Source organism: Neltuma alba, unplaced genomic scaffold (assembly GCF_004799145.2).
Source record: "Neltuma alba isolate B1F8T4 unplaced genomic scaffold, ASM479914v2 tig00010783_pilon, whole genome shotgun sequence".
Taxonomy (NCBI): domain Eukaryota; kingdom Viridiplantae; phylum Streptophyta; class Magnoliopsida; order Fabales; family Fabaceae; genus Neltuma; species Neltuma alba.
Window position 1 is genome coordinate 1 of NW_021635601.1, and position 107,412 is coordinate 107,412.

Consider the following 107,412-nt stretch of genomic DNA (forward strand, 5'->3'; position numbering starts at 1 on the left):
AAGGATAATTTTGTATTGTAAATTCATATTTTAATTTTTGTCCTTCAAATTAATTACAATTTTTAAGATCCCCTTAACAAAAACTAATTTTTTTAGGTCCTTCTCCTCAATTTCCATTTTTTTTAGAAGTTATGAATTCCTTTCCTGTAGGGGGGGGACAGAAAACTAAAAAAAATTTAGGAAAAAGAAGCTCTCCACTTATTTTACTTTCCTCCGCTTCCTTACCTTCATTGTTAGATCAACTTTAAATAATTGAGATTTAATATCTTATAAAAGTATTATTATAACATCAATAACAATATATGTGTGTGCATAGATATAAATTTACTGCGCTTGGTTCTCAGACTTTCATGAGACGAAGACGAAGACCACCTCGCCTTTTCTCCCTACAAATCCTTGCATGCCATCACTATAATATAAAAATGCCGTTAGAAAATTTTTAAATCATTTAAAATGAGACTTTCTGTGAAACATAAATATTATAATAATTTCTTGCTTTCACTTTAAATCATGATAATGGTCTTCTAAACTATGGGTCGTTTTTATACATGGTACAACACAGTTTTTTTTGAACCGTTGAGGTGGATGGTAAAAAGGTGATGATGAGACAGTCAATGAGGATTGTCTTCTCAGAAGTGGCATGCACTACAAAATTGGACTGGATGGTTGGAATAAAAAGTTCTTTAGTGAAAAATCTAGTTCTAACATCAAATGGGCATCTAACCAATTACTCCCAAATAAAAGCTTCACTTGGTACAAGGTTATACTTGGCAATTGGCAAATTATATTATCATTTGTTAGTCCAATAATTAAAATGTAGATAATTGATTTATTCACGTTTGAAATTAAATGTATTTTAGACCACATTCAAAGCTCCTATTTGAAAAGACCCTGTGGCAGTTGATTTGGAAGGACTAGGTAAATTATTTGCTCGTGTTAATGGTCATAATATAGCGGTTATGGGTCTGCCCACTTGGCTGCAGAATGATTGCAGTATTGATCACTGTAATTATCATGGTAAATATTCGTTCACAAAATGTATTTACAACTATGGAAATTCTATGCAAAAATGGTTGGTCTGATTTTTGTTCTTTTCAAAATTAAGCGAAGGATCTGGATTCTTAACATTCAAATTTGATCTGAAAGACATATTAATATGTTTTTTCAGGTATCATGTTCCACGATCATTCCTTAAAGATGGTGAAAACACATTGGTTTTGTTGGAGGAGATGGAAGAAAATCCATCCTATGTGAATTTCGGAACAGTTAGTGCGAGAGCTGCTTGTGGGAATACTTATAAGAACCTCACATTGGAACTACCTTGCCAGAGCAATTCAATTTCTGCCATTAGATTTGCCAATTTTCGAGATCCTCAAGGCATATATGAAAGCACCAACGATACTGCAACTATAGACAAGGTAATTAATCTCTTAATTAAAACAGTATATTATTGCTTGGGTTAAATATTTTATATTTTACGTATACATTCATACATTAATTGATCAAATAACAATTTATCTTAACTTATTTGACATTATGCAGGCTTGTGTGGGTACGGAAGTAGACTTGGACGTCAAATAAATTTGATGTTTCCTTTTTCTCTCCAACGTTATTATTTGATCATTCATACTTTTTGAGATATATTTTTTGTTATCATAATATTTCTCGAAAGAAAGCAGCGGAGTTATCTTATTCATATGATATTTAACAATTTTCTCAAATTACGATTCCATTTCCACTTATTGCTATTGTTCATCCATATTGATGAATATTAATTACTGACCGGGTTGAATGATTATTCAAGAATGAGTAAAATATATAAAGGAAGATATAATTAATTTTGAAATGCAAACAAATATTTGAACATCAAAATTAATTCAAAAGAATAAATTTATATACCTGAGTTGGCCATCATCCTCCATTGAAATATTATTGGTTGAGTTTAATGTAAATTTAAGAATGAGTGAAATGTAAGCATTAATTTGTGGTTTTGAGCACAAGGGCAAAAAACAAAAGTCTTAAGTAAGCAAATTAATCATGATTAAATCGCATGCAAATTCTAAAAATAAGAGATCTATTTTAAATAAGCCCCATAATTTGTGAAAATATTCTTTCAAATCCCATGAGATTTTTTTTTTAATTTAATTCCCTTGTGAAATACGATGTATATATTTTTTGGCTCACTTCTCTTTGCCTGATTTGACCAACGACCGTTGACCGGCCATCGGTCAGTATTGACAAGTCAAAGATAATTTTTTTAAAAAATATTTTAATTTATATTGAACATATCCGATAGCCTCTGTTTTGTTTTTTTTTTGGGTAGTGATGATAGTCTCTCCCTTAATTTTCTTGCTATACTGTTATAGATTATCGCAGAGCCGTATCTAACTAGAGATATTAAAACAGAAATTAAAAGGTTGCCGGCATTTCCAAAAAGAAAATCAAAAAATAGTCCATGAAGTCTCCAAGTTTGACCCCAAAATAAAAATAACTTATAATTTTATACTTTTAGTATTAAATTCTCTTTTAATATTATAAATAACTATATTTTCAAGCTTATAGGTACTAAAGTTTAGCACTACAGTATAAATCTAAATGTTTATAATTATTTATATATATTTTTCTTCCAACTACTTAAAAACAAGATATGCATAAAATATTTTGTGAATGAACTTTCTACCTTTTTCATCAGGAAGGACTTTTTGGGTCAAGAAAAATTGGTAGGGGATAATAATGACAATGAAGTCCGGCAATTTTTAAATTGTTTTACAATAAATTAAATTTTGATAATACGCAACGAATGACTTGAAAATTATCCTTATCTTACCTATGCATTGAAGGGTATGTTTGACTAGCTAGTTAATTACTAGCTACTTCTACTCCTAAATATAAGATTTAGTTTGTAGTGTAATATATTTAAAATCGGAGGTAGTATAACTTAAGAATTGGGTCAAATTACAAGATTATACACATATGGCCTTATCATTTAACAAAGACTTATTAAATGTTAACATGTAGTACTCAATATTTCAAAACAGACCTTCAATAAAAAATACTTGTACTTAATTAAAAAAATTTGGAGCTCTATTCCCTAATGTGCTCTCATGATTCTGGCCCTTTGGTATTCTGCCGCTTTGGTATTTGTATTAAACGACTCGACCTAAATTTGATAGTCCTATCAATGCCATCAATATGGATCCATATCTATCAACAAACCAATTCACAAAATAAAATTTGTAATAAATCTACCTCCTATATAACTTTTATATGATATATATTGATTGATGTTGATACTTCCACTATTATCCAAATTACATTTTTTTAATATACAAAGTAATTCTTAGTCATACTCAAACCATGCGTGCCGGACGGCCTTTTGTGTGTGTGTGTGTGTGGTGGTGTGTGTGTAATGCTAACAAACTTACACGCACCATTAATTTTCTGCCTACTTAAAGAAGTGCCAATCACTTAGGCTTGCCACAGATCATTTCTCTTTTCCTCGTCCTCTAAACTTGAAGACATGAAGAAATCGATTCTTGCATTGCTTGTGTTGGTTTCCTTTATCATTGTGGCGGATGCTGCTAATCGTACAGGTAAGCACTTTGCCAGCCTCTCTTAACTGTATGGGTCATATGATGTTTTGTTTAGTGAACATCGATCTTTTGAGAATTTATTTTCTCTAGGAAAATTTTTTCCTTTGCAAATTTTTTATTATTGCCAATTTTTAACTAGTTTTTATCTATTTTCTTTATTTTTTTTGTATAGTTTTTATCATGAATTCTCATGCTCCATATATAGTTGGTTTTCAAATAAAACGCTTGAAAACAAATTCAAAAAATGATTGGGGACATCTTTGTTCTATCCTAGTCATGTCTTGTCCCAAATGGGGCAAAAAATAGGATAGAAAGGCCACTCTATCCCAATTATTGAGATTGATCATGTCTTATCATGTGAACACCCCTATTACCTAATATAAGTAATGACAAATGAGGTTTTTCTTTTTTAAAATTAATGGGTGGTGCTGTTATTAGAGAAATTAAGTCTTCCACATCCCACACCTATAGGAAAGCTCTTGTGCTATTAGTATACAAAGCCATTAACAACAAAATGAGGTTAATTAGTCACACATATAAAGAAATGTTTGTATCTTAAAAGATATATCTTTAGTAATTTGGACCAAACAAATAGATGTAATGATATCCTCATGTCAGTGTCGAGATTTAAACTTACATCCTTCTGGGATATTATTCACACCAATACCATCAAACGATTTTTTAATTATATTAACTGTTGGATCAGCATCAAACGTTGTTGGACCTAATTTGGTAGTAGCTCTGCATTCGCAGAAATTTCTTGTGCTTTAAGTAGTCATAATTTCTTTCACTAACGTGAGTTGATAATCTAAACAATCGTTGCTTATATTTATAATATTCTCAATAAAACCATAAGATTTCTGTAAATTTGTTTATATATGGATCAAACGGCCGTTTACGCCTATTGTGGAAAACCTAAAATAAGGAATATACATAATTGTGCAGGCTTCATAAGTATAGATTGTGGAGCAAAGAGAGATTATGTTGATGAATTAACAGGGATTTGGTACCAAACAGATGAAGGCTTCATAGAAAGTGGATCCTCATGAAATACCACCCATCTTTAACATCAGCAACAACGATCTTGCATACATGAGGGGTCAGCTAAAAACATTCAGAAGTTTTCCAGAGGGACAAAGGAACTGTTATACTTTGAGACCAATAAAACAAAAGCAGAAGTATCTGATCAGAGCTTCATTTGCTTGTCAGAACTATGACTCAAAAAACGAGTTCCCAAAGTTTGATCTCTACTTGGGGGTCAACTATTGGGCGACAATTGAATTGAATGAAAATAAAACTTTTGGATATAATGAAATAATAATCCAAGAGGTTACCAATGGCATGGTTCAAGTGTGTCTGGTGGACATGGGAGAAGGCAAACCTTTTATTAACACATTGGAACTACGGCCATTGAGAAATTCTCTCTATTCCTCTCCATTTCCCTTATCTCTTTACACAAGAAGAGATTGTGGCCCTTCTTCCAGTATCAACTATGTCAGGTACTCTTTCTATCCCGCTCAGACTTTTACAACGTTACAACAAAAAATTAGTATGAGGTCATATAAAAGAAATGTGAACAATCAAAAGTGCCATCACTAAATGGGTAAACTTATTTGCACTTAACTTCCTTGATATTTTAGAATTATTTATTCATTTGGTCGGACTTTTTGGTTTTTCTGGAGGAGCATAATTTTTCTTTTTCACACTTGTTTATAAGAAACTTTTAATTATATTCTATTTCTCCAATTTGCTTGCAGAAATTTCAGATACAATCATCCTTATAAATCATAGCTCGCAAAACATTCTGCCATATCCTGCAGCTCAGAATACAGAATATAATTATGATGCTCTGTCCTTAACAACATATATCCAGAATACAAAAGTATAATCAAATTGTATAATTAATTTAAATTCAATTAAATATAACTGGTCCTGCATAGTGTTTTTAAATATTTTTAAATGTTATGAAAATAGAATTGCCTATATATCTCATGAAAAAAAAATAGAGGCAGAGTTGTGAAAAGATTTAAACAACAAGTCACATTTTTAATACCTTGGGGGTAACATGACTTATTGCAAATTTTGTACTTTATATTGATATTAATTGATTGGGCGCGATCTATGCCTAGTCTGACGTAAATAGACACATTTTCATGTGTTTGGCGTGCTATTCATAAGATTAGTTCCCCTAGTTATCATAACATGAAAAAAAATGAAATTTGTTGTAAAATTATGTACTACCAAAGGAATCAATTGATTAATTTAGAGAGATTAACAAAGTTACTAAATTAGTTAATTATCACATACGTTACATGATCTCTCTAAAATGTTTATGTGAATTATTAGATTAAATATTAATTTATAAATGAAACAAATTAATTTGGAGATGAACGATAAATAAAATAGTTTAAAGTAATTTAGTAACTTTTTTAATTTCTCTAAATTAGTCAACTACGTTTTATATTAAAAATGGGACGTAGTACATTTTTTGCCAAAGTTGTAAACTTTTACATACATACATATTCATCATATGTTGATTGACTTGAACGTCAATAATTTCTTGAGATTATTAATACTTTGCTCTTCTTTTTTTTTCGGGTGATGCTTTCCTTAATTGTTTCGGAAATTAAAATGCAGGTCCAAGGACGATGTTTATGACCGTTTGTGGCATACATATATAAAGAATAGTCAGTGGAATGTCTTAGAAACAGATGGACAAGTAAAAGTCGAAAATTCCAATTATGAGCTTCCATCAGAAATATTAGTCACAGCATGTCAAGCCCCGAATAATTCCAATCTCTTATCTGAGAGTTGGAGTCTTGATGTAGCAGAACAATTTTATCTGTTTCTTCACTTTGCTGAAATTCAAAAGCTTCCTTCTGGCCAAAAGAGGATTATCAATGTCACTTTTAATTATGAAAATTCCCTCTACGAAGAACTTACCCTTGAATATTTGAAACCCGTCACCCTAAATTCCAACATCACTACAAATAACGTTAGATTCAGAATTAGGGCAACAGATGATTCTTATGCCCCTCCTATCCTCAATGCCTTTGAGATTTTTAAAGTCTTCCCCCACACCAAATTCCCCAACGGACCCACAAGACGGTATTGCTTTTTCTTTTTCTTCATTTTTTCTTCCTTTGGTTCAATTTTTATTTTGCTAAAGATGAATATATATTGAAGAAGAGCTCAACTAGGTTCTCCTTCGCATAGTTAATGCCATGGTGGAGATCAGGCGTACTTATGGGGTATCCAAAATCAGTTGGCAAGGGGACCCATGTGTGCCTTCTAATTTTGCATGGGAAGGTGTTAGATGCAACTATGGCAACAAAACAAGAGTCGTTTCATTGTAAGTACCATACTTCTGAGTTATTTATATGTATCATATATGAAGCATTATTTGAGAAAAACATTTTGGCGTACAAGTAGTTGAATAGAGCTCTAAAACAGCACTAACACGCTTGCAAGCAAAGAACTCTCAGAAGAGTTAATACAACTCTAAAGTTCATAAATAGAGCAAGAGGGCTTCAATGCAATATAATCCCACAAAACAAACTTTTCCTTAATTTTTACCATCAAAAGAAGGTGATTCAACAAAATAACGTAGTGTGAGAATTTTTATCCATAACATGTCCAAATCTTGCCTTGATTTGTTCATATATATATATATATATATCAGCTATTTGTTTCAACCCATTTATATATATGCTACATTTTCCTTTTATTTATTTCTCTTTTTTAGTTGTTTACAATATGTCTTATGAATTCCAAAATGTAGGCACTTGGGGTCAAGCAAACTCAAAGGACAAATATCTGAATCCTTCGCGCGTTTGAAAAATTTGGAGTGCTTGTAAGTTGTATGTAATATAAGATAGGCTCCCAACAAATACTTATTATATTGAGCCTACAACCTCTTGTTCATAGGGACTTGTCCAACAATGAACTGATAGGAGAACTACCAGAATTTCTCGCAACTCTTCCTATTTAAAATTCATGTAAGACCTTAATTTATACACACACACTGCAACTTTATGCTTAGATTGTGAAGTCGTGCACCTCAAAATTACATTTATTTTCTTTTCATCATCTATCTTGCAGTGATGTGACGGGAAACAAACTCACGGGTTCAATTCCCAAGGCTTTTAGTGAAAATGCTAATTTAAGGCTCAGGTAGATATCCAATTCAGATTCTAGTTTATTCTTGTTTGAGGTCAAATTGGATAAACTTTGTGTCCTTTTTGTCATTCATTCTTTGATAATTTGGAGAGAGGAAGAAGGAGGAGAACAATAGAGTTTTTTTTTTTAATCCTTTGCTTATGAATAATATGCCTTGGCGCAACAATATATGTAAAAATCATCATATTTAAAACAGGACCAGCTGGGTTGAACCGGGAATCGTGAGCCAATCACCTGGCTTGTCCCGTCAACCCTTGTGAGCTCAAGACATTTGAACTAGGGTGACTTGGAATAACCCGAGAACAGCCCAGCTAACCTACCCTGTTTGGTGGGTTAACCCATTAGCCTCTTTTTTTTTTTTTTTTTAAAGCTATTTTGATGCATTTTTTTAAACTGTCGATAGTTTTTAGTTTAGTTATTAAATGAGGATAGGTACGAATACTTTGTTGTCATATATCTATTTTGATTAATTTTTTTCTATAATAAATATTTAGCAATTTTAGGAGGATGATACTATGATGCCAGTTTGTCAAAAGAATTGTAAAAAAAAATTATAAAGAAATTTTAAGTATATGATTCTTTTAATTTGTTTGTAATTCAAGGTAATGAATTGATGTTTAATTGTAAGAAGATATGATAAAAATTAAATTATTTTTTAATTTTTTTATTTCTTACCGGTTTGACCTCTGAGTTAACGGTTTGCTTACAAACCCTTAATTCATTATCTCAACCGGCTCAATGATTGATACGAATACTTTGTTGTCATATATATATTTTGATTAATTTTTTTCTATAATAAATATTTAGCAATTTTTGGAGGATACTATGATGCCAGTTTGTCAAAAGAATTGTAAAAAAAAAATTATAAAGAAATTTTAAGTATATGATTCTTTTAATTTGTTTGTAATTCAAGGTAATGAATTGATGTTTAATCATAAGAAGATATGATAAAATTAATTATTTTTTAATTTTTTTATTTCTTACCGGTTTGACCTCTGAGTTAACGGTTTGCTTACTAACCCTTAATTCATTATCTCAACCGGCTCAATGATTGATACGAATACTTTGTTGTCATATATATATTTTGATTAATTTTTTCTATAATAAATATTTAGCAATTTTTGGAGGATGATACTATGATGCCAGTTTGTCAAAAGAATTGTAAAAAAAAAAATTATAAAGAAATTTTAAGTATATGATTCTTTTAATTTGTTTGTAATTCAAGGTAATGAATTGATGTTTAATCATAAGAAGATATGATAAAAATTAATTATTTTTTAATTTTTTTATTTCTCACTGGTTTGACCTCCGAGTTAACGGTTTGCTTACTAACCCTTAATTCATTATCTTGACAGCTCAATGACTGGTCCGCAATGTACAACAATGTCATTTTCTGAAACTCATCATTTGCTTAACTCAAGGTTCCTCTTTCTATTTTGCCAGTGTAGCCAACAATGCAGGTCTCTATCAGTTGGATTCATGCAACAAAGAACGCACGTTTGTTATTCCTCTTGTTACATCAATTACAGTCTTTACCCTAATTGCCGTTCTTTCTTTGGTGGTTTGGAGACTGAGAAAGAGAAGACAAGGTATTTATTTTTATATCTATTGTCGATGTCGATTCATTGGAATATAATACAGCACTCTCAAGTTATTTTTACTTGTGTTTGAAGGCTAAAATAATTTAACATAATGATGCAGATTCGTCCACAAATAAATACTTGAAGATGGAGATTCCAAAACGAAAGAATCGAGAATTCTCTCACTCACAAGTTCTGCGGATCACCAACAATTTCAAAACTCTTATTGGAGAAGGAGGATTCGGGAAAGTTTACCTTGGGACTCTAGAAGATAATTCTCAAGTTGCAGTAAAATTACTTTCAGAATCATCAAAGCAAGGATATAAGGAGTTTCAATCAGAGGTTAGAAATGAAAAGGACGTATATCTATGATATACAAAAGCTACTTTTTAAATATATGTATGCAAAGTCATATATGATGGAGCTAATAAATAAATAACTGTTGACTTGTAGGCTCAGCTCTTGACAGTTATTCATCATAGAAACTTGGTTTCACTTGTTGGGTATTGCCATGGAAACAATATCATGGCCTTGATTTATGAATATGTGGATAATGGGGACCTCGGCCAATTATTATCAGGTTTCTCATATCTTGTGCTTATTTTCAGGTCTTAGATACAATTATTGAAATCTCATGAAGGAAAATTATTACTCGTTTAGTTTTATATGGTTAAATATAGTCGACTGAGATCTTTGAATAGTTGTATGATTATATGCGTCTGTTATTGAAAGATACTGATGATCATATGCAATTTTTTTCTCTTGTAGAGAAAAACTCAAATATTTTGGGGTGGAAACAGAGACTTGAAGTAGCAATTGACGCAGCGAAAGGTGACAAAAAGCTATTATATATGTTATTGACCCGTCTTGCCTTATTACTCCCTCCGGTTCTAAATACAGTAGAGGAATTACATAACTAATTTACAGTAAAAGATTTAGTTATTTGTAAAAAAAAATGTATTAGTTTTCCCAAAATATATCATTTTTAATAATTGAAGAAATCTTCTTAAAAATTATAAATTTACAAGACAAAATGAATGTAGATCTTATATTTAAGAATAAAGTAAACTCCTTAATTAACTCCTATATTTAGAATAAAAGGGAGTAGTAATAAGCTCCAGTATATTTTCTTCTTATATAATAAGCTAGTGGAGTTGCAGGATTGGAATACCTTCACACTGGTTGTAATACTCCTATAATCCACCGAGACTTGAAACCATCCAACATTTTATTGAATAAATCCATGGTAGCTAAGATTGCTGATTTTGGACTGTCTAGAGTATTTACAAATGAAAAAGATACTCATCTATCAACTCAACCAGCCGGTACTCCTGGTTACATCGATCCTGAGTAAGTGTTTCTTAGCATATGTCTAAAGAAATATAAAAGAGGACTTAAGGATATCAGTTTCATTATTGATTGGATTCATTTGCAGATTTCAAAGATCAGGAAAACTAAATAAGAAAACTGATATTTATAGTTTTGGAATGATTCTTCTTCAACTAATAACGGGTCGTCCCCCAATAAAGAGAGGACCTGAGGATATCAGTTTCATTATTGATTGGATTCAACCGAAAATTGAAAGTGGGGATATTGAAGGCATTGTTGATCCAAGATTAGCTGCAGAATTCAGTCTTAACTCAACATGGAAAGCTGTTGAAGTAGCAATGTCATGCGTGTTACCACCACCAACCCAAAGGCCAACCATAAGTTACATATTGCGAGAACTACAAGAATGTCTAGCTTTGGAGATGGGAATACATGACATGATGCCAAGAAATTCATGTGATTATAGTGGCAATAGTGAGTTAATCACTGTTCTCTCTGCTAGGTAGTCATCATGATATATTTCTGCTAAACAAGACTACAAGGCTTCATGTTTTAATTTGTTTTACAAGACTATGATGAAATTCGTGCTTGCATTGTTCAAGGATCATTACATATAATGAGCGCACGAGTTTCTTTGTTGAGTTAACTTTTTTTTTCCCCATCAAATGAGACCAACGATGTTAAAATTAAGTAACTAAAAATGCACTTTATAAACTTAAGATACTAAATCAAAACTTGATGTAAATATAGAGAACCAAATATATAATTTAGCTTTCTAATATCATGATGATGTGGTGCACTTTCAGCTTTTTGATTAGTTTGGATGAATGAGATTGAACACAACTAAAGGACGCTAAGGTTATGTTTCGTGTGAAGGTTTGAATTTTGGTAGATTGGGAATGGAATTGAGAATGAGGGGAGTGAGGGTGGGTTGGCACTGTAACTTTAAAATTATGTCTGGTATATAGGGAGTAATGTTTAAAAGGAATGTTCACATTAACTTTATTTCATAGTCAGTCATTAATTATAAAAAGACAACAATACCTTGCTATTAATTTTTGTTAAAAAAGAAGAAGAAGAAAGTTTGCAATTGCTTTCCCTTTGCAGTTCATCGTCATCGCATTCACTGATTGATTCAGTGCAAAACCAAAAACAAATCTATTAGCGACCTTTAATCATTAACTTATATGAGATCATATTTGACGCAAAGGAAAGGGTTTCTAATGCTGATTCAACTCGGCATATTCCGCTGCTCCTTCTTCATCTTCCTTTCTTTTCTCTGCTTCAACCACTCAACTCAGTCATTTGGGTTTGGTTGTACATCTTCATCTTTTGCTTCTAGTTCGATTCCATCGCTATGTGTTCAAGGAAGACGAAGACTTGTCAATTGCCATTGGCAAGAGTTCGAAGAAGGAAGATGGAGATCTGAACACAGATATGAGTCTCCGTCGTAGCATCCTCAATTTTGCCTCTTTCCACCTTCATTACCGTCGCAAGAGGATAGTCGATATGTAACTGGGTGTGGGTGAGGGGTAATCTGGTCCAAAAATGTTTAGTGCTGGAATTGATTATTTTTCAATACTATGGGGCCGCTGGTATTGGCTAATCCCACAAAAAGTGGTATTGGGCAATCCTAGGATTGCTGAAGTCTACACATCAAACATGACAAACTAAGCAATACCAATACCAATCTCAATACCAACCCTCCTAATCCCTCATACCAAATAGGGCCTAAGTATTTTACCATTAGGAGTATCCTGATAATGGTAGTGGTGGTAGTCATAGTCATTGTAATAGCGATGGTAGTAATGGTAGTCATAGTACTAACAAACTATTAGTAGTAGTGGTAATAATGGTAATAGTAGTGGTAGTAGCAATAACAGTAATAGCAGTAATAACAATAACAAGGACTAATAATATGTCATAGATATTTGACATAAGTTTCTGTGACGGTGATGTATGTTGAAAATTCCATTTATTTCTAGGGTACTCGGACTTATTTTCTCATAGTCAATTTCATGGTTGATCCACATCTGGTACAAGTTCACAACTTAGTTTTTCTGCATGTATTAATAATATTATTATATAAGCACAATATTAACTTATGAGTTAGTCAAACCCTGAGATCATAATCATGAAACAAAGACTTATCATCTTATCCTTGGTTCAAAAGATAAAGTAGAATAAAGACTCTTATAGTTCTGCATTTTTATTCAATGACCTGACCTGGTTTTGTCTCTGACTGACTCCTTTAATTTAGATTCAATGAGCCATCTCAGATAATATACAAGTATATATAACAATAATGTCAACATCAATCATCCTTCAATATAAAATGGAGTTTATAACAAACTTATAATAAATTATTTTTATAATATGCATTAGTATCCTCTAATCAAAAAAATCTTGTTCGAGACATTACTGGGCACTCTAATGTGAACATCTTTCCTAACGTTGTAAGGGATTAATGCTTTTTACAAAACCCAACCTTTTATTGGTATAGACTTATAATAAATTATGCTCACTGTATTTTTTATATTTTATATTAATGTTGATATTATATTTTTTAAATTCTTTTCTTCACCAACCCCAATTACATCACTACTCAAAAAATATTCATAGTCAACCATCCATGCCGGCCTTCTTTTTTTTTTCCTTGTATTATTTTTCATACTAAACCATTTTCTGCTTCTTAAAGAAGTGAAGTGCCAATTATCTCATTTAAGCTTCCCAATTCGTTTCTCTTTTCATCATCCTCTAATAAACTTGACAACATGATGAAGAGCACAATACCGTGGATTCTGGCTCTGTATGTGTTGGTTTCCTTCATCCTTATTGGTCACTAATCAGCACAGGCTGTTGCAGAAGATGGTGGTAATTCAGATAAGCACTTGCCTTGGCCTCCTTAGCCTTTAAATATTATATCCTTTTGGCGTTTAATTGAGGGTTTGGAGAAAGTCTTTAATTTTAAATTTTAAGTTTTCTTTTATACTCACAGAAAAGTTTATTCAAAACATATATATGCTGCAAATGACTTAACCATTTAGGTAGCAAATTAGAATAATTAAGTGGATTGACTGGGTTATGTGGAGTTTGCAGGCCGTTTTTGCATTGATAAAAAAATTTGGTTAAACGCAATAAATATGTAAAAAATGTTAATTTTAAAAAACACCGTGTCAGAATGTGTGGATGATTAATTGATGCCTAACAATTATAATAATAAAAGGTCCTGGTTTACAAGAATATCATCATGTGGGATTTAGGAAGGGATAGATATATGTTGCCTTAGCCCTATAAGCGGTGAAACTGTTATAGGATTTGAAATCATGGACCTCTAAGTCCCAAGGCAGCAATTTTACCATTGCTTCGAGGCTGTGCTCCCCCCCCCCCTCCTTCCATAATCAAATAATAAATGGGGGCAAAATGGTCAATGATGCTAAAAATTTCAGAGAGAATATTAATAACGTAATAGAAACAAGTCATCCCCGACAAAAATTTTCTTTTACAGGAGGGAGAGTTTATGAGGGTGAATTAAGCTAGAAATATATGAAGCTTGATATATGGTTTATTGTGGAATACATATGAAACAAGGAACATATAAATGTGCAGGTTTCCTAAGCACATATTGTGGAGCAAGCAAATATTATGTGGAGGAATTGACTGGGATTTGGTTCCAAACAGATGAACACTTCATATATAGAAAGAGGAACCAATCATGAAGTACCGCCAGCTTTCGATTCAACGATCGTCCATACATCCAAAAACAGTTAAACACATTGAGAAGTTTTCAAGAAGGAGACAGAAACTGTCACACTCTGAAACTAAAACAAGAGATCTATCCGAAACAAAAGTATTTGATCTGAGCTATATTTGCATACCAGAATTATGACTCCAAGAACCAGTTTCCAAAGTTTGATGTTTAGCTGGGGGTCGGTTTTTGGACCACAATTGAATTGGGTGCAAAGAATTTTGCTTACGTGGAAGTAACAATCCAAGAGGTTACCAACGACTGGTACAACTATGTTTGGCAGACATTGGACAAGGAACACCCTTCATCAACACCATAGAATTAAGACCATTGAACAAATCTCTCTATTCTGCTCCATTTCCCTTGTCTCTTTACACAAGAGGCCAGCGTATAAATTTTGGCAGGTACTCTTCCTTCCTTGCACCAACTTTTGCACCTTTTTTTTTAAATCAAAATGAACAATAACGCAGAAAAAAATTACTTATATCAATAGGTTCAAAGAGACATTAATAAAATTAAACTTGTTTTTGTAATGTATTTTGAAAAAATAATAATAATAAGCTGCAGTTTTAATAACTTCTGCATTGTATGGCTCTCGCTATAAATTTCGTATGTTATATTAATTGACATATGCATAGTTTCAGAAATAGGCACATCTTTTATGTGTTGCACATGGAGGTCTAAAAATGAGTCACAATAGTTATCATAAATTGTACTAACTCTACTCCTTAATATAAAAGCTAGTTGATTAATTTGAGTAGATTAGAAAAGTTTGTTAATCAGTTGTTTATAATAAATAGATGTTATCCTCTCTAAAATATACTTGCTAATCATGTATATTAGCTAAAACTACCATTTAATGAATATCTTAATGTTCATCTCTATGCTAAGATCTACACTATCTAAATATAATTTTAATGGTCTAAATTTAAAATTTTCAATTGATAATCTTTAAATTTAAAAAATTATTTTTAAAAAAATTAACAATTGAAATATTGTGTTTATTTTGGATTTTACACTTATTAAAATAAATTTAAAAAAAAGAACAAAAGTAAAAAAAAATTCGGACCATCCATATTAAATTTGGATGTTTCAGGATGACTACCATAGCACTCACTCGCTGTTTAAACATTTTAATGTTTTTTTTCCCTATTGTAATGCTTTTGCTTAATTGTTTTGAAAATAATGCGGGAACAAGGACGATACGTACGATCGCTTGTGGCGTATATATGATGATTCTTATTGGGATGCCTTAAAAACTCCAGTTATGTCCTGCCATCAGAGATATCAGTCACAGCATGTGAATCCCAGAATAACTCTAATCTCTTAACTACAAAATTTATTTTCGATATACCAGAACTGTTTTATTCGTTTCTTCATTTCTCTGAAATTCAAAAGCTTCCTTCTGACCAAAAGAGGATCATCAGTGTCACTTTTGATGATGATGATGATGAAAATTCCCTCTCTCAAGAACTGCCTCCTGAATAAACCTGTCACACTAGTTTCCGGCAGCATAACTACAACTAATGTTAGCTTCACAGTTAGAGCAACAGTTGATTGATCTGCTCTCCTATTCTCAATGCCTTTGAGACTTTCAAAGTCTTCCCATAACCAAATTCCCCCTGGAGATAGACAAGATGGTATATATTGCTTTTCTTTTTCTCTTCATTTTTTCCTTCCTTTGTTCCAAATTTCACTTTGTTTGATTTTGTTGCACCCATAGAATCAATAGTCCCTCATGTCCTAAATATAAGAGCTAGTTGACTAATTTGAGTAGATTAAGAAAATAAATTAAATTAGTTATTTGTAATAAATAAGTGTTGTCTTTCCTAAAATATCTCTACTAATCAAATTTATTAGTAAGAACTATTATTATTAAAAAGACTACCTTAGGAAAAAATAAATAAATATGAGAGAGAAATTTATAGTTTTGGAATGATCAAACTATAATTGGTCGTCCTCCAAAAAAGAGAGAAATTGATGATAACGGTTTCATAATTGATTGGATTAAGCCTAAAATTGAATGTGGGGATATTGAAGGCATTGTTGATCCAAGATTTGAAGGGGGGTTCTGTGGATTCCGTGTTAGTTCCACATGGAGAGCTATTGAAGTAGCAATGTCATGTGTCCTACCAACACCTACCCAAAGGCTTTGGAATGTTTAGCTTTGGAGATGGATCAATCCAAAATGGATAACGCTATGATAAGCAGTTCCCGTGATTCTGCTGTGAGCAGTGAATTAAGCACTCTCGTCTCTGCTAGATAGTCACTATTATATGTCTTCTAAAGAACAATATAATTATATGCATTTAAGGATCATTATACATCTCTCCTCTTTAAATGATTATGTGTTGGAATTTTTCATAAATTGTGGATTAGACGTGCGTGTGTGTGTGTGTCCACCTTATTGGGCAATCGGCCTTGCTTCAAATATTAAACCCAGATTGTTTAAATGTATGCACTCTATGATGTGTGTGTGTGTGTGTGTGTGTTGGCTATAATAGAGGCCCCAATCTACAAGCCTTTAGAAGTTATCGGTTTCCCATCACGATCTGGCTTGTATGGAAGAAAATAAAGTATTTTATATCACAACCTGCTCTCCTCAAATCAGAGCCAGTTGAAAATTTAATTTGGTCCTAAATCAAATACATCAATCCACTTTATCTTCATGATAAATATTTATCTAGTTTGCCTTCAAATAATTCGTATGGTGGTTGTGTGTGTGTGTGTTAAGAAGTGAGGATATTTTAAAGAACATAACATATATTTATTATAAATAAATAACTTAACTAATTTCTTTAATATTCACAAATTAGTTATCTAACTTAAAATGTCCAATCCAAAATAGTTCATTTCACAGTAAGAGCATTGGCTGATTCTTAGGCTATCCTCCTATATATCCTCAATGACTATGAGCTTTTCGAAGTCATCCAAGAAGCAAAATCTCCTACAAATACACAAGACCGTGTTGGCTATTTAGAATCAGTCATAACATAATACTTTAGGGTGCTGCTTCCAATTGCTTCATATTATTATTAAATTTTAGGGTGCTAATCACTTTTTTTCATGAATACTTTAGGGGCAAAAAATACCTAAAGACATTCTAAAATTAATAATAATGGTCAACAACTTGATCCGTTAGTCAAAAGATGACACTGTAATAATTTAATCGACACTCAAAAGGCGACATTGCTCCAATAAATAATTTTGCAATATGCAGTGCTCATCTCAAAGTAGTTTAGAGACAAAAATGTCTTTAAATATTTCATAAATTTATTAAAAAAATTTTATGTTGTACGGCTTGTTGATAGATATTGATATTTTTGGTATTAGTGATTTGTGACATGATGAGACAGCTCATAGACAATCAAGGACTTGTTAACAAATTTAGATCAACTCATTGAATAAAATACAAGTATAGAAGTGTTTGGATTAGAGCTCCAAGTATTTGTGACTCGATATTTTATATGTGTGTGTTATGATTTGATTCAATGGTAAGTTATAATAAATAAAATTACATTTTATAAAAGAGTACAATAACACGCCAATTCGGATTCTCCTATAATTTGTTTTTATCATTTTGACACATTCGACATTTTTGCCCTTTTAATTTGAATATTTCTTCCTTTATATATTGAAGTCTTATTTCTCTTTCATTTTGGCTCGAGACTTTCCCAACGTCTCTAAAATTATTTATATTTAGTTTCATAAAAATTATTAATGTGATTTGATCCCATAAACGTTATTCTATCATTTTAGGACATTTGTGGGACTTATGCGCTAAATTAGGCTTAATTAATATCCTACTTAATTCAATGTTATTCTTGAGCTAATTCTAGGCTCAAATTTCGAAATAAGGCACAATTTATCTCAACTTTAATTTTTGATCCTTGGATGAGCATTAGTCAGTAGTCCATATCATTCAAAACTTTACTAAATAAAACACGGTTTTATTGGATAGTACTGTAATTTCTTTTCCTCATTGATTGATTTGAATAGTAAATTATCGATCGAAAAGACCAAAATTGAGATAAATTAAGGCAAAAGAAAAATGAAGGTATTATAGTGTTATCGATAACTACATATTTTCAAGCGTATATATGGGTAGTATAGTTTAGCAATACATTATAAATCTAAATTTTTTTGCTAAACGACTTAAAAACAATAAATGCATAAAATATTTTATATGCAGGCAGGACTTTCTACACAAACCGGGGAGTTTTTTGTTTTTTGTTTTTGGCATCAAGATAAAATGATGGGGATAACAACAATAAAGTCCTGCAGTGGACATTATATATACCCACACTACCTCTGATTCTTAATATAAGATTATGTTTATTAATTTGAAAGGATTAAGAAAGCTAAATAAATTTGACAACATAAAAGAAGCTAAATAAATTACTTTAAATCATTTATATTTATTGTTTTTTCTTTGTTTGACTTATAAACTGCTATATATATAATCTAATAATAATGTACATAAGTATTAATATATGCTATATTAAATAATTTATTTAACTTTTTTAATCTCTTCAAACTAGTTTAGCTAGATTTTATAGTAAGAACCAACATTTTAAAATGTTTTACAACAAATTTTGATAATATGTAACAACTGACTTAAAAATTATACTTAACTTGCCTGTGCATTTGAATGGGTACGTTTGACCAGCTAGTTAATTATAATTTACGAATTAGTTCTTTTTTTATAACAAAATTATAAGATTATTCTTCGACTAGCTTGGAGTTCTATTGTAGTCTACGCTTATCACTCGAGACTTATAATGAGTTATCTCATAATATAACGGTGCCACCATGGTCAGTATCTGTTAAAAACTATTCGAAGTATAAAATTTACATTAAAAATAAATATGTACATTTAGTTATTTTAATTTCCCACAAAATTTCATTTTACTCTTTTAATTTATAGAGTTTTTTAAGTCCTTTGACCTGCCGCCATTAACACAAAAAAATGATGACACTGAAATTTGAAATGTTGACAAAAAAAATTTCGAATATTAACATTTTTACGTTTAATTTTCAAAATACGAATTTAAAATATGTTTTTAGCTATTTCAAAGAGACCTAAATAAATAATTTCAAGAATGTGAAGAAAAAGGTAAAATTATAAAATTTTATAATACTATAAAAATTAATAAATTTTATAAGATATTAGAAAGTTTAAAAATATGTTTTAGATGGTAGGAAAAAGTTTTTTAAAAAAATATAAATTTTTAAGTAATCTTATATTAAAAAGAAGGGTATTCTAGTCCAAATACAAATTTAATACAAATTTAAATGTCAAACTTAACCGCTAATTAATGTTTGGATGGATAAAAACATATAGAGTAATGTCACATATATAATGAATATTGTGTAACATTTAAGTTAATTTTAAGAAAGGAAGTTTATATCAATGTTTCTAAGATAAAGAATGTTTTAAGGGAGGTCGTGAGTGTATGTTATTCTATCTTATAGATGTTGATACCATTCCACTATCCCTTTTAAATTCACTCCATTGGCCCCCACCCTCATTTCTCTAAATATATATACACACATAAACACGCATATAAAAGATAATTCGTAGTCATACCATATATGCCTGCTGGACGGCTTATTTTGTAGAATTTTTCTTTATGTATACTATAATATTCAGTAAACTCACACCATTGCTAATAAAAGAGGTGCCAATCACTTAAGCTTTGTCAGTTCATTTCTGTTTTCCTCTTCCTTCTAAACTTGAAGTTGAAGACATGAAGACAACGATCTCTTGGATTCTTGCTTTGCTTCTTCTGGTTCCCTTCTTCGTTATTGTTGCAGATGCTGCTAATAATACGGGTAAGCACTTGGCCGCCCTTCATTAATCTCTCCTTCTGGCTCTTTTCTCTAAGGAAATTTTTTGCTGCAACACACTTGAATTTTTCTGTCATATAACTCACGTACTTATTAATTTTCTTTTTCACTGAGGGTTTGAATTCACAAATCACAACCTTGCGCGTAAGAAAAACTTAAAAAATAAAATATTTGGTGTCAATTGGACTACAATGCCCCAAGATACAATTTAAAGTTTGTGATTAGTGAGGCCGATAGAGTAGTTGGGTTAATGTATAGTCAAATGGATAATTATGAGGGGTATTTTAGTAAACATACTATTAAATATTCTCTAAAATTTGTAATATTTCCGAAGCCAAAAATAAATTGTAATATTGCTTATATATATTTGGTAACAAAGCTTTCTTCCATTTTGTTTCGTGTACTGGGTAATAGAGAAGGTATAAAATATTGCCTCTAAGGCTCTAATTCTTCATACAAATTTACTTCTAAATATTTGGCCGGAATATAAAAAGGTAATTAAATTATTTACATTATCTGGATAAGAAAAACTTTCCTATTTTACTTTACTAAACAGTAGTAATTTAGATTGAAACTTATATTCCTATGGGGTATGAGTCACATCCATTACTTATATTTATAATATTAAGAGTCGGAAATAGTATTATTATTTTTTCCGAAGTCATTACTTATATTTGTAATTTCTCAATAGTGAACGTCATAATTTCTTAAATTTGTTTTTTTATACACCGGCACTAAAAAAGCAAGAACAGGAAACTTCAAAAAAAAAAAAAAAACAAATGCTAGGTGGCCACGTCTGTATATAACAGTGTCTGACTTTCTCAATTTAGGTACAAACGTGACCACCTAGCTTCTTCTTTTTTTCGCCCGGCCCCCCTTTTGTTTGGGGGTGGGGGGGATTCCTGTTATTAGTTTTTTCACCTCAATTTAAGAAATTATGGATCAAAACTGTGCAGGTTTCATAAGTATAGACTGTGGAGCAAGCGGAGATTATGTTGATGCAATAACTGGGATTTGGTACCAAACAGATGAAGGCTTCATAGAAAGTGGATCCAATCGTGAAATACCAGCCATCTTTAAATTCATCAATGAGCTTCCATACATGGGGCGTCAGCTAAAAACATTCAGAAGTTTTCCAGAGGGAGAAAGGAACTGTTACACTTTGAGACCAATAAAACAAAAGCAGAAGTATTTGATCAGAGCTTCATTTGCTTATCAGAATTTTGACTACAAAAACAAGTTCCCAAAGTTTGACCTTTACTTAGGGGTCAACCATTGGACAACAGTTCAATTGAATGAAAATAAAACGTTTGGATATCATGAAATAATAATCCAAGAGATTACCAATAATGGAATGGTTCAAGTGTGTTTGGTACACATAGGAGAAGGCACACCTTTTATTAACACATTGGAATTAAGGCCATTGAGAACCTCCTTCTATTCCTCTCCATTTCCTTTATCTCTAGACACAAGAGGAGATTGTGGCAGTTCTTCTAGGACCAAATTTGTCAGGTAGACTTCCTACTCTGCACCAACTTTTTCAACAATTTTCAATTCTTATTATTTTTTGTTTGTAAAAAGTATCATGCAATTCATTTCATTAGTTAACTCCATTTAGTGAGATAAAGCTTGTTATTATTGTTGCTGTATTTCTCCATCGTAAAAATTTCAGATACATAGAATTGACAACATATGGAGGTTTAGGCAAGGCTTACAGCATACCTACTATGAATAGGGTATAGAATTGACGTTTAGTGCATTACAAATATATTGTATAATTAAATTAAGTGAAATATAAAAGAGGTTTAATTAAATAGACTGCGTTAAGGGAAAAAAATAGACATATAGAATTGTGAAAAGTTTAAATAATAAGTTACATTGTTAATAATTTGCCTTTGTTTTGTGATTCCTTCGCTCAATTAATGTTTTGGAAATTAAAATGCAGGTCCAAGGACGATGTTTATGACCGCTTGTGGTATTTATATAAAAAGACTGGTTATTGGGAGTCTTAGAAACAGATGCACAAGTAAAAGTAGAAAACTCCAAGTATGAGCTTCCATCAGAAATATTAGTCACAGCATGTCAACCCAAGAATAATGATTCCAGTGTCTCATTTGAAAGATGGATTGATAATATACCAGAACAATTTTATTTTTTTCTTCATTTCGCTGAAATTCAAAAGCTTCCTTCTGGCAAAAAGAGGATTATCAACGTCACTTTTAATAAGGACAACTACAACTCTCGAGAACTTACTCTTGAATACTTGAAACCTGTCACCGTAAGTTCCAACATAACTTCAAATTATGTTAACTTCAACATTAGCGCAACAGTTGATTCTTATGCCCCTCCTATCCTCAATACCTTTGAGATCTTCAAAGTATTCCCACAACCAAATTCCCCTACAGTTGCACAAGATGGTATATATTGCTTTTCTTTCTTTCTTTTTTCTCTTCGTTTTTTCCTTCCTTTGGTCCAAATTCATAAGATCAATATATTGAAGGAAAACTCAACTGGGTCTTTCTGTGTATTATTGGAAATTATATAGTTATTGCCATGATGGAGATCAAGCGTGCTTATGGGATATCCAAAATCAGTTGGCAAGGGGACCCATGTGTGCCTTCTACTTTTACATGGGAAGGTGTTAGATGCAACTCTAGCAACAATACAAGAATCATTTCATTGTAAGAAGTCATATTTATAAGACAGAGAGATATTTTATTTAGTCCTAAAGTCACATTATTAAATTTTTAACATGAATATACTATTTTACTTTTCATTTATTATTATCTATATTGTTCTTGAAAAGTGTATATGTCAAATATGGTTAAAGGTAGAAAGTTGTTAAATTTTACGGCAGAATTCATGAGGTTTAATTTTACTTTATTCAGCTAATATGTCGGAAATGATTTATAAGTTTATGAACTCCAACTTGTAGGTACTTGAGGTCAAGCAGACTCAAAGGACAAATATCTGAATCCTTTGCGCTTTTGAAAAATTTGGAGTACTTGTAAGTTGTAATACTCTTCTGGTCCTAAATATAAGACCCTTATACACTAGTATAAGGGTCTTATATTTAGGACCGGAGGAGTATAAGATAGGCTCCCAACATCCAAATGCTATTATTAAGCATATATATAGTTTGATATTATGAACAATACTAACCTCTTGTTCACAGGGATTTGTCCAACAATGAATTGATAGGAGAACTACCAGAATTTCTTGCAACTCTTCCTAATTTAAAATTCATGTAAGACCTTGAGTGATAGGAAAATTACCAGAATGTGAAATCATGTATCTCAAAATTACATTAGTTTCTTTTTACTATCTTGCAGTAATATGAATGGAAACAAGCTCTCAGGTTCAATTCCCAGGGCTTTGAAGGAAAATGCTAATTTGATGTTCAGGTTTACTTGTCTTCAATGTCAAAATCAGATTCTAGTTTAATATTCTTGTTTGAGACCAAATTGGATAAACTTCTTGTCCCGTTGTATGGCTGATGTAGAAAGTCTTGAAGTCGTGTATGTGTGTGTATAAAAGGAAGTGTCAATTTCAAGACTTTTCATATTGGCCATTTTCCACCATTTGCTAGGACATACTACTTATTACTGCTAATAAGTGTTAAGTCCAGATCATTAACTATAATAAATCAATAAATCATTAACTATAATAAATCATTAAGTATAAGTGAGTGGGTATCTTTAATTCTTTGTTTATCAATAATATTCTTTGTCCTTGACAATATCTGTAAAATCGAACCTCATTTGCTCAACTAATACCTCTTCCAATTTTGCCAGTGTAGCCAACAATCCAGGCCAGTTTCAGTTAGATTCATGCGACGACAACCAACGCAAATTTGTTATTATCCCTCTTATTATTACATCAATCACAGTCATTATCCTAATTGCCATTCTTTCTGTGATGATTTGGAGACTGAGAAAGAACAGACATGGTATTTATTTATTTATTTATCTATTTGTCGATTCATTGGGAATATAACACTCTCAAGTTATTTTTAAACGTGTGTTTCAAGTCTAAAATCATTTAATACAATGATGCAGATTTATCTACAAATAAATACTTGAAGATGGAAATTCCAAAACGGAAGAATCGAGAATTCTCTTACTCGCAAGTTCTTCAAATCACCAGCAATTTCAAAACTCTTATTGGAAAAGGAGGATTCGGGAAAGTTTACCTTGGCACTTTAGAAGATACTTCTCAAGTTGCAGTAAAATTACTTTCAGAATCATCAAAGCAAGGATACAAGGAGTTTCAGTCAGAGGTTAGACATGAAAAAGATGCATCTATGATATTTAAAATCTACTTTCTAAATATATGCAAATTATCAGTTTTATATGACGGAGCTAGTATAATTAACTCTTGACTTGTAGGTTCAGCTCTTAACGGTTGTTCACCATAGAAACTTGGTTTTACTTGTTGGATATTGCCATGAAAACAACATAATGGCATTGATTTATGAATATGTGGATAATGGGGACCTTGCCCAGCTATTATCAGGTTTCTCACATCTTCTGATTATTTACAACTTTTTAGTAATCACCTGGTGGTGTAGTTTTTGTGTTTTCCATTTGTTTACGATTATCTATATGGTTGGCAAGCCTTTTTTTTTTTTTCTCGGCAGAGAAAAACTCAAATGTTTTGAAGTGGAATGAGAGGCTTCAAATTGCAATTGACGCAGCAAAAGGTGACTAAACTGCTACACTCTTCTGCCTTTAGTGTGGAGCTAGATAATTAATAAATTTCTAAATATTAAAAAAAATTAGTTAAATGAGTTATTTATTAAAAAACAAGAAGCATGTGCTAATTTCCTGGAAATATTTTATTTAATCATTTGCATTAGATAATTAATTACAGTCCAATTCCTTCCTAGTACCTCCCAGGAAATATCCTAAAATAAATTGACGAGCTGGTGTGAGCTACGCACTTTTTAAATAGGAATCTATTTTTTTGTGAAAGATCCTAGCTTCCGAGTTTTGGTGGGTCTCGAAGATCCTTTTGATGACATATGTCGTGTTGAAAAGGTATTTATATGATGGAGATCAATTGTGTAAAGCCCGTCAAAAAAAAAGTTTGAAAAATAAATTATAAATTTAAAAAACAAAATAAAATGAAATCTTATATTTAAGATCAAATTAAACTTTTTAACAAACTTCAATATTTAAGAGTAAGGTGAGTATACTATTTATCTTTGTAACTAGTTTCATCATACATTCCTTTCTTGTATAATCATCGATGGGGCCCCAGGATTGGAATACCTTCATGCTGGTTGCAGTACTCCTATAATCCATCGAGACTTGAAGCCATCCAACATTCTATTAAATAAATCTATGATAGCCAAGATTGCTGATTTTGGACTCTCTAGAGTATTTGTCAATGAAAGCGACACCCATCTATCAACTCAACCAGCTGGTACTCCTGGTTATATTGATCCTAAGTAAGTATTTCTTGTATATCAAAATAAAATAAAATCTCAACACATTTTCTAAAGAACTATAAAAGACAACATAATACCGTCTAGTTTCAATTCATTCTCCTGTAATATCGTTAAAATACACTAGAAAAATCTATTTAACTGATTGTCATCTTTTGCAGATTTCAAAGATCTGGAAAACTAACCAAGAAAAGTGATATTTATAGTTTTGGAATGATCCTTCTTCAACTAATAACGGGTCGCCCTCCAATAAATAGAGGACCTGAGGATATCAGTTTCATTGTTGATTGGATTCAACCTAAAATTGAATGTGGGGATATTGAAGGCATTGTTGATCCAAGACTAGCTGCAGGATTCAGTGTTAATTCAACATGGAAAGCTGTTGAAGTAGCAATTTCATGTGTGTTACCACCACCATCCCAGAGGCCAAACATAAGTTACATATTGCGAGAACTACAAGAATGTCTGGCTTTGGAGATGGGAATAAATGACATTATGTCCAGAAATTCATGTGATTATAGTGGCAACACTGAATTAATCACTGTTCTCTCTGCTAGGTAGTCATCATGATTCATGATATTATGCTAAACAACACAGCAAAGCTTCACGCTTTGCTATAATAAGCTTCATGCTTGCTTTGTTCAAGGATCATTATATACATACACATATATATATCCACACACACACACACACATATCCACATTACTTCTCCTCTTTAAATGAGTATAAACTGAGACTCAACATTACTTCTCACATATACTGGCAACACTGAATTAATCACTATTCTCTCTGCAAGGTAATCATCATGGGATTTCCGCTAAACAAGACTATAAAGCTTCATGTTTTGCTATACAAGTCTATAATAAGCGTCATGCTTGAATGTTTCAAGGATCATTATACATAGATCTCTCCGGTTTAAACGACTGTCCAAAGGATAACGTACTCTTAATTTTGAATTTTTGAAGCCTTCAACACAATCAAAGTCTCATAAATGCAATTATGAAATATGTGCATACTTATTGAAAAAAAACATTGATGCCCTAATTGAAGAGAAAAGTATGACAAAGTAGATTCTACAACCCACTTCGCCCCTTAGTTTTCCCAAAAAAAATTTTGGGGGGGGGGGGGGTTGGTTTTAAAAGTGGTCACTTAGCTTCTTAAACGGCTTTAATGAGAATCCCTTATAACATTAAATTTAATTAATAATATAATACCATCTATCTTCTTCGTATGGCCATATTGTCATATGAAATCACTTTTTGAGTTGAGGCATTTATATAGTAGATTTGTGTATAAACTAACCTATCACGGTATACACACATTACTGTTATGAGTTGAGGCATTTATACAATAGATTTGTGTATAACCTAACCTATCACGGTATACACACATTTAACAAAGGGCTGATCTATTTTGGGCTTAGTTTGTAATAAAAGAAGACTAACTGCTTAAATTATAATTCCCTTATAAACGACGCAAATGTTATTGCTCCAGTATTTTTATGTCACTGTAAACCAGTTCAAACACACCACAACGTACCTAACCCCTAACATAACTAGGGGCTCGAAATAAAAGTTGAACTAGTATATAATTCTATTAGCACCGAAAAACCAGACATCAATACCGAATAGCAGTTGAGGATGACTAATCAAAAGGAATAAAATCACATGATGGTGGAATAGGACACAGGATTTTTTTTTTGTTTTTTTGGGGTAGAAAGGACACAGGATATTAGCTGTGTTCTTTTTTCTTTTCAATTACCACCTCCTTTGATTTGGTTACCAACGTCCAACATGGTGAGGGGAAATGGAGGTTGTTTCTCGTCCGGCTATCCACATTCAGCATGCAGAGGGAAAATGAAGGGCAGAGATGAAAAGGTAATTACAAGACTAATCACCTCCGCACTGGTGGTACAACCCCCCTACCAGGTGCAGCCCCACGGCCAGCAGCTTGAGCCTGCACAGGCAACATCAATATAAGTAATCATCAATCTAAAATACATAACAAACTAAATTATTCACAAACTATTAATCGTATGACTCAAGCATAGGGAAACGTATCTAGTTTGGAATTAAAACACACACATCATGGATATGGCCAAAAGGAAAGTTAGGTCTATATAATCAAAGAATGTGAGCATAAATACCTTTGCTCGCATTGCAACTGCTCTGCCCCTACCAACTCCAAGTGATGCACCCTTGCCCTTCACAAGATTTCAAGAAGCAAAAATCACACTCAGAACATATATACAATAAAAGCGTCCCTGATCATTGGAAGACATGAAGTTACCTTAATTCTAGCATCCAAACGCTTAAACATGGGAGCATTCTTCAGCATGTCTGGTATGACCATAAACCTGTTAAAATGTCCAAGTCACAGCATTTCAGAGCACTTATAATTGCCATAAAGAATCACAAAACCGTCTCTGGAGTAAAAAACTTCACTCAATCCTTAAGTACAGAAGGTAGTTCATACCTGACTTTGCTGCCTCGAATGAATACATGTTCAAGTTGGGATGTTTTTCCATCCTGAGGAACGTATGGCCATGGTCAGCAAAAAAGATGAGGTTCAGAGCGTGTTAAGATCAAATAATTTTTTTAAGCAAAGATCAAATTAATAATTGTATACTTAAAAGTTGAAATTGCTGAGACAAACCTCTCTACAACTTTTAAAATTGAATAATAATCGCACTTTCTTAGGCCCCTCACATTTCTGGTATGAGTACGTCAGTGGTAAATAAACAAAACTGGAAAGGCTGGGTGCAAAATTGAGGTTGACACCGGGCATGTTCCAAAACAGAACATGTCTGAGAGATAATGTCAGTACTGGAGATATTTGGTATGCTCATCTTTAGCCAATGTAAGCCTCCTAGAGTCCATTTGGCTTTACTATTTTTTCAGAATGGCAGGGGAAGAACTAATACATGGCCTAACACTGTCCTCCAAGCTTCATGTTAAATGCTAATTACAAAATTTAAATTAGGAACAAATAAAGTTCATCAAGCTAAAAATTGTGCAAGATGAACTGACAAGCATAACGTCTGAATTCTGAAATAAAAATGGCAGGCATTGGTGATCGGATAAAATAGACTCTAGTGTAGATATTCGCCATGTAGTATGAATGCAGTGATATTTTTCCTATATCTGAACAAATTATGCAGAGAAATACATAATGTCATGACTACTCCAGTAGCAGGTGACAGTAACACTCATAGCTTATTTGTTTGATTCACTGGCTCCATTCCATTTATACCTGACTAAATGAAACTAATATGTACTTTTCACTTGCTTTCTGAATTCTGCACATGCTCATATTTAACTTGTGCAACTTAAAATAATAAAATCCATAGCCCAGATTTCAAACAACTGGAAATTTGCTTCTGGCCATGTCTCAGCTAAGGAAAGTGGAAATGCCCAACAAATGACCATGTCCATGATCAATCTTATACAGTTCAAATCTAGGTTCTTCTCAGTTTAACCATGATTTACAGTCTAAGCGGGAGCAAATCCAGCCTTTAAAATAACAGTTACTCGTCTGATCTAAAACCAGCAGGAGATTCGATCAAGAGCGCATAATTTGAATTAACTTGTACAGAGAATATCACTCATCAAAATGCATTGAGTAAGCTTCCAAGCTTGCAGACACAGAGTAAGATTTCTCACAAGCCTTTAGAAGGAACCAAAAGACTGGTGATCTCTCAATTACTTCCTATCTTTCCTTCCTAATCCCTCTTTCTAAGGTAATGTGCATGTGTGTCTACCATACGAGTTTCTTCATAGACGACATCTGATACTGTTCAGAAAACTTGCAATGACATTTACCATTGCAACAAAGATTAAAATTTGCTAATCACAAAACCAAGCTCAGCGCAATTTGAACAAAATCCAAAACCTACACCTACATAAAAGACATTGCGGAGACGAGTAATAAATGCAGGAAAACTACACTAGTACGAATGAAAAGTACCTTGGCGGTGTAGGTAATGTTCTCGAGCTGACAATTCCAGTTGTCTTCGCACTCGATCATACCTCCTCTGTAGAGTTCTCCACTCTTCAGCTCTACGGTGACCACATGACCAGTGGCCTCGTGAAGTAGCTTCACCGGTATTCCCAAGCTCCTGCTCATGGCTTCCTTTCCACCACTCTGCGCAAAACCCTAATCAATCGAAGAAAGAAACCCCGCCTTTGGACTTCGCCGCGAGGCAGAAATTTTATTTATTTGTTTGTTTATTCATCTGGATTTTTTCATTTTTTTAATTTTTTCTTTTTAATCTAATTTTTATATTTCAAATTTTATTGCTAAATGTGACGATAGAAAACCAAAATATCATTAATTATATAGACTGAAAGTTTAGTTACACATAAGGAATATATATTACATATTATTAAAATCTGACTGCACCTAACCTATGTTGCATATAATGAAAGATAAATTGCACATAATGAAAATTCAATTATACATAAAAAAGATATATTACATATAAGAAAAAGTTCATTACACTTAACCTATAAATTGTTACATAATAGAAGATAAAATGAAGATTTTAATTGCATATAAGAAAAATATATTACATGTAACGCAAGTTAGATTAAATGCAATATGTGCAAATTACATGAAATACAACTAAACTTCCTTACATGCAATATAATTCCTTATGTGCAATTAAACTTCTCATATGTGCAATTTGTTTTCTATTATGTGCAATTTAGGTTAAGGCAACTAAATTTTTCTGACATGTAATATATCATCCCTATGTGCAACTGAATTCTTGGTCTATGTAATTTATTTTTCGTTTTGTACAACTTAAGTTATGTGCAATCGAACTTCACTAACGTGTAATATATCTTTCCTACATGCAACTAGATTCTCAATCTGTGCAATTTATTTTTTATTATGTGTAATTTAAGTTAGATGTAATCAAAATTCAATAATGTGTAATATGTCTTTCTTATGTACAATTAAACTTTCTATATATGTAATTTATCTTTCATTATGTTTAAAACATATCCTCTACAATCTAACTTCCCTTATATGCAATATATTTTTATGATGTGCATCTAAACTTTCTATATATGCAATTTATCTTCTATGATGTTCAAAGCATTTTGTGTTCAATCTAACCTACCTTATGTGTAATATATCTTTCTTATGTGTAACTAAACTTCCCATATACATTTTAGCTTCCATTATTTGTAATTTCAATTAAGTGTAATTGACTTTTTCTTATATGCAATATATTTTTCCTATATGCAACTAAAATTTTTGTTTTTTTTCAATTTATCTTCCATTATGTGCAACTTAGGTTAAGTGCAAGCACACTCTAATAATATACAACATATATTTCTTATGTGCAAATAAACTCTCAATCTGTGCAATTAAAAGTAATTTGGTCTTTTTATTTTAAAATTAATTTATACTAAAGGACCTCAAAATATGATACTACCTCCGATCTTAATTATAAGAGCCAGTTGACTAATTTGAAGAGATTAAGGAAGTAAGTTGAGTTAGTTATTTGTCCTAAATAGGTGTTGTTTTCTCTAAAATATCCATACTAATCAAGTGTATTGACTAAAACTTTTATTATTAGAAGGGCTAGTTTGGAAAAAAATGTATAAATATAAGAGATAAAGTGGATTGGGGTCTTATATTTAGGATCAAAATAAAAGTCAAATAGAATCTTATATTAAGGATAGGAGGTAGTAAATTATAAGATTCCATTTACCAATATTTTTCAAATGGGGACTTTCACCCAGTATTCCTAAAAAATTATCGGGAATTTCATTTGATTATTGAGTCCCATATATGAGACTATTAACGAGACCCGAGGGATTTCTAAAATTTCAGTTCAAGACCGTTGGGAATAAAATTTTTAATTAAAATTGCAATATATTTTGTACAGTTAAAATAGCAATATATATGGGACAATAACAAAAAAAGAGGCTGAAATTTTGTAAATGCCAAATAAGGAATATCAACAAAAATTTATTATTATTTGCAAATTCAGACTTATTAATACTAGATAAAGTTATGTTATCAAATCTGATTTGAAATTTGTAATTTTCAGTTTCTTTTTCTGTCATTCTCCCAATATATATATATATATATATATAAAATAGGATTGAGTGTTGTTTTCCATATCATAATTTTGGGGGCAAAAAAAAAAAAGGTGTACAGTGATCCTAAGATAGTATTAAAAAAACTCAAAAAAAAAAAGAATATAGATTAGTTTGGACTAGAAAATTTTTTCTGATTCTGGGCTTCTGGCTTCTGGCTTCTGGCTTCTAAGGGGATGTTTGGATAGAAACCAAACCATGGTTTCAGAAGTGCTTTTACGGATTACGAAGTAAATATGTGGAGGAGGTTACCTCGTTTTGCGGAAAAGTGATTCTGAAACCTAGGTTTTGGTTTTGCCAAACACCCCCTAAGATCAACGTAAATTTGATTTAACGTATTTGTTTTTTCTAATAATTTAGTGTTACCAAATATTATTGTTATTATTGCTGCTGCTGCCAACAATTTCGGCTATCATAATTTAGACCGATTGGCTAGAACACAATATATCTTAACTAAAGCCAATAATTCAAGTAGTATGAATAAAAATTTGCAAAATAAAATTTCTGTTTGAATCCCACAATATTTAAATTTATACTGGATTATTATATAAGAAATAAAATAAATACATCAACATCACTTTAGCACAAAGTCAACTCAAAGTTGTCGAATAGGTAAACTAAAAAAAGAAAAAAAGTGTGTAGAAATAAATAATAAAATTACAGTGATAATGAAGGTGCTGAAAACTCAGGGAGTTATTAAATTAATATAGATAGTTGTTTCAAAAACTAGTGGTCTAACTTGTAATTGTAATTCAATTTATATTAATTCAATTATAATTAGATAATATAATGTAATTAAAATTAACATAAATATTTGTATATAATTCTGAAAAATTATTATTTGAATAAAAAATACATTAATCCAAAAAAAAATATTAATATGTTAAAAAATACACTTGGTGTTTTAATTTTGTATAAGGTTTCAATTTGATCCCTTAATTTTAAAAAGTATATTTTTAGTCCTTTAAACCTAAAATTATTAATAAACAATGATGGAATTGAAATTTTAAATAGTGATAAAACATTTTCAAATGTCAATATATTAAGTCCAATTTTTAGAATAACTATAATTTAAAAAAACACACAATTTAAACCTAGTGATAGCATTAAAGGATAAAAATAGACTTTTGAAAGTTAAAAGACTAAATTGAAACATTACATAAAGGGAAAGGACCAAATACATATTTTAACCAATATTAATATATAATGAAAAATTTATGAAATAATAAATTGGTGGGCTATTGAAAAAAATTGTAAAAAAAAAAATAATCCAAAACTCTTTATAAAGGACTAGTAGACGAGATTGATTAACCAGTTCAATTTTCTGGCCCACCGTCCACCGAGCTGTGGCCACAACACACTACAAATCTGGATTTGATTTTGCGGTTTTGCCATTCGCAGTCCGCATCCCTTTTCTTCGTGGCTCTTGGTGGGGTCAAAGCCATTCTCACAATCATTCCTCTATTTCAAGAAAAAACAAGAGAGCAGGTGGCAATTAGAAAGCTCCAATAGTTCCTTCATCATTTTCTCTTGGATTGCCTCGGCCTCATCTTTTGGAGTTCAGCATCTAACAATTTCGATTCTGGGTCTGCGATGTTTGGCTGTCTTATCTTCATGATGGTGATGGTTTTCGTTCGAGGTAGGTTCTCAGGTTTTCTGTTTTACTTTCTTCTCTGTTCCATGATTTTCTGTTGACAATTGCGGAGATACTGTACAGCAGACGGCAACTGAATAATATTGTAATTAAAGTTCGTCTGTTGAAAGCTCAAATGAGCAAATATACACTCTTTGGGCGTGGGGTCAGAGTTCAGACCCACTTTCCTTAGCTGGACCCGTTGTAGTATTTTCCTCTATTTCTAGCTTTGAGAATTAAATCAATTGCTGGAAGCTGATTATTGTTAAGCTAGAAGGTACTCATTTGAGTTTTTAGTTAGTTAATTCTGAGCTTTTGAGCCTAAGATATGATCAATGCCCTATAATTGCTGTGTTTGACATATTGGACCTTCTTGATGACATGGGAGTTTTATAGATGCTTATTTTTACATGTATATCTCTAATGTTGTCAGTAAAAGCTGCAAGCTTGTATCAATTTGATTGAATGCCTTATAGACGTTTATCTTATGGGGATGTCTGTTGAGAGTTGACCTCACAAATATTCTGTCCCGCTTAAATATTGATTACTAAATTGTTCCATAAATATTATTGATACTTGAAATGTTGAATTTCAATGTGTTGCAGTTTGAGGTTAGTTGGGTTTTCTTCTGGTTCTAGTCACACAGTTTTTTAATTGAGCTATTTGAATTGGTGATTTGATCTGCCTATTGTGTAATTCTTGATGATGCTGAACATAAAATTCATTAGAGATAGAAAGAGGGTGAGACGCTCATGACATATTTCAACACTACTAATTTGACCTCGCAGTTTCAACTTTTTAGAACTTCCATTAATCCTGGAAACTTCTTTTTTGCAAAGGGCCTAAGAATCTTTAAGATGTATCCTGACTCTGCATTTGTTTTTTTTTTTTTTTTTAATCAGTACTTTATAGTAAGTCATGTGATTTTGACGTCATAACTTGTCAATTCTTTAGCTTCATCATGCCTTTTGCAACTATGAGAAACTATGAGAAGATCTAGTCAACTTGAAGGACGGACCACCAGACCTAATTTCTCTGATCTTTACGGGAAGAAAAGCTATCAAGCACCTTGTTAACTCAAGATAAGCTCAGCAGGTTCATAGAGAAAAAAATGGCCGCTGAAGATAAAAACCTAGTAGAAATTCTGGAAGACCTTAATCCGATAGATGTTGCTAAATATATGAATTATGTCAGTGCCCCTCAAGCTGGAGCTATAGCTACTTTCTCAGGCACAACACGTGATACCTTTGAAGGCAAAACCGTCATCGAGTTGAGATATGAAGCATATGTACCAATGGCGATTCGATGTCTAAAGTCTCTTTGTTCCTCTGCTAGAGCATCCTGGAACCTGCACTCCATTGCTGTTGCTCATCGTCTAGGCACAGTTCCTGTGGGAGAAACAAGTGTGTTCATTGCAGTTTCTGCCGTCCACAGAGATGATGCACTGGAGGCTTGTAGGTTTCTCATAGATGAGCTCAAGGCAACAGTGCCTATTTGGAAGAAGGAGGTTTACTCTAATGGTGAAGTTTGGAAGGAGAATTCTGAGTTCTTGGAGAGGAGGTCTGATCTTCGTAAAGATGAAGATTTTCGTGGGAAAGTGACAGAAATGAAGGAACACAATAGGAAGCACTGTTGCAGGCCCAAGGTTCAGGTGAAGGATGAAGGTAACTGAAAAATAATGTCAGTCTCTGGGATCAAAGATATGTTGTATGAGAGACGTTCTGTCTATTTTTTTCCAAAAAAAAAAAAAAGAATATTCAAATAATACAAGTGGATGATTGTAATTCTATACTTTGTTCCTTCTGACCACATTGCTATGGTAAAATCAACTTTCTTTTACCAACCCGCTATTTCCCTGCGGAATTGCTATTGCAGCTGAATGAAGTTTGAAACGGTATGCAAAAGGGTTGCTTGGAGTGGTCATGATATTGATTGACATTATAATAATCTCACTTTTGAGCATTGTTATAAAAGTAGTAGAAAATCAAAAGAAGAGTGATACTTGCGGTCATTTCATGAATGGAATGGAAAGATTTTTTTTAATTAAAAAAATCATATCAATAAATGATATTGCGGGTGAAAAATTTGGTGTTTAAATAAATAAGTAATACACTTATTTTTAAGAATGATGGAATCAATACATTACTTACTTTCTAAATATAGGAGCTAGAGAAGGGATTTACTTTTATTTTAAATAAAAGACCTTAATTTATTTTGCCTCTCAAATTTATAATTTTTTACTCAAATTATTACTGATTGCATATATTAAGAGGACTCCTAATCAAAAAATGGTTCTAATGCATATGATTAAAAAAAATAATTTAAAAAATTAAGATATATTTATTATAAATAACTAACTTAACTATTCAAATTAGTTATCCAGTCTTATATTGAGGATGGAAGCAGTATAAACTTTTAAAATGTCTATATTTAATTTCAACCATCGTCTAAGCTATACAATTTACAATTTTATAAATTATAATTTTATAAATAATGAATTTTGAATATCAAAATAAATATTTTATAATTATATAAAACTTAACAAAAAATTGTTGTGGATATTTTATTGCAAGACACGATTATTTCTTTATTTTATTTTGAAGAATGAATTCAATTTTTATACCACTTTTTTCCAAGGTGCTTATATCACAAGATGTCAAGATCTATGATATAAGTAAGTCTAGTAAAAGGATTATTTAGTTGAAAATATTCTCAAAGCAAAACATTTTACTTTCATTTCCATTTTAATTTATAGATTATTTTTAAGAACTTAACTATTCTCACAATTCCTTTTACTGTTGGGCTTCGCAGCTGCATACCTTAATATGTTAGTTGTTAAAGCTTTTTTAATGTATCGTTTTATCTAGGTTTTAACAAAATTGTCTTTTATTTAAAAGAAAAAACCATCCCCAGCCACAATTGAAAATGTAGGGATAGAGAGGAAACATGCAAACTAAATTCATTTTATGGTAAATATCATTCACAGTGGATTTAACTCTTCTTCGATGCGATGTGACACAACTCCAAATTCAAGTTTACAAGGGAAAGGCATTTTATTTATTCCCACCTTATCCAAAAACAAAAGATTCTGAGATCAATATCTATCTTGTTTTTACCATGAGCCATTTTTCTTGGCTAACAATAAAGTTAGTTTTGCACATATCCATGACTTCATAAACTTTCTCTTTTAAGCTCCACCTTCAAATATAGTTGAAGATATCTTGTGAGCAAAGAAACTTGATAAATTTTGAAGTATTACAAGATAGGATGCTGGAGGTGACTATTAAGATCTAAGAAGCAAATTACTAGGTATGTTATCATTCATTTGAGCAACTTACCTTCGTATCAAAGGCTTTGTTATTTATTTTGTAATTTAATAATTTAATCAAGCACTACAACAATAACTCTTGATTAAAATATTTAAATATTAACTAATTTTTTAGTTGTTCAAAGATAGTAATAGTAAGTAACTAAAATTTTATAAATAGCTAGAGTTTATATATTATATTCACGCTGCTGATATACTTTTCAGCAGCAATTTATATAGGAACTTATCGTGCAAATCTTCGGAGGGTAAACAATAGCATGAAGGAAAGCCTTGTCTAATACATGTTATGCATGCAATATGAATGAGTTAAAAAATCCAACCAACCATGGCTTTTCTCAAGAAATTTCAAAATATATATACACACTAATATTTGTATATTTTAAATAAAAAATGAAATGTATTACGAGATATAAAAATTAACTTTAGAAAGTGATATTTGTATGTAAAGTTGAGAAGAAGAAAAAAACAGGAAACAAACAAAAACACTATTAAAATAAAATCATTTAATTAACCGTGAAAAAGTTATGACCCCTTTGTTTAAAATTAATTAAATATCGGGGAGTTGTTGAGGGTAACTTGGTAAAGATGGGGATGTGTTAAAAATAAAATACTTCTATCTTATTTTGATTGGATTAGCTGACCAAAATATGCTCGAACAGAACTATTCTTTAACACATTCCTCATCTTCACCTCATGCGTTTGTAAAAAGTTAGAATTACACTTAAATGAGTCATGGAGGGGCAGGGTTATGTGGAAGAGAAAGTACAGTAGAATCTGCCAAGAAATTATTCACAAATTCTAATTCTAACTCTTTTCCTGGCTCTCCTCTAGCTACATTCAATAAATTATTTTTGTCATCAACTAAGACCAGTATGCTTAGTCAATAATAAATACTATTTCCTCCTAAGTATTGAAGGTAAAGGATAAAACTTTTCTAAGCTTATTTCATAAAAAAATTAGGAATTAAACTCCCAAACATTTACTCAAAAGTGGATATTCATAATAGTAAATTTTGTCCAGCAAAGAACATGGACTTAAGAATGCAGGAAGAGAAGACATGAAATACCTGTCATTTCTTCAACTGACGACCATATGGTATTACCAACATATGGGTATAATAAATTGACTGTGTTTAGTGGAATTCCACTGACCTCAACTATGTTTTGCTAATGAATTGTAAATCAATACCACTTCAATAACCAGCCTATTTTTGAACAAAATTGGATGATATCTACAAGCTAGACAAGAACACAGTGAGTTAAACTAAAATCCTCACAGACGACTTAATGGCTCGAAACTCTTCTTCTGTGACACTCTTCCAAAGCCCATCTATTAGTAAGCATCCCTTAGCTTTAACTGGTGGTAATACATCATGCTCTAATTCAGAAACTTGTCCTGCCTCTCTTATCTTCTTAAGAGTTGATTCATCAAGCAGCGTAAGGTCCAAAGTGGCATCTCTCTTGACACCATGTTTGATTGGTTTCTGAGTCTCCTTCCTATCCAATTCATGAATGTCTTTCCCATTATCAATACGATCAAGTGAAGGAAGATAACCAGATGAACCAGCAGTGCGGGGCAACATGCCGATTGGACATGGGTTCCATTCTTTAGCCAAAGCCCATGTCCGAGGCTCGTCAGTTAAGCAATCCATTGATGATGATGTTTTACTCTTTGTTACTCGTTGTTTAAACGACTCCAGCTTTCTAGCAGCTTGCCGTATCTCTTCCTCCATCTGAAGGAAATTCACTGAAGCCATGGGCAAAGAGCTTTCATCATTGGTTATGACTGAGTTGGATAGAATGACATGGGAGAGCTTTTCAACTTTCTCCATTAAAGAGCTATCATCCATCAATTTTGCAAGGAGAAGGGCTGAATCCATTAGCTGCTTATTGCTAGGAGGCAGTATTCGAAGACATTTTCGTACAAGTTCAAGCAAAACACTTTTCGGTACATTTGCTTTAGCAGATGGTACTTTGTTTAGAATCCCAACAACCCATTCAAACAAAGATGCAAGAAGATCAATCTGGCAAAACCCTTCCCTACGTGATGTTCCTATACATTGTATTTCTGCACAGAGGAGAAAGAAACAAATAAGTAAAGATAAAACTACCTCAACCTTAATACTGTAATTAATAAAACAGTTCTATATCAAGACAGGAGATAAACCAAATGCATGTATATGGAACTTTACAATCATTAGGAACTCTACTATAATAGACTGCAAAATTTTCCACAGAGATGCTGAAACATATGATCACAGTTCAGAAGTGAAAAACTCTCCCCATAAACTGGCTGCAGAATTACACTAAGCACATACCAAGCCTAAACAAACCAAAACAAAACATTGTATCTTAAATCAACTCTGATGAACAAGAAAAAAGATCCACAGTTCGAAGCTTACAAATTGTAATTAAAAGCACATTATAAACTTGACACTACAATAATATAACTCTACCTTGACATACAAAAAAAGTGGATCAGAGTAATTCCAAGTATAAAAGACAAAGGTTATCATCATCTTTGTACACAGATTCATAATCCAATATGACAAAATTCAAGAACATTGAAAATTGATTCTAATTCATGTTAGATTAGGCATCTAGCAAATGCTTTTGAAAATTTATTCAACAAAAAATTTCCATGGATAGTACACCTTAACTACCTTCCACCATCTTCATAATAAAATGTATTGCATCAAAGGCCCAAATTTAGGCGCACCCTAAGTATTGACCAAGCATGAAAGGCAATACCCTTTCAAGTACCACACAATAATTAATCAACAGACATTAGCCTCCACCAAAAAACACATTGAATATTGATGGCATGCATAGCAAGAGGACATCTACCTTCTTCATATTTCATTGCTTCCTGGGTCTCAATCATAATGAGTACTTCCTTGAGAAGGTTCACAAGTAATTCCGGCTCCTTATCCCAAAATTTGCGTATGACAACCTTCCAATTGGCCAAAATAATGTTTATGGTTGGACCAAGTGAAGCATGTGTCGCATGCTCTACTAGTTCTGAAGAACTCAGGGCTTTTAACAAATACTCCAACAACGCATCTACAATCTCTGAGGAGTAGGAAGAATATAACTGAACAAGAGATTTCAATATCTTAGAAACCTGTTTCTTAGAACCTGAAAATAACAGGATATCACTGCTTAATTCACTTTAGATTCAGCATCATTGAAATGAAATACCATAACTAATGATTCCAGCCATAAGGCCTCATTTATTTTGGGGTCATAAAATAGGAACATTGATATATCAAATTATCAACGCTATAATAAAATCTTTATCAAGTCATATTTTTCACAATCCATGAAAAGTGAGACACATCTTCAAACTTCTTGCATCGCACAAGGCAACATGCCTAGTTAGATAAGATGACAATTGAACCCATACTTTCGCGTTTGGATTGCTGAATTAAAACAAGAATTAGTATTTGCCATACTCATCTCTGCTTGTTCCAACTAGTGCCACATATATCATCCCTAACTGTGCCCCATAAAACAAACATATTAAATTTTGGATTGACATGTAAATTACTTATCATGAAGAATTCCCTACTAAAGTCAATAGTTAAAAAGATACGGTAAGAACATTAAAGTTATGAGCGATGAAAACAAACAAAGCTCACACACGTTTTCCATCGAGTATTGGACTATTAGACTGGGGACTCTGGTTGCTTTTCAAGTAGGAAGACAGTTCTTGAAACTTGGATTTGATTTTCTTTCTAGCCTTTGCATTTCCATCACCTTCAAAAGGAATTGCCTTGGTCTGAGGTTCCCAATAATAAGATTTCAACCAATCAAGTGCCTGAAATTGATAACAAAACAGCATACCATCAGTTATATACGCAAGGGTAAAAACATACGAGGGAATAATTGCACTTGCAAAGCATTTGAACACTAATCGTCCAAGCCTACAAAGTAAAAAACAAGAGGAAATGAAACAAGAGGGCTTTTCATTTTTCAATTTTGTTCCTTCAGATTGCCAAAGAATTTTTTTTTCCCCCCCTTTTCATGTGAAGCATAATCTACATGTCTCGCTTAAGTAACAGCCATAGATACCTAATAGTAAACAAAGACAATCATGCATACCCATAATTCATGTGAGAGTGTAATTATCAATTGTAATTGTAACCCACCAAAAAGCCTTACTCCTACATAAATACAAAACGCAGCAATGCTAACATCACGGAGCTAACAATAAAAATTACATACTCAATTTCACCCTCAAATAAGAAAAGTCAGGTGTCATTCCAAACTATAATAATGTCGCTCATCCAAAGCCTAGAATGAAGTGTCTCTTTCAAACATGAAATGGCCAGGTTGACACATTGATCACAATGGAATTAAGTCCTGAGTATCTTTCTTAAGGAAGTTTAATAAAAAGAACTAGAGGTCGGGTCCTTTCCTTTACACTAACCCAAAACATGGGCTACCACCTACCGAGTACTCACCCTATTCCCATTATAAAAAAAAAAAAAAGGAAACAGGAAAGAGAATTCCTCCCCCACGTTCCACTCATTCTCTATCTTTCACAGACCCGTGCAATACTTATCCCCTGTGTCATTACCATTCTACTCCTCTATTTGCTTCTACTCCCTGCGTCTTTGCAGTTCTTCTAGTGTATGCCTGAACCCATTTTTCATGAACCGGCTCCCTAACTTTCACGGGGTCCATCAGTGCCAAAATAGGAAACAAGTTTAGAATTTAACTTTTAACTAAGTGATGATGTAAAATAAAGCATGAAAAGGGGGGAAAATGGGAAGAATTTAACAATTGGTGCAGGAGTCCACGTACTTCACATAAGTCTTAATGGATATAATTATTCTACCCTTATCAATAATTTCCATTCTACAAATAAATAAAAACGAAACAAATTTCTCCAATATGAGCAATTCCTTAGTCCCAATCCTGGCCCTATGAAACTGTGAAGCCTAGCTGACCTAAACTTTTCTCCACCAGGCAAAAACAAAGTAACTTAGAATTGCAAGTAATGCTAATTATGAACATATTTCTACTATGCTACAAAAGGCATCTGTCTATTTCAAATTACACTCTTTGAGGTCATTAACTCAATGTAACACCTACAATCATCATCTCAATGTAACACAACAATAAAATGAGCCCAGATATATCACAGGCCTTCCCTCTATAGCTCTATATATCAAAACCAATGAGAGAAGAAAATATTTTCAGGGAGACGCATCAGAGGCTTTGCCTCTGTTTCTCTATCTATCAATACGCCGTCCTGTTTTCTCTAAACAATATGTCCATTTTATTTTCTTGGACAATCGAGAGCTCATTGCGAGAAAAGAGGACAGCACCATTTTCACTTTAATTTGCCAAAAACAAGCAATTGCATAGAACATGTTGCCAGCAATCTGGTAAATATCTAAAACCTTTAGAATCTTATAGCACGACAACAAGTGCACCATATTAAAAAATTCCTACATCAATACTGGCATTGAAAAGGAAACCTATTCTAATTGCTTCATATCAAACGAGTACATCAAATCTGCACACCTTATCACTTACAGCACCCCATAGACCAAGTATACTCTAACATTAAGCCAAAAGGAAATTCAAGGCAAGAAATTCTTGACAATGATAATAAGATATACTGAAATGAGCTATACCTTAACTGAGGCACTGTGAAGAAGTTGAAGTGATGGAAGTCCACGATGTGATGCCTCTAAAGTTGAAGGAATATATAAGGGACAAAAGGGCATTTTCCAATATAAATGTGAACAAATAATAGTAGAAGACTTTGTTTACCATGACGAATATCAATCAGTGTGCGTGGAATACCAATTTCCTCAGCTGCCACAGCTATGGACTTCTCTTCTTTTTTACGCGTCTTTTCAATAACACCATTGACAAGCCTTAAGCAAACAAGGTAGTGAATTAAAGGGTCACATACAACACAAGTGCTTGGTGATACTTTTCCCAAAAGAACACAGCTGCTCATGCTAAAAGATACAACAGGAAATGACGGCTGAAAAAAAGCCCAGATCTGAGAATTCTAAATTTCCTAGCATCCCAAAACTTCTTGGAAGGGCCCCAAAATATCTTCTACAATAGTCTCCATTAACCACACAATCATGACCCGTGATCTTGAGCCATATTAACTCATTAATTAATTTTTCAAAACAGTGAAAGTACAAATAGATTACTGAAAACTTGTAAATCACTTGATCTTGTATATTGTACCAGTGCTATGGATGTAATTCTAAGAGCTATAAAGAAATATTTCATGTCAAAAAATAGGCCAAAAAAGTTGAAAGAAAACCTCACCTAATGATTGTCATGCAATACAAATGAGCAAGCATCTTCTCTGAAAGGGAATGAGAATTATCATTACACTGATCATCATCCACCCTACAAAAACCAAAGTTCATAAAAGATATATCATTTTTGACATTCCAGCACAAAAGAAAACTTTGCAGCAGAGACAAGGAAAAAACATCAAACGTCTATAGCTTACGAGAGGCTAGGCTCTCCACTACCAAAATCACAAGCTAAAAAATCTCTCTCCCATCCCCTGGTACATAACTGAATGTCCCCTTCACTCTATCTTTCAAATCCTCTGCTGCCAGTCCCTGTCAGTTACACCACATCAAGTCCCATTACAGCTCTTGTTGGACCTGCCATCCTATCTTCCTACAATATACCCAGGCCTACTCCCATCATTATGTTGAAACAATTACAATAAGTAAATACTCCCGCCAGACCTCTTTATAAGACACAAATAACTAAATCACACAGACCATAAAATATAGTTAAAGCCAATAAATATGTTTAAATTTAATTTTTCCCAAAGCCACCATATTGCCTGTTTGACATGGTTGCTATGCATCAGGGTAGAAGATGAAATTTTCAATAAATGCACAAGGGCAGAGGTAGTTGTTTCATATATTTAGGCCAAAGAGTTTCCCTCAACTGTTTCTTCTAAAGAGGTCAGAGGGAGTAAACTTGTGAAAATCAGAATAGAAAATCTACCTAAAATAGGGATCCATCTGTTGAATTTCAATGATGGAAGCAGTAGCCTCAATCGCAGCTGGTAAACATCCTCGACTTTCCCATGCCGATATCTGAAGGCAAATAAGTCTTTCATCAGCTTAATCCCCCTGTATCATACAGAAAAGGCTTGCAAATAATCAGAACAAAATCTTACTCTTTTGAGAGCAAAAGCAATGGAATCTGGGGAATCTGAGAATAGAGAATCTTTAACCAAAACCCATTCATCCCAGTTCAACCATGGCACCAATCTGAGTGCATATGACGAATTTTGCTCCTCACATATTTCATTTAAGTCTAAAAACGACTCCATCAGAGACTTGATCAACAATCCTGAAGGAGCAAGCTTCAAATCACTGTAGGGGAGAGTGTGAATTTAAAATATAAAATTGAAGCAGAAAACTTGAATAACAGGTGCAGCAAAAGGGAGGAGGGAGGTGAGTAGCCAAGGTACAATGCTTGAATCCAGTTGTAGAGTGTAGTAAGAGGCAGTAGCAGCTTTAGAGAAGACCGTAGATTTCAATGCCCTCTCATCTCAAATCTGAAAATATTTACAAGTGTGTTTAATTTCTTTAAAATATTTTTATTTTTATTTCATAAAATGTATTTTATATTTTTAAATTTCTGTAGGAACATCCTATCTGATATTTTAGGATAAAATATATTCCATCTTTGTTTTCAATCGATTTTTTATATAAACAAAGATCTTATCTCACTTTTAACTTCAATTATCAATAACAGCTATATTACTATGACGTGTAAATATATAATTATCTCTACTAAATTACAAAAATGTCATTGATGTGAAAGCATTCCTTTCAACCATGATAACACATTCTAGCATTCTGACGGTATATATGCTGTAGTATACAGGGGGACATGCATGGGCTCTGTATGTGGTACGCTGCACACACGGCTTATATACTATATACTGCTCTACGCAACCCCCACACGCATCCTGACTGGAATACTTATATACATGTCTGCGTGCGCGCGCGCGTATAAATGAACAAGAGCCATTAGCTGTAAATACTAACAAAACGTAGATAAATTCATGATGCTGAGCATAAAGAAATGAGACAAGGTTTTATGCAGCCTTAAAATTTACTACATCGAAGTATGTTGGGGAGAAACCCCCCAAATAACCCAAGTATTGGCTTCGGCTAACTGTATCTGTACTTATCTCAAGGCATATCAAGGAAGGACCTAAGTATTGGATTGCATTTATACCACCTCTGGCCTTTAGTCACAAATAAAGCCACAGCTGAACTAGATTCCAGGGAGAAGAGACTTAGAAAGTGTTACTGAAAGCAATGGACAGCATTGAAAGTGAAACAGGGAAGTACTTACGGATAAGAAATATGGAGGGATTGCGAACATACCTCCCAGAGAACGTCAGGACTGAGATGCTACGGTGAACGGTGGGTAGCTGGATGGCGGTGGACGGCCGAACGGCGGCGAGAGCAGAGCAACGGCGGCTGGCAGCGGCTGGTCTGTGATACGGGGATGCGGAAACGCGGGCAGTTGGGTTGAAGGGAAAGTATGGGCCAGGACATCAAAATTTAATTCGGCCTAATTTGTTGTCAATTTTTTTTTTTTTTTAATTTCACCGGGAAGCTACCATATTACCTTGACTCCTTCATATAAAAACTAATTTAACATTTAATTTAATTTTTAATATAAGGTCTTAATTTATTTTATTTATCATATTTATTTATTTATTTAAGATAGTTTTTTTAATAATTCAATATGTTAAATTTTTTATCAAATGGCACTTTGAGCTAATACACATAATTAGTAACGGACAACGATATTATAGAAGAAACAACACCTATTTATTATAAGTAATTATCTTAAATAATTTTGTTAATCTGTTCAAATTAGTCAACTAGCTCTTATAGTAAGGACCGGATTTATGATTAAAATTAAAGTCAAACAAACTCTTATATTAAAGAATGGAAATAGCGCATTTTATTTTTATTTTCACAGAATTTAAAAGTTTTTATAATGATTTTGAAAAATAAATGGACGAAAAGCATGTGTTTGTATTTGCATGCAGAGAATTTTTCCCATCTTGAAGATTGAAAGCTTTCCTACTTATTTTTAACAAATTCCTTTTTGACAAAACTGGAATTCGTCTCTCCTAATAAGACGTTTTTTTCATATTCACATAGCGTGAGATCAAATTGATTGTTGACCATACACTTAAGAAATCTAGCTATCTGCCAATTGTGATAGACCTTGTCTGTAGTTTTATGGCTTTAATAATAAAATAAAGAAATACACTAATAAAAATTGGTTAGATCACAATGAACTTCAAATTCCACTAAAAATTGTGCCACATTTAGTTCCTCATCATCCCTCAAACAAAATTATCACTAATTTAAAAAAATGACAATTTTCATCAAAAGATCAGTCGCATTGCATATCATTTTTGTATACAGATCATGGAAAGATCCACTTGTGAATGTATGAAAACTTTACATGCCATGTAAATATGGATCCCTAGTAAGCTCAAAATCTTCAACATTGTTATTGTTTTTAAACTGAGAAATTGGGTCAAGGCCTAATACAGCAGAAGATCCATGACATTATCTTGTTTCTCTTTTTCCCCTGCACAATCATAAACATTATATTCATCAATACTAAACCACGATAACCAATGTGTATTGGTTACAGCAGCGTTAGAAGGTTTGCTTTGTTGTGTTTTTAAATTCTAACTTATTTGGGGAAAAAAAATAAAGTATGCAAATCTTCATAGGTTTTTGTTATGAAATATTTCTACTGAAACAAATCTGATTCATCAACAATTTGAATCAATCATCAGTTTCCAAGGCCTTAGAAATATGCTACCTCAGGTCCTAATTATAAGATCTCGTTTGCAGACAACAGATAACATCTTATAATTAGGACCGGGTAATATGATATGCCTATAGAGATTCCACTCTTAACACATACACATGAATCGATCCAATATTGTGGGAGACAAGATTCAGGTTTGTCAAACTTTCTTTCCATCTAGTCCCTATTGCTCTATGGCTTCCAAATTGTTGATGAATCAAGAGTCCTTTGCGTATTAGATTGTGGCTTGGCCGAGATGAAAAGGAGTAACACTAATACAAAAGTTCTTTTTCCAGCGGTTTAAAAAGGATATCCGTACCAATTCTGTAAGGCAGTGATGATACACAACAATATTGTGAACTCTTTATTCCATCTGACAAAATAACAAAACCCTAGTCTCCTTCTTACTTAAACCCCTAATCAAATCCACAAGAATCAGGTTCTCCTCATAAATCATCTACTAGTACTTTGATACAGACTATCTGATGTCTCAAATGTCACTAATACTCGTTGACGCAAAATCTCTAAATATCAATCTCTCTTTGATTTTGATAATAGACCTAGCTAGATGTACACCCACACTAGCTAGCATATCCTACCTCCCGTCCTAATTATAAGACCCAATTGACTAATTTAGAGAAATTAAGGAACTTAGTTAAGTTAGTTATTTGTAATGAATATGTGTTATTTTTCCTAAAATATCCTTGCTAATCAAGTTTGTTATCTAAAAGTACCATTGTTAGAAGGATTATTTTGGGAAAAAATGTATAAATATGAGAGACAAAATATATTGGAATCTTATATTTAGAATCAAAATAAAAGTCAAACAAAGTCTTATATTAAGGACCGAAGGTAGTATTATAATGTAGCCCACACCATGGATGTCTTCTATGACAGACACCATTGAAAACGTAGAGGAAACCATGCTTATACTAGAAAACCCCAAAAGAGAAAACAAGAAAAGGCATAGGAGACCTTAAAGAACATACTATTCACAGAATCATGAACAGTATGACTCGTTCAATTGTGTAATGCACAAGAACTTACCCAATCCTAATGATGTCATATTGTTTCATCATTAGAACGGCAATGTTCTACCTAGCTATGATCCATGAGTTGACTAAAGGGGGATTGGATCAAAGTTGTAACGAGCAATAATACGATTAACATATGAAGATCCAAACTATTTGGAACTTCTTGATATGTTAATATAATTAACATATGAAGATGATGATAATGGTGCAATGAACAAAGAAACACAGCGGATGAATAAAATAGAAGATCATCAATAAGAGAAATGGGGTCTCACCATTGGATTAGGAGGAGTGGTTGCAGAAGCATAAGGTGGTTCTTCTTCTGGTTTACCATGACGATCATGCCTCTTGTGGTGGTGGTGGTGGTGGTGGTGATGAGCTTGGTTTTTGGGAAGGTTATTATTGTCATGATGAAGATGATGATGATCTTGGAGTTGATGAGTTTGACGCTTGACCTCAGATAAGTCAGTCTTTTGATGCTGTCGATCAGCTCGAGCCTTTGAAAACACCACTGTGTACCCTGAACTCACATCTGCCCCACCGTTTTGATCCCACCCCCCAAACTGTGGCACTGACATTCGAGGCCGCCCTTTCTTCTGCATCCTCAGATTAAAACCATACATTTGTTAGTACGTATATACATCACCATTATATTGTTATTTTCTTTTGAGCATGCATGTAGGTATATTTCAAAAAGAAAGAAAGAAAGAAAGATGTAAATTTGACAGCAATAACCTTAAACTCTAAACTCTAAACTCTAAAACCTGTTTCTATACTAATTTATTCCTTATATGTAGCATTGTATTGTACAATCAATATAATAGGCTAATATATATCATGGGGTCCGCCCGCATGACAAGTGGGGTGCGCTCCCTGGTCTGCATTGTGACCCCATCAACTGCTCATTTCGGTCCAAAATATAAGATGTTGTTAATCAATTCTCGCGAATCAAAACATATTAGTTAAGTCATTAAATATATTTTAAATTGAAAACTAATAGAATTACTTTTTAAATATGCTTTTATTATCTGTCAATTCTCCTCTCTTTTCTGCATTTAAAACTCTTTTTTCTCCTTGTAATAAAAGGTAAAAGTAAAAAATTATCATTAATTATCCTGTCAATCTCTTATATTTCGGACTAGAATTTCCTTTCAAAAGACTTCGTATACTTTGGACTCCAGAGAGTATATGACACACATATATTTGTATGCTAAAAGTTTAATGGTTTCATCTTGACATTGACTGCACCGGTTGGTACCCCCTTTATTTATCAACTCACCAACCAGTACAAAGTCAAGATTTCTATATACATTTCATCGTCTTAATTAGATAGCTTTGGGATATATCCAATTAATTTAGAGATCCCATAATGTTCACAATATTATGCCAAATGGCAATCACATGTTGTGATATGGTGACAGCATGAAAGTGGACAGATATATCTCGCTGCATCAACAAAACTTTCGGTTAGAAGTTGAAAAATATTGACTAATAGGAAAAAGTAATACACATTTATAATACCTAAGTGTTTGCAAAATGGAAAGTTGCAAATCTCTTGGTACATACATGTTAATATTGCTTGTAGCTATAGGTACCCCCAAAATCCTTTTGCTGCATAAGGCCCGGAAGAGTAATTTTTCCGTACAAAATAATCAATTTTCACATCCAGTTTTACTAATAAAAAATAATAGTCTTCCGGTCTTTAATCTAGGATCTAATATAGGAGTTAATATTGATCCTATATATAAAACATATTTAATATATTTATCAATTTTTTTCAAATTAACCCTATTGATATTCCCCAACAATAATCAAGTAGGAAAGAAGATGAAATTAAGAAAGATGATTAAGGTGTTTTAAAAAAAACATATCATATTAACTAATGTAACTAGCGTCCTCAATCTATTCAAATTAGTTAATTAAGTTCTACATTAAGAAGCGGAAGAGTAATATATATATATATATATATATATATATGGAACGGGAAAAGTTCAATCAACTATGATATTTTCATGAACAATTTAAATTATTCAAATCAGGTGTAAACAATTTGAAAATGATAGATATGGTGTAAACCAAATCAGATTCAATTCTCTGGTTGGCTTAGACACCTCGACAGTTAATTATTTAGTTTCTCATGTATAAATCTATAGGGGCTTACCTGTACCTCTGTATATTCCATGCCAAAATAGAAGAGATAGAAGAAGCCAGCCGAACGTTTTGTTCAGCTGGAAACTTCTATCTCAGCAAATATGTGAGATTGAAAGGGGTGAGAATTTGATTATCATGGTGTTCTCTTTAAGCCTTAGGGTACTTATTAATTGTGTGGGGACCTTTCAACTTGCTCTTTTTCCTCATTATATGATAATGTCCCATCTTGAAGGTGGAGACAAGGCCATGCTATTTTTAGGGTTTTATTTGTATTTGTTAGAACAATTTGATGGACAAGAGTGAAAGTAGGGCACAAAATATGGCCAGCCACTTAACTACAATGCTTTTGTTAATAATTGGATTCAAATTTCCGATAACAGAAAATTTAGAGTTTTGTTAAATAAACATTATTAGATGACAGATTATTAATAAATATATTTACAAAAACTTATGTGAACCTGACAAGTTTGTCGGGTCGAGTCTTGAAATCATCTTTTGATACGAGTATTATTATGACTCATCTTTTAGTTGATTTAACAATTATTGGTATTGTTGAAAGAGTATAATAATATAATATAATATAATCTATGCAACCGAGATTTGTTATGGTGGTTATATTGTGTTAGTAGTACTCCTCCGGTTCTACATATAAGATCTTTATACGCACTAATATAAAGGTTTTATATTTAGAACCGGAAGAGTTAAATTTTGTTAAGCATCCATCATTGGAATATCAAATTCCAATTTATTTCGGGTACCAAATGTAAAAGATAAACCTCTTGCAGTTAGGCTTGTTACGTACACAAGTTAAAAACTAGATTCAAAAATTCTAATCATCCACCCCGATCCAAGTTAATGTTACTTGTTATCTTTATTTCAGTTAAAGATGATCTACTTTAGGACATAGGAGTCCCTATTAACAGAATTTTGCAAGTTTTAGCCCTAGCTTTTAGGGTTTAGGAATAATGATTGTGAAACCTTTTGATATATAAATAAAGGGTCTGTTTGGGTCAGTGTTTGTTGACCCAAAAACACCTTAAATTATAATATAAGCTGGGTTGAGCAACAAGATCTGTTTAGGAGAGCTTAATTCTTATTGGGCTTATTTATTTTTTAAGCTACTGAACGCTCAATGGAAATAAGCTCCTGACAAGAGCTTATCAATTATTTGAGAAGAGCTTTTACCAAATTTTAGTCGTTGTGTGTGTTAGGAGCTTGTCATTTTTTTTTTCTCTCCCATCCAACTTTTTCCAGACTCACGAGCTTATCAATTTTTTTTCTCTTAGCCGTTGTGCATGTCAGGAGGTTATCAATATTATCTCAATTCTTTTTTTTTTTATGTTTCAATTTATATTTAAAATATTTTTTATGATTTCTTTAAAATTTTAAAATTTAATTCACTCATTAAATTTGATTTCTTCATATTAAATTATTTTAATTTCATTATATTATGTGAAATCAATTTTTTTCATGTTTTATTATTTATTAAAAACCCATACCTATTTTGGTAATTTTTCAGTCAAACTTACTTTTACTCAACTATAATCCAAACAAGCTTTTACTAATTTTACTTTTGTAAACTAACTTTTCTGAACTCCAATCCAAATACAATTCAGCTTATCCAATTTAATTTTACCAACTTCACTTTTCCATAAGCTATTTTTTTATAAGCTGCTTTTCCAATCGCTGATCCAAACGGGCACAAAATATCAATAGGCGTATGGTAAAATTATCCATCAGCTCAAAATATTCACATATATATACCTGTTCGCTTCAAAACAAGAGTATTAGTAGGTGGTCAAGTGATGATAAGATGAGTCAGAAAATTTTGGATGGCACAAGGATTTCTTTCCTTGACAAATGATATAAGTATTTAAATCAAGTATATGATTTCAAGTATTTTATATTTTTCTAACGTATTGTTACAGTTAAAATATGAGACATAAAAATCCCTAATTGAATTTTGTGTATTTTATGCAAAATTTTAATCTTTTAAACTGAGAGCTTTTTATTAGTTATCCCGTAAAAGATCATTCTTAAACATTGACTATAATCCCTTTGTTACATGAAATTTATGGAAATTACTATTATAATTGTCAAATATTAAATATGATGCATCCAATTCATATTTCAATAAACAGATACTACTTCTTATCCTTGATATAGGATTTTTATTTTAATCCTAAATATTAAACCCAATCCATTTTATTTATCATATTTATCTATTTTTTCTCAATATAATCCTTGTAATAGTATTTTAGTCAATACATTTAATAATAAAAATATTTTAAAAAATAATATATATTTATTATAAATAACTAATTTAATTAATTTTTTTAATATTTTCAAATTATTTAACTAATAAACCTGTGTTTGCGTTTACTGAAGCCACCGACGTGGTGGCAGTTTAAAGGAATATGTGAGTTAAACAGATTACCCTCTTTACCCTCTTCGGAATTCGGAACAGCCTGGAAGAGCCCCAGTTCTCGGCAACACCGGTCGGCGAAAAGCATGGCGACGATCAGCCTCCGCAAAGGTAACACTCGGCTGCCGCCGGAGGTGAACCGTGTTCTCTACGTTCGGAACCTACCCTTCAATATCACCAGCGAGGAGATGTACGATATCTTCGGCAAGTACGGAGCGATTCGGCAGATTCGCATCGGCACCAACAAGGACACGCGTGGCACCGCCTTTGTTGTCTACGAGGACATATACGACGCCAAAACTGCCGTCGATCACCTCTCCGGCTTCAACGTCGCCAATCGTTACCTGATTGTGCTTTACTACCAGCAAGCGAAGATGGGTAAGAAGTTCGATCAGAAGAAGAAGGAGGAAGAGATTGCTAGGATGCAAGAGAAGTACGGGGTCTCCACCAAAGATAAGTAGTCTGATATACCGAATCCCTTATAGGAAATTCAAGGGTTTCTTTATATCTGTAGTTTGGTAGTTTGTGAATTTTCGGCTGGTGGGTGCCCTAATTGTTGTATTGGAGGGTGTATTAAACGTTCCATGATATGACGTTTGTGGAGATTGATATCTGATGCTTTTGCTTTTCTCTAGGAGTGTTTATATGGTGACTCTGCACTGTGCTGTATCATTTATACATGATTACATGCTTTAGATGCGTTAAACTCGTAAAAACTTTAGCATAAGTTTAAGGAGCATGGTGTTTGAAATATTTCCAAGGCCTTTTAGCTAAGAACATAAACCCAATATACCCAATAGATATCCGTGTGGTGGTTCTTGTCCTTGCTATTATCAGTAACTTGTTACCTGATAAAGCTAGATCCCCCACGAACCCTGTTTATTTGGATTAGCCAGGAAAAGTTTAATCTTTATTTTCTATACTAGGGTAAGCATCAAATTCGACGTAGTCAGGTTGCATATAGATGAACTGTTCAAGCTTAGAACATGATTACTTCATTCCAATTCAAACTACCCATTTGTTACTTCATGAGCCTAAAGATATACACATCGCCCCCTAAGTGCATCAGTCATGTGTTTTAATTTGCATGCTACCCATTTTCTTGCAATTGAAATTTGAAAGTGCAAATTCTGTACTCTGGATGGGTTACATGATCACAACTGTAGAGTTTTCCTATAAATTCTTCTAACGTATTGTTCAGCGTAGCTGCTAAACAGTTCTCAATGAAGTGATATACCTGATGTCTACCATATCTCCAATCATTAGGTGCCTTTCTTATGCATGATCTACTTACTAGGTTTGTTTAGTTGCAAAAGAATTTTTAAGTTGTTTGGAGAAGTTGATTTGGTTAAGTTTTACCCACAAAAATGGGACATATAAATGGCCATGACTTGGTTTCTGTGTTTTGCATCACGGCAACATAAGGATGGCTGGAATGAACTGAACTTTTTGTTGGATGAAAGGATCACTTTAATAATACCAAAGAAACTAAATAAGGGAAGACGTAAAAGAATAGAAGAATGTTGCCCTTGTGCACTGGAGCCAGTAAGACCTTGAATTGAAATTTGGGTTGAAAAAGGCTTCTAATTTCTCTCAATTTTGCTAGAGATTATAGTAGGGAATGAGGGTGTGAATTTTTTTCTGGGATGTTAGCATTTTCCTTATCCCTGTATGTTTACTCTGCAGATGCAACCACCAACATAAGACCTTCGAAACAGGAAGAGTGTATCTTAGTTTAGTCTCTCAGTTATTGTTATCTTCCACGAATGTTGTATCATGTTGCTACTGTTTTATAGAGGATAGGGGAAGACCATTGGATAGCAAAATATTTCACTCTTCAATATTAAAGAATTGGTTGTATTCTAATCTGGGGGTAGGATAAGTGTCTCTTGGAACTCTCTGTAGGGTTTTACACGTTCTGAATGCTACCTTGTCCTGTTTAGCTGCATTTTTTTTCCTTCTGATATTTAGTTTTTCTTAATGCAAATTTCTCTGAGATTTGTGTAATTCTTCTTTGGTAATGGTTATATAACTCTATCAGTAAATTAGCTTGTGAGGCTTTGCTCAAAGTGATGCGCACATTATAGGATGCACCATAGACTTTTTGGATAAATGTGTTGTTGCGAAACTGGTACTCAAATTGTAGGTCGTTACCGTCAGTACTTGATCATTGCCCATTGCTTGGTCAAATGAGAGAAGCAATGTAGATGAACATATCTTAAAGACAATGAGAAGTGTTGGTTTCCCCTGGAGTATTGCAATTCTGTCATGTTTCATGGAAACAGGCTAATAAATATATACCCCTGACCTTCATCTTTTGCCAAAAGAAAGTGTTAATCTTATTTTGTGATGTCCCGTGTTCAGTGTCCTTGTTTCCTGTCTTTCACCCCTCCACTGTGAGTATTTATCTTTTTGTGATGTCCAGTGTCCTTGTTTTGGTCAGTAAGCTGGTGTCTTGGAAGAGGTTGGGGATCAGGCATGTAGCATCCATTTTAGTATGCTGTGTATGAGCTTTAGAACATTATGGATATGAAAGATTAATAATGACTATGCAATGCTGAGGACTTTTGAGGATGGGGGCATGATTACAACGTGAATATGTGGTGAATGTTTGGGAATTATTCTGACGGTTGGTTTTATCAAATATTGTTGGAGGGCGAGTGATCACCATGGACTTTTACTTCACTTATTTGGACTACTGTTGGCTGACTCCTGCAGCCTGCTTCCTTTTGTCATAGAATTGTGGAATTATTTTGACACATGGAGAGAATCTTCATTATATTGCGCTTTTGCTATTAGTGCGGTGGGGTCTTTGCCTCTGTTTCTTTGTGCAGGCTTAAGCTGCTTATGTTGGGCCGGGGATGCAAATTGAAGATTAAAACCCTATCGTCCCTAATTTCATAGTATTGATGTGGTGATTCGAAAGCACAAGATGGTGAGGTATTAACAGTGCTTATGTTCGGCGGGGCTATAGAAGTTAAGAGAATATAGGTGTATTTTATAGAAGTTAGCACAAGGCTGAAAAGGGTGTGATGTTTTGTCTTTGAGTGAATCTTTTGGCAACCCACCTTGCTGTGTGATTTTTCGTTTCATTTTTTTTTAATCGTAGCTTATGCACCAATTATGCTTTTACAGAAGGTTCAAATCCATAACCTCACACTTAGCCTTTTGAAAAATAAAATTTATTTCTTATCAACAGACAAATAAAAAATATAATAATAACTGTCTCCTTATATCTCTATATAATCTATAATCTGATTGAATTTTATTTTATTCATATTCATATGACAAAATCAATTTAGGCATGTGTTGAGAGAGCATTGCATCATTAGTTACTTGTGCAATTTCTTTTACAAATGAACAAATTATGAGAATCAATATTTATTAATGTAAAACTTACAAGGACTCAAGAAAAAATTACAAAGATTTTTTTAAAAATAAAATAAAGTTATGGAAAGCTCCGCATTAACTTTCCTAATGTTTTATATATAAAATTAATTAATTGCTTTCATTTATAAAAAAGCGAAGCTTGCATCTCATTAATTCATGGCTTCTCTTCTTCCTTTCCCATTTTTTCCTTACCTTTTACATTAATATTTTAATGATTGAGATTTAAATTTTTCTATTAAATATTAAATTATAAAAATAAATAAATAATAAATTAAAAACTATATTAAATTTTAATTCTAATGTTTGCACTAAATATTTTTAAAAAATTTTATAAAAAATTTATAAAAAATTAAAATGTAACCGTTAAAATATATTAATCTAATAGTTGAAAAAGAAGAGGAAAAAAGAGAATGGGAAGAGAAGAGGAAAAGTTCGGACTTCTAAATGGCATATCACGTAGTGTTTGTCAAAAAATTTCAAGTAAAACTTTTTTGATAATTAAGTCTTTTGGCGGCATCTTTGATCACACTCGGTGGAAGTATTATAATTATCGTTGGAGTATTGTAATTATTAAAATATTACTGTATGATAATTCTAATGATCATCGGAGTATTGTAATTTAATGACATCAAGTGCTTCTGTTAAAATTTTCTTAAATATGATTTGTGAATTTCAACGTTCTATAAATGATATAATGAGCGTAAGTTATGACAAAAAAAAAAAAAAAGATAGAGATGCCAGTGGAACTACAGGATATTATATACAATTATTTTGCCACCGCTCAACAATGTTTTACGTATGTGCGTGTGTGCGATTTTTTTCATTAATGTTTTTAATGAGATAATATCAGCACATTAGCAAACATAAAACAAATTGTTTTCAAGGATTATATTGTAATTTTATTCACCAATAACTATTGATATACTCAAAGCGGGGAAAAAAATCACGAGGATGCAAATTTTAAAAGTTTCCATTTTCTTGAGAAAATAATTTAAAACACTTTTGAGTAAAATATGAGATAACAATATGTTAGCTTCCAACTTTGTGCAATTGTTTTTTTCATTCTTTAATTTTTTCGAATATTTCATTGAGTTACATGCGGATTTTTCTTATTTTTTATGCATATTTTAGTTTGAATTTATTTTTTAGTCATAATTCTTGCACACATATTTTTTGTAAATAGAATTAAAAAATAATGGAGTTGGATATAGCGAAAAAGACTATGACGTGATGAACTAATGTCCAGATCCGATAATTATATTTACTGCCTAACAGTGCTCTTGACAGGATTACGTACAATAGAAGATTACTTATACTTAGGTAAAAAAGAAAACTCATAACCTTACATTTAAAAAAAAATCATAAAAAAACGTTTGGTGTCATTTATGCTGCAAAACCGACATATTTTAGCTTGAAGAGGAAAATTTTAAATACTAACGGGCTTTGAACATAAGTTCATCAATTCATTACGTGACTTAAAAGGTAAGTATTCATTTTTTTTTTTTATACCATAAAATTACTTAACTCACACATATCAATGAACACTTTTAACTAATTTATCGTATTTTAAAATTATTTTTATTTTTTCACCCCTGGCCTTAATTACTGCTCATTATTCTCTTAATTTTACTTCAAAGTGAGCCAATTCTTTTTTATTAATTGATTTGGAGTATTCTGGAAAAAATATTAATTACTCCTAAAAAAAAATGTTGCCGTTGACAATTGTCCGTATTTCAAAAGTATAAAAAATTAAATCGTTATTCATGGTGCGCGCATAGCAGTAATCACAAGAAAAATTAATTTGTTAAGTATGTTCTGGCTCAAGTATATTTATAAATACGAGACTTCCTTCCCTTATTATCGCTTCAATATTAATGTTCATATACGAAACCAACAAAAGCTTGCAATAATGGCTTGCCAAGAGCTCTTCCTCCTTCTTCATGAACACATTATTGCAGCTCCTGTTGCGATCATCTTCTTCATCTTTCTCTGCAATTCATTCCTCAGAACTTCCATTTCTGCAGGAGAATCCCAAAACCCCACTAGGATGATGATTTTGAAACCCTGCTCACAAATTTCAAAAAGAATAGCTACAAGGAGGAAACCCCTTCATATATACGACAGGAATTTAACTCTGATGCTATAACTTTGACTTAGAAGACATCATTTTTTACACATGATGTATCAAAATTTCACTTAGTTTACTCGAATCTAATAGTAAAAGAAAACAAGAAAAACACATTTGGAAAGTAAGAAAATGTTCAAGGGCAGCAGAGGTGGGGTAACTCACACCCCAAATCCATGGGTATGAAAAGTTTTACTACCTCCAAGTTTCTGTAAGCTATTGACAACAAAATTTTCGCAATAAAGTTGCACTCCTCTTCATTAAAAAATTATTTTTATTAAGTCACAAGAGGATCTTAAGAATTAATGCTAAACAAATATCATTGAAAGAATCACAAATTTATAATCAAACTTTTTTCCCCCGAGAAATTTGTAGTTAACTTTTTCTCATCTTGTTATCACAGAACCTATTCGTAGCAGGCACAGAACCATCCTCAAGCGTCATAGAATGGGCACTCGAAGAGATGCTAAAAAAACCCTAGCATCATGGAGAAAGCACAACAACAAATGGACCAAGTCATAGGCCATGAGCACCGTCTGCAAGAATCTGACCTCCCAACCTCCCTTACCTCCAAGCAATTTGCAAGGAGGCCTTGCGGCTCCACCCTTCGACGCCTCTCAACCTCCTCGGGTCTCTGGGGAGCCTTGCGAGGACGACGGCTACTTCATCCCAAGGACACATGGTAAGTGTCAGCATATGGACCACAGGACGAGATACTGATGTATGGGAGAAGCCATTGGAGTTCAAGCCTGAGAGAGAAGAACCCAAAACTGGAAGCTTTGGGGAATGACTTCGAGCTCATTACTTTTGGAGCTGGAAGGAGGATTTGCGTGGGGATGAAATTAGGGATTTTGATGTTTGAATTCATGCTGGGGACTTTAATTAGTTCATTCTTTTGATTGGAAGCTTCCAGAAGGAGTTTCTGAACTGATTATGGAAGAGGCCTTTGGTCTTGCCTTGGGGAAGAAAATATGCCTCTCACTGCTATGGTTAGCCCTAGATTGTCCCCAGGGTTTACAATATTGCTTCAACTTAAACATCTCCACAATGATGCTTTGGATGAAGCAGCACTAAGCATAGATAAATAAGTTGGCTGTAGAAGTACCTTTTCATTGGTAATTTAATTTAGGAAAATTACAATAGGTCCTTAGAAACGAAAAAAATTACAAAAAAATCCTAAATATTATTAATTTTTATTCTGAAATTTGTCATTACAAGTTATTTAGGTTGTTATTAGGACTTTTTAATTATTATTTTTCTTTTGGGACCTCATTGGAATTCTCCTTTTAATTTAACCATCTATGAGGATAGTTGTAATCGTGTCAAGAGTTTCTATACTTTATCTTATTAATTTTCCTGTAATTCGGTTGGTGTTTGGTGTGTGTTGATGTTTTAGGTGTATGTATGTCCTCTTCTTTTTTGCCAGAGTATGTATTTCTCTTTCATATAATACAATTGTCTCTTATAAAAAAAATATTTTAGAATTATAGTAAATGATACTATTTTAATTTAATTTTAAAATTCTATTCTTTAACATCACAATACTACATTATCTAGAGTTGGGAGGAAATTAGAATAAAAAAGGTGGAGTTTTATATGTTCTGAACATAATTTATCCATACACACATTCTCTCTGATCTCACTATAGGGAAAAAAAAAACCTGTTTTTTGAGCCGTTTATAAAATCGCTACTAATGTGAGCATTTGTTGCGGTTTTGCCCTCATCCACAATGAACCTGCAACGTTTTGACTGGTAGTGATGGGAGATTTGGTTTTGGACATTAATAGCAGTTCAGTGCAAAAGTAATTTTAATCTAAATACTCATTTATAACAATAGTGGGAGAGATCTGGTTTCGGACATTAGTAGTTGCATATTTGACAGTTTTGAAATGAATTTTTTCTTAATATTAAGCATGTCGCCTTTGGTTGAATATAGTTTTAATCAAAAATTAAATTTAATTGAATAACTCAATTCAAAGAAAAATAAATCTTGTTGGTTTTACATTCCCATTGGTTTGATTTCATCGGAATAGATCCAATAATTTATGTTTATCAAATTGTATTCTTTGAATATTGTCATCTACTAATAAAAAAGGAGATGTAAACTACACATAAACAAATTGAAAAAAAAAAACTTAGATTCAACTCATACTAAAGATAACTAATCAAACCAATAATGATATATAAGATAACATACATATTTCTTATACATTTTTTTGGGAGAATTTGACTCATTTCTGACATTGTTGAATAATAAATACTCATTTACAACAATATATATGGAATTGATTTACCTACCATTTGTAGATGGGATTTGCTCAAGAATTTTTCTAACACTTCATTTCCTATGGGAGAAGAAACAACGAGAACAACATGGGACTTGTTACAAATAATTCACAGAAAAGAAGAAAACCAACCAACCAACCAACCAAAACAAACACAATGTGGAGAATTTTCTCATCATTTCTTCGCGTCAACCCCTTTAATATATTGATTTGTTTGTTCTTCTCATCGTCTTCACAAGATCCCTCCCATATATATACCTCTCTCTCTAGCTCCTTCTAAATTCCTAGAGAGAGACATGTATAATATGAATGCATGAATATATAATCAAAGATCCTTCTTTCACCTGCCAGCAGTTCAATCAGAATCCCTTCAAGCAAAGCGATATGTAAAGTTAATTAATCGAATTATTAATTCTCACTGTTGGACTGCTTAGAGGATAATGATCATTATGCATGCCACGTGATTGATCTATCAGACCTGGATCCCTTAAAGTATTTCACAGGACAAAGTAGAGATGGATAATCATGTGGAATTGTACGTGAAAATGTGTGAGATCATCATTTTGTTTCTATCTCTCGCGACTTTGTCGCAGTTAAGTACTTTAAAGGATTCAAATTTTGATTTATCACATGTAGGTTATTTTTTGTCTCAATCACGTGACATGATTGGAAAACAGTCTCTGCAAGTCCAACAGTGAAAACTAATACCAATATAATTTCAAGAAACTTGACAGAATTCTCACTTTGGGAGGAAGATGTTTCAGTGATGAAACATGCATTCCCAGATGATAATGTTGAAGATATGTAAAGACGATGATGGTGAATTGATGATGATGATGATCCTTTCTTGCCATATAGCTTCCCTCAATGGAAGTCTCTCCCCAACTAAAAACCTTATAAAAGAATATATGTAGTGATGATGATATAGAGATCAGACATATGAAGAATCACGCCTCTTCTTGGTCATAGCTTCTGGGTTCCCTTTTCTCATCATTGCTACAAACTCTTCATAGTTTATCCTTCCATCCTGTGCACATATTTAGTAAATTAATTAATCCCCTCTTCACTCTACAAGCAATGTGTGTGTGTGTATCTCTATTTTATTCATAGAATTTATAACGAAGTACACTGTTCACAAGCTATGGAAAAAGTTACATCGATTGTGTACCTAGCTAGAGTACTTCGTTTCACAATTTTGTAGGGCTATATCAGAAGATTTTAGTTAACATCTACGTGTAACCTTGATTGATTATATTATCTGTTATAACTTGGATTAAAAATCATTAGAGTCATTTAAGTGGTAACATCTACTAAAATGCAAGTTGTTTTTGGATCAAATCACAGTCAAGCAACAGAGTTTTATGTACATATAAAATGAATAGTTGGTTGTTTATTAAATGAAGACGACTTACGTGATCTGAGTCAATTTCTGAGATGATTTCTTTGATGTCCCTGCCGTCATGCATGTTAAAGTCCTTGAGAGCTTGCTCCATTTCTTCAATGGTAATGTACCTGATTTTGAACACCAATTAGAGCTTGTATAATAATACGCACACGTATATAAGAAATTCATAATAGGCTGCACTAATAGTATGCATGATGCTGTTTAACTCTCTGCAATAAATATATCAGGCCGAATCTATACATAGTTTAATTAATAATATTAATATATATTGCGAATTTTACCCGCTGTTATCTTTATCAAAGTATTGGAAGGCGGTGTAGAGATGTTCTTCTTTGTTCATTCGGTTCATCTGCATCGTTGCTGTGATGAACTCGTCATAATCTATGGTTCCATTGCCATCTGCATCAGCCTGTGTAAAATTTGTACACCAAAAACATATTTTCAATATTAAAAAGAAACAAAAGAGAAGACAAGCTGATTTTTATAAAAATGAATATTTATATATATATATATATATATATATCTCCATGTTTGCACAAAGTTTTAGAAAGGAAGTCGATGTATTTAAATAAAATTTAAGAGGCCAGCCAGAGTTCATGATGTTCATTTTGCTTAAAATAATGGGTTTGTTATTAAAATAAAAATTGTGGTGAAAATATAAAGAAGAAAAGAACTTACAGCTTCCATTAATTGCTTAACTTCTTGCTCAGAAAGCTTGGTTCCTTGTTTAGCAAGGCCTTGCTTGAGCTCTTCTATTGTAATGGTTCCACTGCCATCAGTGTCCATGTTCTTGAACATTTCCTTCAATCCCATTATTTCTTCCTCTGATAGGCACCCAGCAATCACCTACTCATTCCCACATTTTTAATCTTAATTAATTAGGGCAAAGAAAAAAAAGTCAAAAATAAATAATATGAATATATATATATATATAATATACCCTTAAAGCAGCTTTCTTGAATTGGTTCATTGCTCTGAACTGTTTGAGCCTGTTGAGCACAGCATTGTCAAGAGGAGTATCAGGTGCTTCTCCATCCTCCTTAATCCATGGATGATCTGTTCAATGGAACCAGTTCGATCGCGAGTGAAAAAGCAAGTCTGATTTGGTTACTTTAATTATATATTACTTAGTATGATTATAGTCATTTCAAATTTAAAGGAAGATGTTCATATTATATATAATAATTATAATAAACTCACTTAGAACTTGATGGGCTGTGAGCCTGGCCTTGGGATCAGAATTCAACATTTTCTTCACAAGATCTTTTGCTGATGGTGATATGGATGGCCATGGATCGGCTGAAAAATCTACGTGGCCTCTTAATATGGCATTGAAGATGCCATGCTCAGATTCTGTCATAATATAATCCATTTCAAGGGGAAAAAAATTGTTATCAACCAATGCAAATATAAAGTCTCTAAGAAATCCAATGATCTTCTCAATCAAACAACTATGCTATTGGCCTTGTTTAATACATGTTGTTCCTCTTCTAAGAAATCCAATCCAATGTTTGGATTCACACACACACATATATATAGTTGATTTTGTCAACTGTTAATTTAGCAACATTAATTGTTGGTCTGATGAATTTTTTAGGTTGCGTTTGTTGTATTAAAAGTTTCATCTAATATTTGAATTCGATTCGGGTCACTTGAAACTTGCAATTCAATTAATGTTCACAATTTTTTTCATTTTCATTCAAATTTATGCTATTACCCCGAAGACATTACTGATTTATATATGCTAATTAAGTTTTAAAGCGGTGGGGATATGGCTAGGAATTAATTCAGAGAGAGAAATGAAAAGTATAAAGTAAATAAATGAACCGTACCTGCCCAAAATGGAGGAACACCACAGAGAAGAATGTAGAGCATGACACCAATACTCCAAATATCAACTTCAGGCCCATATCTCCTCTTCAATACCTCTGGAGCTATATAATATGCACTCCCAACAATATCTTTAAATGTCTCCCCTGTTATGTATCAACAAATGAAGAAATTTGTATTGATTCTAAATAATGTAAGACCTCAGTCTATCCTATTCCTAAATTTATAAGTCTTCTGAATTTTTTTCATATTGATTGTATATATTGAGAGAGTTTAATTTTCATCAAGAGGTAGTTTCCAATACAGATAATTAAAATATTCTAGAAAAACTAACTATATTTTGTAAATAATTAACCTAACTAATTTTTTTGAGTTTATAAATTATGTTAGCTTCCAATAGACTTATCAAATTCAAAAAAAAAAAACTTATATGTGTATTGAATCATATGATATTTCCAACTACTGATTGAAATTTAAATAATATTAGAGCTCAAACAGGAAACTCTCTCGGCCTTTTTTTTTTTTTTATTCACAAAACCTATATATATTAAGCTTATCCAGAAAATTTAATTCAAATATATTTTTTTTCTCTTTCATGAATTAAGATGGTTTTTTTCCCCTTTTCTGGTTAAAACTTGAGAAGAAAATCTCATGATCATGAAACTACGTAGAAGAAGAGAGACAATTCGAAAGCAGAGAGAGAAATGAAAACCTTCTTTGTAGAAAACGGATAAACCGAAATCGGTGGCCTTGAGAGGCGAATCCTCCTTCTTATTCAAGAGCAAGAAGTTCTCAGGTTTGAGATCTCTATGAATCACGCCCATGGAATGACAAGTATGAACGATCTGCACTATCGTCCTCATCAACGACGCCGCCGCTCGCTCCGTGTAATGACCCTTCTCGATGATCCGATCGAACAGTTCGCCGCCGGCGCACAGCTCCATCACCAGATGCACCGAATGTTTATCCTCATACGCTCCTTTCAGCTCCACCACGTTCGGTTGTCCCGCCAAATGATGCATTATCTGAACCTCCCTCCTCACGTCCTCGATATCTTCTTTGTTCGCGAGCTTCCTCTTCCCGATCGTCTTGCACGCGTATTGTTGTCCGGTGGCCTTATGCGTACACAAATGTGTGACTCCGAATTGTCCTCTTCCTAGCTCCTTTCCTATGGTGTACGTGGCTTTCACGTCTTCCATGGGACGCTGGAGCACGGGACCCATTGGGCCGGGTTTCGCGGCTTTGGACGGAGGAGGATTAGGGGCCGGGGATGATTTCCCCGAACTCTGGTGGTTGCTGGCACCGCCACCGCCTTCTCCTCCCCCTCCTCCGGTGTTATTATTGCTGCCTCCTTGGGAGTTGTTGTTTGTGGATCCTCCCTTGGCAACCTCGGCCGACTCGGCCGGGGCATCGGTGTCGTTGCTCTGAGAGCAACAGTTGCCCATGGCGGGGGAGGGAGGAGATGAGAGAGGCAGAGGGTGAGAGAGAGGAGGAGGAGGAGGAGAAATAATATAAGGGTGAAAAAAGAACTGGTCTTAAGGTTTGATGTAATATTATTGAGGGTTGGTGAAGACAGTGTGTGTTTGGAGGGACAATTGTACAAACAAACAAGACAAAACGGAAAAAAAGAAAGTAAAGAAATTAAATTTGTTTTTAAAAAAATAAAATTGGATTAAAAAAACAAAATTAAGTCCAAGTGTGTGAAAAATGAGAGTGTGTGCGCTAATAATAGTGAGAGAGACATATTTTAGGAAGGTTAGAAGATGGTCATTGAAAGAGTCATTGTCGTGTCTTTTACGTGGGAAGTTTTAGGGTTTTGTTGAGACAAAAGGTGAAGAGGGTTTTTCGGACAAGAAAATTATCAATACGTACAGGGCTTGGTGTCATTAATGTATCATAAATATAAGAGATTATTGAGTCGTTACTTTGCAATACAAGTATAATTTATTAATTTTCTTAGGAATGATTGTTTAGTATTCCCTTCGTCTCTTATTATAAGATCTAATTTTTTAAATAAGTTTGTCCCTTTTCATAAAATCTTTTTTTAGTTTATCTGAATATTTAAGGGGAAATCACAAATAAAGACCCTTGAATTAGCAAAATCACTCTATGGTCACCTGAATATGCTAAATTACTATGAGGGACCTGGTCTCAAATTGTAATTATGAAATTATGGCCAAATTACCAAAATACCCCTCTTTAATTTATTTTTTTTTAAAAAAAAGAAAGCCACTACCTCACCGGAATCCGGCCACCGGCGCCGGAGCTCCGGCGGCCGCTTCCGGCCACTGTCGGCGGCAGGACGCCGGAGTCTGGCCGCCGGAGCTCCGGCGCCCGCGGCCACTTCCGGCCGTCTTCCTTTGTTTTTTTTTTGAAACTGTTTTTTTTTTTTTTAAATTGGGGGGAAGTGGATCCCCCCAACCTAATGCTTCCCAAAATAAGGAATGACCATTGAGCCAACAAATTTTTGTTAACATTATGATGCAAAAAAAAATATAAGTTAACTCATTTACTCTTGTTTCAGGTGATAACAACAATACATTTGGAAATAACAAGTTCTGATTATAAAATAACACGTCTGGAATAAAAATTTAACAATATGTTTTTTTTATAACAATAAATTTTGTTGCAGGCAATAACAACAATACATTTAAAAATAACAAGTTCTGATTATAAAATAACAAGTTTGGGATTAAAATTTAACAACACGTTTTTTTTTATAACAACACACTTTATTTCAAGTGATAACAACAATACATTTAAAAATAACAAGTTCTGATTATAAGATAATAAGTCTGGGATTAAAATTTAACATGATGTTTTTTTTTATAACAACACACTTTGTTTCAAGTGATAACAACAATACATTTGGAAATAACAAGTTCTGATTATAAAATAACAAGTCTGGAATTAAAATTCAACAACACCTTTTTTTTATAACAATTAATTATTTTATACTTTTGGAAAATAAATTATTTATAACTTATAAAAAGTACTTGTAATCTATTTAATTTGCTAAAAAAATTATTTTTATCTCCAATTTATAACCAGAACTTGAAGTATAATTTTTTATAGATTAAAAATACTTTTTTATTGTTCAAATTTATAAATAAAATTTAGGGAAAATGGCAACACACTTTTTTAATTTTTTTTAAAATTTTTAATCTATATATCTATACAACTTATTATAAATCAAACTACTTCTTATAAATTATAAATAGTACAATTTATTGTGGATTAAAAATACTTTTTGACTGCTTAAATTTATAAATGAAATTTATCTCTAATTTATAATTAAAAATACTATTTTATTCTTTAAATATAAAAACTATTTTTAATATTTAAAGAATGAAATAATATAAAATTTATACTATGATTAATAAATCAAAAATGCCTTATTATAAATACTTTATAATTTATAAGAAGTAGTTTGATTTATAATGAGTTGTATAGATATACAAATTAAAAAGTATTTTTTTAGAGAAATAAATATATTAAAAATATTTTTTATAAGTTATAAATAATTTATTTTTTAAAAGTATAAAATAATTAATTGTTATAAAAAAACGTGTTGTTAAATTTTAATCCTAGACTTATTATCTTATAATCAGAACTTGTTATTTTTAAATGTATTGTTGTTATCACTTGAAACAAAGTGTATTGTTATAAAAAAAAAACGTGTTATTAAATTTTAATCCCAAACTTGTTATTTTATAATCAGAACTTGTTATTTTTAAATGTATTGTTGTTATTACCTGCAACAAAATTTATTGTTATAAAAAAACATATTGTTAAATTTTTATTCCAGACGTGTTATTTTACAATCAGAACTTGTTATTTCCAAATGTATTGTTGTTATCACTTGGAACAAGAGTAAATGAGTTAACTTTTTTTTTTTTTTGTATCATAATGTTAACAAAAATTTGTTGGCTCAATGGTCATTCCTTATTTTGGGAAGCATTAGGTTGGGGGATCAAATCCCCCCAACCTCACTTCCCCCCAATTTAAAAAAAAAAAGTTTCAAAAAAAAAAAACAAAGGAAGATCGCCGGAAGCGGCCGCCGGTGCCGGAGCTCTGGCGGCCGAACCCCGGCGTCCGGCCCCCGACCGTGGCCAAAAGCGGCCGCCGGAGCTCCGGCGCCGGTGGCCGGATTCTGGTGAGGCAGTGGCTTTCTTTTTTAAAAAAAAAATTAAAGAGGGGTATTTTGGTAATTTGGCCATGATTTCATAATTACAATTTGAGACCAGGTCCCTCATAGTAATTTAACATATTCAGGTGACCATAGAGTGATTTTGCTAATTCGAGGGTCTTTATTTGTGATTTCCCCAATATTTAATACATTATTACCTATTTTACTCCTAATTTAATGCATTTAATATATTCTCTTTCTTCATTTATCTCATTATTACTCTATCACATCTAACCATTTAAATATAGGGGCATATTTGAAAAAAAATTATATTTGCTACATATTAATTACTTTTAACTAATTTTAACTATTTTTTTAAACCGCGCAATTTAGTTAAAAAGATCTTATAATAAGGGACAGAGTAGTAAGAAACATTTTTTTTCTTTTATAAAAAAAAAATAGATGAAATGAGTTTTAAAAATTCGCCAAGATCAAAACATGCTTTCAAACTTAAAAATTTAAATGTTTACAAAAATACTTACAAATTATCCACCAATAAAATTCTCATATTGACAGTACAATTGAAATTCACGACCTTATAACCAAGTTGACTTTTTATCAATTAAACTAACTTTTGCTGACAACTCTATAGTTTATGTCCAGAACTCGAGTCTTGTAAATTTTAAAATATATATATATATATATATATATATATGTGTATTGACAGACATATTTTAGGAAGGTTAGAAAAAGGTCATTGAAAGAGTCATTGTCGTGTCTTTTACGGGGGAAGTTTTAGGGTTTTGTTGAGACAAAAGGTCAAGAGGGTTTTTCGGACAAGAAAATTATCAATATGTACAGGGCTTGATGTCATTAAGGTATCATGCATAAATATAAGAGATTATTGAGTCGTTACTTCGTAATACAAGTAATGATTTTCTTCTGGTAGGAAGAAAGAACTCTTGAGGCACAGATAGAATAATGTTCTTACTAGGAATGATTGAGTAGTTAAGAAACTTCGAGCCTGTTTGTTTTTGTTTTTTGTATTCTTGTTCTCAAAACAATTTTATAAAATTATTTCTTAAAACAATTTTTGAAAACAAAAAACAAAAGAATTTGTTTGGATAATAATTTTAAAAATCATATTTGAAAAACAAATCATACAAAATCATACTTGATAGATGATAGTTATCGCTAGTAATGATAAGTGGTGGATAATAGATAAGAAGAGAAGAAGATTTCTCAAAATTTTTCAAAATAAAAAATAAAAAGCTTAAAAACAAAAGCAAGAAAACAATGTGAAAGTTGTTTTGGCTTTTTAGTTTTTAAAAACTTGTTATTGTTTTTTGTTTTTTAAAACAAATAACTAAAAACAAATTACCAAACAAGTAGTTTTGTTTTTATGTTTTTAAAAACAAAAAATTGTTTTCAAAACAAGAAACCAAACAGTCCTTTCAGTTTTTTTTAGGTAAAGAAAAATTGAAGTGATTTAGATCTCAAGAGCTTAACACAACTAAAACATGTGTCTTGACTTAAAAAGCGCTTACAGATTATCTACCAATAAAGTTCTCACACCAGCAACAAAATTTAAACTTATAAGTTATGAACTGATTGCTTACAAATTAGATCAACTCTTGCCACCAATTTTATAGTTTATATCTTAAACTCAAGTCTTATAAATCGGTTAAAAAAAATGTGTATTGAGAGTTTTCCTTCAATTGGAACATACCCAACTCAAATCTGAATGATTTGTTATCGAAAATAGAATAATTTGTTAATCCCTCCTAAAATTTAATTGGAAAAACAAGCATCATGAATACAAGTAAATTAACTTCAATCTTATCATAATATATCATACTGAAAATGACCTGACTCAACCTTCACTAGTCAGTTTGAGCACGTATTTTACCAAGTCTGCCTACAGACAAATCATCATAATATTGAATTATTGATGAATCTTTCCGTTCAAATTTTCTTTCTTCCTTCCCTTTTTCTTTTTCTTTTTCTTTTTTTTCCGGTAACAATTAAGCTTTGCTGAATTTGCTGTTAGGAAATTTCATCCAAAACGGACATTAAAAATAGCAATTCCCTGACACTAACATCAAAATTTACAGTTTTGTGGTAAACACAACCACAATAGCCTGTGCCACTTGAAACGCCATTTATAGTATATACTTCCATTGGCTCTTAGCACAACAACCATAAATTTGTTAATCTAGATCATCCAAATTAGATTCATACAGTCCAAATCTTATTTTAACAATAAGCACACATAATGATGAGCCCCAAGTCCATTTTCTCATGGTATACTGAAGCTTATTCGGTGAAATTCATATCTTCTATATCAATCATGTACACGGTACATAGTATATATACAGCAGAAGAGAATCTGGGAAATATAGAGAGATTACACCGAGAGAGATATTCGGGATAGGGAGAGATAATCGGAATGAATTAAATCTACTCTAATCTCCTAAAATCTATCTATCAATAATTAATAATTATTTCTATATTAACCACACTCCCCCTCAAGTTGGATCATAGATGCTAATCATATCCAACTTGCTCATGAAATTTTCAAATATGTCTTCCGGTAGCCCCTTGGTGAGAATATCTGCTAGTTGCTGTTTTGAGGGTACGTAGGATAGGCATATAATTCCATCCTCCACTTTCTCTCGAATGAAATGCCGGTCAACATCCACATGTTTGGTTCTGCTGTGCTGAACTGGATTTAAAGCCATGTTTAGGGCAGCTTTGTTGTCACAGAATAGTTTCAGTGGTCCACTAATCTGTAAATGAGCTTCTGCAACTACTCTCTCCAGCCACAAACCCTCCATGATACCTTGTGCTAAGGCTCTTAACTCAGATTCTGCACTGCTCTTGGAGACAACTTTTTGTTTTTGACTTTGCCATGTTACAAGATTGCCCCATATAAACGTACAGTACCCAGATGTTGATCTGCTATCTTCTCGAGCTCCCGCCCAATCGGCATCAGTGTAAATTTCCACTGTTCTAGAGTCACTTTTCTTAAAGAACAATCCTCTTCCAGGTGTTCCTTTTAAGTATCTTAAGATCCTGTAGGCTGCATCTATATGTTTTTTTCTGGGTGAATGCATGTGTTGGCTAGCCACACTTACTGCAAAAGCTATGTCTGGCCTTGTATGTGATAAGTAGATTAACTTTCCAACCAACCTCTGGTATCTTCCAATGTCTACTGGCTCCTCATCTTTCCTTTGCTTCTGTTTTTCTTCTTCAGTCATGATTTTCTTTTTCTTGTTATGGCTCTTTTTGGTACTTATAGGAGTTTTGCTTGGTCGGCATCCAAGCATACCAGTTTCCTTGAGTAGATCCAGAATATACTTCCTTTGAGAGACATAAATTCCTTTCTGTGACCTTGCAACTTCCATTCCAAGGAAGTACTTTAAATTGCCTAGATCCTTGACCTCAAATTCCCGGTTTAGAGCACCTTTTATTCTCTCAATTTCTGTTGTATCATCTCCGGTAAGAATGATGTCATCCACGTAGACAATGAGAATTGTTGTCAATATCCCATTCTTTTTGACAAACATTGTATGATCAGATAGACTTTGCTTATAGCCTTCTACTCTTAGGACCTTGGAGAATCTGTCAAACCATGCTCTTGGTGATTGTTTCAGACCGTATAAGGATCTTTTTAACTTACATACCTGGTTTCTTCTTCCCTTGTCAAAACCTGGAGGTAAGGTCATGTATACTTCTTCTTTTAATTCCCCATTCAGGAATGCATTTTTGATGTCTAACTGTTGCAGTGACCAGTCCAGATTTGCTGCAATAGATAGTAATACTCTGATGGTGTTTAGTTTTGCTACTGGGGCAAACGTTTCATTGTAATCTATTCCATGGGTTTGAGTGAAACCCTTTGCTACCAGACGCGCTTTGAACTTGTTTAGTGAGCCATCTGCATTATACTTTGGGTTAAATACCCATTTGCATCCCACCATTTTCTTCCCCTTTGGTAAGTCAACTATTTCCCAGGTTCCATTCTTTTCCAATGCCACCATTTCTTCAATTACTGCTTTCCTCCATTCTGGATGTTCAAGTGCTTCATACACATTGTTAGGTACATTGATCCTGTCAAGCTCAATAACAAAAGCACGATAATGTTTTGATAGTGTGGCGTAGGATACATGCTTCTGAATAGGATGTGAGGTGCAAGAGCGTGCCTTCTTTCTCAAGGCAATGGGTAGATCATCTTCAATCATTAACTCAGTTTCTCTAGAATCTTTCACCGGTTCTGATTCTGGCACTGCCATGAGCATGTCAGTCTCTATTATCTCTTTATTTTTTCGAGAGTAGACCTTGTCGAACTTATTTTTGGTTGTGTCTCCCCCTGCTTTAGGCATTTGGTTAGGTTCAAGTGAAGGAGTCAAAGAAGGGATCGGTTCAGGTGATGGTACAGACTCAACAAGTGGAGGTATTGGTTCAGGCACATTTTCCTTAGGCTGAAATTCACTCCAACTCTCCCCCTGAATTGAAGACTTGGGAAAATAAGGCTCGTTTTCAGAGAAAGTGACATCGTGACTGACAAAGGAACGCTTGGAAACGGGGTCAAAGCATTTGTACCCTTTTTGAGTTGAAGAATAGCCAAGAAAGATACATTTAACAGCACGAGGATCAAATTTGGATTGGGTATGATGGAGATGGACAAAGACTGAGCACCCGAAGACACGAAGCAGAAGGGAATGATCAAGATGTGTGAGAGGATGATTTTGACGCAGTTTGTCTAAAGGAGAGACATAGGAAAGAACTCGACAGGGCATACGATTGATGAGATGGGTAGCTGTGAGAATGGCATCACCCCAGAAGAATTTGGGTACATTACATGTGAAAAGAAGAGCTCGAGCAACCTCAAGTAGATGGCGATTTTTGCGTTCCGCGATACCATTTTGTTGGGATGTATTTGGGCAGGAGCTATGGTGAACAATGCCGTTAGATTTCAAAAAATGGTGTAGGGAATGGTTAAAATACTCAGTACCGTTGTCAGAGTGCAAGACTTGAATAGAGGAATTGAACTGATTTTTGATAAGGTTGTGAAAATCCATGAATATAGATGAAACATCAGATTTGTCCTTAATTAAGTAGACCCAAGACATACGAGTATGGTCGTCAATAAACGTAACAAACCATTTAGCATTAGTACGATTCGGAGCACGTGACGGACCCCACACATCACTATGAATGATAGAGAACGGACGAGTTGGCTTGTATCGGGAAGCAGGAAAAGAGGAACGATGATGTTTTGCAAATTCACAAGAGTCACAATGAGGAAAAGAATTTTTATTAATGTTTAATTGAGGAAACAAGTGTTGCAAATAGGAAAAACTAGGATGACCCATCCTTTTATGCCATAAGGAAATATCATTATCGGAAGAGGAGACAACAACATGCAAGCGGGAACACAGTGCTCGTACGGTAGAAATATCCAGATAATAGAGACCTTCATGCTCTTTAGTTGTGCCAATCATCTTCCCCGAGGAGAGATCCTGAAATAGACAATGAGTGGGAAAGAAATAAGCACCACAATTCGCATGTTTAGTCAACTTGCTAATAGATAAAAGATTACAAGCCAGATGTGGGACATGCAGGACAGATTTGTAGGGAATGGAATAATATGGAGAATAATTCTCTTGTATTTCATTGATCAGAATATACACATATATATACAAGTGAGAGGAGCCTCTGCATTAATGGCTCATTATGATAATATCATATCCTATCAAATCCTAATCATAATTACATAATATTTACATATCAAATCATATCATATCTCTACACTCCCCCTCAAGTTGGAGCATAAATGTTAAGCATGCCCAACTTGTCACACAGATAGTCAACACGAGTCCCATTTAGAGCTTTAGTTAGAAGGTCGCCTAATTGATCACTAGAACGCACATATCCAGTGGAGATGAAGTTCTCCTTAAGCTTGTCTCTGATAAAATGACAATCAATCTCAATATGTTTGGTACGTTCATGGAACACAGAATTGGAGGCTATATGTAGGGCAGCCTTATTGTCACACCACAACTTTGCTGGCAAAGTGGTTTTGAGGCCAACTTCCTTTAATAGCTGATATATCCAGATTATCTCACATACAGACTGTGCCATAGCTCGGTATTCTGCCTCTGCGCTCGATCTGGACACCACATTTTGTTTCTTGCTTTTCCAGGACACCAGATTCCCGCCCACAAAGACACAGTATCCTGTAGTAGACCGTCTCGTGGCCTTTGATCCACCATGATCCGCATCACAGAAGCACTCAATGTCTGTATGGCCATGATTTTTGTATAATATCCCACGACCTGGACATCCCTTCAAATAATGTAACACGTGCTCCAAGGCTTCCCACTGTCTGACAGTCGGGGATGCCATGAACTGGCTTAGTACACTGACTGGATAAGTAATATCCGGACGAGTTACAGTGAGATAGTTTAACTTGCCAATCATTCTCCTGTACCTCTCAGGATTCTCAAATGGTTTGCTCTTCTGAGCCTCAAGCATCCGTTTTCATCATCAAGAGAATCATCGAGTGGTATGCTCCCATCAGCGTCAAGGAGTGGGTTGTGAACCATAGGAAACTTAGTCGGTGCTGCTCCCAACTTTCCAGTTTCCTTCAGGAGGTCAAGAACATATTTGCGCTGTGTCAGTAATATGCCCTTCTTGCTTCTCATAACTTCAATACCTAGAAAGTATGTCAGAGAGCCCAGATCCTTCGTCTGAAAGTGGGAATTAAGAAAGGACTTGAGGGACGAGATGCCCGAACCATTACTGCCTGTGATCACAATGTCATCTACATATACCACCAAGAGAATCATGCCAGCCGCTGTTCTTTGATAAAATACAGAATGATCGCACTTGCTTTGGCTCATGCCAAATTTCTGTACGACAGTACTGAACCGGTCAAACCATGCACGAGGGCTTTGCTTCAAACCATACAAGGACCTCTTAAGGCGACATACTTTCCCATGCTCCCCCTGAGCAACGAACCCAGGTGGTTGCTCCATATAGACCTCTTCATGAAGATCACCATGTAAGAATGCATTTTTAATGTCTAATTGATGTAGATCCCAATCATAAGTAGCAGCCAGAGAGATGAACAGACGGACAGATGAGAGCTTAGCAACAGGAGAAAAGGTTTCGGAATAGTCAATGCCATAGGTTTGTGCATAACCTTTAGCCACAAGGCGAGCCTTAAGGCGGTCAAGTGTGCCGTCAGCCTTAGTTTTCGGAGTGAACACCCATTTACATCCAATGGCCTTTTTACCCGCCGGTAAATCGACCAGGGTCCATGTACCAGCCCGATCAAGGGCCGCCATCTCCTCTTCCATTGCAGCACGCCAACCTGAGTGGGCCAAGGCTTCACGAATAGTTCTGGGCACAGAGATAGTATCTAGGGAGGCAACAAAGGAACTGGACACAGGAGACAAGCGGTCATATGAAACAAAGGACGAAATAGGATGGGCACAAGTACGTTTACCTTTGCGAAGGGCAATGGGTAGATCAAGAGAGGCATCCGGGTCTGGAACAGGAGGTGTCTCAGGATTAGGGTCAGAACGAGGTTCAGTGTTGCTCAACTCAGGATCTGAGGGCGAGGCGGACCAGGGAGGAATAGAAGCTGGCGTGGCGGTAGTAATCTCCTTTGACCGTCGTGTATACACACGATCAAATGGTTGAACGAGTGCGGGAGCGGGTGCTTGCGACGACAGTGATGGTGAGGTGACAGAGTATATTAGAAGGTCATCCTCCTCCGCAGGTGGAGCAGGTGGGGAAGAATGCGAGAAATATGGTGTGGACTCCTGAAAGGTGACATCTGCAGATACTAAATAATGATTGAGAGTAGGTGAGAAACAACGATAACCTTTTTGGACCCGAGAGTATCCAAGGAAGACACATTTAAGCGACTTGGGGTCTAACTTTGAAATAGATGGACGTACATCCCGCACAAAACAGACACACCCAAATATCTTAGGAGCAATAGGGAACAAAGGCTTAGAAGGAAAGAGGGTAGAAAAAGGAGAGTTACCATCAAGAACAGAGGAAGGCATTCGATTAATAAGGAAGCAGGCAGTGGAGACCGCGTCAGCCCAAAATGGTTTAGGAACCTGCATTTGAAACAAAAGTGCACGGGCCACCTCAAGTAGGTGGCGATTTTTTCTTTCTGCAACACCATTTTGAGCTGGTGTATCGACACAAGACGACTGATGAAGTATACCATTTTGAAGCATGTAAGATTGGAACGAAGCAGAGAGATATTCTTTAGCATTATCACTTCGTAAGGTGCGAATAGAAACATTAAATTGAGTTTTAATCTCAGCACAAAAGGCACAAAAATGGAAAACAATTCAGAACGATGTTTCATTAAATATAACCAAGTTGTCCGGGAATAATCATCAACAAATGTAACAAAGTATTTAAACCCTGCTTTGGACTCTACAGGACAAGGACCCCAAACATCAGAATGGACTAACTCAAAAGGGGATGAAACCCATTTATTGACACGAGACACTAAAGGAAGACGATGATGCTTGGCAAACTGACATGACTCACAATCTAAAGACGACAAATGCTGAAATTGAGGATAAACTTTCTTAAGAGAAGATAGAGACAAATGACCCAATCGACAATGAACTTCAAAGGGAGAATGACTGCTAGCGCAAGCTACCGCATGAGACACCCGATCATCCAGTATATAGTGCCCGCCAGATTCATAACCTCTACCAATAATCCGCCTCGTCAAAAGATCCTGTATCAAGCAATGAGAAGGAAAAAGTGAGACCCAACAGTTTAGTTGACGGGTGAGTTTACTGGGAGATAGGAGATTAAAAGCAAGTTTAGGAACATTTAGCACAGATGACAAACGGATAGAGGGTGTGGGATTAACAGTGCCAAAACCGAGAACTTGAGACTGGGAACCATCAGCGATGGAAACACTTGACGGATTGGCAAAAGCATTATAAGAGGAGAAGAGATGGCTGTTACCTGTCATATGATCAGTAGCCCCAGAATCTATGATCCACTTTGAGGAAGAAGAAGCAAGGGCAGTAGCATTATTACCTGTTGTAGCTGCGGCACTCACAGACGGTGTAGTAGATTTTAACTGGGCATACTCAGCAGCAGAAATCGTGACTGTGTCACTGGCTTGTGTAGCCACGTGGGCACTGGCTTGTGTAGCCACGTGGGCAGAGTTATTCCGTTGCTGTTTATTCTGAAGTTTTCTACATGTGCGTTTTGTATGCCCCGGTTCTTTGCAGTAATAACACACTACCCCACTGGAGTCAGAAGGGGCTCCCCCTTGCTTCGAACCACCACGGGTAGGCCCCCCGCGGTTATCAATGGGACTACGAGTCTCATAGGTGCCCTTACTGAGCAAGGCACTTGTAGGAATACTAGCAGCTGGTGGCAAGAGATTCTCAGCTCTCATTACTCTGGAAAACACATCTTGAAGGTCAGAAATTTCAGATCCGGATAAGATTTGAGACCGAACTGTGTCGTACTCAGGTGGGAGACCAGTAAGAAAGCTCATAATAGCCATTTGCTCCCGTTGCTTATGCTGAACCTTCAAGTCAGCAGTAAGAGGCATTAACACATTCAGTTCTTCATACATCCTTTTAAAGTCCATAAAGTAGGCTTTGAGAGGACGATCCTGTTTTTCAGAACGATAGAAAGCTTTGCAGACCTCGTAAACACGAGAGATATTTCCTTTTCCTGAATACAAAAAATCTAAATAATCCATTAGTTCCTTAACCAATTCACAGTGATTAATAGAGGGAATAATCTCACTGTCAATGGAATTACGGATCTGGAAATAGCCGTGCATCATCCCGCAACCAGGTCTTTTTGGAATCAGTTGTTGGAGGATCATCAGTCAGATGGTCTTCCTTCTCAATGCTCCGCAGATAGAGGCGAATGGTTTTACTCCAATCCAAATAATTTACCCAAGTCAACTTGTGATCAGTAACTTTAGTAATAGTTGGGACAAGCTCTGAGACAGATTTAATTTCCGCCATAGATGAAGTGCACTAACCAAAGGGAATGCGAAAGAGTGTTACACAGGAACACAAAGCACAATACCTGGATTACCTAATGAATACCAAAGCAGTGAAAAGGCCAACAGCTACACAGGGAGCTGCAAACAGAACTGAATTGCACAAACAGTGTGCCGGAGATGCGCCAGAAACGAAACAGAACGCTAGAAAGTAATAACCGTACGGACCGTACGGAAGCCGATGAATAGTGCAGAGCGTACGGACACTGTACGGACGCCGAGTGAACACTGCATAGCGCCGGAAAGTCGATGACCAGTGCAGAGCGTACGGACTGTACGGACACTATACGGACGCCGAGTGAACAGTGCAGGGCGGTGGCACCAAGGGAAGCGTCGGGAAGAGGGTCACGAGCTCACACAATAATTTTGGTACTGTAGCAACCGAAAATTAACACCCAGAAAGAAAATTCCCACGCTCTGATACCATGTAGGGAATGGAATAATATGGAGAATAATTCTCTTGTATTTCATTGATCAGAATATACACATATATATACAAGTGAGAGGAGCCTCTGCATTAATGGCTCATTATGATAATATCATATCCTATCAAATCCTAATCATAATTACATAATATTTACATATCAAATCATATCATATCTCTACAAGATTCAAGTTGGAGTGAATCAGAAATATGAACTGTGCCCTTCCCAGCAACAGTAGAGCCGGTGCCATTAGCTGTTGTAATCTTCTCATGACCAGCACAAGGGAAATAAGTGACAAACATACGGGCATCAGAGGTCATATGATCAGTAGCGCCTGTGTCAACGATCCACTTGGTAGAGGGAAACGAAGAATAAAGAGTAAACGGACCATTACCTTTACTGGCAACAGAGGCAGAAGCAACAAGAGAAGCAGCCTGTGGTTGGGGTGAAAGTCCCTTTAGTAAGTCAAGTAACTGAGTGAACTGGGCGGTAAGAGCAGCGGAAGAATCAGTGGACGCCGTATGTGGCTCCTGGGAGACATGATAACCGCGAGGTTTCCCTTTACAAGACTTCCAATCAGGAGGCTTGCCGTGAAGATCCCAGCAACGATCACGTGTGTGACCAGATTTCTTACAGTGATCACAAACGACCTTGGGCTTGGTGGATGGAGGTGCCGAACCGGTTGCCTTACTAACCAAGGCAGAGGAGTCAAATGCTTTGATGTCACTTGACATCGGGAGGGAAGGAATAGGCTCAGGCAGCATCACTTGACGTCGAGAGGCTTCCCTGCAGACCTCAGAGAAGGCTTCACGAGTAGACGGCAGGGATTGACGGCTCAAGATACGGCTACGGACATCATCGAATTCTGAATTGAGACCCGCGAGGAATTGAAATACCCGCTCCTTCTCAACATTATGTCTGTAACGCGCCGCATCGACAGAGGAAGACCATTCCTCAGTAGCGAGTAAATCCAGTTCTTGCCACAACGCGACAAGCTCAAGCCAATACTCGGTAACATGCCGAGTGCCTTGTTTAAGATGCCAAGTCCTGGTTTTGAGTGCATACATACGGGAGAGGTCTTCACCATCAGAGTACGAATCTCGCACAGCGTCCCAAATATCTTTAGCTGACGGCAGATACATGAAGCTCCGTTTGAGATGGGAAGACATGGCATTGATCAACCATGAGGATACCATAGAGTTTTCGGTGACCCACTTGGTCATATCGGGAGACGCAGGGTCAGACGGAGGTTTTGACTCACCTGTGATATAACCCAACTTTCCACGACCGCCGATCGCCAAGCGTACAGCCTGCGCCCATTCACGGTAGTTGCTATCCGTGAGTTTTTCCGAGACGATCACCATGGGAGATGAGTCGCCATTGGTAGTCGATCCAGAATAATGCTCGACACGGGGTGGGTCGGACGTGGAAGAAGACATGGTGGAATCCATCGACCTGGACGTAGTCGATTACAGGGAACAGTCGAACAGGGGACACGGTCGAGAACGACGCGACCAGAACCAGTGGGGCTCTAATACCATGAAGCTTATTCGGTGAAATTCATATCTTCTATATCAATCATGTACACAATACATAGTATATATACAGCAGAAGAGAATCTGGGAAATATAGAGAGATTACACCGAGAGAGATATTCGGGATAGGGAGAGATAATCGGAATGAATTAAATCTGCTCTAATCTCCTAAAATCTATCTATCAATAATTAATAATTATTTCTATATTAACCACATATACTTTCACTGGCTCTTAGGCCTTAGCAGTATAATCAACTAAAATATTTATAAGCACTTGTAAAATGCCTGGACTTCAAATGTAACAGAAATCAACGGGGCCAGTAAATAAGAATAAACAATGTAGACTACATGAAAATTACAGCCTCGTACTCCAAAGTCCACTACTTGCCTCAAATACTCGTTTGAAATCCCAAAAATAACCTACACTAACGACCCTCTCTCCCAACAAAATCGCACTATCATGTATAGAAACATGGAACATCATGCACGCAGAAATCTATTGTATGAAGACGTCCGGGGAAGGAAAACAAAATGCACTAGTAAGTTGGGACTGATGGATCAACCTTCATAGCATATGCATGGATTCCCCCAGATACATTGTATACTCTTCTAAATCCCTAATACAGAAACATCAACACAATCAGAAAAAGAAGTGGAATTTCAGTCCAGTAGTGCATTCATTAAAAGTTCACATTAACAACAGCAATAATGAAAAGCAACAGAAAATTGATAATTAACAGAAAACACAATAGCCTTGCTTGGAAACATGATGAAAACCTTAAACGAAACCAAAACTTGGCATTGTACCTGTGACTGCAACCACTTGGCAACTTGCAAGGACCGCACGCCATGATGACACTGCATTTTCAAAATCTAGTTACTGAACACATTGACAAATAGAATTGTGCAATGAAACACAGATTTGTTAGAGACTGCCAAAATTTTGGATTGCAGGATGCTATTGATAAGCAGTCAAGCACCTTTTAGTCAAAACATTCAATGAATATAAATTCAGTATAAAGTGAATCGAACTTAGATATAAATGAAAATACAATGTAATCAGATGAGGAACTATCAACTGGCAAACGACATGGAAAATGGCCGATACCTGGCTTGCAATAAACAAATGGAGAGAAAAACCTATAGAAATTCATATTCTAACCAAACCTATAGAAATTCATATTCTAACCAATCCTTTAGACAACACGTTAATTCAGTGCCATGGGCACAAGCATTAGTACTTGTGCAGGTACAGGTATTGGTATTGTGATATATACTAAATAAATCAAAGAAAGTCCCCCCCCCCCCACCAAAAAAATCCGTCCCCAGTTTTTCTCAAAATTAAGAAAACAATATTTAATTTAAAGAAAGTAAAATATCTCATCGACAAAAGAACAGTACAATATATTTGGTTCAATTTTAAATTGGAAATTGAATTTAAAGAACCAAAAACAAAAGTACTACAAGGCTGGTTTCCTAGGTTCCTCTTGTGAAACACCAACATCTTAAGATAGGTAGGTTGTACTCACCAAGACATATGTATCCTTGTTAGGGTCAAATGTGCTACTAATATCAGGTCCCCAATTTCCAAATTGTCGGAGGGGAAGAACCTTAAAACCTGGCAGACGTGCTTTCTCCCTGTATAAAAGGAATATACCAAGAAGTGGTAGAAAAACATAAATAAGCTGTTCATGTAAATAGAACAACCTGAGAGGAGGACATCAAGAAAACTAAAGAGAAAAATAGACAAAACAGTGGAAGAGCCTCTACATGAATATCTCACAGACAAATAGGAGTAGACTACCACTCTGTTTTCCATGGGATGCTTAAAAAAGGCTTTAATGTGGCAATGCTCTCAATGCTTTGGCAAAAAGAGTACATCAACTTTCTACTTTCTTCTCTTAATGAAACTTACTGCCTCCACCTTATCGCTTTAATATCATCACTCCTTCACTCAATTTAATCTTGTTTACACATGTAAAACAAACGCAATCATAACATCACATATTTTAATGATTCCTAACACCAGTTAGAGTTGAATGAAATAAAACCATACACTTCCTCAGGCTCTCGAACATCAATCAATTGTGCCTCCTCCATAAAGTTGGGATCTTGAATTTTCGCATGAAGCATGTCAGGCTGAATGTCTTGAAGAACAGTTTCTTCCCTATGGGAAAATCAGCAAATAAAAAAATACATGATACTGACTGAGAGACTACACATCCAGACATTAATCACCAGTTGAATATCCAATGTCGAAATATAGGCTCGATGTTGAACATACCTTTCAGATAAAACTTGAAGAAGGTGCCATCCAAATTTTGTTTTACACCTTACAACTTTGTTTAAAGGTGCATTAAACGCAGCGTCCTCAAATTCAGGAACCTGTCATAATATCACCATCATACATATGTTCAACACCCATTATAAAAGAAATGATCATTGGCTTAGATGGCGAAATAAATTTTTAGTTTTTTGCTTGAGCACCAGATGAACACAACAGCTTCTATTATCTAAAGAATCAAATGTCAAGAAATGATAACCACTTTTACCCAATATACACGAACAATCCATTTTTATAGCACAAAATTCAGTTTTAAGAGTCTTTCAAGGCAAAAAGGATTCAGAAGCAGCATAGTAGGTAAACAGTAATGCCAGAGCATGCCATATATAATTTACATCAATCAAAACATCAGATAAAAGATGTCTGATAAGAAAGGTAATGTGACCTCACAGTGCTCTCTAATTCAAAGGTCAACCAGAAAACTTCCTTTTGCATCATTAGCAGTACGAATTTTCAGCAGCGAAAAGAATATTGATAGAACTAAAATGAATAGTTTAGCTCATCTAAGACTCTTTGCAATGAAGAGGAACGACGCTATTTCTGCCAAAGTCAGCTCATAAGCATACTGTTCAGCATTTGGCAAAAAAATGCGCTTCACCTCTACAAGCACCATCTAATGAAATGAAACAGAACTGAAATGCTAAGCTCAGCTACTGAGTAAAAGTTATCGACCTGTTATTAAATTTTATCAGAAAATATTGAGCAGATAAAAACATTCAAGAACATCAGTTCTAAAATTTGTTATTCTTGATGCTCGTTATCTGAGTGACAAGGTGCCCGGATGTTAAGCAATACATTCATTTTATATATTTTGTTTTATATATTTTAGAATATCATAGATTGTGGGACCGAGAAGGCAAAGAGAACAACGATGAAATTCCGTAAGCATGTTGTGTAAACTGTTAAAGTTAGACCTATATATTCTTGTTTCTTCTAGTAAAATGAGTTAACTAGCAAATATTTCGGATCTCGTCACTCTTAATTTGAATTGATTTTAACGAAGTGCTATCTGATTAACTTACCATCTCCCCCTTTCTCACCCACCCAAGCATTCCTCCTTCATCTTTGGATGGGCATATTGAGTATTCTACCGCGAGATCACTCAAGTCTTCACCTGAAGTTGTACAGATATAGTAGCAAAGAACTACAAAGTTAAACAGCAGAAAAATTTCTTCCAAAGTGTATCTTTCAAATTTATAACCTATACATTCACTGAACAAAAAGTTCGCTAATTTGTTTTGTATAAACAACCATCTGTCAGATTTTAACACACTCAATCGGGAACGTTAAATAGTTTGATAGAATTATGATTTCCACAGACGTGGCAAAATAAATCCTTACCTGATGAGATTCTCTGCTGAAGATCCAATAGCAGCTTCTGGTCATCTTCATTGACAAGCAAATGTTGCACCAGGATCTCCCTAGCACCATCACCATTGTTGCTGCTGCTGCTGCTGCTGCACAAGGCTGACAGAGTGTACATTTGGAAATTCATCATTGGAAAGTATGAATACCATGTAAGCCTTGTCCCAAGATATGTCCCAGAGCGTTTTAAATATATGTAGGTGAAATACAGTTTTACTTCTTTTCTGTTGTATCAAAAAAAAAAAAAAAAGAATAAAGTTTTAGTGGCAGCCAATTACGGCCGCCATCAACGGCCAACAGAGTTTATCCGACTCCATGAAAATATGAAAGAGTAACTGTAAACACTTCACATTCACGCTCTGCATGCCCTCTCGCAGCATATGATTAATTATCAGTTCAAAAATTGTATCACCGTAATGACGATAACAATTTCTCAGAAAACAAAATAGCTTCATTTTTCATGCTGTTCATAAAAAAGTACACCCCAAAATTATACGCTTAGAATCAGATTGAAAAAGTCCCAACAAGCAGAAAATGGATTGGGGGGAAAGATTAAACCAATATGCAAATCCCACCAATAATCAGAAACGAAATCATGAAGTAATTCCAGAGAATTCGAAGGATTGGTACCTGCTACTTGGGGGCGTGACAACCCCGCTGGAGGAAGTAGTTGGTAGAAATTGAAGGAAGAAAGAGGGTGCAAAGGAATTTGAAATCTATGAGAGGAAACCTTGAGAGATGGGGAACAAGTGAAGGCGCGAAGATTGGAAGAAGAAGAGCAGGAGAGAGCGGGAATCAGAGATAGCCTCAAAGCACTGAGAGCTGGAGACGCTTTCATTGGAAAATGTGAAGCTCTTAGCATGGTTGCACAGAGTGAATCAAAATCGCGTAATGGAGGCACGATGCACAGCACCGTCGTTTGACAGCGTTTAACAGTTTGGGAGAATGACAATCAGGGGTCAGAAATTTAATTGCTCGTGAAAAGTAAATGATTACTTGCAATTAAACTTTTGATAATTAAACCTCCTCTTCTTTCAAGAAATCTTCATAATTCTCCTTCTACAGTTTCACTGATATTTCAAATCAACTGTGGGGTGTTTGGAGAACCCCAAAATCACTTTGTATTTTTTCTGAAATAAATTATTTCACATATTTATTGTATATATTATAAAAGTATTTTTAAAATTATAGTTTTGTTTTTATCCAAATATCCTTACAATGAAATTAAAGTTAAATTAGTGGAATAAAACTCTTTTCTGTATTTAATGACAATATTTCTGATCAAACAATATACTTTTTTATTCTATTTATAGGACATTTTTAACATATTTTATATAGATAAAAAAATTTAAACTGTATTAACTCTTTTTTAAAATATAACAAATATTCAATTTTACCCTTATTTAATATATATACTTTTAAAAAAATTAATTATCTACATTATAATAAATAAAAGACAAAAGAATATATTCATATTAAAATATTAATGAAATGACTCATAAATAAAACTGAAGTAAATCTTTTCTCTCTAATTTATAAATAGGACCAGAAAAATATATCAACAATTAATTAAATTTTATGACAAATTTAGTATTTTTAGTTGTTTTTATTAATATGTTGGAATTAATTAGAAGGTTTTTTTGTCAATCGAAAATCACAAAATTATTAATTTTTAAATATATTTCTTTGAATTTATATATAGATATACATTAAAAAAAACAAAAACATCGAAAAGTTGAGTTGTTGAATTTTAATGTACCGTAACCGCTAACCACCTAAGAATTTTGACACTCGTATATGGCAGATTATAACATGTTTATTAAGCAAATGAACTCTTACCCTTAAAAAAAAACTCCTGTTCTAGAAATTGTTTAAATTGAGTCTCATTGGAAGAAGTATATGGATTTATTATCAACTAAAATTATTGTATATGAAAATAGTTCATACAAGTGTGTGAGCTTATCGATTTATATAACACTGCATTGAGCTATGAGACTTAGTGCCCGTTTGGATGAGCAATTGGAAAAGCTGCTTATTGGAAAAGCAGCTTATGGATAAGTGAAGTGGGATATAAGCTAAATTGGATAAGCTGAATTGTGTTTGGATTGGAGTTCAGAAAAACCCGTTTGCAAAAGTGAGATTGGTAAAAAGCTGTTTGGATTATGGTTGAGTAAAAGTAAGTTTGGTTGTAAAATAATCAAAATGGGTATGAGTTTTAATAAATAGTAAAAAATAGGAAAAAAATAATTTCACATAATACAATGGAATTAAAATATAATACGAATAAGTGAATTAAATTTTTAAAATTTAGAGAAATCTAAAAAATTATTTTAAATATAAAGTGAAAGAAGGAAAAAATTGAATAGAGATAATATAATGATGAAGTAGAATTTATAAACGTATAAGAGTAATCAATAATTTTTTCCTAAAATATCCTTCACCCTTGAGAATCCAATTAATAAGAAGATAATGGATAATAATTGAAGGCAAAAATAAAAAGAGAATACTTAGGTCAAATTACTTGAATTGGTTAAAAATGTTTTATTGATGTGTGAATTAAAAGAAAACTTATCATAAACTAATAAGAAGTGCACCATTTGACAACATTAATTGATATCGAATGTAATTTGGGACTCAGATTTCTTTTGGAAGAATATGGCTCATTCCTCCTGTCTCCTACAACACGCGTTTACAGCGAGCAATTACAATCTATGCCAGGTTTAGCCCAAAACTCAGATCTAAAAATCAACAAACGTCAAGCATTCATCACAAAAATTCACTGATCGCTGAAACACAGCACAAAACCAGGCCAAGAAGAAAACATTCAGACAGGCTCATGCTCGATTTCAGTCTATCTATCAGCTCACAACAGATCAACAAACAAACAACTCTACATGCTTTGATTAATAGTATCAACACAAATCAGCCAACCTCACACAAATCAAACCAATCGACCAATCGGCCAACCTCACACAAATCAGAGCAATCCGACAGGGTGGACTCGCGTGATGAACGACCAGCCTCTCGGTCACTCAAAGCCAAAGCCAACTTGCTTCCTGTCACCGAGGGGACGCGACGGAGCTGACGGCAACCAAGTCTCGGTGGTTCTGGCTACGACGCGACGGAGGATGAGGGGAGGCAGCTCGCGTGAAGGACTCTCGGTCACTCGAAGCCACACCCAGACCTCACGGAGGAGACGCGACAGACCTCACGGCAACTCTCGGTGGCTCCGACGACGACGGGACGGAGGAGGCAGGATGAGGGCTTGGGGTCGGGCAGAAGGGAGAGTAGACGCGAAGAAGAAAAGAAAAGAAGACTTAGGAAGGAAAACGAAGACTGGCCGACAGGAAGAGCTCAACGGTAAAAAAATAAGAGCTTATCTGATTCAATAAGCCACAAAAATCAGCTTGGGCCAGATCGTGCGTTCAGTGGCTTAAATTCCATAAGCTACTTTTTTTTCCAAGCCCAACCAAACAGGAGCTTAACACCAATCGGGCTTATGCTGATTTTAAGCTACTTATAAGCTCCTTAGAAGCCCAGCCAAACAGACCCTTAACTCATAAGTAATAAGCCCTTAAGACTCAACTTTGAAAAAAAGAAAATGCATTAAAATTCTGAGAGAAATCGACCAATCTGCTTAACCCGGCCACGACAGTTATAATTATAAAGTTTTCCTTTTACTGTGAATTTTATGCGAAACTAGATTTAAAAAAATTTGTCAAACAATTAATTCTAGTAAATTTCTCCCGCTTTTTTTAAGTGAAAATTTCTTCCCATTTTTAATATAGGTCACTTCTATCTTATGTCCTTAACGGAACATGAAAAAGTAGTGAAATAAATCAAATGGTTTTTTTTTTTGGGTCAAAAAATTCATTCAAATTGTTTGTAAATGAAATAGATTTCTAAGTTTCATTTAAAAGCATAAATTTCCAAAAAATAATTAAGACTCCACTTTTTAATCTACTACAAGAATAATTATATTGTAAACTACTAAAAAATTAATTGTGCCGGCGCAAAAAATTGGCCATCACTACCACAATTTCCCTTTCTTCTTCTGGGAACAAAACATTAGATCATCTTATACAGAGAACCCTATGACAAAAATATTAAGCGCAGATAAAGTATGAAAGCCAAAGAATCAGATCTCAGCATCTCAACCAACACCCTCTTTACTGTGAATCAACTCTATCAATTTACTGAGCAAGTTAAGAGAATCCTAATCCCTTTTGCTGATTCACACAAAACTGATCTAGGACTTTCTCTAACCATGTTCCACCTCATTTTGATTTTCAGTGAAGTTAGATTAAACAAAGCCTTCTCTCTCTCTGCATGGGCCAGCCTTTTCCAAGGGAAAAAAAAAAAAAATCCCCGAAACCATTTTAGGTGAAACCTAACAGGGCTTCAATCCCCTTTTTTCCTTTTTGGGGCAATAATCCCATATTTATTTCCCTTCACAGAACATGCAAACAGAAATATAATGAACTAAAAACTATAAGAATAACTATTTTCCCTTTTCCGCCTCAAATGACCACTACAGAAAAGCAGAGCTGAATCAATTTGATTCTTGTACCATGCTTAGCTCTAGGTGGAATCTGATTCGGTGGGAGAAGAGGAACCATTGGGAGGGATCCAAGCATAAATCAGCAAGCCCAGGACCAGAATGACAGCACCTGCAATGAAGCCTGCTGGGAGAGAGGAGGCAACGCCAACGTATGGCAATGGCAGAGTGAAGATGTAGATAGATATCGGAACTGCCACACACAATAAAGTTCCATCAGTTAGGTCTTCTTCATGAACGCTTTCATAGCAGGGTAAAAAAAAAAGTGAAACCTATGGCCAATTCAAATTAAGACTCATGAATAGTTGCTATATATGCAATTTCTGTAGTTGCTATCAAGATTGGATGAGATAGGTTGGGGTGTAAAAATATCTGGGGGCAAGACTCTGGCTCAGTGGCTCCCACGTCACTCTTAGTGGGTGCGTCTGTAATCAGTATACATACACACACACACACATCCTTATATAGCATATCCACCAATATCTTATACTTTATAGTAATCTTTAACATGCCTTTTTTCTCAAGATGTGTGACAAGAATCAAACTCTCGACTATTCAGATACGGGGGATCTAATACCATGTCAAAAGTCACTTTAACTTGAAACCTTAAATTTAGTGAAATCTCATGAATACGTTCATTATGTTCTATTAATGATTTCAACTATTGCCACATATCCGGAGGGCAAATTAGATGGTCGAGATCACAAAGGTATTCTAGCCAAAGAAAGTGGAAACAGAATATCATTAAGAAAGGACGGCAAGAGAAATTCCTTGCACCTATTAAAAAGTCTTTTCATGCATCTATAAATCCTGCCAAACAGTCTATCCACTTTTCATTTATTCATAATTTTTCCTTAAAGTACTCTAGATAACCTCCGATAAAGAACAAAGAATAGTTCCCAATCAGCCTAACAACTTGCCCATATTATCATTAGACCCTTGTAAATTTACAGTGAAAAGCTTTTTCCCTTTGGGATATACCTATACCAATTAGTTTTCGAAAGTTTAACTAAATCTTGACTGATCCAGGTTATATCAGGTCAAAACACATTGGTATAAAGCTCTCCTGCGGCAATTTTCTCCATTCGCAAGACTTAAACCAAGAACTTGCTCGAGGAAGTGTCAGACAACCTGAAACAACTGCTATTGGTATTTACAATGAAAGTTTTGGTGGAGAAATTTGCGGTCTATCAATTCAAGAGCTAGGAAAATAGATCACCAACTAGGGACATATATTCTCAATCAGTTTGCCATACAATATTCGATTATTCTAACATTCCAGAGGGTCATATACCAGGAAATAGGTTACTACTTCCATATGACTGGATCAAGCGCTGCAATTTTATATTAAAAAAACTGAAAGATCTAGTGAATATTAATTTAACTAAATCATGGATCTTACAAAAGAGTCATGATACAGGAGGATTAGCAATTTTTATTTTGGGAACAAGTTACTGGATTCAGAAAAGCATCATCATTCAAATTCTCTGGTTATATCTAACTCATAGAAGACAAGAAGACTGGCTTATATAGACTAACTTGGTATCCATACTCTAAACAGACTCAGTACAACGCTCCAAGCAACCAATCAAAAGATTGTTGCAAAATGTATTATTAGCTTTAAGAGATGTAGACTAATCATTGTTAATCATTTAATTAGGTCGGACCCTTTCACTAGATTACCAGGCCAGTTGGAGTAAGGCATTTTGAGTCAGTGAGGTTAAATTGAACTGAATCAGATTAAGTTTCATCATATCATTTAAGTCATCTTAAAAACAAAACCCACCTGCCATCAAATTTTACCAACTTTGTTTATAATTCCAAGCAGCTAGGTAAACAAAAAGTATAAAAAGCTTCTCTTTTGTAGTTTGTTTAGGCTGCCACTGCAGGAGCATAATACGGTCTTCTATTTCCTCAGAATTCCCACGCAAAAGAATTCATTCACGTAGCGTGAGGAACAGAATTTCAATATGAATACTCAAACCGCCGATTATCCAAATGTAGAAAATATTTATTACTACTTACTCTTTTAGCTTAAGCATCTTCAACAAAAGGGGAAAAAACAAAACTATTACAATATATCACGTGCAAATCATGATTCAATTTATGGTTAGTGATATCATTTTCAGCCACATAGTCTGTCTCATTGATCATATAAACAACCTTACTGGCCATAATCGCATAGAATCCTAACGATGTATTTTTGTAAAAATTTTCAGGTTATATGCTTTTATATTCCTTAATGAGTTGCCTTTTACTGCCACACAAGAATCCAATGTGACTCTTCCTCCACATCCTTAAAACCCAAAATAGCACTTCTTGCCAACAAAAATCTCCAGAGAAAAGCATATTGCCATTACCTCGTAGAACTATTCTTTCCTCTTTTAATCTTTGTTTTAAGGGGGGAAAAGCATATCAGCAGCCAATATCCTTACCACCAGCCACCCATTCCCATAGGTTAATCATCAATACTCCAAATTCATTAAAACAAAATATTCACCAAACACCAATTATAGATCTCAAAAAAAAAAAACAAAACAAAAAAAACAAAAACAAAAACAAAAATCAGGCCACCAATCTAAGCAGGTCTCGTTATTAAATTCTTCATAAGTATACCTCACTGAAATAAATCACATACCGCAAAGGGTGGCGGCAAGACAAGATACCACAGCCGAAGAGATCTTGAGAAGATGAAGCAATGAGATATTGAAACCAATGTTAGCAATAATGAACAGCAAGGGAAGCAATGGGGCACCATCACATCCTGAAACCAGATAATGTTAGTGCAGCATGAAAAACTACTAAATTTGCATCTTTTCCATTATAAGAATCGCATAAATGATAAAAGAAAAACTTAATTCCAAAGCATCTGATCCAGGAGATAATTTTAAATTTATTTCTAGAAGTTCTACAACTGAAGCTGGAATTTCATAAGCTATTACTAACAATAAACACCCAAGTTTTAAGACCATGAAACTAGAAATGCCATCCTGACTATCCTATAACCTGTTTAAATAAACTCACATGTTCAACTATGCTAGAAATATTAACTAGACTAACAATATTTTCCACCAGTAAATTTCTAACTCTCTCCCTGGTTGGATTATGGTTATGGTTATGGTTATGGTTATGAAACTATACGGTATTGGTTCTCACACTTTGATTTTCTGCATAGCTTCACATGTAAAGAAATCTTGCCCCTGCCACTGGAGGGCATATAATGCCAAAAACAAAGGATTGTAAATTATATGCTTTTGACACCAAGCGAGACAACCAACATTTCCCTAGTGCAAAGACAATTCTGATGAGCGCCATCAAAGAGAAATGACAATATAAAAAGTTAAAAATAGCTTACCTTCCGTTAATGTACCAACATTCAGAAAGCAGGCTGCCCCATCTCTAAGGTAGTTTGGTAGTTGATTGAAGGGAACACCCCATAATTTTGATAAGAAGGGCAGGAGAAGGCATAAAAACAGTGTCTGCATTAATTATACGCTTATGCAGTTAGGGGTCCTATAACGTAAATGAGGGGAATTTAAAAGATGCACACCGAATTAATTTACAACATATTGTAGGATACTCACTTGGAACACTGATCCAAAAGAACTGACAACAAACAGATCCAAGGAACGTCCCTGTTAGATAACATTAAATATTATTTAGTATATGACTGCCTTCTAAACGAAAAAAGTAAATTACCATCTCTTTATAAAATAGAAAAATATGAAATAGTTAGCAAGGTTACATAATTTGCATCAGTATGAGAGAGACCATGTTTCTTAGTGCACCAGAATTGATATTGATTAATTTAAGCAGTCAAATGCCACACGTCATAGCATTTGAAAATCGTAATTTGCAAAAATATGAGGATTAAAATACTTATCTACTGCACACACCTTCAGTTTCTGGGCCGCATCCCGAAAGATAACTTCCTAGAAATAATGAAGATGCCCCTTGTTACCATAGAGAAACAAAGTTTGAAATTAAATGCTAAAACCAACGGCTATCAAGGAAGACATCAACCTTCAGGACAGTATCTGCCGCTTGGAATAGAAATGAAAGTATCATCAAAGCACTCCAGAATATACCACCTTCCTTCAATGAATTTCCAGCACCCGAGCCACTAAAATAAGTAAAACAAAGGCAAAAGATCAGCTCGTAGAAAGAATAAACATGAAAGTCACATCGTTCATGCCAGCAACCACTGGTCTATAGTTCAGATTTAACAGTCGACAAAACAGCAACATATTAGCTGTTACCGCATCATTGATGAAATCTAAAATGACAATTTCGTAAGTCTTTCGCTACACCTTAGAATGAAAGTATACCAGTCTAAGACCCTGCCTTTTCAGGCTTCATTTTGACAATGATCAAGGAATAATGTAAATTACTAGTTGAAGTCACTAAGAGGGTTTAGGAGTATAACATGCCACCAAAAAAAGAAAATTTGCTTTGTTGTTCAGCGTGAAATTCAACAGTAAAATTTTAGAGCTATCAGGAGTTTCAGAATAAAGTTTCTTCAAACTCGCATATAGAAGAAAGCAACTTTATACCTTCAAAGCAATCTGACCAAAAAATCTCTAAAATATTAAAACCATCAATAAAAATTCAAGAAAGTCATTCAAATTAGTTTGCTGACATGATTGTACATATTATTCTTATCCTTTGCAAATACAAAATTCAACAGTGCCTTATCCTTCTTTATGCAGAAAAACTGAGCCAACACAATCTGACACATTTACATTCCCTGACCTTGCCACAGAAATGATTACACCAACAGCTACAAGAAAGCATCCAAGTAGTTGGTTGACTCTATATCTTCTTCCGAGAAAAATTTTAGACAGAAGAATTTGCCATACAAGAAAGCTCTGCAAGGGAAGTTGATTAAATTAATTATACACACTTTAACTTCTACATTAAATTTAAGCATGTCATGTAAAGATGAGATACTAGATGCAAAGACCCAGACTTTGGTCAAAATGAAAGTGTAAACTTTTTTCTTTGTATGAAAACAATAAATTTTATGCGTCAAAGTTTCAACTTTCGGCCAACTGAGACAGATCCTGGATTAGATCATTATGCATCCTTTCTAGTTTCTACCACAATTTTTTCAGGTCCTTTAAAACATGGAACAACCAGATCAGTCATCAAGTAGATTACATGTCCCTGTGCATGCTTTAATTATTAGGTACCTCCCTTAGAATGAGCAATCCCTTTAATTCTTAATTCAAAAAAAAAATTCTTAATTGAATTAAAAAAAGGGAGTAGTTACATCTACTTTTCCATTTCAATTAGCTGGAGAATCGGCCGTTTCAGCTACCTATACAGCTGATCCTTCCTCTGTAAAGACAAATAATATCTTGAGCAGCTGATTCTGATTTTTCCCCTTTTCAAATAGTTATATCTTGCAAGATATCTAGTTTTTTATTTAGATGATTATCTCATAATTTTATGTAGTTTTAATTCATATGCAATATCTAGAAAATAAATAATGAGTGTCGATACAGAAACCACCTAGTTCAATCAGTTGTCAAAAACAAAGTTTCCTTCTTCTACCACAATGATTCTATTGCAGTAATAATTGGGATTAATAGTAAACCCCATAGAGGTAATAGACTACCAATGCTTCTTACCTGAGATAAAATTGGAATTGAAGCTCCAGAGAGAATTGCTGACACAACAGAGAGAAGAACACATAATTAGATGAAATTCAGACATTATTTTTCTTTTCCCCCTAAGGAAAAGCGAAGAACTGTACAGCTCAATGATATTAGTATCTAAATATCTATCAAAAAAGAAAGGCATGACTATCAATGATATATACCAATTGTTTATTCCCGCCAACAAATGCATCTTAAATTAGAGTTACAGGAAAATGCAGAAGTAATAAAGCAGATCATTGAATGAACTACAGCTTGCTACACTCAGAATTAAGTCAAGCTTAATTGATTCAGGACAGTTGAAATCAGCTCAATCAAAGCCCATAAAAACATTCAAAAAAAGAGATTGAAAGTTGTATTTTACTTTTGAAGTTTTATGATGTGCATTATCTGCTATTGCAATTCTTAAGCTGTCAGAAGATCATTATATTAACTAACTAGTCATGTTCTGACATGGGGGTTACTGTCTGAGTTTATTAACTCAAAATATAAGGATGTGCTGTAAATAGTTCTAACTTCTAAGTTGACCAACCAAGTATGATCAACCTGCGCAGACAAGATCAACTAATCAGACCCAGAAAACAAAACCTATAAGGAAAAATATCTGCATGCGGAGATGATGACAGAACTAGCATTACACACAAGATAGCCCAAAATCAAAGCAGACTTCTAAAAAGATACATAATTAAAGCAAGGGTAAATGTGCATCCAGCACTCTAATCTTATTTCTCAAGTGCATCCAACATTCCAATCTTATAGTGCATCCAATACCCTAATATTATTTTCCCATTGCATCCATCACCCCAATGTTTTCCTCAGTTACATCCACCGCCCTAATCTTCAGGGTGCTGGATACACTATCAATAAAAATTAGATATTGGATGCACCATATATATTATATAAGATCAGGGTGTCCCTTTACCCTTAAAATAAAATAAACTTCCTAAAATTTGGGGTTGGGATAAGAATATTACTTCCTGCTGCCATTCCTGCGGCAGCACCTAGAGCCTCCAAGAGACCAACAGCAATAAATGGTGCTTTTGGCGTAGACAACATTTCATCAGTAACAATGCCCGCACGGTACCGAAAATACAAAATAGAGAAGTACACAACTAGGTATCTGAAACAAAGAATATCTGATTAGATTTGGTTACATTAACTCTTGTAGACGTCTACATTTTGTCATTCTCGCCGTTCCAAAAAAAAAAAAAAATGCAAGCAGCTTATTCCCCGAAGTAAAAGGATAGCATTAAAGAAATAGAAGGCATAGCAGAAAATGCAACATAATGTGGTGGAATGATCATGGAGTATATTTTCTGAATTCATAGGCGCCCCATTACAATGACATTATTGTTTCCCATTGCGGTAAATGTTTAGTTGCTGTTTAATTTAGTGGACTAAAAGGTGAACCAGGGAAGACAAAGTAGATAGCATTGCTGGGATTAGATGAACCATAGAATGCAGATACTGCTCGGACACATCGGGAGTAGGGCCCGGCAACAAACCGTCGCTTGAACCCAGAGTCCTAGAAAATATCAATATAAAAACCGACGGTTCTAAATTGTTATCCCACAACCACGATTCAATGAATAGTGGAGAGTAAATAAATAAATAATTACGCTTTAATCCTTATTTAAATATTTTACTTACTTTTGTTATTCAAAAGTTATAACTCAATTCTAAGTGTTAGCTTCGGCTAAAAAACTATGTTTGTTAATTTAATTTATGGTTAAAATATATTTTTAATTCTTTAACTTTACATAAGGTTTTATTTTAGTCTCTTAACTTTAAAAAGTAAATTTTTAGTCCTCTAACCGATGATATTAAACTCTTGAATATTGATAAAACATTACCAAATACTATAATATTAAGTTTACTTTTTAAAACAATTATGATTATTACAAAAAATCACCATTTAAGACTAACAACGTTAGAGTTAAAGGACTAAAAATATTTTTTAAAATTGAAAGACTAAACTGAAACCTTGAATTAAAAGATAAAAAATATACTTTAGCCTTAATTTAATCTCTTGGAATAAAATAAACACATATAATTCGCCGCAAATGGTTAATGCGTATGGAATTACAAAATTTAAACAGTAATTATTGTTCATAATCAAAGAATGGTGGAGGGCAGCGGCAAGTACCCGACCGTGGCAAGCTGAGCAAGGAAGAACGGATAGTGTTTGAGGGGTACCAAAGCGAGCTTATACAGCACCCTGTTTCCGACTCCCATCACCACCGTCATCACGGCGGCGAACACCACCTGAGCAGTTCGATTCACCCTTCTCCGGTCGTTTACCACCGCTACAATCCCATCACCGTCACCCCCGCCGTCCGCCGCAACATCTCCAATCGCGTACCCGCAGGGTCTCGCCTTTTCACGCTCCCTGAAGTCATCAGATCTCTCCCACCCGCCAGCTGGCCCCGACGCCTCCACCATCCAAATTCTCGAACGCCTCCGTGAAGATCGCAACACGATTCCAGAACGCTGAACTGCATAACTAAACCGAACGTCACAACCACCAGCAAGCCTCATCGACTGCAGGAGCCGGACATGACCGCTTGACGAGGCAGCACCGCCGGCAACAGCAGCCATCCTCCCGGGAAATGACGTCATAACTCCAATTTCACCGGCTACGGTGCGCAGAGAAATGGCGGCATACACGATAGCAATTAGGGACGAGCAGCGCAAGAGATTAAGGCTCACATGGAGGAATTAACCATCAGACCACTGAGAGCTTCTGATGAAGAAGTTATGGAACACAACTGGGTGCGCCAAGGCGACTCTGACAAAGCCACTTTGTAGTTTATGCTTCCGTTCGGATGGATCTGTCACGTTATAATATTATTATAATTAAAGCATATGAACGAACATGAAGAACAACAACGCAAATTGGGACTTCGCATCTGGATTTTTGATCGCCATTTTGAGTGGAGTTATTATTATTTAATAATGATACTTGTAATAAGAGTTAATTTAACTTTCAACTTATTTTTAAATATAAAATTTTAATTCATTTTGTTTTTAATATTTTTTTAGTGTAAAGTAGTCTTTATACTAATTACACATATTAATAGTTCAATTAAATGGAAGTTTTAGCTAATAGTACCTCCGGTTCTTTATATAATACCACGTTTAACTTTTATTTTGGTCCTAAATATAATACCTTAATCTATTTTTTCTCTCATATTTATCGATTTTTTTCTAATATGGTCATTCTAATAATAGTAGTTCGAGCCAACAAATTTGATTAGCAGGAATATTCTAGGAAAAATAACTCTTATTTATTGCAAATAACTAGCTTAGCTTATTTCCTTAATCTACTCAAATTAGTTAATTAACTATTATATTTAGGACCAGAGCCTGGAGGTAATACATATTTATAAGAGTATTTTAGGAAAGACAACACCTAATTATTACAAATAACTAACTCAATAACTTTTCTTAATCTACTTAAATTAGTCAACTAGTTTTAATATTAAGGATTAATAGTTGTAATTATTGCAATATCAGCTACTTTCCCAAATATGTAGCATCTCAACTCTTTTATCTATTTTTTTGCCAAAGTAATCCTAATAATAGTTATACACGTTAAAAATTTTATCAAATTATAATTCTACTTAATGCATATGATTAACAAGAATATTTTAAAAAAGACAACACATATTTATTACAAATAAATAATTTAACTAATTTTTTTAATCTAATTAAATTATCAAACTAGCTCTTGTATTAAAAATTAATATTGTACTATATTTGTTGTTTTCTGGTTATTAAATATTACTACCTTTTATATTTAATATACGAACTAATTAATTAATTTAGATAGAGTAAAAAAATTAATTTAGTTAGTTATTTATAATAAATAGGTGTTGTCTTTTCTAAAATACTTTTGATGATAATGTGTATTGGATAGAATTATTATTTGATGAAAAATTTAATATGTGAAACTACTATAAAGACTATTTTAAAAAAATAAATAACTATAAAAATTAAATAAATCAAAATTTTATATTTAAAATCAAATTAGTTTTTATACGAAGTAACCTGCTAAGATATAAAGCCGCCTCCCACGTTACATTTATATATTGTGTTTTTGCACGGATAATAATTTTTTATATTTTAAATGTTTTTGAAAGTTTTCATAAAAACTATCATGGTCAGACCTGACTGAGCCAACAATAATTGAATTGAATCCGACTCAATGATGAAAAGATATACCTCATCATACATTTTATAATTTATAATATGGGTCGTACCCCTTTTTTTGGGTCAATAGGCCGTGCCCCTTTAGACTATAAATATTGCATAAAGTTTAAGAAAGCAATTATACATTTTATGGAGGATAATAAATTTGGCAACAACAAAAAAATAAATGTTGTAATTCAGCGTGAATTTTATATTTTATTTTCTTCTTATTTATTTCTCAAAAAAATTACTTTTCTTTTTTTTTATAAAATTATTTGCATATATATTTGTATAGGTTAAAGTATATTTTTAGTCATTTAACTTTACACAAATTTTATTTTAGTCCATTAACTTTAAAAAGTATATTTTTAATCTTTTAATCCCAAAATTATTAGTCTTAAATAATATTTTTTGTAACAATCATGGTTGTTTTGAATGTTAAACTTAATATATTAGTATTTAGTAGTATTTTATCAGTATTCAATAACTTAATATCATTATTTTTTATTCACAATTTTAGGATTAGAGGACTAAAAGTTTACTTTGTAAAGTTAAGTAACCAAAATAAAATATTATATAAAGTTAAAGGATTAAAAGTATAATTTAGCCTATTGTTATCTATAAATTCAAACACTCAACTTTATTTGAAGAAAAAAATTAGGTATCTTATACCCAACGTCTCAACCCACATAAAAACTTTTTTTTTTTTGACCGGACACATAAATTTTTTAAATTTTTGTTTTGTTTTGTTGTTATAACTCAAATACCCATCTTATAAAGATTCAAACTTGTAATCTCTTAAAGAAAGTCTTAGGAGGTGTTTGGTATAATATAAAAATACTTCTAAAAAGCACTTTTTCGTAAATTGAGATAAATTCCTTTACATATCTACTTCACATACCGTAAAATTACTTTTAAAATTATGGTTTAATTTTCATCCAAATATATTTTTTTAAAAAGAACTTTAGCACCAACTGGGCTATAAGGCCCCGACATTAGGATATTAATCTTGTACCTCTATTTACATTTTAATATCCACTTGTCAACTAACTAAACTAGACTCATTTTAAATTTTCAAAAAGTTGGAATTATAATTTTTTTTATGATGTAAATAGTAGGCAAATTTTCATATAAAACCATCTAAAATAGGAAAAATCCTAAATTACATTGACAAATTCAACAAATCTGTAATTTGTCCATAAATCCAATTTGGGATTTATAAAAGTGTATTATTATCATTGTCTTTATCCTCATCCTCCAGTTCATTATCATTTGGGGCCACTGGTTAAAAAACTTGCCACGTCAGCCAAACAGCAAAGTTTTGGCATTCGTTGGAACTTGTTTGATAATTTTATCTCTGTAATATGGTTATTTGCCATCCTTAATTTGATTGTTTAATTAATCCTATGTTTAAAGTTACTTTAAAATATTTATTCGAATAATAAATTTATGTATCGGCAAAAAAAAAACTCTACATTGGTTGAATGGCTCAAATTAATTCAAAATAAATCATTTTAGTCAAGAGAGATTTATAATTAAGTTCTAAAAGGAGAAGATGATTCCAAGTTGAAGTTGTCCTCTCTTAATTAGCACAATTATTCATTGAATAGAGGCAAAACTACACAGCCATCATTCAACTTGAAATCAAATTCAATTTTCGTCTTCTTTTTTATATGTACAACTATGTTCCTATTAGAAGCTATTCTGTTCAAGTTATTATTGAACACTAAATATAAACACATTTTTCAACAAGAATTTAAATCTTGATATGTTACGTTGTGAGAAATTAGCTCCTTCTAATTTGTATTTCCACAAAGAAATAAATAAGAGTTAATATAATTTTGGATTCCTCAAATTTACCTTAATTTTAATTTTGATCTGTTATAGGTCTTGGTCTTTCAAGTTTTTTTCTTTTAGAATATTAATTTCTATAATTTAATAAAATTTGGATCATTTTGTTTATTAAGAAACCAAAATCAAAATAAAAAATTTTAAATGACAAAAAATTATATTAATTTAATAAACGACAAGCTTGTGGCCATGTTTTATGTTTGCTAATCAGCCCATGATACTTGCTTCCCCAACACCAACAACACCCCCCCCCCCAAGAAAAAAAAAAAAGCAAAACAAACAAAAAGTTAAAAAAGGGGGATTTGCATGGGAGATGCAGCGATCTGTGGCGTCTCATATTGGAAGCTGGAATGGCATATGATTCAGGGAATCTAATCTTAGATAACCACCAGCATTATTCATTTTGTTATTTTTTAAATTTCTTTTTCTTTTCGGGAAATCACAATGAGAGATTCTGAGAAGAAAGTATAGTTTAAAAATATTATAATTACAAGTGCGCATCATAAATTGTTGTCATTATTCACGCTGAAATTTGTCATTTACTTATGATGAGATTTTTTTTAGCAGTTATATTCCTTCCCTAAAATTATATAATAAATTTTCTTTTATTTTTTGCTATTAGAAGTTAATCCTATGTATTTCATAATATGTTTTGTCTATAATTTATATAGAGTTGTTATAGGTGCCCATAATGAAAATGGAAGGAAGTATTAAATTAATATTAAATAAATTAAATCCACAAAGCAGATCATTTTGCAAATGAATTGCAATACTACTCCTTCGATCCTTAATATAGAATCTAATTATTGACTTAACATTGGTTCTAAATATAAGATCTATTTATCACATTTATCAGTTTTTTTCAAATTACTTCTATTGGTACTTTCTTAATCATAATCAAGTAGGAAAAAAGGGGAAGATATTAAAAAAGATAATTATGGTATTATATCACATTTTTTATAATTAATTAACTTACCTAACTTTTTTAATCTAATCAAATTAATTAAACAAGTCTTATATTAAGAATAGAAAGAGTTTAATCTAACAACTAACCTTTAACTAACAATAACGATAGAAAACATTAACGAGACGATAGCCAAGACAAGTAGCCCACCCTGCAAGGCCATTTTCAGTGAAGTCATTGTTAAATAATAGAATATTCTTATGTAATTAAATATCATTGTCCAAAACTTTATAAAAAAATGACATAAAAAGAAGTTAAAAATTAATAATATTTTAATTTAGGTATCTAAAGGGTTAAAATTTTATGTGAGAAAGTAGTTTCTGATCTACTATTTTGTAAATATAGTCAAATGACTAAAATATCTTTGTATCAGATTTTTTTTCAAAAAAAAAATCAAACATGTCATCTCTAGTACATTTTTTGTTATTCATTGTTCAATTCTTGTGTTACCAATTCACAACTTATTAATAAATAACTTCATTATCATTTACTGTTTAACACCTATCATTGTCAGTTCATAACTTTCTAGTAAATTTTTTATACAAGGATATTTTTTTCATTTAATTACATTTACAAAATACTAGATCAAATATTACTTTCTTCTTTGTAATTAGTGCTTAAATTGAAATATCGTAATTTTTAACTTTTTTTGGTGTCGTTTTCTCAACTTTATATGAAATAATAACAGGAAAAATAATAATAATGAATTGGCGGGTGGCTTGTTGTTGAAGGAACCTTTTTCGCCACTGTGCTTTTGTATATTTTCATTTTTTCCAGGAAAATTTATCATAGGGATTCTAAATTAAAGAAAAATAATTGCAAAATATTTTAGTTGTTAAAATTATTTTAAAACACGACAGCATCAAGTTTTTTTATTCTTAAGTGCTTATACTTCCAAATTATTTCTATTAAAAATATAGTCACAAGACACACATTTTTGTTACAGTAGTAATTTTCCCCTCTTCTTGTTGTTATCTCAGGCTTTGTTTGGTTCAACGGAGGGAAGAGGAGTGGAGGTTAATTAAAGGAAGGGGAGGAGAGGGGAAAGGATGTCATAGTTTTGTTTGGTTGGAGGGAAGAGGAAGAGAGAAGAGATTTCTTGTCTGATTCATTAGAGGAGGGGAGGAAAAATAATTATAAATTGACAAATATGCCTTTATTTCTATATTTAGACTAATTTATTTTTTATTACAATATTTATATCAAAATTATTATTTTTTAATTTATCAATTTTAAAAAAAACCAATTACCTCACTTACATGTGATGAAAAAAATGATAAAACTAAAAAAAAATTATAACACGCACGTTATGATATGTATATATTAATATATATATGTATGTATGTATGTTATCTGAGATTATAATATACACACGCTATCATATATAATTATAATACACACATATTATGATATGCATATATTAATATATATGATATATATATATTATATAATTATAATATTATATTATTATTATCAAATATTATTAGTGGCTAAAAAGAGAAAGAAGTGAAATTTTTTTTAATAAGACGAACAAACTTGGAATATTGAAAAGTTAGTGTGAGTGCTTTGGTCAACATTAGACATAATATTTCTCTCCCTTCCAAAAAAACCTCAAATTTGGAGGAAAGCATCAGGAGGGGAGGGGAGTACTAAAAGACAAATTTCTTCTCTCCCCTCCTCTCTATTTTTCCCAACCAAACACAGTTATGCCCTCCCCTCTCCTCCCCTTCCCTCAACAGCCCTCCAAGACTCCAACCAAACAAAGCCTTAGGATATCTGATAAAATATATTGTTTATAATGATAATAATTTAATGTCAAAATTTTCTTCCGAGGAGAACTGGTCAAGAGACAAACACATTGTTACTTTAAAAAAACTGATATTATTTTTCTTGCTATATTAATAAATCAGCAAAAGATTTTTTTCTTCGAAAAATAATTGTTTTTTATTAGATATCATTGATTAATCTAAATGCAGAAATTATCAAACCTAAATAAATGAGAAGTGGGGACCGGGGAGAAATCATATTATTTGGTCCATTGATTTTGCCTTTTCTGCTTTTCTATATAAATTCTTCTTTGAACGTCCCCCCGCACTTGTGAATGTTCTATTGACTTTTTTTTTTTTTAAAAAAAATGAATATTCTATTGATGAACCACTTAATGACTCATGCGTTTCTCTTTTAGTCATTCATAAAAGCTAGTATGGAATATGCTCTTGCTATTACTTTAATTTTCCCCCACTCAAACATTTTTTAATGATGTTTTTGTAATTGTTTTCCACCAAGAATGGTGTTTTTGTAAATTGAATCAATATGACTCGAGTTGTCGATGCAACAAGAATATTTTGGACTTGTAAATTAAATTTAAAGAAGTGAGTGATAACTTTGAGAAATGGCAATAATAAGTTTAGAGTAAATATGCAATTGTACCTCTAATCTTATTTTTAGATGTAGCAAGTATCCTAATTTTCTTAGTAGTAACATTTTATTCATATTTTTTTTGTGTAATTATATTCCTAAATATTTTTTGATGCAATTTTACTTTTAAGTTAATTTCTCAATACGCCAAAATAAAATAATCATAAGTAAAATTGTATAAAAAAATTATAGGTGAAGTCGCACTACTAAAAAAGATCATGATGTTAAGCATACTTGAAAAATAAGATAATGAGTAAAATTGTATGTTTACCCATCATTTTAAAAGTATTGATAGGCTCAGTATGTTCAAATAATTTAACGTTTAGGAGGGCTGAGTAGCACATTGTTCTTATAAAACTTTGGTACTAACAACTAGAGTGAATTATTAATTTTATATCCTGATAAATAAAAAAAGAACTGATGATTGAAATAATAAGTGATCTCACTCTTATAAGAAAAAGACAAGTTTGAATTTTAAGAAGCGAACTTATTTTGAGGGTTTTAACATCAACACTCCCGGTTCAGCAAAAATTAGCCTCAAGTGCAAAGCCTAAATTAAAATATATAAAAAAGAATGTGACTTTATATTTTCACTTAATAAGACAAAGATACAGTAGGAGTAAAGATCAGATGAGAATAAAATCTAAGCTATGATAAGAAAGCAAACCTCGGCTTTAGTATAGTGGTATTTTTTTTTTATGTTGAGTGGTGATTCAAATTATTAATGTGGCCTTAACTGCTTTTAACATGTCATGTCTTGTTTTATCGCAACTAGGGCTATATTTTTTTCATTCAGATAAAGTGGTCATTTTACCGGACTTAACTAAGCACAAGCTCAAAGTGACTATGGCGAGTTAGGAAGTAGCATATTTCTTTGCAAATCAAGTTATCATTCTAAATCAAACTACTACAAAATAAATCTTATATTTAAGATCAGCAGAACATAAGAGCTATTACTTAATTAATTTGTATAAATTAAAAAATTAGTTAAATTAATTTTTTATAATAAATATGAGTTGATTTCTTGCTAAAGTACTTTTTTTAATATGAATGCAATACACAAGAAGATAAACAGCAACAATATGCATAAAAGAATATAGTATAAAATTCAGATAACTAAATTGGAGACATTTAATTAAAAAATTAGTTAAGTTATTGATTTTTCTTAAAAAAAATAATTTGGATGTCCTTATAATTTTACTCAATTTTAAATTAAGTTCTTAGACATTTTTTCCTTTTCATTGGGTCCCTTAAGTATTTTAATTAATCTTATTAGTCCTGCTGTTAAACAGGAGTAGACAGAGTTAAAATTCCGTTAGTCAGCGCAGATGTGGATTGACAACTTGAAGTTTGACTTGAGCTCTAATACCTTCTCTAGGCTTTTTACACCAGAATATTACAAACAGTAAAAATATATATATCAAAATAGTACGGTTTTAAAAGTATTAACTAATATGCTGTATTAAAAATCGTTCTTGACAAAAACGATTTTTAAATTATACACAAGTCGTTCTTGCCGAGAACGATTTGTATATTATTTGATAAGTCAAAAAGTGTAATATGCCAAAAATGATTTTATTTTTTTATTATTCTTTTCCTATGTGAGAATCTTTCTGTCATTTTCTTTCCAATGCTCACTTCTCTCACTTGTCAACACAATTCTTTCTTTCCATGTAAACTCGTGAGGCCACAGCAATTTGCATACTTTTATATATTTATATATTCAATTTTTGTTTTCTGCTTCATCTCCTTTCATCTCGGTGCTCTTTCGGTGGTTCAATTGCTCCATTTTCATTGTTCTCTTGCTCTGTTATTTTTTAAGTATTGCTTCTAAACACTTGACAAGCTCTTTTACTGCTGCTGTGGATATGTTGCTTCTCTTCTATTGTTTTTTTTTTAATTTGCAGCTGTGATATAGAATTTGATTTTTCATCCATACTATCCTTGATAAGCTAGTATTTCATGAATAATTTTCATGAGGTGAGTGGTGGGTTCAATAATCTAAAATATTTGTACTCTTTCTAAGCTATGTGTCTCTTATTTTGACGGTAAAACTATCGTCTGTTATATTGTTTTAAAATGTTAAGATTTTGATATAAGTTCTAATCTTTTTTAAGTATATGATTATTATTTACTTCTCCAGGAGTTTAAATTTGGTAAGATAAAACTGAAAAATAATTATATATACACCTAAATATCAAATCTGTGGCATATATTAAGTTGGTTAAAAAAAGAAAGAAAGAAAGAAAGTATTCTGCCTACTTCAAATGAACTATTGCTTTCATATAATTTTTAGGTGAAAATAAGGTGTAAGTTATGAAAAATTGAAATGAATGAAAAGCACTCATAATTTCTTTTTTTCATTTTGCCTTTACCCTGCTATTTGTTATGTTGCATTTTTGAATCAGTGATGATGTGTCATGATGTTAGTGTTTTGAATCAAGAGTAAAATACTCTGACTATCTTTTTAGTTGGCATCAATTACATAGACCTACTCTCTATTTTAAAAATATACAGTTTGGTGCAATTAGTTAACACCGTTAGGAATATTCTAAAATATTTATTACTTTTCATTTTGAATTAATATACATATTACACTCATTTCACAATTAATTTTAATATTATTATGTAATTATCAACACTTTTCTTCTATTATTTAGTTATGATTTTTCATTCAAATGATTGATAAATCATTATACTAATAATTTCATTTTCATTTATTAGGAGAGAATGTGATAAGTCGTTTGACAGGAGATGAAGTTTTGAAATTGTTCACCAAAAGAACAATTTTCAGTCGCTTCATGCACATTGATGACTGATTCTGAAAAAATCGTTCACCAGAATAACGATTTTGAAAATTATTCACCTAAAAAATGGATTTAAGTGTAGCATATTGATAAATATTTTTAAAATTGTAATATTTTTATACATATTTTTACTGTTTGTAGCATACTGGTAAAAAATACCCTTCTTTACGACATGTTGTTATAGGAGTGTTTGGATGGAAACCAAAATAATAGTTTTAGAAATACTTTTACAGTATGTGAAATAAATATGTAGAAGAATTTATTTCGTTTTACAAAAAAAAATACTTTTTAAAAATATTTTTTGAGTTGGCCAAACACCCTATTATGTGGTTTAAATATGCATGGGAAAAAGACAAAAAAATGCAACTTTAACTTCAGAATCCCCAAAACGTCCGCCCAATTCAAGAAATCCCATTTTGGTACCATGAGACCAAATTGGGATTATTATGTGAAACGAAAAGACCAAATTGCCCTTCATTTTAAATATTATTTTTAAAATATCACAGCCCCTACTGGCTAGCCGGTCATCAGACCTCCAACGGCGGCGGTCACCGGAGCTCCGGCGACCAGCCGACAATTGGTCACCGGAGCTCCGTCGGTCAGAAAATTTTTTTTTGAAAATTTTTACAACTTCAATATAACGGTTAACAACTTTTGTAATGCTATTAACAACTTCAGTATAGCAATTAACAACAGCTTTTTTGGGAAATTCAACAAACTCCAGCGACTGGAAACAATTTTTTTGAAAATTTTTACAACTTCAATATAATCGTTAACAACTTTTGTAACGCCATTAACAATTTCAATATAGTAATTAACAACAGGTTTTCTGAGAAATTCAACAAACTCCGGCGACCGGAAACAATTTTTTTGAAATTTTTTACAACTTCAATATAACGGTTAACAACTTTTGTAATGCTATTAACAACTTCAGTATAGCAATTAACAACAGCTTTTCTGGGAAATTCAACAAACTCCGACGACCGAAAACAATTTTTTTGAAAATTTTTACAATTTCAGTATAACGGTTAACAACTTTTGTAACCCTATTAACAACTTCAGTATAGCGGTTAACAACAGGTTTTTGAGTTTGTTAAAGGCATTACTGAAGTTATAAAAATGCCACTTTTTGAATTTTTCGAAAAACTTGTTAACTACTATATCAAAGTTGTTAATCGTTATACTGAAGTTGAAAATTTTTACAATTTCAGTATAACGGTTAACAACTTTTATAATGCTATTAACAATTTCAACATAGCAATTAACAACAAGTTTTCTGGGAAATTCAACAAGCTCCGATGACTGGAAATAATTTTTTTTGAAAATTTTTACAACTTCAGTATAACGATTAACAACTTTTGTAACGCTATTAACAACTTTAGTATATCAGTTAACAACAGATTTTTTTGAAAAATTATATAACTCAAAAACCTGTTATTAACCGCTATACTGAAGTTGTTAATAGGGTTACAAAAGTTATTAATCGTTATACTGAAGTTGTAAAAATTTTTTAAAAAATTGTTTCCGGTCGCCGGAGTTTGTTGAATTTTCTAGAAAAACTGTTGTTAATTGCTATACTGAAGTTGTTAATAGCACTACAAAAGTTGTTAACGGTTATATTGAAGTTGTAAAAATTTTCAAAAAAATTGTTTCCGGTTGCCGGAGTTTGTTGAATTTCCCAGAAAAGCTGTTGTTAATTGTTATACTGAAGTTGTTAATAGCATTACAAAAGTTCTTAACCGTTATATTGAAGTTGTAAAAATTTT

General features: G+C 33.3%; 11 protein-coding genes across 12 annotated transcripts; 4 read left to right on the forward strand and 7 right to left on the reverse strand.

The window, feature by feature from the left end:
- The first annotated feature begins 3,520 nt into the window (after nt 1–3,520).
- Nucleotides 3,521–12,196, forward strand: LOC114759028 (probable LRR receptor-like protein kinase At1g51890). The gene is made up of 12 exons (XM_028948126.1): nt 3,521–3,593; nt 4,539–4,599; nt 6,231–6,701; nt 7,375–7,446; nt 7,695–7,766; nt 9,216–9,361; nt 9,474–9,694; nt 9,806–9,932; nt 10,121–10,183; nt 10,513–10,702; nt 10,788–11,155; nt 12,024–12,196. Exons 1-12 carry the CDS (start codon nt 3,521–3,523, stop codon nt 12,194–12,196), a joined length of 2,037 nt encoding a protein of 678 aa, XP_028803959.1.
- A 7,983-nt stretch (nt 12,197–20,179) lies between these two features.
- Nucleotides 20,180–26,289, forward strand: LOC114759029 (receptor-like protein kinase At3g21340). Its single transcript, XM_028948127.1, has 11 exons — nt 20,180–20,264; nt 21,236–21,527; nt 23,215–23,286; nt 23,455–23,526; nt 23,612–23,683; nt 24,074–24,228; nt 24,338–24,558; nt 24,668–24,794; nt 24,919–24,981; nt 25,542–25,731; nt 25,890–26,289. Exons 1-11 carry the CDS (start codon nt 20,180–20,182, stop codon nt 26,287–26,289), a joined length of 1,749 nt encoding a protein of 582 aa, XP_028803960.1.
- An 887-nt stretch (nt 26,290–27,176) lies between these two features.
- Nucleotides 27,177–29,853, reverse strand: LOC114759052 (small nuclear ribonucleoprotein SmD3a). Its single transcript, XM_028948155.1, has 5 exons — nt 29,695–29,853; nt 28,204–28,256; nt 28,018–28,084; nt 27,875–27,931; nt 27,177–27,684 (listed from the first exon to the last, which is right to left on the reverse strand). Exons 1-5 carry the CDS (start codon nt 29,851–29,853, stop codon nt 27,622–27,624), a joined length of 399 nt encoding a protein of 132 aa, XP_028803988.1. The 3' UTR covers nt 27,177–27,621.
- Nucleotides 29,854–33,314: 3,461 nt separating this feature from the next.
- LOC114759049 (molybdopterin synthase catalytic subunit) lies at nt 33,315–35,267 on the forward strand. Its single transcript, XM_028948152.1, has 2 exons — nt 33,315–33,480; nt 34,429–35,267. Exon 2 carries the CDS (start codon nt 34,586–34,588, stop codon nt 35,144–35,146), a length of 561 nt encoding a protein of 186 aa, XP_028803985.1. The 5' UTR covers nt 33,315–33,480; nt 34,429–34,585; the 3' UTR covers nt 35,147–35,267.
- Nucleotides 35,268–38,060: 2,793 nt separating this feature from the next.
- On the reverse strand, nt 38,061–45,344 carry LOC114759030 (uncharacterized). Its single transcript, XM_028948128.1, has 9 exons — nt 45,213–45,344; nt 43,988–44,186; nt 43,813–43,904; nt 43,108–43,191; nt 42,589–42,695; nt 42,450–42,505; nt 40,447–40,621; nt 39,649–39,939; nt 38,061–38,869 (listed from the first exon to the last, which is right to left on the reverse strand). The coding sequence occupies exons 2-9, from the start codon at nt 44,141–44,143 to the stop codon at nt 38,061–38,063; spliced, it is 1,770 nt and encodes a 589-aa protein (XP_028803961.1). The 5' UTR covers nt 44,144–44,186; nt 45,213–45,344.
- A 1,045-nt stretch (nt 45,345–46,389) lies between these two features.
- On the reverse strand, nt 46,390–48,328 carry LOC114759031 (putative eggshell protein). Its single transcript, XM_028948130.1, has 2 exons — nt 48,037–48,328; nt 46,390–46,475 (listed from the first exon to the last, which is right to left on the reverse strand). Exons 1-2 carry the CDS (start codon nt 48,326–48,328, stop codon nt 46,390–46,392), a joined length of 378 nt encoding a protein of 125 aa, XP_028803963.1.
- Nucleotides 48,329–52,279: 3,951 nt separating this feature from the next.
- On the forward strand, nt 52,280–53,032 carry LOC114759051 (splicing factor 3B subunit 6-like protein). Its single transcript, XM_028948154.1, has one exon. It carries the CDS (start codon nt 52,368–52,370, stop codon nt 52,740–52,742), a length of 375 nt encoding a protein of 124 aa, XP_028803987.1. The 5' UTR covers nt 52,280–52,367; the 3' UTR covers nt 52,743–53,032.
- Nucleotides 53,033–61,013: 7,981 nt separating this feature from the next.
- On the reverse strand, nt 61,014–64,762 carry LOC114759050 (calcium-dependent protein kinase 17-like). The gene is made up of 8 exons (XM_028948153.1): nt 64,030–64,762; nt 63,320–63,463; nt 62,688–62,840; nt 62,428–62,543; nt 62,166–62,333; nt 61,769–61,896; nt 61,495–61,594; nt 61,014–61,109 (listed from the first exon to the last, which is right to left on the reverse strand). Exons 1-8 carry the CDS (start codon nt 64,760–64,762, stop codon nt 61,014–61,016), a joined length of 1,638 nt encoding a protein of 545 aa, XP_028803986.1.
- Nucleotides 64,763–75,814: 11,052 nt separating this feature from the next.
- Nucleotides 75,815–77,282, reverse strand: LOC114759048 (uncharacterized). 2 transcript variants are annotated; one of them, XM_028948151.1, is made up of 2 exons: nt 76,537–77,282; nt 75,815–76,225 (listed from the first exon to the last, which is right to left on the reverse strand). In XM_028948151.1, exons 1-2 carry the CDS (start codon nt 77,213–77,215, stop codon nt 76,197–76,199), a joined length of 708 nt encoding a protein of 235 aa, XP_028803984.1. In that variant the 5' UTR covers nt 77,216–77,282; the 3' UTR covers nt 75,815–76,196. The 2 variants fall into 2 exon arrangements, with proteins under 2 accessions (XP_028803984.1, XP_028803983.1); XM_028948150.1 differs by having other exon boundaries at nt 76,462–77,282.
- Nucleotides 77,283–79,705: 2,423 nt separating this feature from the next.
- LOC114759047 (rhodanese-like/PpiC domain-containing protein 12, chloroplastic) lies at nt 79,706–84,088 on the reverse strand. Its single transcript, XM_028948149.1, has 8 exons — nt 83,828–84,088; nt 83,174–83,299; nt 82,855–82,946; nt 81,773–81,873; nt 81,545–81,655; nt 81,018–81,126; nt 80,296–80,346; nt 79,706–80,105 (listed from the first exon to the last, which is right to left on the reverse strand). Exons 1-8 carry the CDS (start codon nt 84,057–84,059, stop codon nt 80,025–80,027), a joined length of 903 nt encoding a protein of 300 aa, XP_028803982.1. The 5' UTR covers nt 84,060–84,088; the 3' UTR covers nt 79,706–80,024.
- Nucleotides 84,089–87,149: 3,061 nt separating this feature from the next.
- On the reverse strand, nt 87,150–96,293 carry LOC114759027 (protein CLT1, chloroplastic-like). The gene is made up of 10 exons (XM_028948125.1): nt 95,562–96,293; nt 94,390–94,535; nt 93,389–93,426; nt 92,508–92,623; nt 91,779–91,878; nt 91,652–91,687; nt 91,340–91,390; nt 91,111–91,234; nt 90,394–90,519; nt 87,150–87,948 (listed from the first exon to the last, which is right to left on the reverse strand). Exons 1-10 carry the CDS (start codon nt 96,032–96,034, stop codon nt 87,779–87,781), a joined length of 1,380 nt encoding a protein of 459 aa, XP_028803958.1. The 5' UTR covers nt 96,035–96,293; the 3' UTR covers nt 87,150–87,778.
- Between the last annotated feature and the right edge of the window lie 11,119 nt (nt 96,294–107,412).

Coding starts and splice junctions, on each gene's coding strand:
- LOC114759028 (XM_028948126.1), top strand. CDS start 3,521: ATGAAGAAATCGATTCTTGCATTGCTTGTGTTGGTTTCCTTTATCATT. Junction 4,600..6,230: donor GATGAATTAACAGGGATTTG/GTACCAAACAGA, acceptor ATTAAAATGCAG/GTCCAAGGACGATGTTTATG. Junction 10,703..10,787: donor CCTGGTTACATCGATCCTGA/GTAAGTGTTTCT, acceptor ATTCATTTGCAG/ATTTCAAAGATCAGGAAAAC.
- LOC114759029 (XM_028948127.1), top strand. CDS start 20,180: ATGAAGACAACGATCTCTTGGATTCTTGCTTTGCTTCTTCTGGTTCCC. Junction 23,287..23,454: donor TTGAAAAATTTGGAGTACTT/GTAAGTTGTAAT, acceptor TCTTGTTCACAG/GGATTTGTCCAACAATGAAT. Junction 24,559..24,667: donor ACAAGGAGTTTCAGTCAGAG/GTTAGACATGAA, acceptor CTTGACTTGTAG/GTTCAGCTCTTAACGGTTGT.
- LOC114759052 (XM_028948155.1), bottom strand. CDS start 29,853: ATGAGCAGGAGCTTGGGAATACCGGTGAAGCTACTTCACGAGGCCACT. Junction 27,932..28,017: donor GTTTGGATGCTAGAATTAAG/GTAACTTCATGT, acceptor AATCTTGTGAAG/GGCAAGGGTGCATCACTTGG. Junction 27,685..27,874: donor CAGTTGCAATGCGAGCAAAG/GTATTTATGCTC, acceptor TTGCCTGTGCAG/GCTCAAGCTGCTGGCCGTGG.
- LOC114759049 (XM_028948152.1), top strand. CDS start 34,586: ATGGCCGCTGAAGATAAAAACCTAGTAGAAATTCTGGAAGACCTTAAT.
- LOC114759030 (XM_028948128.1), bottom strand. CDS start 44,143: ATGGAGTCGTTTTTAGACTTAAATGAAATATGTGAGGAGCAAAATTCG. Junction 40,622..42,449: donor TTCACAGTGCCTCAGTTAAG/GTATAGCTCATT, acceptor TATCAATTTCAG/GCACTTGATTGGTTGAAATC. Junction 39,940..40,446: donor TCCAATACTCGATGGAAAAC/GTGTGTGAGCTT, acceptor TGTTATTTTCAG/GTTCTAAGAAACAGGTTTCT.
- LOC114759031 (XM_028948130.1), bottom strand. CDS start 48,328: ATGTATGGTTTTAATCTGAGGATGCAGAAGAAAGGGCGGCCTCGAATG. Junction 46,476..48,036: donor CAAGAGGCATGATCGTCATG/GTAAACCAGAAG, acceptor ATCGTGGTTTAG/TATTGATGAATATAATGTTT.
- LOC114759051 (XM_028948154.1), top strand. CDS start 52,368: ATGGCGACGATCAGCCTCCGCAAAGGTAACACTCGGCTGCCGCCGGAG.
- LOC114759050 (XM_028948153.1), bottom strand. CDS start 64,762: ATGGGCAACTGTTGCTCTCAGAGCAACGACACCGATGCCCCGGCCGAG. Junction 63,464..64,029: donor ATCCGTTTTCTACAAAGAAG/GTTTTCATTTCT, acceptor GATACATAACAG/GGGAGACATTTAAAGATATT. Junction 61,595..61,768: donor TTTGATAAAGATAACAGCGG/GTAAAATTCGCA, acceptor GTTCAAAATCAG/GTACATTACCATTGAAGAAA.
- LOC114759048 (XM_028948150.1), bottom strand. CDS start 77,215: ATGGATTATTTAGATTTTTTGTATTCAGGAAAAGGAAATATCTCTCGT. Junction 76,226..76,461: donor GGCTACTGATCATATGACAG/GTAACAGCCATC, acceptor TGCTTGATACAG/GATCTTTTGACGAGGCGGAT.
- LOC114759047 (XM_028948149.1), bottom strand. CDS start 84,059: ATGCTAAGAGCTTCACATTTTCCAATGAAAGCGTCTCCAGCTCTCAGT. Junction 83,300..83,827: donor GTCACGCCCCCAAGTAGCAG/GTACCAATCCTT, acceptor ACACTCTGTCAG/CCTTGTGCAGCAGCAGCAGC. Junction 81,656..81,772: donor CTTCAAGTTTTATCTGAAAG/GTATGTTCAACA, acceptor ATTTTCCCATAG/GGAAGAAACTGTTCTTCAAG.
- LOC114759027 (XM_028948125.1), bottom strand. CDS start 96,034: ATGACGTCATTTCCCGGGAGGATGGCTGCTGTTGCCGGCGGTGCTGCC. Junction 91,688..91,778: donor CGGCAGATACTGTCCTGAAG/GTTGATGTCTTC, acceptor CATTATTTCTAG/GAAGTTATCTTTCGGGATGC. Junction 90,520..91,110: donor TGTTGGTACATTAACGGAAG/GTAAGCTATTTT, acceptor ATCTGGTTTCAG/GATGTGATGGTGCCCCATTG.